Source organism: Ipomoea triloba, chromosome 12, assembly GCF_003576645.1.
Source record: "Ipomoea triloba cultivar NCNSP0323 chromosome 12, ASM357664v1".
NCBI lineage: Eukaryota > Viridiplantae > Streptophyta > Magnoliopsida > Solanales > Convolvulaceae > Ipomoea > Ipomoea triloba.
Genome location: NC_044927.1, coordinates 4,609,052 through 4,727,492, shown reverse-complemented (window position 1 = coordinate 4,727,492; position 118,441 = coordinate 4,609,052). Strand labels below are relative to the sequence as shown.

General features: G+C 32.9%; 10 protein-coding genes and 2 non-coding genes across 15 annotated transcripts; 6 read left to right on the top strand and 6 right to left on the bottom strand.

The window, feature by feature from the left end:
• Window positions 1–1,722: 1,722 nt before the first annotated feature.
• LOC115998160 (cell wall protein RBR3-like) lies at window positions 1,723–3,806 on the top strand. Of its 2 annotated transcripts, none has more exons than XM_031237651.1 (4): window positions 1,723–1,884; window positions 2,165–2,206; window positions 2,356–3,198; window positions 3,335–3,806. In XM_031237651.1, exons 3-4 carry the CDS (start codon window positions 2,417–2,419, stop codon window positions 3,525–3,527), a joined length of 975 nt encoding a protein of 324 aa, XP_031093511.1. In that variant the 5' UTR covers window positions 1,723–1,884; window positions 2,165–2,206; window positions 2,356–2,416; the 3' UTR covers window positions 3,528–3,806. The 2 variants fall into 2 exon arrangements, with proteins under 2 accessions (XP_031093511.1, XP_031093509.1); XM_031237649.1 differs by having other exon boundaries at window positions 1,723–1,949.
• A 1,291-nt stretch (window positions 3,807–5,097) lies between these two features.
• Window positions 5,098–7,213, bottom strand: LOC115999982 (F-box protein PP2-B13-like). Its single transcript, XM_031239967.1, has 3 exons — window positions 6,786–7,213; window positions 6,173–6,291; window positions 5,098–5,709 (listed from the first exon to the last, which is right to left on the bottom strand). The coding sequence occupies exons 1-3, from the start codon at window positions 7,053–7,055 to the stop codon at window positions 5,232–5,234; spliced, it is 867 nt and encodes a 288-aa protein (XP_031095827.1). The 5' UTR covers window positions 7,056–7,213; the 3' UTR covers window positions 5,098–5,231.
• Window positions 7,214–12,940: 5,727 nt separating this feature from the next.
• LOC116000375 (nuclear transport factor 2-like) lies at window positions 12,941–16,843 on the top strand. Its single transcript, XM_031240449.1, has 8 exons — window positions 12,941–13,098; window positions 14,045–14,237; window positions 14,468–14,762; window positions 14,841–15,260; window positions 15,547–15,668; window positions 15,742–15,807; window positions 16,190–16,253; window positions 16,363–16,843. The coding sequence occupies exons 2-8, from the start codon at window positions 14,046–14,048 to the stop codon at window positions 16,569–16,571; spliced, it is 1,368 nt and encodes a 455-aa protein (XP_031096309.1). The 5' UTR covers window positions 12,941–13,098; window position 14,045; the 3' UTR covers window positions 16,572–16,843.
• A 17,368-nt stretch (window positions 16,844–34,211) lies between these two features.
• Window positions 34,212–36,490, top strand: LOC115999961 (transcription factor TCP17-like). Its single transcript, XM_031239936.1, has 2 exons — window positions 34,212–34,530; window positions 34,940–36,490. The coding sequence occupies exon 2, from the start codon at window positions 34,988–34,990 to the stop codon at window positions 35,897–35,899; it is 912 nt and encodes a 303-aa protein (XP_031095796.1). The 5' UTR covers window positions 34,212–34,530; window positions 34,940–34,987; the 3' UTR covers window positions 35,900–36,490.
• A 5,273-nt stretch (window positions 36,491–41,763) lies between these two features.
• Window positions 41,764–41,835, bottom strand: TRNAT-CGU. The gene has a single exon. It is a non-coding gene; the product is annotated as a tRNA-Thr (tRNA).
• Window positions 41,836–42,761: 926 nt separating this feature from the next.
• TRNAT-CGU lies at window positions 42,762–42,833 on the bottom strand. The gene has a single exon. It is a non-coding gene; the product is annotated as a tRNA-Thr (tRNA).
• A 900-nt stretch (window positions 42,834–43,733) lies between these two features.
• On the bottom strand, window positions 43,734–48,328 carry LOC115999960 (protein LONGIFOLIA 1-like). The gene is made up of 5 exons (XM_031239935.1): window positions 48,009–48,328; window positions 47,734–47,905; window positions 46,570–46,616; window positions 44,700–46,257; window positions 43,734–44,607 (listed from the first exon to the last, which is right to left on the bottom strand). The coding sequence occupies exons 2-5, from the start codon at window positions 47,888–47,890 to the stop codon at window positions 43,910–43,912; spliced, it is 2,460 nt and encodes an 819-aa protein (XP_031095795.1). The 5' UTR covers window positions 47,891–47,905; window positions 48,009–48,328; the 3' UTR covers window positions 43,734–43,909.
• A 12,186-nt stretch (window positions 48,329–60,514) lies between these two features.
• On the top strand, window positions 60,515–66,196 carry LOC115999703 (glutamate--tRNA ligase, cytoplasmic-like). 2 transcript variants are annotated; one of them, XM_031239588.1, is made up of 7 exons: window positions 60,515–60,598; window positions 61,390–61,538; window positions 62,185–62,281; window positions 62,403–62,556; window positions 63,076–64,154; window positions 64,461–64,928; window positions 65,580–66,196. In XM_031239588.1, the coding sequence occupies exons 2-7, from the start codon at window positions 61,402–61,404 to the stop codon at window positions 65,820–65,822; spliced, it is 2,178 nt and encodes a 725-aa protein (XP_031095448.1). In that variant the 5' UTR covers window positions 60,515–60,598; window positions 61,390–61,401; the 3' UTR covers window positions 65,823–66,196. The 2 variants fall into 2 exon arrangements, with proteins under 2 accessions (XP_031095448.1, XP_031095449.1); XM_031239589.1 differs by having other exon boundaries at window positions 60,565–60,598; window positions 61,348–61,538.
• A 643-nt stretch (window positions 66,197–66,839) lies between these two features.
• LOC116000510 (protein SPIRAL1-like 3) lies at window positions 66,840–68,915 on the top strand. The gene is made up of 3 exons (XM_031240599.1): window positions 66,840–66,997; window positions 68,001–68,294; window positions 68,631–68,915. The coding sequence occupies exons 2-3, from the start codon at window positions 68,037–68,039 to the stop codon at window positions 68,709–68,711; spliced, it is 339 nt and encodes a 112-aa protein (XP_031096459.1). The 5' UTR covers window positions 66,840–66,997; window positions 68,001–68,036; the 3' UTR covers window positions 68,712–68,915.
• A 6,123-nt stretch (window positions 68,916–75,038) lies between these two features.
• Window positions 75,039–80,428, bottom strand: LOC116000459 (ABC transporter B family member 25-like). Of its 2 annotated transcripts, none has more exons than XM_031240547.1 (18): window positions 80,335–80,428; window positions 80,079–80,192; window positions 79,424–79,498; window positions 79,291–79,326; window positions 79,113–79,187; window positions 78,820–78,944; window positions 78,468–78,567; window positions 78,006–78,177; window positions 77,800–77,918; window positions 77,614–77,724; window positions 77,362–77,506; window positions 76,988–77,120; window positions 76,779–76,854; window positions 76,529–76,594; window positions 76,314–76,421; window positions 76,126–76,233; window positions 75,807–76,004; window positions 75,039–75,433 (listed from the first exon to the last, which is right to left on the bottom strand). In XM_031240547.1, the coding sequence occupies exons 2-18, from the start codon at window positions 80,160–80,162 to the stop codon at window positions 75,230–75,232; spliced, it is 1,935 nt and encodes a 644-aa protein (XP_031096407.1). In that variant the 5' UTR covers window positions 80,163–80,192; window positions 80,335–80,428; the 3' UTR covers window positions 75,039–75,229. The 2 variants fall into 2 exon arrangements, with proteins under 2 accessions (XP_031096407.1, XP_031096409.1); XM_031240549.1 differs by lacking the exon at window positions 80,335–80,428 and adding an exon at window positions 80,281–80,299.
• A 6,986-nt stretch (window positions 80,429–87,414) lies between these two features.
• LOC115998396 (solute carrier family 25 member 44-like) lies at window positions 87,415–90,667 on the bottom strand. The gene is made up of 6 exons (XM_031237967.1): window positions 90,378–90,667; window positions 89,722–90,103; window positions 89,178–89,374; window positions 88,785–88,926; window positions 87,888–88,044; window positions 87,415–87,700 (listed from the first exon to the last, which is right to left on the bottom strand). The coding sequence occupies exons 1-6, from the start codon at window positions 90,431–90,433 to the stop codon at window positions 87,675–87,677; spliced, it is 960 nt and encodes a 319-aa protein (XP_031093827.1). The 5' UTR covers window positions 90,434–90,667; the 3' UTR covers window positions 87,415–87,674.
• Window positions 90,668–92,940: 2,273 nt separating this feature from the next.
• Window positions 92,941–95,334, top strand: LOC115998680 (protein COBRA-like). The gene is made up of 4 exons (XM_031238308.1): window positions 92,941–93,068; window positions 93,189–93,271; window positions 94,186–94,651; window positions 94,999–95,334. The coding sequence occupies exons 1-4, from the start codon at window positions 92,993–92,995 to the stop codon at window positions 95,049–95,051; spliced, it is 678 nt and encodes a 225-aa protein (XP_031094168.1). The 5' UTR covers window positions 92,941–92,992; the 3' UTR covers window positions 95,052–95,334.
• Window positions 95,335–118,441: the final 23,107 nt, after the last annotated feature.

The window sequence follows — 118,441 nt, the reverse complement described above, 5'->3', positions numbered from 1 at the left end:
TTTTTTTTTTTTTTTTTTTTTTTTTTTTTTTTTTTTTTTTTTTTTTTTTTTTTTTTTTTTTTTTGTTTTGTTTTCCAAATCATCATCCTCTAGTCCTAGTATTATTGTGGCATGACTGCACGAGTGCATGACCATTTTTGGTCCTCCATCAACAATACCGTTTAAGATCCGTAAAATACACGGGCATTTATGTTTTCAATTATGACTTCTTTTTTTTTGTTGTTTTTTTTTGTTTTTTTTGTTTTCAAATAAATAAAAATAAAAATATAGCGGGTCAACTCACTTTGTATAAAAAAGATCAAAACGTCATTGTATTTAACGACATTTCAATGATTTTGTTGACGGATGATAAAAAATGACCATGTCCCAATAATACTAGGACCAAAGGGGATGTTCCGAAAAAGGATTAAAAGTGGACTGCTATTTATAAATCTATGACAAAAATAAATTTAGGACAATAATAGAACTAACTGTAATTTTTAATACTAATTCCTTATGGTTGGTACACAGGACGTTTTAAATGACAGAATTGACCATTGTTTAAGTCACATTGATGGGAATGCAGATGAGTGTTCAGTTTGTGCTGGGACAGGAAAATGTCAACTGTATGAATAGCATACTTTGAATCTCTGAGGATTCCTATTTGCAATCCCAGATACTTGAAGAAGTATTATTCTATTTGATTAACAAGAGATACTACGTACTCTGAATATATATTTGCTGCTTCTGCCTTGTAATATATGATCAATGTAGAAAATTTGCAGTAATATTTCAAACTTGTGATTGTCAGCTGTGAGAAGGAAAATGCATTATTGCTTCTGTCCTCATTTGATTAGGATTTATGTGTGTGTGTGTGTGTATATATATATATATATTTAACTTCATAATTTCTTACTAGAATATTAGTACTACCACCACCACATTACTTATTACTACTACACTACACCATTTTATGGATTTTGTTTAAATTTATATTTCTATTTGTTTTTTTTTTAATTGCATAATTTTTATAGTGTTGGTATATAAAAATTTTATGACTCAAATTTTGTGATGGCTAAAATCAAATTTAATATTTTCTATTTTATTTCTTAGAGTTTCAACAAAATGAAATGCTTTATTATTTAACCACATATAATTATATATTTGATAGTATGCGTAAATTGTTTAATATTTTTAAATGGTTGAATGTTGAATCTGATTGTTGATGATTTCAATTATTTAATATATTATACGAATATTTTGTTAACATAAAATTTACGTAGTAATAAATATATCTAAAATTTTAAATAAATTAACAATTTAATTACCATTTGTATAGTTTTCTATTTATTTTGATAATGTAATTATATAATTTCTTTTTAACATTGGACGTCTATTTAGTTGCGCAACACACTTTATTTAACTTGATAATAATTATATGTAGTACAAAATGATTAGTCAAGCACCTTTTGTTCAGATGACATGTAGTGAGATATCAAACCTCAGGGGGTAATATTGACTTTTTGTTTTGTGCTTCAACATGTTGAGAAAGTATGGATAAACAGATACTACAATGTAATAAGATCACTCATAATATTTATTACGGAAAATTTAATAATAGATTGATCGGTGATATTTAACCAGGACTTTATTGACAAAAACAATAAAAATGAACTAATTAATTGCACGGTTGTATCGGGTTTAAAGTGGGATGGAAGACAAATCAGCATCACCGCAATGGTAGCTCAGCCTTCCCTTAATAGGGAAAAACTATGATAAAAACAAAACCCTAAAAACCATGTTCTAGAATCCCTTTCTTCCAATCGCCATGTTTTAAACGTCTATCATATCATTTATCCAATTACCATGAATATATATTCATGGTGTATTTCTATCGTATCTTAGGTATGCTCGATTTCCCTTGTCACTTTTCGTGATTAATTCAGGGTGTGTATGCTATCGTATCTTAGGTATGCTCGATTTCCCTTGTCACTTTTCGTGATTAATTCAGGGTGTGTATGATTGAACACCATTTTAATTTTATTTTTTTTTGAGAATATTGAACACCATTTTAATCGCCATCTGAATTGTTTATAGCTTGCATATCTAATTTGATGTTTTTAAGCTGTATCTGCAATTTTGATAATGTTTTGGATCCTGATATATATGTTCCTAATTGTCTCAGGAAGAAGAAGAAGATGAAGGGAAGGGAAGGGATCTGATGTAGGTAGGTTATTATAATGCTTTTCTTTCTCTCTATCTCTCTTTTTGTTTTTGTTTTTTTGACTGAAGAAAACATAAAATTGAAGGTTAGAAATGTGTGTGGTTTGTTGATTCACATAGTAATTAATTTGATTCTTCATTCTTGTTGTGCAGAGGAGAAGTATCCTTGGATCTGTAACAACCCTGAAAAGGTTTGTGCCAATCCAAGGTGAAAATGGGAATGGGGAATCGGTATAGGAATGAAGATGAACCTTTAGGAAAGCCCCACTATATGAGTAAGCACAATGATGTTGATGATCAGCTTCTTGAATGCACAACTTCTGGTTCCTCATCTTCTTTATCCTCACCTGTAGAATCCCCCTCCTCCTCTTCTTCTTCTTCTTCTTCCCCCCCTTTTTGCTATGATGATCAACCTGACAGCCCGGAACCTCAGTCACCTATCCCTGTATCCTATCCAGATATTACAACTAGTCCACATAAATGGAGCATGATAAGTGCTTCCCCCATAGGCCAGCCTTCGGGCTACGATCCCAATCGAATTCCATTGTCTGTATTTGGCAGCAGGTCTAGTGCACCCATGGAATGGAGTGTTGCTTCGACTGAGTCGTTGTTCAGCATTCACGTGGGTAACAATAGCTTTTCTAGAGACCGCGCAATGTCGCTCTCGAGGTCTGAGGATGGGAGTTGTGAGGACAAACGTTGCAATAATGGTCGCAAGAGCTTCTCCTCCACCCTTGCTCCCGTGATTGAAGGGGCACTGGATAGTGAAGAGAAGAGCGAGCTTGCATCCGAGGCATTGCAAGTACAAGAATCCAATCATGGAAGTCCACAACAAAGTTCGGAAGAGATTAATAAAATTGCTGCATCCCAAGAAGTCCACTCTTTTGCTATAAAATCTAACTCATCAGATGGTAGAGAAACTTCTCCGGCTTCAAATCCCCATCATCTATCTGATGATAGTGGAACCAGCAGCAGCAGTTCCTTTGCTTTCCCAGTGTAAGCTCAAATGTCATCACCTAGTTTTATTTATTTTTGGGTGTCAACAGTTGGACATGAAGATAGACACATCCTTGGTTATTTAAGGTCAATTAATATCTGCTGAATCTTTAGATTAATGTCTTTTGAATTGCAGGCTGGTAAATGATAGTGTGCATGGTTCTTCATTGAAATCAGTGCCCGAGAAACCAGAATCCGAACAGAAGTCACAGCCAGAGGAGGATTCCAAATCACAAGTAGAGGCAGAAAGCTCAAAAGAAGAAGAAGAAGTATCCGCTTATGGGATTGGTTGGTTTTCATACTTGTTTTGTTTGCGACGCTGCTGCTGATATGATTCAAACAATGCCTTTGGTTGCGTTGGCTAGAAATTTTAGGGAGTCAGGGGAGGTGTCTGTCTTCAATCTTTGTGGTAAAACTGTGCATTCTTTGTACATGTTATATCCATTTCAACCAGGGCACTTGGTTTAGGGGATATTTGATGATAGATATACCCAAGAAAGGCTAATTTTACCACAAAAGACATGCTCATTGCAAATATGATGAGTGTGCATTGCAACTGTAATGTATGTTCATCCAGTATGAATACAGATTATCAGTTGCCTTTCAAATGCATTTGCAACATCCCTTCATCAATCATCCATTTTAATATTGCAACTCAAACATGTAACCTTCAAGCTAATTCCTTACATCTTACCCACTTTTGTAAACATTACAAGAAAAGCCAACCACTTGAATCCATTACAAAAGTTGGCATTACAAGCAACAAAAATCATTAACCTTTTGAGGGTGGTATAAGAAAATGTTTCCCCTAGCATTCTTTATCACCTAGTGTTGAGGAAAGAGGGCAAATTATACCGTGGATAGGAAGTCCACCTTGCATCGTGGACCTTAGTAATAATATTCAGATAATATGTTAACTGCAAACATATAATTTTTTAATCATCATGGACCTTAGTAATAATAACATTCAACCTTAGTAATAATAAGTTAGTGTGTTTAATTGTAATTTTTTACAGTTTAAGCGCCTAAGTTTTTGTATGAAATTCAACCGTCTATTTGACTCCTTTTTTATTTTATTTTTTTTAAAAAAACTAAGCATATATGCCACGTAATGAGTTGAAGTAAAGATGAGAATGTAGAATCACTAATGATATGCAGTAATTTAGCAATTTTCTCAATTGTCTTTTATTAGGATAACTCTTAATTAAAAAAAAAAAAAAGGATATCTTAGCTGCATCAATTAGATTGTGAAAGAAAAAAAAAAGTGAAAAAAATGCATCCGTTTTTATTTTTTGGGCAAAAAAGCATTATACTCCGTAGTAAATTATTCCTAGTTTGTCCAAAAAAGGATAACATTAGAAAACATTCTCATAACATTCATGCAATGTATTTCGGCTAATCAAATCATGTTATATATATATTTTTTAAATCAAGAAAATTCTTTATCAACAAATAACACTATACTAGTGGCAAATGGGCAATATTGTTTGGAATCTATCAACATGTATTTTAGTCTAGTCATCTCAAGGGTGATGACCAAATGAGAAATACTCTCACGGAGTAGTATATATATTAATTGTAGGTTCTATTGTTCTATATTTTTGTAATTTGTATGTATTGTTGTCTTATATGTTTATATTTATATTTTATGAACATTGCTATTATCATTGGATTGTTTTGAGTATTTTGTTGAAAAAAATTATGTTATTCTTCTCCTGAATATTATTATGTTCTTTAAAAATTTTTGTTATTTATATGAATATTTTGTTTCATAATTTACATATCATTTTTTACAATATTGTAATTGCTATAGAATAATATTATTTAAAAATTTTATATAATAATAATAATATATTTTGTATAAAGGTATTTATATCTTTTAAACATATAATATTTCCATTTCTTTAAACCAACAAAACACTACAATATAATAACATTTCTAAAATCTATGCTTTCAGCAAACCAAACAATAATATAATTCTTATTCTATTCATTCCCTATTCTATTTTCTATGTAATAATATTTTTATTTTTTCAATGCTTAGGCCTGATTTCAATGCCTTGTATAACAAGCCCTCCTTTAACATGACAACCATTAACCTCCGTCAATCTCATCGTCACTTCTCCTTCATTCTCCTCTCCCGTGAAAAACCCTCCCAGCTCAATCTCCATCCACCCATCGCCCCTCTCCCGCAACTGTCTCTCCTCCCCGCCGCCGTTAACACGCGATTTCAACTTCTCCTTTCTATTCCGGTAGAGAGCATATTCCAACCATTGTTTTGCCACAACCTCTGCCGGCTTCCGCAAATACGCCGTGCCGCCGGTGGCTTCCGTGTCGTTGCCCACCGCAACAGACATCTCGCATGGTATCGCGTCCAACCCAAATGCCCCGTCCGTCATTTTCATGACCATATAGGCGCCATATTTTGTGTTGGGTGATAGCGTCTCTGTTCTTATTTTCCCCTGGATTTCTAGCCTGCATATTGTTTTCAGTTCAGCCACTTCTGCAAACCTGTAAACAATTATCGAGTGAGGCAGGGATTCAAACTCATGACTTTTGACATAAATTGATTTTGATATCAAATCGAAACATGTGTTTCATTTTAATTAAAAGGCTGAACTGATAGTTATGTTGATTTGCATGTTTATATTTAAATATTATATGCATGTTCAATCGTTATTAGCTATTAGGCGAAAACCAGTAATAGCCAAGTTCAGCACCGTATAGCTAGGAGGATTGTCCGATGGAGACAGATAAAATGGCTAAATTTAACACTATTTTTCTTTAAAAAAGAATAGCAATATAAAAAATAAAGTTACAATTTGATTACTTAGTTATAGTTTTTGCCGCAATAGTAAATGCTTAATCCTAACATTAAGCACCATGATTTGAATTTATTATATTAATTAAAGATTAAATTATTTTTACAGTTTTCTAAATTATAATTTCATAAAGTTTTGTAAAGTTGAATTACCTCGACTCGGGGGTGTATTTCCATGCCCAATGGTCAGGTGCGTAACCGTATCGAATTGAGAGCTCCCTTGCAGACAGCATATATGACTTTAGGCCAGTTGACTTTTCCAATGCAAAACTCTGCATACATTTAAAAAAAAAATGATGACATACTAAGGTCATTAAGGTGGTTGGAACCAGTTAAGATATTTTTTTTTGAACCACTTAGATATTAATGTCCCAATCTAGTAATACATATAATTATTACACCATGCATCCACCTGCATCTCATTACCTTTACAAAAGGGAATCTTTAATTTGTGAAAATGAATACAAGTGAGATCAACTAAAATAATTGATATGATAGGGAGAGTAAGTCATATTCTAATAGACCTATTACTACAGTAATATTTATACTTAATATCGACGTATACCTTTATATAGATTCATGTCCCTAGCTAGATTCCATTAAGCAAAATTAAATATAATTTGCCAGAATAGATTCAATTTAATTAAAAAGATCAAATTGAGATCACCTTGAATTGACCTAAGACCTTATTGTTATGTAGAACCAACTTTGACTTTGACCTCATTTCAGCCAGTTGAAAAAAAAAAGAAAAAAAGAGAGAGATTACCTTGTTACCATCATCAATGAGGATAGAGTTGCAAAGTTGCAGAAAGAGGTCCTTCTTGGACGAAAACTTCAACGGCACGGTGGACTTGGCAACGATTTGGGCATAATCGGATGGCAAGAATCCTTCCCAGACGGAGTCCGCTCCGGCGGCTGACCGGAAAGTTGAGGAGACTAAACATAGGTGGAAAGCGTCGAGCGGGGAGGTGCGACACAAAATACAGGAAATGCAGTCCTCAGGCAACATGCCAAGCTCCCTCTCGTAATCTGCCATTCTATTATATTTTGGCTCAACCTAAAGTTGCAAATAAATTAAAGTAGATAATAATAATAATGGCGGCTATTGTGCTTGTGCCTCTGAATTTGAAGGTGGTGGTGGTTAGTTGTTGGATGCCATAAATAGAGGGAATTTGACGACTCCTGCATCACACTCGATGATGCAGATCAGATGAAGTTTCCTGCAACTTGACTTGTTGGCTGTCAATATTAAGATAATATTTTTTTTGTAACAAGGAAAACACGGATATCCAAATTACTATATAAGGATGTGCACTAGATAATATTGCGGCTACGACTCGGAGATGGATATGATTTGGCTAGTCATATCAAAATCAGCAGCACTTTTTCTTCCCATATGTATATATATCAGAAAGAGGATATGTTTTTATTTAAATTATATTCCTAACATTATTATATCAATTTACTATATAAAAATGATCAGCTTTTGGAAAGATATCTACTTTATTATATTTTTATGACCTTTGGATAAGTTAAAATAGATCATGTCATCTCACTCGCATCTCCATGATTACGATATCTACTTTATATTTTTGATTTAATGGGCAATTAGATTGAGTTTGTAATTGTTAGGTAATAAAGTCGATGTATGTATATATATGATGATATTAGTTACTCCGTATATATTATATAGTAATAAATATGCAAGGAGAATTGTACTAATAAATATAGATCAGGGGAATTAAATTTTATTTTTAAGCCAAATTTTAGATTGTATATTTTATTGAATATTTTTTTTATTTCAATAGAAGCTTTTAATAAATATTATTTTTTTAATTTTATATTTATAATTACATAAAAGATGATAAAAATTAAATTATAGCTAGAACAAGATCCTTATTTCTTTTGAATTAACTATATATTTTAAATTCAATAACTAAGTAAAAAATCATAACAACCAAATAACCAAAATACGCCTTATCCTAACATGGACCGCTTTAATTTGGCCAAAGCATGAGCCACATGATTCCTCTCTCTACGAATTTTACTTAGAATTATTATATTATTATTCTCTTTTCTTTAGGAATATGTCTTTAAACAATTAAGAATAACTAATACATTATAAAATTATTTTTAAAAAATAAAATAATGTAGTATATTAGGATAATGCCTAATGATAACCTAGCATAATAGTATTGTTTTGTTGAACAAATAATAATAATAATAATAATAATAATAATAATAATAATTTGCATATTCCAAGGTACTTTTAGATCAAAGAATAATCAAAAGATAGAGTCGAGTTTTCTTTCTTTTTAGTCATTTGAAGCTTGTGCTTTTTTTTTTTTTTTCTCAAGTTTGTTAAATGGGAACACAAACAAACACGTTATTATATCCTTATTCTCAAACAAATAAATTATCTTAATGAGAATAAGGATGTACATTGCAATTGTCACTTGATTTTTCATTTTGATAGAAAACAATAAAAACAAAATTAATGCACAATTTTTTTTTTCAATTTTAAAATTTTTAATAGAATATTTTATTAAAATATATTAATCTATTTCCTTAAAAAACATAATAAATGCATCCCTAGTTTTTGTTATCGCCCACGTTCTTGACCTGTGGGTTAGGGTCAGCCATGGATTAGTTATTTGCTTTTGGTGACTAAAAAAAAAAATATTTATAATAGAAAGTTAAATAAAGAATAATGACTAGTTGACTACGCCACTATAATTTACTTTAGCTTGTATTATGGTGTAGAATTGTAGAAAGCTTTAGTTTTGGGTTGACCTTACGTCATTTCGTGCGCAATGGTGGACTCTGGACGCACACAATGCAGTGCATTTTAGAATTTACATTTAGGTAATAAGTAATAATAATAGGAATAAGGTTAAATAGACTTTTAGTTGTAGGCTAAATATAATTAGGTCATTTAATTTTAAAAATATGTAATTGAATTATTGTATCTTTCAAGGAATAAGGATTAAATAGGTCTTCCAATTATATACTAAAGTGTAATTAGACTTTAAAACATAAAAATCTCTAATTAGATGTTTGAACTTATTAAAATTGTGCAATTAACATATTTAAAAGGTTACCAAAAGGTAACTGGATGGTTAATTTTGCTAGTGATGTCATGTTAATATGCCATATAAGCAGGTTACCTAGTAATTAGTTTTAACATTTTAATTATGTTCGTAGCACAATTATATTTTGTAAAGTAAATTAGTCCAATTGTGCATTCTTTGTATTGAAGGGGCTAATTCCATTTTAGCTATAAGTAAAGGGGCTTATTTGACAATTACCCTTAAATAATCTTTGGGTTATTAGTGTTTGTATCATTGGTCTCTAACATAATTAATTCAAACGAGTGATTTGATTCACAAATTATAGGGTAAGGATTAGTAAGTTAATGTATAGGGTTACAACAATAAAAATTATTCAAGCAAAGGAGTGATTATTTAAAGGGAAACAAGAACATCCAAGCCACTGGAATGCAGGTGAAGACAAATTATATCTGCATGGAACCAAATTTATAAAAACAAGACAAATTTTGAATTAGTGTGACAAGTAAAGTCACTATTACAAGTTCATTAAAAAATTTAGAATTCCTATAGATCTTGTCCTCGTTTGGCATACCTTAATGGTTCATTCTTCAGTACACCCGAGCAATAAATTTCAATTATGATCAAATTAAGTCAGTGTAAGATAGACCTTTAATTCATGTGTTTCGGTTATTCGCTAGATATCTTATCGCCTGACTCATTGGAATCTTCAAAAGTACTTAGTTAGGACCCAACAAACCCTTTTGCAGCAGTTCCAAGGTCTACTAGTAGACGTACGGTTAGTACAATGAATGTTGTTCGCAAGTAATGGATGGTGGGTCGAGATGGGTCTTAAAAAAATCAAAAGCACGGTCGGTCACATTAGATGCAGGTTGTATATATAAAATAAACCGACTAGAATCTCACTCAACTCACTTTGTGTATGTATGTGTATATGTATGTATGTATAATAATAATAATAATAATAATAAATAAGTATGAGTATGTAGTAGTTAATTATAAAAGTTTGAACAATTTTTAATTTGCTAACTTTTTACTATTTTTAGTTCTAAAGTAATAAGTTTATTTTTAAAAAATTAACAATTTAGTTATTATATTTGAATATTTATGTTATTTAATGTTTTAATATGACTAGTGAATTTTATTATTTTATTATAGGTAAGTAATTTAAATATTATTTTAAAAAATTTAATTAGACAACAAGTGGTTGGTATTTATAGTGGGTACACACACTCGGCACGTGGGGCCGGTGTTGGTTTTGAAACAGTTCACCCACTGCGAGTTGGGAGTGGCGTGAGTGGAGAAAGTATAAGGTGTGTCGAGTAGTGGATATGATGTAGTCCTCAGCGACCCACCCTGACCCATTAACATCCCTAATTACATCTTATTAGTGATTAGAGCATTAAGAGAAGTAAGTGCAGGTGTTGATATGACATCGGTTCGGTTCCGATTCTGAACTACCGATTCACCGTTTTGAAAAATGATAAACTAGAACTGAAACCTTTTAGGAAGATTTTGGTTTGAACCGCCAGTTCAAACTTCTTCTTCTTCTTCTTCCTGATTTTAATAAAAGAGAACCTGAATCTTTTTTCAACCCCAACCTCATGCTTAAGGGACAAGGTGCTGAACCACCACGCCAACCATGTTAGTTAAAATGTATGTTATTTATAAGCGAAAACATAATACTTTTGATGATAAATGTAATACTTTTTATATTTTTATGTAAAAATATTATTTTTTCGTCAAAAGTATTATATTTTCTCGTATAAATAATATTGCACTTATAAAGAAAAATGTAATACTTTTGATAAAAGAAAATGTAATACTTTTATATCAAAATGTAAAAGTATTATATTTTTTCTTCAAAAGTAACAAATATTTTATTCTTAATTTAGTATTATATTTGTTAGTATAAATATTATATTTCATCTTGACTTAATCCGTCTTACGGTCAAGGATTCGTGAGACAATCTCACACAATTTTTTGCCATTAAAATAAGGAGCGCTCTCCTGAACATCAACTCTTGCTAAGTAATTGTACAGCCATACTTGTATAGTTGTATATAATCAACTTTTTAGCTACTCAAGACAAATACTCCGTATATAATACAATATTAAATTTTTTTTTTTAAAGAAATATTAAAATACTTGAAGCCTTATCTCCAAGTGAAGGCTAGTAGGCTACAATGCTCGTCAGCTCCAAGAAACAGTAGATAGAAACAAAGTAAGAAAGAAGACTTGACATTGCATGTAAGGAAGTAACAAAGTAACGAGCTTTGATGGACTGACTTCACAGAACTTACCAGAACCAACCAGTGCCACAACCACAAGAAGGAAGACTTTTTATTTTTTATTTTTTAAGATGAGAATTGGCCCATGCAGGTATCGAACCTGCGACTTCGCATTATTAGCACAACACTCTAATCAACTGTGAATAAGCCAATTGAAATTTTAATTTTTGCCATATTTAAGATCATTCTGCATTCCATTACCTGAAAGTTGAAAGCTTGTTTCTAAATTTTGATTTGGGTCAGAAATTATTTTAAAAATTTGGGCCAAAATTTTTGTTGTTGTTATTGGTTTTTTTTTTTTTTTTTTTTTTTTTTAACTCAAAAATGAATTCCCAAATTTTTAATTAATTAGGAAATGATTCAAAAAAATTTTCGTAAACTTTTAATTAATAAATAAACGACATGATAATGTAATTTGACTACATTTGACATGTTTCTTAAGTCATCACTAACGTGGTTGTCATCCTATTAAAAAAAATTATTTCTTACTTATTTTAATAATTTTAAATAAAATAAAATAAAAAACAAAAAAAAATCCACCCATTCCCCGTCTTCGTCTCCATGCTGGAGACGAAGACGGAACTGGAGACAAAGACGGGGAGGGAGTTGATTTTCTTTTTAAACATTTTATTTTACTTAAAATTATTAAAATAAATTTTTTTAAAAAAAGAAGAAGATAATTTTAATAGGATGATTGTCACGTTAGTGATGACTTGAGATACATGTCAAATTTGGTCAAGTTACATAATTTTGGACAGAGCAAATACTAATTTTGGTCCCACGACTATTAACAAAATGACAATTTTGGTCCACATGTTTCATTTCTACCAATTTTGGTCCTACGACTATTGTTTAGTACCAATTTTGGTCCCACGACTACTGTTTTAGTGCCAAAATTCATCGCGCCGATCACCAATCTATTTAAAACGTGTCAAAATCTAAAATTTTTGAAGGTATTTTCGTCATTTTCAACTCAATATCTCAATTTGAGCATGAATAAAGAGATTTAAGCCCTAAAATCAATCACAATTCACATTTCTCCTCCTCAAATTAAGGTAAAATGAGGATGAAAATTGCGAATTTTGATCGATTTTAGGACTTAAATTCATTTATTCATACTCAAATTAAGATATTAAGTTGAAAATGATGAAAATACGCTTAACAATTTTAGATTTTGCACGTTTTAAACGGATGGGTGACCGGCGCGATAAATTTTGGCACTAAAACAATAGTCGTGGATGAAAATTGGTACTAAAACAATAGTCGTGGGACCAAAATTGGTAGAAATGAAACATGTGAACCAAAATTGTCATTTTGCTAATAATCATGGGACCAAAATTGGTATTTGCTCATTTTGGACAGTTCAAAAACGTAATTACACTTTTTTGAGTTGAATAATCTAATTACACTTTTACACGTATTTTGATGACTAATTCTAACTTTTTTTTTTGTTTAATAAGTGACTTTTTGTTTTATTCTATTTTTATAGCATTAACATTTTCCATTTTTCCTTAATACATATCCATCCAATAATTTACGAGTCCAATAGTTACAATCCTGACCGTACCTTGGGTTCAACCTTTCAACTGTTTTCCCAAGCTGAAGCACAAGCCAGTCAGAAATATTCCCCTCGTTCTTTTTGTGAACTAACACTTTCTCTCTCGCCAAGGCGCTGAACTGAATCACAAATCTTCGCCACCCTATAGAACATCTATTCCAGGTATATAATTTGATAATATCATGATTTTCCAGATTACTGCAAATTTTTTATGTTTACAATTGACTCTACGGGAACTGATCTTGTTGACTTCACTCTTTCCTTGTTTGATTTATTCCAAGAATGTCATTCACTCGCCTCTGTTTTCCCAGCTATATTTTAATCACAATCAATGTGGAATCTCTTATAGAAAATTTGCATTTCTTCTCCTTTTATTATCTGTACTGCTGCTTATAGAAATCGATTAACTTGTTCTTTGGAGTTCCAGCTTCTGCAGTAGTATTAGATCTGTCGATTAGGGGTAAAATTCTGAATTTCTGTAGAGATACTTGAATTATTTTTACTATATTAAGGTTCTTTTTGTTGTTTTTTGCCTTTTAACGTTCAAGTAGTTAGAATGGAATTGCTACACACGGCTCTAGGGTTCTTTGGAATTTTGGGTACTTCAGTCCTGGTTCTTTAAAATTTTACTCCAGAGTAATTTTTTTTTATGAGGTTTAGTTTCATTCAGCTGATTTGTAACTGATTTGCCATTGCCACATGCATTTAAATGTTTTTGGTCTTAAACGACTTTGGTGTGCTGGCTTTCTTTTACGGAGTATTATTTATTCCTTCAAATCCACCATTCCCACTGAAAACCTCTTCATAAAAACTTTGGATTCATCTTGAGAACAACATTGTATCCTCTCTCCCACCCTTTGTTCATGAGTTACTCATTTTCAAGTGTTGCCTAAAAGTTTGAATCTAGGATGAGTTATTATGTTTCCATCGCTTTGTGTACTGCCACAATACAACTACTGCTTCTAGTCTAGTAATTATAAAACTATCCTCCGTGTTAGTTATGTTTATGCCAAGCTATCAAGATATTGCAATTGAGCTGCAATGTACTTGTGTTTTTAAAATATAGAAGCAATTTTGTAGCAGTTCTCATGTTTTTGAATTTTTTTAGAATGGCCATGCAAACTACAACACCAGCAACAGTTTCTGGACCCAGTGCACAATTGGTTGGAAATGCTTTTGTGGAACAATATTACCTTATTCTGCATCACTCACCAGACCAGCTCTACAGATTTTATCAGGAGTCAAGTGTGTTAAGTCGCCCAGATCCTGATGGTTCTATGACATCTGTGACAACCATGGATGTAAGTAGTTGAGTACGACCGACTAAGCTTTTGTCTTGTCTAAAGGATGCTTGCTTTTGACACCCTAACTAATTTCCTTGTGGCTTGCCTTATATGACCTTCCTTTTCTATTTCTAGTTAGTATTAACTATTCAGGCATTTCTTTTTTACCCAGACAATATTGAATTGTTAACATTGATCCAACTGTCCTGAAACATTTGAATTTTTTTTTTTTTTTAATGTTATGCCAGCGTATTAATGATAAGATACGTTCCTTGGATTACAAGAACTACGATGCAGAGATAAAAACTGCAGATTCTCAGAGTTCCTACAATGGTGGGGTGATTGTTTTGGTAACTGGTTGTTTAACTGGAAAGGACAATTTAAAAAGGAAGTTCACGCAGACGTTTTTCCTTGCTCCGCAAGACAAAGGCTATTATGTTCTGAATGATGTCTTTAGGTATGTTGAACAAGATGAGGCAGATTCTAATGCAAAAATGGTTAATGAAGCTGATGATGAACCAACAGTTCCAAGCCCTGATCCAGGTTAGCTTTCATTTCACATTTCTTCATCTTCTTGCTCTCTCAAAACAGTTTATATCACCATTGTCATTTTGTTTGCAGAACCTGCTCATGTGCCTGATTGTCTTAACGCCAACCCAGCTAGCTCTGATACAGAAGAGGTTACAAATGTTGGCACAAAAATCCATGACTCATTGGAAGGTGAGGAACAAGTTAGTGATGAAAGAGAAATTTTCGTGGCTACTGAATCTCATATAAATGAGAATCAAACCTCTGCAAGTTTGGAATCAACTACTTCTGCTATCCAAGATGATGCTCCAAAAAAGTCATATGCATCAATTCTAAGTTCACAGATGAATAAAGGACCGACAAAAATATATGTACCTACTAATGCTTCGAGGATGAAAACTGAAAAGCAGTCAGCTAGTATGGTAGCACAAGTTCCAGTACCTGAAGCTGAATCACCAGCTCCAATTGCCCGCAGCACTGCTATTGATGAAAGCCAGAATGCTCAAGAAGAAGGTATCTCATATTTTAATAGCAATTTGCAAATTACACCAGCATTTACTTCTTGCATTTGTGAAAAGTCTATAACTACTCTGTATAACTGAAAAGGAGTCAGCCAAAAATAGTTCATGATCTTTTAGATTAGGTTTAAAATGTTCTCAAGTAAAACACGTCATTCCTGAAGATTTTAGAAAATGGATATCATATATTCATATTTATTTGTCCTGTCATATTTTACTTGTATTCTTATACTCCATTATAACAAATACTCTTGTCTAATCACTTGATTTGGTTCATGCAGCTGAGGGTCATTCCATTTATGTCCGAAATTTGCCTTTCAATATTACAGTAGCTGAATTAGAGGCTGAATTTAACAAATATGGACCTATCAAGCACGGAGGTATCCAAGTCAGAAGTAACAGGGTAGGTTGAACTGACATTTTTGTGCTATGTTACAGAATTTTGAATTATCTCCTAATTTCTCTTTTTTGTGCAGCAACAAGGATTCTGTTTTGGCTTTGTTGAATTTCATGCTTTGAACTCAATGAACAATGCTATACAGGTGCATGATCTTTGAACCTTGGCCTTTTCCCTTTATTTATTAATGTGAATTTAATTTACCTTGTTAGGTACATCATAAACCATTTATATTAGTATGTACATGCTTTTTTTTTTGGTACAAGTGTACAACAGTCCATACATGTTAATAACCAATAGCCAACTTCAATATCTAACACGCCCTGATTCTGCAAGACTGTAATTCCTTCCCCTTGACCTCCTCTCCCAACGCCTTCCATTTGTGATTTCTTCAAGTCTAGCAACTAAAATTCTCTTCTACTATGGGTGTCTGTGATTGCTGGTACATCTTGTTTGACACTTAAATCATCATTATTATTATTACTTCTTCTTTTTTTTTTTTTTTGGTGGGGGGCTCTGCAATTCAGGATTCACCCATTATGATTGGGGATCGTCAAGCTGTGGTTGAGATAAAAAGAACTACAACTCGAGGTGAGTTTAAAGGGGTATCCATTTCCTAAAATACTCGCAATTGCCAACTTCATTACAGATTAACGGCAACACCTCCTAATTTGTGTGCCTTTTGTATTTGTTGTTGCAGTTGGCATGGGGAGAGGTCGGTTTGGTTCCGGTAGAGGGTTTCGAAATGATAGATTCAGGGAGCACGGGGATTTCAGAGGAGGTCGCGGCAGCTATGGCAGAGGTGATTTTGGAGATGGTGAATTTGGTAGGGGCCAAGGTGGGCGAGGGAGGGGAGGAGGACGAAGAGGTGGTTGGAGCCGAAATGCAGCTTCATCATCACCACACTAAGCCAAAATATTTTGGCCCAATTTTGACACTGTAGTTTTCACTTGCCAACCAAAACAAAAATCACGATTAACCTAATTCTTGTGGCCGATAGCACGGGATAGAAGAAACGGTATCATCATTTGTTACTATCGAAAAGACCATGTTCTGTAATTCCACAAAGTGCTTCAAATGTTAGCCAGGGGGAACAACACAACCAGTTAGAATACTGAATACCAACCTCAACAGTCTTATCACATACTAACACTATTTTTAACTTATAGCTATTTACAGTACTTATCTCTATGAATCTAGAAATATAGCTAGGGTAAGTCAACACAACAGATTCCATAAAAGCCTTTTCCACGAAATATATTGCAATTACATACAAGAACATTGAGATAACTGACAAAAATTTACTGCATATATAATCTGTAAGACAATGTTTTTAAATCAATCAGTCATCATCTTCCCTACCCAATGTTGAAATGAAATAAACAAGCCAAGATAATTGGCAGTATGCAGCATGTACTTTTCAATGTAAAAAAACTTACATATATGGGTGTAAAGGTTATCTCTGACATGCTTAAAGGAAAATTTCATGCCACTACCAGAAATAGAAATACTGCAGGCAAATGGCTTAAGCAATTCCGCTACCAATTCATTAACCACCTCAGTTATTATGATATTTTTCGTATCCTCTTCTGATCTTATGGGGCCTAGTGGATGATGCGAATTGAAGATGTTGCTTTGATTTTCTACGAATTGAGCATTGATAAGACAAAGGCCTAGGGATGGCAAAGAATTGATTGAACAAGTGGTAACCAATATTCCCAAAAGATTAGCAATTTAGGGTGTGTTTGGTAACCTGTAAAATGACTTCTGAAAAATGTTTCCGAGTTTTCTGTGTTTGGCAACGTCAGGAAAATGTGGTCAACGGAAAATGTTTTCCGTTGATTAAAGAAAATCAGTTTATTTTTCTGGAAAATGACTTACGAATTTTTTTTTCCGTAAGTCATTTTACGGAATCGCCAGAATAGCTGTTTTGCATGTTTTCAACCAAAACCAAGCCATATCACCCATGACCATGGACTAAGGAGGTGGGGAAACCGCCGAAAACTTTTGCTACATTTTTTTTAATTTTTTTTTAATTTTTAATTTTTTTTATAAATTCTATTTTTTATTAAATACCATTATTTTAATAACTATTATAATTTTTTATATTTTAAATAAAACAATTACAATGTTTAATTATATAATTCTATCCATTTTCCAGAAAATGAACCAAGCACACAAAGACAGTTTTCCATAATACATCCAAACACTGGAAATGAAACTGTTTTCCGGAAAATGACTCATTTTCCAGAAAATATTTTCTAGAAGTCATTTTCCTGCTTTACAAACAGACACTTAGCATGGATATATATGTATATGAAGCCACTAGAACCCCTACTCAAGAGTTGCTGGAAGAGGTAAATTACGAGTCGCCCATGCAGCCTCCTAGTCAACTCATGTTGTTGACTTTGCATACAAGGCATCTATCTATCTTCACATTTTTTTTTTTCAATTTGGAGAGTCCAATCTCCAATCTAGTATGACTTTTTTCTTTGTATTGTAATACATGTGAAGGATCTTTGTGGGGAGGAATTCCGGGAGAATCCGGGATCAATTCCGACGATTCCCCCTGGGCCAGCTCATGTGCCTCTCGGAGCGAACGTGGTGGACCCGGACCGTTAAATGGATGGAGAAAGACCCCGTGAATTTACCAAAAAAAAAAAAAAACATGTGAAGGATATATTGCATGAAATGACTCATTAAGTGCACATCTACTTAGCTTTCAAAAAAAAAAAGTGCACATCTACTTATGGCCCTAACTTTAGTGCAACCGTTATGAGCACGTTAATGTGGTTGCTTATTCAAGGCCCAGGAACAAGGTAGGCAATCAATCTTATGGGGGCTGTGGACAAGGATGAAACCCTACCAACAAGGGAGTAACTTCAATTCAATCAACCATCTCAATGATTCCAACCAATGCAATCCATCCCAAGGTCACCACTTGGATTCCAAGCTCCAATCATTCACTGCAAGGGCCTCAAATCCTCAATAAAGGCAATATTGTTCAAGGTCAACAACAATTTTGGACAAATAATCAAGGTTTCCAAGGACCCAACAATCAACCAAAAGGTGTGGTAGAGCCTTCACAGCCTGATTTGGATGAATTACTTGGCAATAAGTTCATACAAGAAAATATTACAAGAATGGCTCAATGGGTTGCTAGAGCTAACACTTTAAGGGTGTGTTTGGAAACCTGGAAAACGATTTTTGGAAATCATTTTTTGGGTTTCCAGTGTTTGGAAAAGCATGAAAAATTAAAGTCAACGAAAAATGACTTCAATTGGTTTCCGGCCTGGGAAACCAAAACACTGGTTTCCTCTGGGAAATCAGTGTTCTTTTTTTTTTTTTTTTTTTTTTTTTTTAATAATAAATTTGATCTACTCTCTATAAATGAGTGTTATGGATTGTCTATAGGTGAGAATAGGATGAACATATTTGTTTTGAATAAAAGTTAGAAGCAATTCGTGATTGGATATTGTTAAAGTGTTTTGTGACTTGATTTTTTTTTTTTTTTGGTTGGGCATTAGTTCCATTGAGAATGATATATGTGCAATGAATATTGTTAATTTTCTAATTTACCGTGCATATTGTTAGTTTCTCATAATCTCATGATATATATGTGGAATGAATATTGTTAATTTCCTTTATTTGTAGTGCATACTGTTAATTTCTCAAGAAGCTAAGGAATAATTTATGTGCAGTGAGTTTTGTTTGTTTCTTATGAAGGGATGATGTATGTGTAGTTTCTTATGAAGGAATGTTTTGTTAGAATTGTGATATTATTTTTTACTTTTTTTGATTGTATAAACAAAACAATTAAAATGTTTAATTTTACAATTCTGCTCATTTTTAGAAAAATGAACCAAATACACTAAGACAATTTTCTAGAACGCAACCAAACACTGGAAAGAAAAATGTTTTCTATAAAATAACTGATTTTTCAAAAGTAACACAGTCTAAGGGTGACCGCTACGAATTTAGAAACATCCATATTTTTCTCCTAGGGGAAGAGTTTATAATTAATCCAGTCGCACATACATACATGGAATAGGTATAAATGTATGTTCAAACTTCTTTTTCTTTTAACGAGGTTTTCTCCTCGCGCCCTGTGACCCTAGCCGGCAATGTATGTTCAAACTTAACAAAGTGATATACTGTGTACGTTTCTTGAAATTCATATCTTTGGTATGTGCTTTTGAATGGAAATTTGTAGCCAATAACCAATAAACTTTTTGCCTTAATTTTTCACTTTGGGTTCTGTCAAAATTAATTATTCACTTACTGCACCTGAATTGCGCTGCTAAGAAATCAGTTTCTACCTTTCTAAGAAACTATGTTTGCATCAGCAAAAACTGTGAATCTTGAGAAACCCATCCCAGTTCAATCGAAGGCTAGCCCATTGTTTTGCCTCACCGTGAAAGGCTGAAGAAGAGCTCATGCAAAACTATTTAACTCTGAACACCAAAAGCAAGAGCAACCTTGTATTCTGCAGATCAAAAAAGAGAACTTAGCTAGCTAATGCGAAAGATGCAAATTAAACCAGCATTCAGCTGAAACTAGAGAACTTGAATTCCCCCATTAATTTGCTTTCATGTTTTATCTGCACTGGGTAAATCCTGCCTTGTGATCTTAGTCGACAAAGGACCAGAAGGAGGTAAATCAGCTTAGGTTATTCATAGCTGACCGACTCTAACCAAGAGGGATGGAATTCAAACTCGTGACTTTGTGGTTACAAGTTTGTATCATTAACCATCTCAATTAGGGTTACCCCTTTGTGCTTCCAACTTTGCTTCATAAGGTGAGGCCATAAAAACATATGCTTAGATCCTTCTTGGTTAGTTGCACCTTACATATGTGCTTCCTAGATTTGAAGTTTGTTGATGATTTTCAACTAGTGGGTTCAATGGGTAAGGATAATTTAACAACATTCTGATTTTCTATATTACAAGATCAGATGTAATTTTGGCGCAACTTAAATTTTTAGTTGAGACAAAACATATCTTTCAATTAATCTTATAGGTTATCGTATAGTATTATTATCGAGAGAGGGCACCTTAGTGGTTAACGTTTTGTATGTTGATGATGATGGATTTAGTGTAGGTTGGTTGTGTTGTATGTGCTTTATACTATTTGGCAGTCACGCATTGCCCCCCACATTACATTATTACATACACCACCGAATGTGAATTTCTTGGCCCGCCCCAATTCGGAAACACGGCAGCCTTAAAAACCATTTTCCACTTCATGTATGTTTGTACCAAATCAAGAATTAAAATTTTCTTCAACTCCAAAAACCACGAGTTGCGTTCATCAGCCTAGAAGATTTCAATGGCCTATCGCCATCACGTCCTATACATTATTCCATTCATAGCCAAACATATATAGTCATGCTCTCCGTTTCCAATCATAACCAAATGGTCTTTTGTCAACAATGTATATGATGATTACAATTTACTAACCAACTTGGAAAAGATGGATGGTAAATTGAAGATTAAGAAAACATTTTTAAAAAGTTCTAAAAATTAGTTTAAAAAAAGAAAGGAATTGAAAGGGCCATTTTGATATATAATTTGAGTTGGTCCATATCTAATTTGGGTCAGGTCAAGTTGATTCAGGTTCTTTGAGATGGTTAAATTGATGAATAATGGGTGAACGAGAAAATGATTTTTAAAAGTGTACCTATTTAAAATTGAGAAAAGTGGAGTTAGTAGGCTTTAAATAGCTTTTATCCCACAATAGAAAGGAATATATGCTTGTATTTAGTATAGATACAATTTAACTTTTTAATAAGTTTGAATTGTATATTATTCTCTCTCTCTCATGTAAGCAACACGAATAAGAGTCAAAATAGCTATTGAACAAGGTAACTCCAATCAAATTGATCAAGTTGTTGACGTTCGACTCTCAGCAGGAGCGACCTATTGACTTTCTTGGTTTGAGCTGGTCAATTATGAGCTAATTAGAGTCATAATACGGAATTTATCCCGTGCACACCATTAATTAGTGGATGTGATTTCACTCGTCACAACAACAACAACAATCATAATCATTTTCACCCAATGTGGTAGTTGGTAAGTGAACTCTTTTGTGGGGAAGAATTTTAGGAGAACCCAGACAACAACAACAACAACAACACCAACAACAACAATAATCATAATCATAATCATAATCAGTTTAATCCAATGGGGTAATTCAAGTGGTAAGTGAACTCTCCACCCTCACATTTTCCCGCCTCCTGGAGCGAAAGTGGGCGGACGGAGAAAGGCCCTTGGTGAAAATACCAAAAAGAATTAATAAAATTAATCTATTGAAGTCTCAACATATACTGTTTTAACCCTTTTCTCAAGAAAGAAAAACCCTTGTTCTTAATAAGGTTAAAATTTAAATTCATCACCCTACCCTCCCAAGATGAGACAAACCATATGAGGTAAAAATGAAATCTCAACTTGATTTTCACCTAGAACAGAACAGTGGCGTTGGACAGAGTATCCATGATTGAGAAAGGAAAGGAATCGGCTAACTACAACTTTGTCTCATCGTTATCGTCGTCATCATCATCCAGTTGTCAGTTGTGTTGACGACGACGACGCAGAGTCGCAGTTATTTCGTCTGTTAGTCTGTGAAAACAAAGGCCACAAAACCCTAGCTACCAACAAATTAATAAAATATATATATATAATGCAAGTATGTATAAACGCAGGCTGATTAAGTCATCAAAGCTAATAAATGCATGTGTAACAGTTAGTTGAATTACTCCAATTAATAATGCAAATGATAGTACAGTGTGTAGTGTAACATTTAAGAATTAAAAGAGCTTCTTTTTTTTTTCTGCAGTTTTCAGTACGTCTTCTCTTCTGATCTGCAGCCTCGAAGCTCTTCTTTTACCCATGGGAAAAGATATATTGCAGAAGGAGAGAAACCAGAGGTTGCCATTTGCCAGGCCATCTCTTGGTGCAAAAGGGGTTAAGGGAGAGGAGATATATATATAGGGTTAGGCTAGTTACAAGGAAACTTTGAAAACATAGCTTTCTTTCTTTTTTCTTTTTTCTTTTTTTTTTTTTTTAAATACTATTGACTCGGTTACAAGGCCACATCTATGTTGCTTGACCACAACGTCTTAACTAATTTCCCTAATTTTTTTTGAAAACCAAACGAACAAACTGCATTAAGAACTCAAAATCTCAGCAATACAAGTAGGCGGGGAAGAAACCCACGATCCTAGGACAGACAAAGAACCAGCTGCCCGTGCAAGCACATGAGCCACATGATTCGCTGACCTCTTGACATGGTTAACTAATTTCCCTAATTTTTTAATTTATCTAATTTGGAAATGTTTCGGTTCTTAACTCATTGGAATTCGATCATAAACTCATTTTGCAAATTAATCAAAATTTTGAAAACTCATTTCTTTGATTATTATATCCCTAGAATACGCCAAAGACCTTGTGGTCTAGTGGCACTCGGTTTACACTCCTATGTGGAAGGGAGTGAGTTCTCGCCTTAGTGGAGGTCATTGTTGACTCTTTGTGCTTCTCTAGGTTGAAAAAGTAGCTATCTCGCCTTAGTGGAAGCCATTGTTGACTCTTTGTGCTTCTCTAGGTTGAAAAAGTACCTATGATTGTTGACTCTTTGTGCTTCTCTAGGTTGAAAAAATAGCTATGAATAGACACAAAAAACTATAGTGAATGAAAATGAAGAAATTTTAAAAGTAGCTACCATTATAGCATTCATTAATCTTGTATGTAAAATACTTATTGTGCATCTTTTAAATATATTACAATTCATTTCATTTTATACAATCAACCTGCTTGGATTAAAGACAAAATCAACATTAATCTTGACAACAAAAATAATTGGTATATAGGATGTAGCCACTATTTACAAATGTTTATGCACAAAGCACAAACTATTTAACTACATGGATTGTGATGAAAAGACAGCAGTGGGTACTCCAAGATTAGTATCAAATCAACAAAAAAATGTACAAAAAAAAAACACACACACACACACAATCAAGTACTGCACTCATTTATACTAATTCTAAAAATATGAATTTTAAAATAAACAATGTAAAATGGATGTAGAAACTATTGATGGAACTAGACATATTGCAGCATCAGTATTCAGACTACCTGCAAAGTTATTGTTGTTACTATCAAGTAAACAAGTTATGCAACTTGAACAAAATGTACAACTCATTAACCTTCTACAAATATAATAAATATTAATATTTTGTTCAATACTTTCACATGAGAATGTACAGCACACATCTCACAGCACATGAAATATGTAGCTAGGGAAAAAACTACCACCGCCAAATATCAATAGGCGCTTACAAGATCAAGAGTACATAGTACAACTAAGATCTCAATCGTATATACTGATAAGGTAACTACGCTCGAAAAAGGTCAAAGTACGGTAAAATATACTTTATTGATTTAATAGATAGAGAACAAATCGGTCAACACAATAGTGGGCTGGAAGTTCCCAAGCTAAAATGACTATTTATGAGTAACAGCCAAAAAGTCGTCCTCTCCTCATTTAATTAATGTTGTATATATAAGGTGTAAGGGAGCAGGTGCAAGATAGATCATGCTCCATTGCATAACAATTGGCATACCACGGCTTGGGCCTTTTCATTTGCAGAAAAATGGAAGTTGGATTTTTTTAGAATAAATACACTCAAGTTTTTTAGTACTATATCATTGGAGTTTGAATTTATAATCTCCGGCACAAAAATACCATTAAGCTAAAAGCAACTTGAGATTTATTCAAATTTCTACTCGTACATGTTTTAATTTGCGCATGCGGCCGCATTTCTTTTTGAAGCCACATAAATATTTACCCCTTTTCATTCCACACACTCAACTCTTGAAGGCTACACTTACCTAACTTAAGAAGAAAAAAAAAACATGAAAAGGAAAAATAGGGAATATTTTTTATTGGGTGGGGCTTAAAGGGTGAATCAATATCTTACCATTGATTCGTGGTGTTATTGTTATGCAAGTATAAAAATTAAAAATAAATTTGTGTCTTTACTACTAGACATAGACTGATAAGTGTTTAATCCCGACAATTGATATAGAGAATGTCACGGGTCTAAATATAAGGAGATATAAAGTTATATCGCCTTATCTACTAGTTATAACTTTTGGCGTAATGAAAAGTACTTGATGTTGAAAGTTTTAATTTTTAATATTGTGGTTGTTGGGAATTGTATACATAACAAGCACAAACGAAAGTTTGGATAAATTGAAGTCCGAATCGTGTGTCACACACATTACACATACACTTTCTTTAAATCTTATTTATTACCTCCTTTAGCTATTAAGAGCTAACTTTGTAGCATAGGTTTCCCAGCAAGATAAAACATATTTATGATAAATTAGTTAAGCACTCAAACTAATTTAATATACTTATCACAAACAAGCAAGAATGAACTGAACAAAGGATTTTAGGAAGAAGAGTATACGTTTTAGAGGGAAACAAAATTATTTCGTAACTGTTACAAAATAAAATTTGTTATAGCAAACAAGAACAAGAATGAGCACAAGATGTTAGGAAGAAGAGCAAAAGCTTTACGGGGAGGGAGTCTTTTAAGTTATACAATTCAAACTCTCCTAAAAGGGAATTATATATGTCAAAGACCTTGTGGTCTAGTAGCATCCGGTTTACACTCCCACATGAAAGTGAGTGGTTCGAGCCTTAAACCCACTTACTCTATTTCCCCCCAACTCAAATAGGTATAATTTGAGAATTAATTTCTCATTCACTCATTATATATTTTGAGTGTATTATATATTGAATTAAATATCTCACATAGCAGAACTCGAAACCACTTTGACTCAGCCCAAATGGAAAGTGGAGCCCACACAAAATTATGTTGTAAAATAGTCATTTTACATGCCAAAATAGCTAATTTTCCCAATAGTTGTTAGATCGATGTTGGCTTTCAACATTCAATTTAATTTGATAGTTAAGAGTGTGTTTGGTATTTTACATCAATTAAATTCCTGGGAAATATTGCCAAGGAATGTATTTAATAGTAAGAACTTTACAAGAGAAATTATTTAACATGGTTAGTGTTACCCAATAAATATAAGAATTAAATTACTTTAAAAATTAATTAAGATGTTTGGTTGGTTTAATCTTTCATATAATTTTTTTTTTAAAAAATCTCTAATATATCATTTTTATATAGAAACATCAAAAAAAAAACATAACGATAATTGGAAGTTCAATAAATCACTGATAAATTAATAAATTATATGTCAAAAGAATTCCTACCTACAAGAAAAATATTCAAAATTCAAAATTGTATGAATGTAAAAAAGTGTTGAGATGGACGTACAATTTCTTTGATACACATAGGTAATTGAATGTCTAATTTTTTATTTAAATATGTAACCCAAAGTATATGAATCCAAGATAATATAGGAAACTCATTATAATTGTCACTAAAATAAATGTTTGCAACTTTGTAGTCTAAAAACGATATTCTAAATAAATATTACATTTGATTTGAATTTTGCTAAATATTCTTAATTCTATTTTGAATAACATTATATTGTCATTGTCTTCATCTTCACTATTTGTCCTCTTCCTTTTTGTTGGTATTATGTTATTTGCAATTGGGTTACTATCACCGGGCCGCGCCCGGGCAATAATATTATAATAACGCTTTTAAGGCAGTGTTATATAACACGGCACGTACTCTTTTTTCCCCTTACTTGATCTCTTTTCTAGAAAGGTTGTCAGCCTCCATTAACGTTGCTTATATTATCCAACATGTGGATCACCTAAAAAAATTGTAGAGAAAAAGTGATGATGCTCCGGGACTGATAAAGAAAATGTTGACACTGATGACGGGCATGCTATTCAATTTGATCTCACCTGCTAAGAGTTGTGTCAGTCTGATATCTGATTTTTCAATTAATATACTATGCACCATGGCCAACCTTACAAGATTAACCATTAACATAAAGTTCATTTTTAGTAGATTAAATATTTATTTTTTGTGTATTGAAAATTCATTTTTAAGTGTACTATCAAAAGATAACTTTCAGTACATTAAAATAAACATTTATTTGTGATATATATTACAATATGGACTATGATCCTTAAGCATAATTTACCCTGATCTTGAAGACCATTTCATGGAGCACTTTGCTCTAGCTAAGGGTTTTATATCTCAAAATTACATTTTTAGTTCTATAACAAATTAATTTTGTTTTGATAGTTGACATTTGCAAAATTAATTCCTAGATGTATCAACATCTTGCGATTTAAGTACTTCATGTTAACCGTTTTTGTAAACTTCTAATTTGAAAATCCTAATATATATTAAAAAATATGAATGTAAAAACACAATTTTTATTTTTATTTTTTAAAAGAATTGTATTTTAGTTGCTCACTATGTTGCACGGAGATTTCATGCGGGTATAGCATTTTCCTGTTTTGAAAAAAAAAAAAAGAGAGAAGAAAAGATTCATCTCTAAAACTTGCAAAAATTCATTCAGAAATATTTTCTTGTCATTTCCTAATTAATCAAAAGTTGTTAACAAAATTTTGTGTCATTTTCTAATTAATAAAAAATTTGAAAACTCCTCAACTATAGTGTGACGACACACATTTACTATTATTCTTAATGAGCGGTCATAAAATCAAACCCCAATGGATTGAGAAGGTATATAATAGATATTAGTCTTCCTAATATGGTTAAGTATACCCTTCAAATAGTGATTCCGAGTTTTCAATGTCATAAAAAAAATAGTACACAAATTGATAGATTTTTTTTCATTTATCATTTTCAAAAATTACTCCGTTTCTTTGGCCCACATGATCATGACTTGTTAAAAATAAAGTTAATCTCCAAATAAGTGTGGACAAAAGAGTACATAACTACATATTGCATTATTTTCAAAAAAAAAAAAAAAAAAAAAACTACATATTGCATTAATAAACCTAGCTAGACTCGCGTGCATCTTTTTTGCTGCTTTAGTTCCTCGAGATGTCCATATCTGCTTAATAAGAGTTGAAAAATACTAAATAAAGTAAATATCCTTCTGGAAAATAATACTTGATGGGTGTCGGCTAAGTTGACAGAGTTTAGCCCTAGCTCAATTCGAGATGTGGCGCTGTGATTTATCATGGAGGGATGTACGTGGTTAAATAATTTAATTTCCACTTATTACTAATTGGTTTTAAGTAGAATATAACAACTAAATAGCCAAAGAATTTGTGGTTAAGTGTGTTTGACTTAATCAATACTTTCTCCATATATTCTTCACCAATTGAATGAAAGGAAAGGAAAAAAAAAAAGCCGAAACCCTTGTGGTCAAGCGGCATAGCTGTGGCCCTCCTAAGTGAGAGGTCATAGGTAGTAAGTTAAGAAAGTATGTATGAACAGATACTAAATTGTAACAGAGTCAATAGTATTAAAAAAAAAAGGAAAAAAAACACCTATTACAATTATTACTAAATTATTACATCAGAAAACAAAAAATAGAATAATGAAAAATTGTTTAGATAAAATATCATTATGGAATAGAATAGAAAACTGATTTTTTTTTTAGAAAAAAAAAATTAGAACTATTATTTAAAGACGTGCACTAAATAAAATTTAAACTCACAAAAAAAAATTAAAAAAAAAATTAATAGACTAATTTCGATATTCACCAAAAAAGTTGTTGATTCTTTAATTTGCTTTCCTTATCGTGGTTTCCTGTCTGGTCTGATTGTGCTAGGTTGACCCCTAGCCTTCTGGTGCCCCAATATCGGATTATTGTAGTGGCCGGTGTACTTGCTGATGGAGACCCCCCAATATTATACTTTTTTTTTTGTTTATTATTAATTTTTTTTACAAACGATAATAATATTAATTCAAATTCGAAGATAAAAGATTAATTATTACATAGGATAGAGGGTGGAGACCCCAATATTATATTACTACAATTAATTAGCTAGTTTATGTGCAATGGATGGAGCTTATGCAAGAATATGTTAGAATTTTAACATTACTTTTTAACTCACGGTTGTATGTATTTTGCTACTTTTTATTTTTAACATGCAATTTTTTTTTTTTTACACAATACGTAAAATTTCTTGTATCGATGTTGAAGAACTATAGCTCTTATAATACTCGACAGATTTGGGCATATCATATATGTTTGTGAAGTCTAGCTAGTTTTTTAAAAATTGAATGGCTCGTAAATTGAAGGTTATTGCAGTGAAGAATTATTAGCATTGTAGTGGAGAATGGCAGTTCAAATAAGCAGTATTTATACCATAGATCAGGGTTCACAGTGCACTGTAGACCCTGGTGTATATCTATGTGTCTTATATTGTGAGTTTTTGTGTTTTCGTGTTATGATATTCTGTAAGTCAAGAGTATAAATTATGTGCCTGAAACAAATTAGTAATTCTGTCTTATGTTATGAATTTTTGTGTCTTGTGTTGTGAAATTTTGTACATATGAACACAAATTATGTACCTAAATCAGATTTGAAAAATAAGTAAATATATAACGTGTATGCGTATTGTGTTGTGATTTTTTGTGACAAGGTTGTTTTGATATGTTGTAAGATTTCGTATGTGACTCAACGTGAAGAAATAGATTTTGTATCACACAAACTCATATTCATTTATCAAAATTGTTTGAATTATAAAAGGACAAAACATGTTATATATATATACCCTAGCTTATTCACAACATAATCGGCTAGAACAAAAGCTAAACAAGCCTCACAATTAACTAACAATGCATAAGACTAGAACAAAACTCTTGTTTGAAATTCAAATGCTAATAGAACTCTACTCCATATTTGAAACATGGTTATCTGATGAATCCATCTCCAATTAGGCAAGGCCTAAGCAACCTATTATAGTTCATTTGGTTCACTATTTGATCCCAAAAGGCAATGTTGCGCTAATGAGCCAACTTAAGCGCACAAGGCTTGCAAACAGGGCACTAGAATTTCAATAAACTGTCAAATTAGTTTCTTAAGTCACAATTGCAATTTGACCATTCTAAAGTGTGTGGAGTCTTTATTGTAATAGTCGAAAGATGCCAAATATAATCAATCCGTTCTTTGATTAAAGTGTGAACTAGCACAGTTAAACTTCTTGAAGCCTTTGAGCTCGAAGCTATGCAATCGACCTTTCCAAACCAAATCAAAATTCCCTTTAGTTCTAATGATGATTTTTCGTATTTTGAAAAGCTTGTAAAACTAATTAATTAATGGCTTGGGAACTAAATGTACTATAGATTATTAGATGACATGATGAAGGGAAGTTCTAAAAGTATAGAATGACTAAATTGACTTCTACTCTGGCTTATATATGAAGAAGATGCTTAAAGAGTTTGATACTTTTGCAATTATGGTAGCTTTGTATTCATGTTCAACATGTAACTCAAATACTTTTTCGATAGATTTTTAAAGGATCAAATCTTTATGAATGCTACTTGATTGGTTTGGATATAGTATGTATCTTTAAAAAGCATTGAAAGATCTAGATTCTAAAGAATCAAATAGCTTGTGGAGTATTTAGAGTTTGATTATGACTTTTCTGCAGCATGAAAAGTATTGTGCAGAGGGAAAAATATTTAAGTACTTGTGGGTTTCTTTGAGTTTTTATTTATTTATTTTTTTTTTAAAATTAAACTTAAAAATACTTGCACCATTTGTCAGGACTAAGCGCTTACCACTAGACCTAGAGTTATAGCTAGTAGCAAATGAACAATTTTATTTCTTTATATTTGCATAGTAATTAACGCCACATTCCAATGTGATTCCCCTACATCAGTACTTCTCAACTCTTGTTGTGTCTTATACTTCTGTTACATGTAACCTAACATAACTCTTACTTCTCTCGAGGTTTTACTATCCTCAAGCTAGTGCACTACTTGAGGTCCTCTCCCAAACATAATTCAATTGACCTCATTAATTGAAGATTCGATCAGCCTCACAAATTAAGACCCGTGATACGGTCTCTCACACACACATACATACCCACTATATATATATATATATATATATGAGTAGACTTATACTCCGTATACACATACACACGAATTAAGACCCGTATGTTAGTATTCATATTCATGTGGATTTGTGAAAATCCTTCTGGCCTCTGCAAGAAAGTGGAAGTGGACAAGTGGTCCTCTCCCTAGGCTAGTGGGTGTTTTAAACGATTATGAGTTTGGTCCCTCACCTATTATGTACTCTTCTCAGCTTTCATTTTATATATATGTCTCTTTCATGTACCTATCGTTTATATCAACATTACACTACTCTTGGAGTAAACACCATATCCTCATCATTAGTTTTATCTAATTTCAATTTGTTTTCTTTCTTGCCTGCAATGCTTTGTACTTGTTACTAGCTACTAGTATATTGTGCACATAAGCTAAGTCATATCAAGAATGTTAGTGGATTTCAAATATAATTTAATAACAAATTATAAGTTTCACCTTTTTATAGACAGTAAGTCTAGATTGGAATTTACCTACCCTATCTCTAGCTGTCAACTTTTATATATATATATATATGCAACTGCACAATTAGACATTAGTAAAATTATATAAATGCGTACAATCATGCATTACAAGATGCACAATAAATAATTCACACACATCCTAGATCAATGTCTTATTACCTTGTTATTTTTAATTTAGTTTTATAGTTAAATTGAATTGTCTCGATATTTGTATTGGATTTTATTTTAGAAATCATGAATGATACAATTAGTTATGGAATTGAAATTATTTATGTTAAACAAATCCAAGCTATATGAGATCTTAATTGTGATTGGCTATTTGTAATTGTTATTTTTTTCATCAAATTAAAATTTGAATTCATTTTAAATGCTTTATTTAAAATTGTTCATACAAATTATAATTGTTATGCTTTTGGCAAAAAATGCGCACGGGAGGCACAAAGATGTGAAACAATTATTGAAAAAATTAAATTTAATATATGATCTTCAACACAAATTATAAACAACCATAAATAATTAACAAGTAAACAATATTCAACTCAAATTAGTAATTAGTAATCAAGATTAATTGATGTTTTAAAAAAGGTTCGCCATCTATGATTTAAATGTGCACCGTAAGTAGAAAAATATGAAACAACTATTGAAAAGACTAAATTTAATGAATGATCTTCAACAAAAATCATAGAAGCTCACAATATTCAACTAAAATTAGTAATTAGTGATTTATTCATGATCAAATGCTCTTTAATACATACACGCGCGCGCACGCGCGCACACACACACACACACACACACACACACACACATATATAACACCTATGATCTAAAAACTGGAAGACACAACAATGTGCACTGTAAGGCACAAAAATGTGCTCTAGAAGCAAAGGCTAAACAATGTAATTAGGAAGGTTCAACAATATGGCAAACAATATTCACTATGGAGGCACAACATTGTGCTCTGAAAGGCATAACAATGTGCTCTGGAAGAAGGGGACAATGTGCACTGGAAGGCAAAAAAAATTAACTTACACAAAATTACAATAATGCCACTGCGTTTTTAAAAAAAAATCTCCAATTTGGACCCTTGATCTAGACTCAATCTACGGATATAATTACATCATATTTCTCACCTCAGGCAATTATTTTACATGATCATATATATATATATATATATATATATATATAGGTTCAGGATCATATGCGAAGAAGTTGCCAAGTGAAAAATGCGCAACAATCTCATTCATTAATTTCATCCAATCTATTAACAAGCACTTGAAGACACAAAAATGTGCACTTGAAGGCTAAAATTCTGCACTCGAAGGCACAAAGATATGCAACCGAAGTAATATATAGTACCAAAAAGGGAAGTTATTCAATTAAGTGTTATTGAACCAATTACTCTTACAAATCATTTGTAAATCTCGCAAATTTTTCATTAGAAATTTGGTTATACGTTGTTGAAAAGAATGTAAAAGATATAACAAATACTGGGCCCTTAATTTTGCACTTGAAGGCATAAAAATGTATACTTGAAAGCCAAAATTATGCACTAGAAAGTAAAAAGATGTGCAATCAAGGCAATTTATGATACCAAAAAGAGAAGTTATTCAACTTAAGTTTTATTGAAGCAATTACCCTTCCAAATCATTTTTTTTTAAGAGAAAGACTTAATGCATTAAATCATCATAAAGACAATCAACAAGGAAAAGAGGAGGGACATCAAACCACTCCCCGCAACCTGACACAGAAACGGCCTCCCTAGCAACAGTATGGGCGGCGCGATTCGCAGATCGCTTAGAAAAACAGAAGTGTACATCATTTATCATGGATGCAACTTCTTTAACATCAGAAATAATAAAACCAAAAGCAGAATTAAAAGAGTTCTGACATAAAGCAAAATAAACTAATTGAGAATCATTTTTAAATCTCACAAATTTCATTAGAAATTTACTTATACGTTATTGAAAGGCAAAATGTATAGAACTCTCAAATCCTACTCCCATTTTCTACTCCATATGATATGGCATGCCTTGATTGCTTAATTTAGTAAGGGATCATGATGTTTATCCATTCTTTTTTTCTTCCTCCAATCAAATTTGAATACAAGTGGGAGTACAAGTTGGGAGTATAATTTTGGGAGTACAAGAAGTATTTTAATTGAAATATATAGTAAACATTGAATTGGCCCATAAATATGCAGTTGAATGCACAAAAATATGCACTTGAATGCAAAGAAATGTGAACTTAAAGGCCAAAATGGTGCACTTAAAGGCAGTAAGATGTGCAATCCAAATGAGAAACTATGCACTGAGACAAAATATATGCCTTCGAAGAATGGAAAATATGCACTCGAAGACAAATAACATCTGAATTAACTTACACAAATTTACCATATATATATAATACCTAGCTACTACGGTTAATTTTATTTTAATTTGGAAGGGATTCAAATCCAAAGGTCAAAGTAGCCTAGCTCGGCCTTTGGTCATGTAGGCTAGAGGTGATTGGTGGGATGATGATAATGTGGTTGTTAATCCAATCATAATTATATTCCCCAATATAATCTCTGCTGGCCTGGGGATCAATGCAATGCATGAATGAGTGATTGAAATTGAAAATTTTGGTAGTAGCTAGTAGCTAGCAAGTTCTGTTAAGGAAAGAACTTTAGTTGTAATGCAAAGAAAGTAGCATAAATCCCTAAATGGCAAGGCATGCATCTGTCAACCCCATGTGAATTCAAATGAATAATTCAACTCAACAACAATGGCTTTTGTAGTTGTCGATAAAGCATTTACGCCAACTTTTCTAAGCGTGAACAATGGTCCCCCATCGTGGAATAATCACCCTTAATCACCTTCTTAATCACCCTCTCCAATCCTTCCACCCTAACAGTCAAACACCATTATATTATATTTTGAATTCCCAAAAGAGGGAAAAAACCCTGCATGCTTTATTTGTATGAACATAACTGCGCTGGCTTATTATAAGCAAACATTGATCAAATGTTAAGTATTTATCTAGTCTACCTGCATGATAGCTTAGCTTCAATTCTCAAGTGTCACAAGAAATATTGACTCCCTACATTACATTTATCTTTCTCTCAGATGCCCAGTTCCACGTGGCGGCCTGTCCTCCATTGCTTTATTTCTTTCCTTGCCCTTCTTCCCAGTATCTTTTCCATCCCCAACTAACCTTCATTCTCCTCAGCTCTGATCTCCATCACCTTATAGGCTCTCCCTCATCATTGATTGTGTGAATCGAAGTGGAAGCCCTATCTATCATCTCTCTCATCTCATCTAGCTTAGCTTGGGCTAAGTAATTAGAGACCAAAACCCCCCAACTTTTCTGCTACTCGATCAGATCAGATCATGTGAGTCTCCAGATCCCAACCCTATTTTTGTTTGACTTGATAGATTTTCTCAAACTAAAGTGTGTTCATATCCTAGCTACTTTAAGTCCTTCTTATGTGTTTTCACGATTGTTTATACTAATCTTCTCTGTACTAGATCAGATCAGATCGGTTATTAAACTTTCAATGTGTATACTAATCTTTTCTGTATCGTTATAATTTATTAAAAGTCCTTGCATAAGCATCTATTTTCTTGCTTTGCTTAAGCAACCTCATGTGAATCCCTATAACTTGTAATTTTACTTCTATCCTTGAATTTGAGTTTTTAATTTAATTTAGTACTTTGGGCAATAATTAAATGCCTAGCTAGCTTGATAGTTAGCTAACAATGAATTTGTATTTGTTGATTGAATTTGTACTATACATACAGAATATGATGGGGAAGAAAGCATGAGATCGATCGAGACATATATATAAGATGATTACAACAGAAGTAGATTTTTCTGCGACAACAAAACCGGAGGGGACGAACACTACAACAAGCGACCATAGAAATGTGAATCTTAAGGTTGTTCCTGCTGCTACTCCAACTCCGACATCATCGTGGACGAGGCTGAAGGATCCGAGGATTGTTCGCGTGTCGCGGGCGTTCGGGGGGAAAGATCGGCACAGCAAAGTGTGCACCGTGCGAGGATTAAGAGACCGGCGAGTGAGGCTTTCGGTGCCCACTGCTATACAATTGTACGACCTCCAAGACCGGCTAGGGCTAAATCAACCCAGTAAAGTTGTTGATTGGTTGCTTAACGCCGCCAAGAATGAAATTGACGAATTGCCTCCCCTTCAGTTGCCTCCCACTGGAATTTTCAATCCCAATCTTCAACAATGGCTTTGTTCCGCCAAAGAAGGGCTTCCCCTCGAGCCAAGAGACCACAAGTCGTCTAAGGAGATAGCAGAAGGCGGTGATGATGAGAGTCATCATGAGATTGATCATAATAATTTGTTGCCCAGATCGCATAACTCTTCTTCTTCTTCTTCTTCGCAGCCGAATTTGATGATGGGTAATGCGGCGCAGTTTAATTCTTTCCTGAGATGGGATCCCGCCTCGAGCTTGTCGTTATCTCATCATCAGGGAGGTGTTTCGGAAGATTTTCACAACTTCAATAATAATGTTTTGCCGTCTGGATTGGGGCATTCGTTTTTCCACCCACAAAGCATTGGCGGCGGCAGCGGCGACAGGCAAATGAACTTCCAGATGCTTCGACCGCCGCCTCCCATTCACGACTTCACAACCCATTCTCTCAGGCCGTTGCGTTTTCTAGCTCCCCATAACCACACTGGGACCGAGCCTGCAAGTAAAGAGAATAATAATGAGTTTCACTCCACCTCATGAACTCAAATACTTGTTCTTTAATTTCTTCCTTTCTGAGATTTTGAACTGAGATATATATGGGTTTGAAGCAAAAGCTAGCAATTCTAGTGTGATGTTCAGTGTCAGTTATGATAAATACCATCACATTTTCGAGAAACAGGATGCTGGATCCCAACAATCTCCTAGCTAGTATAAAACTAGCCATCCACTTCATACTGGACTTATTAGCTCTTCATCAGCCTCTGCCCAACAATCGTCAGCTTCATGGCCGGCCTTATATTGCATTTTATCTTTCATTTCCAGTTTGCTTCAATCCATAATCAAGCTGCTTCAGGTTAGCTTGTTAACCTTGTTTGACAATTCTACAAAACTCATGGGATATGATGGCATTCAAATTCTAGTGTCAAAGCAAAGCCCCCAGTAGACATGTAAGATATATGCAACGAACTCCGATCCACAGTTCGATATGATAGATGCTGCCCGGTAAGATGAAAGCATTATATATATAGATTGCTTAGCTTTTTTTAGTGTTAAATTAAAGAAAAGGGTGAAAAGATTTTATCTTTAGTAATTTTTATATTATGTTATGATAATTTGTTTTGGGTGTGAAAATAGTGCATTCTGGTATTTTTTTTTTTTTTTGAGTATTAATGCACCATTATTTTGTGCATGTTTATTAGCTTTAAATTTTGACCCATGATTTCTTAATTGTGCCTATAAATCTGTCAGAACTAATATTACCGATATCTTTTCTGTGTTTTACGGTTTTCTTTTCTGGTGTGAACTCCACCGTGACACCCTAGTTAGCTTTCGGATGATTAGGTGTCACTAGCTAGTCTTTAGTTCTTCAATCAAAGCTAATGAATTTCAGTCTTTATCAGTTTATTTAATTTTATTTACATGTAATAATGTGCTGATATGAAAATGCTAAATGTATTTTAAAAATTTTATACAAATTTGCAATGACAGACATAACTTCATTATCCTTTATTATATTCATCAGTATTAGTAAATTGACAAATTATATCATAAATAATAGAGTAAATGAGAAATATCACTAAACTTTTAAGTGCACTGTGCATTTTCCGTATATGTTCATATGTTACTTTCTTTTCATTAACTCAGAGCCAATTCATTAGATTTAAGAGAAAAGACACTTTTAGTCCTTTGGTCAAAGTGTAAATTTTAGCCATTCAATTATTTAAAGTGTAGATTTAATCTTTTAGTTAGGCGAATTTGATCTGTCAAGGACTAAATTTATAAAGTGGCTAATTTGGTCTCTTAGGTATCAAATCCGACTACACTTTAATAATAACTAAAGACTGCATCTACATTGCAAATAATTGAAAGACTAGGGAGTATTTGGCAAATGGTGGTTAGCTATTATCTGGTTGTTCTGCCTGTAGAGTTCGGGTGAGTATCTCTCGTTTTGTCTCTCACTTTTGCTTAATTAACTTTCTCTAGATGGTGTTGGTGTATGAGGAATGAATGTAAGTAGTGAGATTGAGAGAACTAAGGACCTTAAATAACCACGTGCCATCAATGTGGTAGTAGGTCTCCTAAACCCTAACTAGACTTTTAGTCATAAATGAAGTCTAGCTATTAGTGTTGCATCACATAACAAAAATTTAATATTATCATAACTTATCCTAATGTTATAATAATAATAATTAATAGTTAATAGGAAAATGTTACATATTTAACATGGAATCTGCAGATGGAGATAAATTATAAGTTTTAAGTATGCTGCAGATTAAAGCTAGAAATGCAATATAATGCAGGGCATTAGATAGAAAGTGATCGAGTTGGAGAAGTGATCTGAGTGATAATGCAGGCCGGATTGATCTGAGTGATGCAGATCAAAAGGAGTAACTGAGTTGTACGAGGAGGCTGTGCTTTAAATTGGGTGAATGAGACAGTTGAGAGATTTGCAGTAATAATTTTCTGCACATCCAAAGAAAAAATAATAATGCATGCTGAAATGAGGCGAGGAAACAGAAGCAGCAGCAGCAGCCTATAAAGTGTCACCAAATGAAAACATAGTTTAGCTGTCCTCTATGTGGTCCTCAATTATTCAATTAACAACAACAACAATAATAATAATAATAGTTTTTTTTTGAAGAAATAATAATAATAATAATAATAATAATAGTTGAAGAAAAAGAAGAGAAACATCATACATTAGGGTTTTGATTTTGGGTTTGCAAAAAAAAGGGTTTTGATTTTGGAAGATAGATGTCTTTCTTTTTTTTTATCCGACCTGCATGCGTACGTAAGAAAGGAATACGAGGCCTAGATAGGGAACACATGCCATGTAGTTTGCCCTTTAACCAAAATATACTTCTTCTAGGCTAGTAGGGTTGCTAAAAGCTAAGAACTTATGCAATATAAAGTTTTAAAATTGTTAAATAATATCAAATCAAATTATATATCTATATAGGTTTTTTAAAAAGATGGTTTATAAAGTTGTGAACTTATAACTGTACTTACGGAGTATTTATTTATGAGGATTAAAAATTCTTTCAAAGGCAATAATTATACATACATACATATATACATAACCTATTGTTGTTTAACAAAAACGATTTACTACCACTTTACTACATATATATACATCTTGTCATTTTATCACAAAATCTATTTAAGTACCATTATAAAATTGGACCATTATAACAAGTTAATTTACAATATTTTAATTTATTTTAGTCTGTAATATTTTAACAATTGTTATTTTTATATTTTGTATATATTAAAATGCATATTACTTATTAGTTTATTAAAAATATAGCAAATTGTCATTTTGGTCCACTGACTAAAAGGGTCCTGTTAATTTTAATCCACAACTTTCAAAAGTGTTAATTGGATACCTTGACTATTCAATTTTTAACAATTTTGATCACTCCGGCCAAATTGGCGGCCAAATTTCGCCGGAAATTCAATTAATGCTTAATCTGAGGGACAAAATAGTCTTTACCAAATAATTAATATTTTTTTTTTGACTGAAAATAATTAATATAGTTTAATTAGAATAATGTAATCTAATTAACAATATAATTAACTATAATTAACTAGTTTAATTAGAATAACTTCCAGCAGAAATAATTAACTATATTAACTATAATTAGATAATATAGTTTACACGGCCGGCGACTCCATTAGCAACTCCAGCAAGAGAAGAAAATAGAGACGGAGCGAAGCTTCATCGCCGGCGACTCCATTAGCAGGCAACTCCAGCGAGGGAAGAGAAATGAGACGGAGCGAAGCTTCGTCGTCGGCGACTCCATTCACACTTACCCCAATTTGAATTATTCAAAGCTGAAAGGCTACATTCACTGGAGAACACACCACAATTCGCCGGAGAACACATACACCACAATTTGAACAGCAATTTGAGCTTAATAATCTACCGTTAATATATTCTGTCTGACTTCATAGCAACCTAAAAACCTTAGAAGCTTCAATTTCAACAGCAATTTGAGATTAATAAACTACTTAATGATTGTTCAATACAAAATTTGAAAGATGAACAATGTAAAATTGAAGAAACAGAATGAAATTTAGGCAAAATCGTAGGCCTTGTCTCGATAGTTTCGTCTCCTGAAAGCAGATGATATCAGCGTCGACGAATCGAGAAGGCCAGGAAGATAATCGAACTGTGAGACTCTAGTCGGCGACTTCTGTTCTGCCACTGCGCTCAAATCCTTCGTTCACTTTTTCCGGGCAGCAAATTTCGGGTTTTCGGCGAGTCGGCGACATCTGTTCTGGACGAAGCTGAGAAAGAACATGCTGAAGAGAGACGAATTGAAGTCGTCCATAACTTGGTTTTCCTTGTTGGGTTCAACGCCTACGGCGGCTACATATCCGGCGAAGGAGATGGGTTGGGTTTAACGTCTACGGCGGCTGCAGATCCCGCAAAGGAAATGAAAAAAAATGCAAAAAGACTAAAATACCCTCATTATTTTAACTATTAAAATTTTCCGGCGAAATTTGGCCGCCAATTTGACCGGAGTGACCAAAATTGATAAAAATTGAATAGTCACGGTATCCAATTAACACTTTTGAAAGTCGTGGATTGCAATTAATAGGACCCCTATAGTCAGTGAACCAAAATGACAATTTACTCTTAAAAATATTAACATTAATTTATTTGATGTATTGCCAACGTTTAATAAGTCTGGGCAAAATGTGGTAAAATTATTTATGATGGACCTAAATGTGGGCAAATTATGCTATAGACCCGGGTCTATGTTCACAAATTTCTCTATGTTCATAAATTTAAAATTCTATGTTCACAATTTTAGATCACAATATACAAAATTACATTACTCGATATTCACAATTTTTGAATTCTATATTCACAAGTTTGTTATATAGATTAGAAATTGTATTATACTATTGAAAATAGAGTTATGAAATTGTGGACATAGAGTTATGAAATTTTGAACATAAAGCTATGAAATTGTGAACATGAAATTATGAAATTTTGAACATGAAGTTACGAAACTGTGAACATGAAGTTATGAAATTGTGATCATGGAGCTGTGAAATTATGAATATGGAATTATGAAATTGGATGTGAACATGGATCCGGGTCCACCTTGCAAGGTGGACCCGGGTCCATGGCATAACAACTGCTAAATGTGTTCAACGCATAATAAGTTTAGGACCAAAAAAAGAATTAACTCCTGAATAAATTAAATCACATGTATTTTAAAATAAAATTTAAAAACTTTAATTGTTAAAAATTAAAATTTTGAATAAATTGAAATATTAAAATTTAATCTTTATTATTAATTTTTATTCACATGAAATTAAATTATTTTTATATCAATATATTCGTTTTCTTATGAAACTTCTTACAAATAAAATTTTCTACAAATCTCATTTTATAATAGTATTTTAATCATACTTTACAATAAAATAACCATATGAGTAAGTATTTTTTATAAGTACTCAAAAAAAAAAAAAGTAGTTTAGTGGTAATGGATAATCTTTGTGTGTAACAGGTTAAGTGTGAAAATTTTAATGTAAGCGTGCTTGTAATTATTTATTTTGGACATATTAATGTAATGTATTGTCGGTAAAAAATTAATTTTAAACACAAAAATCATAAATACTAAACTCCTAAATAGTACAAATTGGACCCATAAACCAAATTAAAAAATATAAATCATAAATTCTAAAATGTGAACCCTAAGTGTATTGCCCTTTCACATTAAATGCACTTTATAGTATTGTTGGATATCTTATTTATAATATTGCTAAGTGCACTTTAAAGGTAATACTAAACTCTAAAGTGAACTTTTAAGACATTTAAAAAAAAAAAAAACTAAACATTAAACAAAACAAATAATAATAATAATAATAAATCATAAACTCTAAAAGATGAACCCTTTTCACACTGCATCTTCACATATCATGCAATGTACTCTATTCTTAATGCTTGATATCTTGTAACGTATCATCTTTTCTGTCTCTTCTTCGTGCATTCCTTCTATTTATAATTGTATTTTTGAATCTGCGGAAAAACAAATTCAATTTTAACTTTAGTTGCCACACATGCTCCTAGTTATGGAAACTAATAGCTTAATTCATAACTGAAAAGATATGCAAGTAATATAATTGCAGACTTGCAGGAGTTAGTTCTCTGTATAGTATTGGCAGAAGTAAGAACAAGAAAAGTTATTATGCATTTTTAAAATGGCAATTCACTTGTAATTTCATGTTTAATTAGGTAGCTCCCGCCAAGAACACTTGTAATTTCATGTTTAATTAGGTAGCTCCCGCCAAGAATTGATCTTATTATGGTTGCTTAAGGAGGTGTTTGTAAAAAAAATGATTGCTTAAGGAGGTGTTTGTAAAAATAAAGGTAAAAATTATAAATAAGCTCCCAGCGAGGATTGAACTCGCGACCTTTCGCTTACGAAGCGAACGCCCTACCACTATGCTATGGAAGCAATTAAAATGTAATAGGATTTTTACACAAAATGTGACGTAATCTCAAGGTTATACCCACTTGAACTTGTGATTTTCGAACTTATGATTGCTAAGTATGTCAATCATGCCAACTCATCTGGTCCACGCTAATCCATTTTTTTAGACGAGTTTAAAATTCTTAGCTTAATCCATTAGACAAGCTTAAATTAAAGTCTCTTCCACTAGACAAGCTTAAATTAAAGTCTCTTCATTCTAACATTTTTAAATTAACATTTAAAATTTTTAATTTTAATAAACTAGTGCATTTACACTAATAAATATAAACTCATACATCATTCAATCAATTTAAACCTCTATTTCCAACTTTTAACTAAAAATAATTAATATATTTACACTATAATATAATAATTTTTTAAATTTTTCGTTATTTATTTTCATAAAAATATTTTATTTGTAATAAATTTATTAAAATTTTATTTACAAATTTAATAAAAATTACTAATTCTCTATATATTTTGTTCAACGTTACTTGTGAACACAAATAATAGTCTTAAAGTGTGAAGACTATCAAGCTAGCCTATTCGGACAATAAAGCTTATCGTTTTTGGACTTATTAGGCTAATATTTCACCCTAATCCTAAAATTTTTTGAATTTATTGTGCTAATCCATCGATTTTAGACTAAAATCGACATCCATAATGATTGTTACTGACATTCTATACTGGGTCAGATTGAAAACATACACTTGAACCTCTTTAATTGTTAAGAATGGACATATCTGCTACTTGGAATGCTAAAATAACTATATTTTTTATTGAATTTCTTTTGCTTGGGAGCCAAATATTTGATTACAACATATGGAAATGGTACATGTATAAGATCTAAAAATGCGTCTCTATCTTTATAATTCCGTACAGGCGTTAGAAATATAAAAAGTTAAAACACAAGCTCCCAGCGAGGATCGAACTCGCGACCTTTCGCTTACGAAGCGAACGCACTACCACTATGCTATGGAAGCAATTAACTTGTAATAAGATTTTTACATATCTAACGCATTGGCGTGATGTCGAGCTTACACCGACTTGAGCTTGTGATTTTCGAACTTACAATTGCTAAGTATGTCAATCATGCCAGCTCATTTGGTTAAGGCTAATTGATTTTTTTTAGACGAGTTTAAAATTCTTAGCCTAATCCTAAAATCTCGGGTAGTAAGATGTATTGGGCAAGCTCATCAAATTAAAGTCTCATTCCTTTTGAGATTTTCAAATTAACATTCTAAACTTTCAATTTTAATAAACTGGTGTATTTACAGTAATAAATATAAACTTATACATCACTCAAACAATTTAAACCTCTATTTCCAACTTCTAACTAAAAATAATTAATATATTTACATTATAATATAATAAATTTTTAAATTTTTCGTTATTTATTTTCATAAAAGTATTTTATTTTGTAATAAATTTATTAAAATTTTATTTACGAATTTAATAAAAATTACTAAAGATACTTAGATATAAATTTCCTATTTATTTTGTTCAACATTACATTGAACACAAATAATAGCCTTAAGTGTGAAGGCTATCAAGTTAGCCCATTTACCAAGGACCTTGTGGTTCAGTGGTATCAAACATTTCCCTAGGTTGAGAAAGTAGTTATGAACAGATACTGCATTGTAATAGAGTTAGTAGTATTAAAAAAAAAAAGTTAGCCCATTTGGGCAATCAAGTTTATTGATTTTGGACTTATTGTACTATTTTTTTTTAATTTTTTTTTTTTTGGATTTATCAGGTCAATCCATCGGTTTCAGATTAAAATTGACATCCATAATAATTGCTACTGGGATTCTATACTAGGTCAAATTGAAAATTGAACCTCTTTAATTGTTAAGAATGGACATATCTGCTACTTGGAATGCTAAAAAGAACTATATTTTGATTGAATTTCTTTTGCTTGGGAATCAAATATGTGATTACAACATATGGAAATGGTAAATGTATAACTAAAAATGCGTCTCTATCTTTATAATTCCATACATGCATTAGAAAGTATGAGTGATGACTTAGATAAACCCCAGAAGATTGAAGCCACTAGCTAGTGTGTGAATAGTTGCCTACAATGCCCCCTGGATCTCTCTTCACCATCACCTCTAATCACCTCAGTAATCAAGTCCTTGAAGATTAGGCGCTCAATGCTCAGTGCTAATGCTGGAATCTCACTATCATCTCCTCCCCATTCATGTTTCATATCTGCAGTTAAGATGCTAACTATTTCATCATCCTCAATGCCCAGCCTGCTGTTTGGTTTAGGCTGGAGATACTCTATCTCGGCGTATAATTCCTTCAAAAGCTGCTGTCCACTCAAACATCTCCTCTTAGACCCTTTCAGATGTAGCTTTTTGTGGGAAAGAATTTCATTCACTGTGTCAAATATAAGTTTTCTGTGGATTTTCTGATCAAACTGCAGAGGATTCTTGTCTGTGGGTCTTTCAGTTTGCTCCAGAACATGGAATAACTCTGGGTTGATCAGATTGCCTGATGGGTGGAGCTCGGTTGTTGAGACACAACCTAAATCTTTGAGGATGCCTGATGCCAGTATAACCTTGTTGATGTAGTGATGGTCGAAGTTTTCACTCGGGCACAATGATGCAATTTGGTTAATGGAATGTTCATGATCAGGATCAGGATCAGTGTTCAGTATGCTGAGCTTATGAACCAGATTGTATTCGGAGCCGAGAATTCTGGTGCAGTCTAAATGCCATTCTGTTTCATTAGCATCTGCAGGCTCATAATCTGTTAAGGAGACAAATAGCACAAGAGATGGTGAATTTTCTATGTAGAGATGGTGAATTTTGGTGTTTTGTAAGGAAGTATTGAATTGGTACCTCTAAAAGCTGATGATATCTTTTTGACAGGAGATGGTGAATCCTCTATGTAGAAAGCAGCATCGAGCACGGAGACAGGGCTTGGCTGTTCAGTCATGGTTGTGTCATTACCCACTGAGACCAAGCAATCGTTTCGTTCTGATTGCACTGAAGCCGTGTTGTTGCCTTTCTCACTGGGGTTTCGTGTGTCACTGCTCGTCTCACTCGTTTGGTCATCATCGTACTGCAGATTGTTAGGTTTCGGTTTATGTCTTCTCTGTGGTGGACCTGGTTTGGGCTGCTGCTTATTTTGATGCCTTCTGAGCCTGCTCGAGTCAGACGGTGGGATGTTAGGTTGCTTGTCTTTTCCTTGCTGCTTTTTGTCTTGTAATCTTGGACTTACAGCTCCAGGGCTTCTCACTTGGATATGATTGTGATCTTGAACTGATTTTGATGTTCTTCCATTGTTCTTCTTCTCTGCACCCCGACTAGGCTCCTTGACGACGTTGTTTCTCTTAGGTGCCAATTTCGCTCGCCCTTTATCAATGGAGCCTGCAACTTTGGTGTTACCATTATGGCTGTCCTGTTTTGGTATTGGAATAGAAGAATTAAACTTCTTGGTAAGGTAAGTCTCCCATTTGGTAGAACATGGGTGGTTGTGCTCTTGTTTTTGGCACTCTAGTCTTGGACTTGTCCTGTGCATCGCTTCGAGTATTTGCTTGAGTGCTCTGAGATCCTTACCAGATTTTTTGAACTCAAGTTCAGTTACCCTTTTCTCAATTTCACCAAAAACAGTGGAGGGTACCTTACTTTTCCTCATTTTGATCTGATTGGAGTCTGGTTGGCACCATGGAGCAAGTTCCAGGGGAAGCCTTGAATTTGAGGTTGAAGTTGCAGGTCTGAATTGCAGATTGGGGTGTTGAGTTTGTGTTGAAGACATTGAAATGGAGTATTCATCTGGGAAGAAACTGTGATGTATAATGGAAACAGAATCTGGAAAGCCTTCCAAGCCCATCAGCTTTGCCACCACGCTGGAAGATCGCTTATAACAGCCTGATTCTTGGTCTGCAGAGCTCTTAATGGACCTTAAGCCACTGTCTAATGATAGCCTTGGGGTGTCTCCTAGCTTCATGGTTGCCTTCAGCCTCTCTCGCGATTCCATCCCGTCACAGGAGAAGCGAGGAGGGTTCCTCGCTGCACGTTGCAGAACGTTATCTTTATCATCCAGCTCGGGCTGCTTCAAAGGCCTTGGGGAATCAATGTGCTTCAGTAGGTGGATTTTTCCTTCTACTTTGGCCACAGCTTTGATTGATACACTTCGCGCCTCGCGGTGCATTGATTCCTTCACTACATCTTGGATATCAGGTGATTGCCTGCCCAAGTGCAGTGAAGAACTATGCTGCTTTTTGGGTGTTTTAGGAAAATCAGTTTGGCTGCAAGATGGGGATTCCAGTTGAGGAGTTCTGTATCTGCCAAGTGATGATGAGAGGTTTGATGAAGTTGGAGATGATGGATATATCTTGGATGATTGGTCAGATACCATTTGTTTCCCTTTCAACCCCTCTTGCACACTCTTCTCCTGCATTTCCCAATTACCAAACATGTTAGTCCACAATTCCACATTTTAAAGTTGTGCAGTCTGAGCCAATTTGGTTGGGCCGTTAATTGGCATCATAACCAGAATGTTACAAGTTCGACTCTCAGTAAGAAAGACCTATTGGCCTTCTTGGTTTGAGTCGGTCAGCTATGGGCAACTCCTTGTGATCCTTTGCTAGCTAAGATCGGAGTTTACCCAGTGCACACTTTTGAATAGTGAGTGCTGATTTTCCTCGTCACAAAAAAAAAAAAAGTTGTGCAGTCTAGGTGAATTTGAGTGCTTCTGAAATCTCACCTTATTTGTTTTTGTCACACTTCTGGGCTCCATATTGTGGTGGCCACCTTGACATTACAGGAAAAATAAGGAGATAAATTAGTAAGTACGGAGTAGTAACTATGCTGTTTTCTTAGAGTTAACAATGTATGTTGTTATGAGTTATGATGAGAAAAAGGCATGGGCATTGTAGACCAAAAAGGCAAAAAGTGAAGAATGCAAAAAGGTTCTACTTTTTCTTTCATGGGAATAATGGTGTGGATTGCCCATTTGCCCATATGCACTTGTCAAAGTTCTCTTGCAGTAAACAGCTATGCACCAAACTTTATTGTTCATTCTTTTTGTACATCCCAAGAAAATTGAATTAAACATATATACGAATATCCACTTAAATTCATATGATTAGATCACTAGATTATAAGATTTTCTATAACAACTCAGACAAAAAAAAAACCTTAATTGGATTTTGCAAAACAACGGGCCCTTCCAATTAAGTTCCAATAACCATGCCTTCTCAATCATTTAATTTGAGCTGAGTCTCATTAACTCATTTTAATAGACTTAGAGTATTTGCCTACAAAAAGCGAAATTTTCTCGCTCTTAGGATCCTTACACTCTGGCCAGACGTGATAGTAAAGGAGTCAATCACAGAGACTCATCCCCATTAAGTAAAAGGATCAATACTTGGTACTCACAAGATGTTTACTACGTTAGATATAATTTTCATATTGTGACTGTCAGGACTCGATCATGTGTCATTGTCCATAATTTATCACTCAGAAATCAACATAATAGAATTGCCCGCACTCAGAAATCAACATAATAGAATTGCCCGCGGGGACCAGATAGATCAACATAGAGTATTTGAAATTAAGACGGAATGGAAAGGTTGAGAGAGTTAATGGCTCCAACAAATAGAATAAATTACAATTAGAATGTTTTTTTTTTTTGAAAATATTACAATTAGAATGTTAGTTGCACCATTTTAACCATAAAAATTTCAACGAAAGGACTAGGAGTTGGGTGAGAAGAATATGATTGTCAACCCCACCGGCCACCACTCTAGCTAACTGTACAGTTGGTGCAACTCAGATCATTTAACATTTGTAAGCCTTGGTGCATTATTATATTGTTTAATTAAGATCTATACTAGTTGCCGGCCTAAACAAGATAAAACATACATACCTTTAGTGAGCAGCTTTTTGTTACTGTGGGCGCCAATTCGCCGGCCGATGAGGAAGTGGTGGCGGTCTAACAGCTGAAATATTCCCGTCATGCACCCAACCTGCTTGCGCATGTCCGCCCGCTCGTCCGTAAGAGAAGATACTATCCTCGCAGACATTTCCCCGCCCCGGCTCTTTACACAAATAAAGAAGGTTTACTCGATCATTTAGCAAGGTAACTCACTTGAATACTTTACATTAAAAGGGACAGAAAGCTAAGCAAGAGTGTTCACTCACAATGGGTACGGTGCAGGATATTAGGAATAAAGTAGAAAGAAGCTTTCTTGGGTTCCGAGATTGTGCAACGGCTCTCGGAGTAGTGTTAGCTGCGGCCACAAGGAATGTCAGGCCGTGATTATTTCTGCCACCAACTTCTATGCTTCATTCCTTTTAACTCTTTGAGTATAATGCAGAGAAACGAAGATCATCATGTGTATATAAGCAATGCGCGATGTTAATTATGTTTGTAAATGGCAAATCCCCAGACCCAAGAAGAGTATATATAGTAGTTGTTGTTTGGGGTCTCCTCTCTTACAGAAAAGAAAGGGAAAGAGGGAGTGTCTTTTTATTTGGCACTCTCAAGTCTCAACCAAGGAAAAGCTGCTGCCCTGGCGCGCCTAATATAAGATCAAGAGGCTAGGTCGTCATGAAAACTTTAAGAGGACAGAATTTAGTCTTTCTGTAAAAATACTTACTTAATTACAACTAGGCGCACCCAATGCATATACTATATTACTATTACTCTATTAAGCTAAGTGCACCCCTAACCTTCTTTGACTGGGCAGGAAGAGAGTTTTGACAGAAAGGGGGTACGGCAATGTTAAGAATATATATATAAAAGACATAAAAATGTTAGGTCTAATTATCTGCTTAAATTTTTAGTTGAATCAGAATACATTTTAATTTTTAAGTTGGTATTAGAGTCAATTTTATACACTAAGTCTCCTCTGCCCGCATCAACCGATATGATAGTGTTGAGCAAATATTCTAAATGCGGTGTATAATTATTGATTTAGCATTTTAATTGAAATGAAATACAAACTTCATCAATTGGTAAGAACAAGTTGAATATTAATAAAAAAATAAATAAATAAAACTATTTGCACTCAATCAATAAAGTGCATGTTTTGTGTTTATCAAGATAACAATAGCATGCATGTGACACTATTCTTACATAAATTTGCATGAACACAAAAGTAGTGCTTACTATTCATAATAATAAGTTGACATAAGTAGTATAAATAATTTTTATGTGAGAGTAATTTTGTACAAGATATCTTAGTAGATTTCATACATTTTGTTATTTAAAGGCTTATTATAATTATCTTCTCTCAAATATTGTCTACTAAACTAGTGAGTTAGGCTAATTCTTCGTCCCAACGGTCAGCATGCACACTAAGTGGTAGGGGACTGACCAAATGATTTGCTCCATTCATATGGATAGAGATCGAACCTCTAACCTCATGCTTAAGGGATGAGATGCTGATCGAATCACCAAGCCTAATAGGTTGATGGATTAATGTGATCACTATGATGAAAAGAAAGAGAATAAAAAGAAAAGACTGGCTTTTTGACTAGAATAAATATTTTTCATTACTTTTTGGACTCGTCCAAACCCTAATGCTGCCTCCCTTTTCTCTCTAAAACAAAACACCTTTCTCTGCTGCTCAACTTCGGCTTCTACCGCCGGCCTCCGGCCGGAGCTCTAATGGAGCTTTGAGCCGGCGGTTTTGGTCACCTTTCATGTTTGCTCTCGCTCTTCTTCCGCCTCGACCACCGTCACAGTTCTGTCCGCCTCCGACCACCGCCACAGATCTTCTTCTTCCGTTTTCTCTCCCTTTGAATAAAATAATAGTAAGTAGGTATTGGGGTTTGTGTTGGTAGTCTTGAACTCCCAACCCTACTTTGACTTTACCCACTTTTTTTTTCTCTATTATTGTGTTTTCTTCTCGTTAGTTTCAAGAGCATTTTTCCTCTCGTTATTTTCACGAGCTTTTCATTTTCATTAGCATAAATCGTTTAGTTTGGTTTTGACAAGTGTTGATCTTATCCTGGGTGAGCAAAAAAGAATGATGATGAAGACCCAGATCTTTGAAGAAGCTTTAAGCTCCCTAAAGGAACATAGCTTCATAGTTATGAAACAGTCTGCGATTCAAGTTTTCTATAGAATAGTTAGAAAAGTTGTTTCTATGTCTGACTGTAAGGAATGGTTTATCATTTCATTGATCATTGATGTAAACGTTTTATGTTATGAATTACTGAAATAACTACGTTTATCTTAAAAAAAAAAAAAAAAGAAAGAAAAGACTGGCAGATCTGGTATAGTGGGAGGACTGTATAGTATGTAATGTGTCATTTTGTGAATTGAACTTTGTTGCTGTGGACAAAATAATAATGTGTGGGTGGGTGGGTGGGTGGGTGGGTGGGTCTGTTGTGTGCACCCCCGTGGAGGTCTCTGATTTTTCTTTCTTTGACATGAGCATGTGGAATTTGTCAGGTAGAGGTAAGAAAGTGGATTATTGTACTGCCAATAATGACCTCCATAGTCTTTTCCCATTTTTCAACTACAATATGATGATGACTGAATTTTTAAAAAATAAATTTTCCCTTCTTATGACCCATTTTATTAGGTGAATAAAAATTATGGTACACTATTGCTTTTCTTTTTAAATCAATCCTAACATATCGTGCTAAACAATAACATTATCATTATTATTATTATTTTTAGCCATCCCTTTGTCCACCAAACTATAATGTCCCCACCCTTGCATACAACTAGTTTTATCTTGAAGTATAATACATACTTTTAATTTTATACTGATAAAGGCATCTCTAACAGCATAAGGTTTTTGTCAGGTTTTTATCTTCATATAGGAAGGAAAGGGGGAGAGAATGCACTATAAGTCATATATATGTAAGAGTAATTATGTGAATGTAATTTAATGCCCCAAGAAAATTACCAGACTTGGTTAATTAAAGATTTCTAACAGCTGTACATAAAATAATAAATAGCAGAATATAATGCTAAATAAGTAAGAGCATGTGTAAGTTGCAAGCATTGTGTGTTCACTTTCTGCGTCACGTTAATGAATGATAATGCACGAACATTAAGAAAGATTGTTTACTAAAAATTGGATGGACCCTTTTTTTGTCTCAATTCTCCATGTAAATAATAAATTAAACAATTTCATGTATTAGATACAACATATTTTAACTTAATTTATGAAACTTTTTTATATGTTGCTATAAAATATATTGTCATAGTTTTATGAAGAAAATTTATGATTTTTATTCTTGTTTAACAATCCTTATCATGGGATGATTGTGGAGGTAGCCTCTTTTTATCCAATAAAAGATTTAAACGGTTTATGATAATAATTACGCAATTAATCTCATTTAAACCAATGACGTTTCTTACAATATAATGTGTTATGTCTCAAATAAAAATCTAAACTAATCATTAAATTACATATTTATATTTATATATTATATATGTTGCATCAGAATTATTACTCAAAGAGTATATACATTATTATTATTTTTTTATTTAATATATATAAGAGTAATTGATAAGGACATATTTGAAATATTAAAAAGTGATATAAGAATATCTAAGACGATATATAAAGAGATAACAACATTACATCCAATGTTACCTCAAAATCTTATATATGCATGTAATGGTAATATTATATCACCAAAATAATCACATTACTTAAACCAGACAAAATTATATATATATATATTTGAGTTCTACTGTCACGGTTACAAAGAGTAAAACAGATGCCTCCACTGAGGCTTGAACCCACTCCCTTCCACATGGGAGTGTACACCGGATGCCGCTTGACCACAAGGCCTTTGGCATATAACATTACTATATATATTCACATTATCTATGCATTATTATACAACTTAGTTACATGGGCAGCTCAATTAGTCATATGGATGAAACTTGGGAACAATGACCCGAAATCGAATCTCATTAGCGGGCGACAGTGTGAGAGCAACTATCCAAATGCTCTGTATTACCATGATTCGCATCCTCCTAAATGCTCTGTCGGGTTCTTGAGTTGGGAATTCAACAGTTTGGAACAACAATTATTATACCACTTAAACTAAATGCACCATAACAATTATTTTCTTAAATTTGTAAAAACCAATTCAATTGTTAATTAATAAATAGAGTGTTGACCTACTAAACCGGTTAGTGGAGTGGCATTTGGTGGAATATATTGTTTAATTTAGGTTGTCCGTACAAATACGCCGCATTTTAGAGTAGTGGCATACATGCTGGGATTCAGCTGTAAAGTTTTTGGTTTAACTTATAAGGATGCTTTTTTACCAGTATTTCTTTTACTTAATATGATTGTTAGAACAATCGACTATAAATTATTGTATATAATAACATGATCACTGATAAATATTTCCAACTATATAATTAATTGTTTGAACTTTTAAATATAAAAAATGGAATTATCTATTAATAAATCTCAAGACCTTATTCAAATAATATACATCTTGAGTCTAAATCATGAATTATGAGTTAAAACTTTGTTAAAAGATTACATAAATACATACTTAATTGCATGACAAACTCATACAAGTATTGTTATACTAAGGGTCTATTTAGAAATCTGAAAATTTACTTTTGAAAGTCATTTTTCAAATTTTTTTTTTGTTTAGTTATTCAACCAAAATAAAGTCAAAGGAAATTATTCATTTGATCAACAAAAAAAAAAAGAAAAAAAAGAGGTTCAATTTGACGAAAAAATGTCTTCTTAAATTTTTAGTCGAAATACATTTTTCTTATTTTTTTTTTCTTCTCTCTTTTTTCTTTCATATCTCTCTTCAAGCTAATTAATTTCTAAAGTATTATTATTACTACTACCACCACACCACCACTACAATCACCACCACCACACTAACGCCAAAACCTCCACCACCACGGCAAGCTAAGCACCACTTATTATTATTATTATTATAAAAAATAATATGTTCATTTTTTCAGAAAACGAACCAAACAAAAAATATATATAATTTCTTAACTTTCAGTCAAATAGAAAAATATAGTTTTATGACCTTCAACCAATACTAAAAAATTAAAATATTTTTGAAAAAATAATTCATTTTCTGGAAAAAAAAAAATTCCACCCCAAGCAGACACTAAATTATATATATATATATATATATATATATATATATATATATATATATATATATATATATATATAATTTGCAAATATACACTTACATACATTTTTCTATAATTTGTAGGTTTCAATTCCCCTCGTTAAGTTTTGTATTTTATATTTCCTTATATTCTGTTTTCTCATTTTCATTCTACCTAGATTACCAAATAATTGAGACAAATTATTTGTTCTTATTTCATGAACGTCTATTTTATTTGGATGACTTAGCATCCATGCAATTAAGCATGCATTAAATGAAAGGCCAAGTAGCCTATATTTTAATCTCCTCTCTATTAAAATATGAAATGTATCTGAATATTCTATACTGTACTATGTTCCAAGAAACCCTATCATGACTGGGCACATGATGTCCCCTCTTATACCCTACCAAACAACCATGTGCTCTAATCCAGTTTATTTCAGTCAATAATCCTCATGAAGAAGGATCACATGCTAATAGATTATGGAAAATCACATTCATGTTATTAAATCAGCTAACATTGTATATAAATTATAGCATATTATATATCATTCTTTATAATTATCGATTAATTATTAACTATAAATTAATGAATATAATGTTGTTATAAATTAAACAAGTGTTATATTCAATGACACGAAGTGACCTTTTCAAATGGGAGGCCGATCATGTGTTTGAGCCCTAGTGGGGGCACATTATTGACTCTTTGTATTTTAGTAGGCTGAGAAAGTAATTATGAACATGTGTATTACTATATTGTATAGAGTCAGTAGTACTCAATAAAATATTTAGTGTAATAAGATTTGACTATTTGTTTTTTAAATAATCTCTTTAGTTTTTTAGTTATGATTGTGATGAAAAATTAATTACTCAATTATTGGTAATATAAACTTAATTATTAAATTTTTTATTGAATATTTGTATGTGAGAATAAAATTTTGTTAACTATAGTGCAATGCATCACATATCATTTCATGAAAAATTAAACTTATCATAAGTTTGGAGATTTCGATAAAAGTGATTCATATTATTTTTATAGATTTAAGAAGGCTAGAGTAGGGTCGATTCCATAGTATTTTGCACCACTTTTACACAAAGTGGAAACTAGCAAGAAAGTTTTGATATGTAGATCTGAAGTTAATTGGGGCATAAGAAACCTAGATATACTTCAAAGTGAAGCACAATTGTTATTATCCATCTTGCTAATACAAGGAACAATGCAACATGCATGTTACAGACAGAAAGGTTTCACATTAAGCTACCAAGAAAAGTATAACAAGTGTTGGAAAATTTTGCAAAAATTGTACTTGAGTGGTTTTTCTTTAGACATGATATTTTGAGTGTAGTCTATTTTTTATTTAGTTCGGGTTTAAGTGGATTTAGGTTTTACTGAGTGAGAAGATAGATTTTATATATTTATTCTTACTCAAAACAGATAACATGTGAATGAAAAATTAATTCGTAAAATATAAATACACCCATGAAATTAGAAAATAGGATTTTAAAGTTTTCGTTCTGCATTGAAAAAGTATGTACTTTGAACTAGTATAAATACATTTGAACTTTTTAAGGAGTTTGAAATATGTTTGTTAGGGTCAAACGCTTACCAATGAGCTAAAAGCTATAGCTCACAGTGAAAGCGCAATTTTATTTCCTTATATACCGTCACTATTTTCAATCGACAGGGTGCTGGTGGGCTTGGCCCAACACAGTTTTTGCTCATCATAATGACTTGGGGCAAATTATACCGTGCACCACGGTGCACATAGCAATGTGCACCACGTACCTAAACGACGTCGTTTTGAACATTGTAAATTAATCGTCCGTTTTTTTAGAAATCATGTTTCCCGCTTCGGCCGGTTTCTGTATTTATGTTAATATTCTGTGTATTCCAGGCAATCATTCTGTGTATTCTAGGCAATCGTTATGTGTATTCTACGCAACAGTTATGTGTATTCATGTTAGTAACACATGTTGTGATGTGTTTGTGCATTCGAATGTTTAGGAGGATGAGTTATGTGTATTTTGTGTCAATATTCTGTGTATTCATGTTATTAACACAGGTTGTGATGTGTTTGTGCATTCGAATGTTAGGAGGATGAGTTATGTGTATTGTGTGTCAATATTCTGTGTATTCTGGGCAAACATTTTGTGTATTCTAGGCAAACGTTCTGTGTATTCTAAATAATGATTATGTGTATTATAGATAATGAATTCCCTGGAGTCATTCGCGTCCGTGTCCACTAACACCAAAACGACGTCGTTTTACGTACGTGGTGCACATTGCTATATGCACCGTGGTGCAGGGTATAACGATTGATGACTTGGCCTATCACTGACCTTCCTCCAACACTGTTGCTAGAATTGATGATCCTCCCTTTGACGCGTTAATTGTTATATCATAGACCATGGTGTACCTTACATTATTATAATATGTTAACTGCATATAATATATTATACTCCGTTAACTACAGATACATAATCTGACACACAGAGAAGAATAGGGTCTTAATTTTGAATAGAATAATAGTTGTAATTTATCTGTGTAATAATTGATGTTATTCATTGTTCTAGTATATACAATTCCACTTATTGGCCAAGTGTACTTATGGTATAAAAGAAAATAGTTATTATATTCCCACTGAGTGACGCATTTATACTAGTTGCCATTAGACTAAGTAGGATCGAATATAATATAAGAATGGAGGAGGGTTCATGAGGTGATCACTGGGAATCGGAAATGCACATGCTAGTTGTTGAATGGATAGCCGTTAGTCTTTCAATTCGTGTCAAGTGTCAATAAAACCAATGTACATATAATTCAACCTCCATGTATATCTGGTTCACAATCTTCTCCATCCAGGGTTTAGGGATCCGAGAAGCTGTGCAGAAAAACAACTCATTACTACATGTTCTGGATCTGGATGCATTCTCATTTACGTTGTCAGCTTCAGTTTACAATTCTAAATGGGTAGGGTAGTTATCTACTTATCTTGGGAATCCCATTTATAATACTTTATATTTTTCTACTATAAATATTACGGAGTTTTTTATTTTTATTTTTTTATTTTTACAAAAATCATTATATATAAAATAAGGAAAATGGTAGTACCTTAAACTTTACTTGAAAGTGTAATTAGGTCGCTGAACTTAAAAAAAAAAAGCAATTAAATACTTATATTTGTCAAAATGAGTCAATTAAGTCTGATTTACTAGTAACCAATAGATCGCTGGTAAAATTATGACCGGTAATCACTGTTCATGGCTATTTAAAAAAAATAAAATACAATTTCTAGTAACTTTCTCTAGGCTACGACCAACCGATCGTCTTCTTTGGTGGAGAAGGCGACCAGTAGTCTAGTCATCTTTCTCCAGTGGTGAGAAATAAGACTTTTCACCATAAAATAGCTAGAGGTTTTGTTAATCTTGACTTTGTGTTTGCTAAACAATCTACGAACAGGTCGGATTGTCCATTTCCTCACTAGAGAGGCCTTGTTCAAGTCTAATCGTGTGGACTGTTTTCTGATCTCTTTTTCCTCGCTTGTTCATGTTTTGGAACTTGACTCTATCTAATTAATTGAAGTTTCTCGTTTTCAAAAATGAAAAATAAAAAAATGAAACATTTCCAAAATGAGGAAATTAAATGCCATGCTACCTCTCTAGGAGTTTCTTTGCTCGCTAATGGCTACATAGTCCTTTTTGTGAGAGATAATTGTGTTTAGCACAATTTTTAAAATGAGATATTTTTCTCTCATGTTATTTTTAAGAGGAAAATTCAAACTTACTTTTAAAATAATTAAAAAAGAATAAAGGATAAATTAAAAATTATAAGATTGTTTAAATTAAAAATATATACTCCGTATTATTTAAATGCAGACCAGCTACCATACTTTATGGTAGCTAATAAACTTAGAATGATTGTGACAATAATTATAAACAAAATTCTTTGGACAATATTTTGGATAGAATCTCAAAAGTTATTTCGGGTATGCTACTTTTTCATTAAAACACTACTACATGCACCACCAGCTGGCATGTAGCAAAGTGGACATCAATGGATATCCCTTTAATTTCTCTACCCTTTTTTTTTTGGCATGTCCACCCACGTTCGCTCCGGAAGGCACAGGAACTGGCCCAGGGGGAATCGTCACTTGCGGGAATTGAATTCGGGTTCTCCCAAAATTCCTCCCCACAAAGAGAGCTCACTTGCCACTTGAGCTACCCCACTGGGTTTAATTTCTCTACCCTGTCATTACCAATTCCTTTAACTCTATTCGCTCTCTTTTTCACCAATTTAAATAGTTAAATGAGATTCTTTTTCTTTTTATAACTCAGGTTTTCTGGCTTCACTGGATTATATTATGAATTTCATGAACCCATTTTCAGGTCCATGAGAGATAATAAATTGAGCTCACACTTTGTTATTAGAAGCACGTTTTATGTAAAACTTCCCATCTGCTGGATCAGTGTCATCTGTGCATGATTAAATTTATCAATAAGAACATTGATTCACTTGGGGTTATGGTTGAGTGGCAAGGGCTCATCCATCCTTAACCAAATGACAAGGGTTTAGAGCAGTTTTCGACGGTGAAAACCCGGCCTGAGTAAAAGAAAAAAAAAAAGAACGTTGATTCACATGTTTTAATTTTAATAAATTGTTGTTGATGAGATAATCATTCATTTTTTTAACTCTTATAATTTATGAAAGTAAAATAAAATTAATAATGAAAGACTAAATCCATATACAACTTGATTAAAATGTCATTATACAATATATACCCACTTACATTTTTTAATCCATTCAGAGTTGTTCGAATGATATGTGTTGGCACTTGTCACTTTTAGTTGTGTCAAGCGGTTAAATGGTATCTCCAAGATATGGTGACAAATATTTGTTATAATCAATTTTTACTTAAATCAATAATTACTTGTACAGCTAATTAACTTATTAATGATTGCAATGAATAATATAATTAATCAAAGAACTCTAAAACATAGAAAAATACGCCAATGATTTTATGATTTAGTGGCACAAAGTGACTTTTTCAAACGGGGTATGAACACGTTTGTTCATAAAAAGTCAACATAATAATTAAATGTAAAAGAAGAATTCAAAATCACAATTAAGAATAGTTTTTGTAGGAAATTAAATTTAAGATTAAAAAATTAGTCCCTATCTATATGAATACAAAATTTGTATTGAAAAGAAATCTCATTATTACTAAATCAGCTAACACCTCATTAACAACATCTTCATCACTCTAATCCCTCAAGATCTTACCCACTCCTTTTTATGATGAAGAGTATATCCTGTGCAGAAAAGATGCATCTTAAGGATATCATTTCCAAATCTCTCAAAAAGGGTAAACAGCATAAGCAGTGAGGTCATAGCAAGGCTGGATGGATCGTGTGTCCACATACAAATTGTAACAACGTTGACATACATTTTATATTATTATCAAATTTTAATTTGAAAAATTAGATATACATTTTATAATTTTGACAAAGTTGAAACCATTCATCGTCTTTAATATTATCAAATTATAAAATATATTCATCTTTTACTATTTTAATGTCCTTGTTATTACAATTCACATTTTTCTTGAGTCAAACTACGATGTGTCCTAAGCAGGTTTTAACGGTAGGAGACACCTTTAAGCTTGTACCGTTCTCATACCAATCCTTATTCGCATCGAACCGACCCAATTAAGGGGCAAAGTGTTTGCCACATTAGTTATTACAATTCACATTATAAATTTCTCTTACACATACCTATTAGATGCATGTGCATAAGATGTCATGGGTCTCTTTTAATTTAATGGGCATGAATGATCTTGGCCACTAACAAGATTAATCACAATATAATGTATGGTACAATCCTACTTGAATTGACTAATAGAGAAAACCTATTATTCGACCAAAATATGAACATAAATCTATTCCAAAGTTATTTATTAAAAATATGAATTATTTTAATAATAATAATAGTTTTAATACATAAAATATAATAATTTATTTTAATTGCATTATTATTTTTTGTAAAAAATTTTCTAAATAGTTTAATTTGTATAGTTTATTTATTATTACTTCAATAAGATTGATTATTATTTTTTAAAGTTTAAATTTGATGTCCTTGTACTTATATTATAATTTTATTTATAATTAAAATAAATTAAAGTTATATAGTTACTTAGTTATAAGCTATATAAAAATGTGCAACAATCAAATTTTAAAAAAAGCTACAAGTAACATTTGGCTAAAAATTTACAAGTGTAATAAGCTAAGGATATGCAGAATATTATATTGCAAGTTGCATATTTTGAAATTTATCTCTCTTCAATAGATAATATTAACTTCAATTATACATAGGAGTGAAGCATACTAAAAGAAGACAGAGCAACGAACAATAATCTAGCATATGATCTCAAAACTTTCAACAAATTCTTCAAGCATAATCAATATAATAAAACTCCAAGACTCTCAATAGATTCAAAGCTTTATCTAGCATTCTTAGAGTCTGTTTAGTAGGAGGAATTATCAACTTGGATTTATCATTTGTTGTAGATCTCTACATGTTATAGAAAGAGGATGAGTAGTAAACTTAGCGAAGTTGTGTGAATAGCCAATTGACGAACTTTGAGCTAGCTTAGTAATTAAAGCATGCATGAGTTTACTTTCACTTGTAATTTTTCTTGGGATACAAAATTACTAGTGGATTTCCTTCATAATAGAAAAAGGAGAAGAGGGGAGTAGAAAAATTACACAATATAATCCTCGAACCATCCTATAAATCGTTCTCTCATTTACATTATCACACTTTACTTTCATACTTAGCTTAATTTATTCTTGATTAACAACGTCTTTACACTTACAATTATACGTGTATGCTAAATTAATTTTTCGCTGCACAAAACTATTAATTTTTTTTTTATATTTTATAATTAAGATTTCAAGATAACATTAAAACTTATTATTGAGAAATTAACTTATTTAGTAAATTACTAATTTTTTTTATTAAATTGTAAAATAATTTCAAAATCATCAATAAGTTTATTCACCTTTCTTTAGACTCTTGCACCATTTTTTTAGGTATTGTAGTTTTTATAAATAATATAAATTAATAAAAAAGAAATTATGATTAATTTAACTATAGTTAATCAAATCAAACTCATGATTTTTTTTAGATTCCCAGAGTAATTATTATTGTGTGGACTGCAGTTCAAAAACATATAAAGTACATTATTTTAAATTATAAAATATATTATCTTACCCCAGAACTTTCATTATTCTAACACATATAAAATACATTATTATAACTCATAAATTACATTATTTTACCTCAAAATGTTCATTATTCTAACACACACGCATAGCAAAATTTTTTTTTAAACATCAAAATAACTTTGTTTTGAAACATGATCTACACAGCTGTGTGGATCGAATAATTTGTTGTTTCCACTTCCCGAGTAGTTGGGCCAACCCAATTATTATAACCCTGCCGGGCTCGGGTTGATCGGATCGGATCGGATCCCTGACAGTCGATAGCCCAGCCCAAACCTGACAGTGAACTCGATAGTCTTTACGCCAACCGTATCCCGCAGTCCTCAGCTCCCCAGTCACTCTCGATCGGCTCCAAGTGCGGCCATCTCCTTCTCCAGGTACAAACTCCTACTCTGCTTTTCTCTTTTACAGTTCTGCTACGCTCCGCTTTATTTGTATAATTATTAATTTTATTACAAATATAGTCTAAGCATTAACAATGCACTTCTCTGCGAAATGGCGAGCAGTCCAGTCGCCTTCAATGGTGTTGACCTCCAGAGAGAGTCTCTCGATGCCCACTGTCCAGAGAGTCGGAGACTCCTTTATTGTTCATTCGTTAATAGATTATTAGTAGCGTTTTGATGCAGTTGGAAGGAAAAATGGAAAATGATGAAGAAAATGAAAGTTCTGGAACGGATACTGAATAATTATGCTTGATTAGTTTTGTTGAACTTATTGGAAGTGCTCCTCCGTACACCTGTGGAGGAAATAACTTTTCATTATAAGTGTCCAGGCCAAATCCATACCTCCCTTTTTTGTTTTTCATAGGATTCAAACCCTGCAACAAAGCAAAACTTATGAACTAATTTTGAGCTGGTTGGCCGGTTGAGCAGGCTTGTTGAACTTGTAGGATTGCGTAGTAGTATACGGACATGAATTTATGAAATAGCATGCATAATCAAAGTATTTGCATTATCATACCTTTTACATATCATTGTGAATCATATTATATATATACATACTCAAGCTGTTAAAAACTGTTGTTGCTGCATTGCTTGTTGCTTTGTTGTGGTTTTGCTCTAAAATCTTTCTGGAATAATTCACAATTTGAAATGATTCTCTGTGTTATACATTGCAATTTGTTTAGTAACTTTTGGAAGTTGTGAATTGGCTCCCTTTCTCAATCCAGTAATCAGCTGTGATGGAAATCAAGATATTATATTCATCTGATAGTCCTCCACTGGCCATCTTTGTTGCTGCAAAAATCTCTGGAGTTCCTTTTTCCACTGATGCAACCCTCAGCCCTGGTTCTCCGCCCACGATTCTTTTACCTAATGGGTTAGTTAGCTTCAATTCATTTATAAATTGACAATAAATGCCATAATACTTGGAGCAATTTTGCATGCAAATTCTGTATATTTATTTCTTAAAACTTTTAAACTAGAGTTGATAAAAAATATATTACAATGAAAGGGAAGTGTTTACTCTGCATTGTGTCTATGACTTTGAATTCTAGAAGTACTAATCTTTCTGCATACTTGTGTGGTCATGCTTTCTATTTCATTTGCTTGTAATTCAATTTCTAATTGTCTAGTGTGAGCTTTATAATGATGAAGTAGCTTCTTTTTGTATTTCTTGAGCAAAAGTTTGCACAATGTACTTGTTGACTTTTTTTTTTTATAGGAAGCTAATATTAAGTGTGTACATGCATCCTTGTGATCAAGATATGTATATTTTAAAAAACTGAGCTGTGAATGTAATAGATTTGAAAATACACGCACACACACACACACATCACAGCATATTATAGTTTTCAGTTACCTATAAAAAGCATATATTAGGTGTCACATCATGACTTCGTTATGATAGTTCTTGGGTAAGATGAGCTTAATGGTCCATCAAATGATAAATAAATGGCATAGTCCTATAATTTCCTTGAACTTTTGTTTGTCTCATCCCAATGCTAACTAATTGTAATGTACAGATCAAAGTTGCAGGGAACTTTTGTTCTCTTAAGGTATATTGGTCGTGTAGCAAGGATTCCAGAATTCTACCAGCGGGATTCCTTTGAGTCTAGCCAGGTTGAATTTGTAACTCGTTGAAGTTCAAAACATTGTCTTTGAGCAATATTTTTGGCATCTGGGCGATGCAAAATCTTTCTAGATTTTGTTGTAATATTGTGATCCTTTTTTATTCTTGTAGATAGATGAATGGCTAGAGTATGCTCCTATTTTTGCATCCGGCTCTGAATTTCAAGGTGCATGTGGTTATGTGGATCAATTTCTGCTTCACCACACATTTTTGGTTGGGAACAGCCTTTCAATTGCAGATATTGCTGTCTGGTCTGGTCTTGCAGGTAAATGCCTGGACTTGAGTCATTTTGATTTCCAATATGCATGGATAATTTTCTTGATTTTTTTTAAAAAAAAAAAAAATTACGTATTGGTATTTTCCTGACCTAGCTTGCTAGTTGATTGTTAGATTTGACTGTATACTAAGTTAAGCTGGTCATAGTGAAATTCATTATGGACCATGCTAAGATACTATAGGTGGATTGCTTAGAAGTTAAGGAATCTGTGCATAATACAAGGCATGGAAGCATAGCTTGCTTCTGTTTATTTATTTTCATGTCCTTGCTCCAATATGATTGATTGGTCTGAAGGCCTCCTTCCCCCTCTTTACTTATTTTTTTTTCTTTTTCCTGGGAGTGGTTGTTCAGCCTCCAGAAAGTAGAGCTAAATTGAACATTTGAATGTGATTTACTTTTGGAGTAGTTTCCTGTAATTTGTGTACCTTAACAGGCTATACAATCTTAGTGCCTTGAGGTCCAGTCTATATTTACTTTGATCAATATTTAGGAATCCAATCTTTACAGGAGCTGGGCAGAGATGGGAAAGCCTCAGAAGATCAAAGAAATTCCAAAATCTGGTAAGGTGGTTCAACTCAATATTTGAAGCATATGAAGCTGAACTGGGTGAAGTCATCACAACATATATTGGGAAAAAGAGCTCTGCAAAGGCAGCAACCAAAGTAAATGAACACCAAGTTTCAAATGCTAATCCCGCTACTGCTACATTTGAGGTAGATCTTCCAGATGCTGAGGTTGGCAAGGTACGGGTACGGTTTGCACCTGAGCCTAGTGGATTTCTTCATATTGGGCACTCTAAAGCTGCACTTCTAAACCAGTATTTTGCTGATCGGTATAAAGGTGAAGTCATTTTGCGCTTTGATGATACTAATCCTGATAAAGAGAGCAATGAGTTTGTGGATAATCTATTGAAAGATGTTGAGACTCTGGGAATTAAATACAAAGCTGTAACATACACGTCAGACTACTTCCCTCAGTTGATGGAGATGGCAGAAAAATTGATTCTAGAGGGGAAGGCATATGTTGATGATACAGCACGAGAACAGATGAGGGAGGAAAGAATGAATGGTATAGAATCAAGGTGTAGGAACAACACTGTTAAGGAAAACTTGACATTATGGAAGGAAATGATTGCGGGTTCTGAAAGGGGCAAGATGTGTTGTCTTAGAGGGAAGTTGGATATGCAGGATCCTAACAAGTCACTTAGAGATCCAGTATATTACCGCTGCAATGACACGGCTCACCACAGGATTGGTTCCGCATATAAACTGTACCCAACTTATGATTTTGCTTGCCCCTTTGTTGATGCTGTTGAAGGTATAACACATGCACTTAGGTCTAGTGAGTATCATGATCGCAATGATCAGTACTATCGGATACAAACTGATATGGGGTTCAAAAAAGTTCATATATATGAGTTCAGTCGGCTGAATTTGGTCTATACACTTCTTAGTAAGCGGAAGCTGCTCTGGTTTGTTAAAAATGGTCTGGTTGAAGGGTGGGATGACCCACGCTTTCCGACTGTGCAAGGAATAGTACGGAGAGGATTGAAGATTGAGGCATTGATACAGTTCATACTTGAACAAGTAAGATGTTTTGAATGTTCTGGTACTCTACTTTACATTAATTTGCATAAATGCGGGAAGGAAAGCAAATCTCAATTTATCTCACAAATTGGGTTGGATTTTTTTATTTATTTTTTTGCACGGGGGGATCAGGAATGGAGATGGATGACTTGTTTTTTTTTTTTTTTTGTCTATTTATATTCTAGATAAATTTGTGTTTCTGATCAATGTCGTGTAGAACTTGTTATTACATGCAAGTGATAAAGCACATGAATTTTAGATTTGTATGTTGAAACTTTAGTAAAGATTCTACCTGATTATTATTAGGGAGCCTCAAAGAATTTGAATCTCATGGAGTGGGACAAGTTATGGGCCATTAATAAGAAGATAATTGATCCTGTGTGTCCCCGGCATACTGCTATTGTAGAAGAAAAACGTGTCTTATTGACTTTGAGTAATGGCCCAGAGGATCCATTCACGCGTACCATACCGAAGCACAAGAAATATGAAGCTGCTGGGCAAAAGGTGACCACTTACACAAAGAGAGTTTGGATTGACTATGCCGATGCAGAGTTGATTTCCATTGATGAAGAAGTCACTTTAATGGATTGGGGTAACTCTATAGTGAAGGATATAGAAAAAGACCAGCAGGGGAATATTATAAATTTGACTGGGGTATTACATCTTGAAGGCTCTGTCAAGACTACCAAATTGAAGCTCACTTGGCTTCCTGATACGGATGAACTTGTGAAGCTCTCTTTGGTTGATTTTGACTACTTAATCACCAAAAAGAAGGTATGATTCTTTACTTAAATTTATACATAGTTTTTTTCCATTTCAGAGAAGGGATTATTGGATAGCTAGCTGCTATTCATTTGTTTCTTTGTGGTTTGGCTGGTGAACTTGCACATATTTGCCTTGACAGTCAGATATATCTGACAGTTTAGGTTACTAAATTTCATTTTTAAAAATATTCCTGCCTTGAACTTTGCTTTATATATCATCCCACCAGAATACATTGGAAAATATTTTCTAGGTTTGAGAACAAAATGTTTCATTGTCATAAGCTGGATGAAGAAAATTTAGTGAAGAGTTAGTTCTAAACTATTTTTCCATGGAGAAAGAAGTTACTCATTTTCTAATAGCACCCTATTGGTCAACTAGTTAGTACTTGTATTATACTCCATACTTGATTCCACTTTTGTGGAACCTGGGGGGATATCAGTGATGATCAACTAGATTTTCTTGGCATCTAGGCAATGGATGATGTGGGTGTAGAACTTTCATGTTTTCTGGTGTCCTTTTGTGTTGGGGAGGGTAACTAATTTGGGGATGGATCACTCAGCCATGGTGAGTGGCCGTAAAAGCAATGTTTGAGTTAAGTGAGAAGTTTCTTGTTTCCCTGGATTACTCTGAGACTGAGAAATAAAATGTGCCCTCTTGCAGCTCGAGGAAAATGAAGACTTCATTGATGTTGTCAACCCCTGCACGAAAAAGGAGACTTGTGCGGTTGGGGATTCAAACATGAGGGACTTGAAGAGAGGTGATATATTGCAGCTGGAGAGAAAAGGCTACTTCAGATGTGATGTTCCCTTTGTCAGCCCAACACAGCCCATTGTTCTCTTCGCGATACCAGATGGAAAGCAGCAGCCTGTGATGAGGTTTGCTACTCCAGATGGCAAACACTAATGAATATCAGATGCATGTGTCGAGGTTATGAAGAACTTGTAACATTAGTTTCCTCCCTTACCAAATCTTCTATGGTGTATTTAGTTTGCTATTTTTCATGTGTTCTTCCCTGCTTTGAGTTTGAGCAAAACAAGGATTCGAATGAACCAAGGGGAGAGAAGGAAAAAATTGACGTTTGGTTGGGCAGACACTACTGAACTAAAAGGGTTTGCCGCTTTGCCTGTGTTACTGGATAGCATTTGATAAAGAACCCAAAGTAGTCTGACTTTAAGAAGCTGCAATTTTCAATTTTTCAAATATGCTTGTTAGTATGTTACATGAGATGATAGCAGTTAATGGAATTATTGTATGTTCATCCACAGCATTTCCGTACATCTCAAAAAAATTGTACATAATATTTCAATTTTTTTATATACTTGTTTAGTTTGGTATTTTATAATTAACGATAAACAATGCTAAAATTGCATATAATTTTGATAATAGATTAATAGTATAAGACTATAAGTAGCGTTTGAATCATGATCATGTTATGCTAATAAAACAATAATAACTTTCTTATTAAGTATTCATAATCAAATTTACACAAATTTTTGGTAAGAAGGGAAATTCTACCAAATTATGATCAATTTGATTTGAATTATCTCAATTTAACACAAAAATTAATTACATATAACTATATTGCTGTAAAATTCTTGTGTAGCCATAAACTTAGAACAACGCTAAAAAAGATACAGATATATATAATATATATTTGTAACGGAAGATAATAATGGTAAACATAAATCTGTAAGTCACCGTTATATTAACATAAAATAATGATGTTGTTTGTAATAACTCCTTTTTCAAATTTGAATTGAAAAATATTATGGATTTGACATTGAATAGATGCGAAATGCCGAAATCGACTCAACGCTACGAAAATTGAGGTGACACTTTAAGAGCACGCACACGAGGTAAGGCCGCATTTGGACGGGGCAACATAAAGAGAAGGAAATAGTGAAATACGGAGTACTATAATTGAAGAGTTGCTGCTTTACTTGCTATCTCCAAACGCAGACTTATCTAGTTCATCCGTCTGTCGGTTTCTCACAAGCCTTGAAAATTAAAGTTGATTGCTCCTCCTCCCCCTTCATAGCGCTCTCACTCACTCTCTCTCTAAACCTGCTTCTTGAACGGTACGATCCCGAAATCTTCTCTCTTTTTCTCGCATGAAATTTAATGTTGTGATTTTGATGCTTTTGTGTGATTTAACATTTCCTCTTTCATTTTCGATCTTCAACTTTCGTCTATTTATTTATTTAAATGTTTCATCGCTCATCGTTGCTGGATTTTCCTTTGTTAATGTTGAAGATCTTGCGCAGATATGCTTTCATGTTAGATCTGGTTATGCTTTTTGTGGTGTGATGAACGGTTAATCGAAAAGAGATTTTTGTTAAAATATTTTAGAATTTAGCCGATCTCCGTATGAAATCTCATATGCCTATAGGAATTAATGTTCAATTGTTAAAAATCTGAAGGTCCACTCACTACGCCTGAACTTAATTACATCTTAAATCGAAATATTAGTACTTGAAATTATGATTACGAATATGAATTTGGCCGCATAGATAAAGTTCGGATGATGCTAGGTACATTCAAATTTGTATAAATTGAAATGGCTGTTCATTTGATTAAATTCTTTTAGGATCTACAAATTCACAATTTATCCAAGGGTTGTAAAGCCACACAAGTGAGTGTAAATTTTAGTACAGAACTATTTTCATAAAGTTTTGGGCGCTGCGGGAAGCAAATTTACTATGTTGCTTCTTATTTAAGATAAAATCAGACTAATCAGTAAGACAAAGCAAATATGTCACCCTTCACTGTTATTGGTGCAATGATATGAGTAATGGTAAGATATATTGGTCTTATATGTAATTCTTTCAGTCCATGAGTTTAGACTTGCTCAGTCTTTCTTAAACATTGGGTTTATAGGAAGAGGAGGTGGCAAGGAAAGGGTGTTAGGGGGGTTTGATTACTCATGGTATAAGATTCTGAGGTTGAGTTTGACAAGTAGTTGTGTGTATTTTGCACAGATATTTCCTCTAGATTCCAACTGAATAGTCAATGGCCTGGGCTATTATTTGTTTGGTGGTTAAAGTTACCTAGCTTTGTTCCTGTTTTTGAATAACTTTGCAGTTCTTTCGTGTTTGTTGAGAAACCAATTATACAAGGATGGGTCGTGGAGTAAGTGCTGGAGGTGGGCAGAGTTCATTGGGTTATCTGTTTGGAGGTGGAGAGGCTCCTAACAAGCCTCAACCTGCTCAGAACCCTGAAAAGGTTTCAAATGATGCACCTGCTCCCAAGCCTGCAGCAGCTGCTGCTCCTTCCCAACCTGCCGATGTCAGTAAGCAAGTTCCTGCAGGCATTCTCAGCAGCAATGCAAACAACTATACCCGTGCAGATGGTCAGAATTGTGGCAACTTTCTTACGGTATCATATGATCATATGCATTTCTTGTTTTCAGTTCTTAACTTGTGCATCACTTCTTTATTATTCTACTATAGACAAAAGCAACCCCTCTTTCCCTGATCTGGTATTATGAGATACTTTCCATGCCCCTCATCTCCCTGCTCTTGTATTGCTGAGATACCATCCATGAAATAGGTAGTTTGTTCTAAATTTGGCTATGGCCCTGTGCTAATTTTCTGATAAAACCACCACTCTTCCATACCCGCACTGGATAACAGGATCAGGCATTTGTCCTTATTATTGCTCAGTTCTAAACCCAACTCCATTTGAGCGGAATGAGTTTTCCTATGATTGCAGGAAAGGCGCTCAACCAAGGTCCAAGCTGCACCTGGTGGTGGCTCTTCCCTGGGTTACCTATTCGGTGGCGATGGCAAGTGAATTTGAATATCATAACTGTATTTGAAGGGATTCATTTACTACTTGCTAGACTTGGCTGCTCTGAACTTCCAGATTATGAATATCATAACTGTATGAATGTGAAACAAGCGTTTTCTTTGCTTCGTATCATTGCGAATACCGTATTGTAATCTTTAACTTGTTTGGTGGTGCTTTTGCTAAAAATAATCACAGAAGTCTCAGACATCAAGCTCTTTAGTGCATTTAGGTCACACACTAGCTCTTATAAAGAAAAGTGAAACTTTACTTAGGTCTACACAATACTAATACGAAACTAAAATGTTACTATAAAAAGATAGTTGGAAAACAGCTGGGAATCCCTATGTATCCTCAGAAGCCGTGTTGGGTGCGGCGTTAGGTGTCGTATTAAATGGTGTTGTCTTGTCGGTGTGGAATTGTATCAATAGGAAGGAAATGAGATCGTTTGTTTCACGTCTATACATGAGTAGACAAATGTGTAGAGATGACAAGTGACATTTGTTTCGTAGAAAAATTTCACCTACGATGAATAGTAAAATAGGATGAGTTTTAATTAATATTCATTATTTTTTCTCATGACTTCCTAAGTTGTCTCCATGGCCTTAGGACATTTCCATCCCTTCTACCCTAATCTTTCAAAGAGTGTTGACAAGCTATATTTATATATTCATTTTTATGAAGAGAAAACATAATTCATGGGTCAGAGTGCTTTGTCTTCTTTGAGTGCAATTTGCGCCTTTGTAGAACAACTGTAGACAAAGCATTCTGATCCGTGAATTAGAGGTTTTTTTTTTTCATAAAAATAAATATATAAATATGATCCGATTTTACTAAAAAACTAGTTACCACACGTGCATTGCGCATTTAGTCTAATGTGCAATGTGTATTTTTAAATTAGTGTTTTAGAATTTATCAAAGTATCATTCAGTATCCTGGTGTATATCAATGCAAGATTATTATTTTTTTTTATAAAAGTAAATATTTCAAGAATGCATAACTATGACATGTGGCAGAAGTGTTGGATTAACTGGTGCATGCAATAGTATCCAACTGGTGCATGCAATAGTAGTTTTAGAGGGAATCACTCTCAACGCTTCCTCTTGTTGCTACTTCTGTCAGACATGGATTTTTGATTTGATATAGTCCCCTGGTGTGCTTCACTGCAATTCGAGTGCCTTGGCGCAGTGCACCTTCAAAAACAGAACCAAATCCTCCTTCCCAAAAAGACAATGATGATAGGCATAATTTCTCATCTGTGTTAAATATATATAGTAAATTAGGTGTACCGTTTCATTAATGTCCAATGCGTTATTTTAATTAATTGACCAAAGCTCATGTTAAAGTTTATATTGTATTTTTAATACACTCTAACATATTCCTAGTATATGTTTAATAATTTTCAAAAAAAAAATAGTATATGTTTAATAATTATGTCAATTTTGATTGGGATGAGGTTCGAACCTAAGACCTTCCTTATGAAAATCAATGAGTAAGTTAAGAATAATAAATAGTTAACGGAACATTCCGTTACTAAAGTTTACACAGACATAATGCAGGGATATTTAGGAAAAGTTATTAATATAATAGAGGGTAAAGTATGAAAAAAAAAATACTAGAATCAAAAATAATCAACTTCACTTTACAAAATTGAACACTTAAATATGCAATATGTAACAACTAAATATGTAAATTTAAATAAATTATTTTTTTTAAAAAAAAATAAATAGAAAAACTAAATTTTAAATTTAAACTGTAAATGTTAAACCTAATCACTAAAAAGTGAACCACTAAACCAAACAAAGAGCCCTAGTCAGGATATGAATGATAAATAGTAATATTTCTAATAATATAAGGAGATGAAAAATAAATGTGAGTGTGCCTAGAATATAGAGTTGTAATAGATTGGTTCATGAATTTAACTTTTTTTGTTTAACAATTCCTTGAAAGTGTCAATTCCCATGTTTAATTTGATTGGTTGGAAGGTTTTCTTTTGTTGAAGTTTTAATTCCTAAAATGTTAGAAAAAATCTATTTTAATAAATTCCTTATATTTTCTCACAAACAAAACAATGGAATATAAATTCTTCCCTTATTCCTTTCTCATAAAAGTTTAATTATATTTTTATGTATTTCTTTTCACAAATCAAACCTTCAGTAAATGTTTCCCAATTTGAACAAACCTTACTAGGTAAACCCTACTTATGTGTAATAATTCAAAAATCGTACATAAGAAGTAAATGATACTAGGAAGAGCATGTATGTTCAACTAAGAAAGCAACAGTAAGAATCAAACTTATAACTTTTAGATACGGGAGTAATGCACTAATGCTACATTCATTTTAAAGCAACAAACCCATTTTTTTAATTACTTGGAAGCTAAGGGAATTCTTAAATAATTCTCTTTCATAAATTATTATTTTTTGTTAGTTGAAGTATCCTATGAAACGGACCCATTATTCAATTACATGGAAGGACATTCTTAAATTCTCATTCATAAATTCTTGTTTTTTGGTAGTTGAAGTAAACTATCTATTCAATAGTGACCAAAAAAAATTAAATGTAAAGAATTTATAATTATATTTTTTCAATTATTGTTTAGAAAAGAATGGAGAAAGTATGGGTAATTTTACTAATAGTAAAATAATAATAATAATAATAATAATAATAATAATAATAATAAATCTAATGGGCCCATAAACTTTATAGGAAAAAACAATTAGGTGCATAACTTTAAAAAGTTACCATCAAACACTCTAAATCTAAGGCCTTCCTCAATAGTTAAACTTTGGGTGGAATTTTTGAGGAGTTTTTGTAAGTGTGATTAGGAAAGAGAAAATGAGAGTGGAGAAAAAAAAAAGGAAAAAAAAAAACAAAAACAAAAACTGAAATAAAAAAATTAAAAAATAATAATAATTTTACGTGCCCAGGCGGGCGCGTGCAATGGACGTGAATAAGATTCCTCAGTGGGACCCATTCCAACCTGCAAAACACTCCAATTTGCAGGAGAAAGAATTCAACAAAAACACCCATTTCCTGTTTGATAAAAATCCATCTATTGTGTTTTACTGTTCCAAAATCAAATGAATATCAACCATTGGGGATGGCCTAATAAGTACTGTTCGTCAATAATCAACAAGTTACTTGTAAAATTATGATGACGTAGCATGATAACAACCGCAGGCTGCCGTTGACCGCCTCCTACTGTCGTTGATAACACGGTTGCCTTTGTTCACCGTAAAAGGCGACAACTAGTCGTCTTCTTCAAATCGACAAAGAAGGTGACCAATGGTCAGCTTCTTCAATGACAATGGCAACTGATGACCATTCGCCAATTTTGTCACAGAACCTTAACGACCCGTTATTTTAGGTGGATAACTAGCTATTGGCCTAGATGCACCAAAGTGACAAGTTAAAGTGTTTAATTACACCTTTTAAAAATTCAAGAGTGTAATTACCTTCTTTTTTTTTTTTGTTTAAAGTACTTATTTAACCCTTACAAAAAGAAAAAAAAAATTGAAATGAGTAATAAATTAAAGGTTCATTTCCAATTCGATCATGTGGAGGGACATTCATATTCTTAAATTCTTTGGTTTATTTTTAGTTTTTTTGGGTACATTTTGGTTTTGGTAGTTGAAGTAGCCCATATCTACCAATAGTGAATTAGTAACCAAAAATTAAAAATAAAAATAAATTCCAAATATATATATATATATATATATATATATATATATATATATATATATATATATATATATATATATAACTAGCTATTGGCCTAGATGCACCAAAGTGACAAGTTAAAGTGTTTAATTACACCTTTTAAAAATTCAAGAGTGTAATTACCTTCTTTTTTTTTTTGTTTAAAGTACTTATTTAACCCTTACAAAAAGAAAAAAATTGAAATGAGTAATAAATTAAAAGGTTCATTTCCAATTCGATCATGTGGAGGGACATTCATATTCTTAAATTCTTTGGTTTATTTTTAGTTTTTGGGTACATTTTTGGTTTTGGTAGTTGAAGTAGCCCATATCTACCAATAGTGAATTAGTAACCAAAAATTAAAAATAAAAATAAATTCCAAATATATATATATATATATATATATATATATATATATATATATATATATATATATATATATATATATACAAACCACTGCACACTGGGGTATTGTTGTTATTGCACAGATAAGCTAGAAGCAAATTAAAGCGTTCATGGCCGCGGGTAACTATAGCATTGTTGCTAATCTCCTCTTGCTGCTACTCCTCACACGCGCCGCCGGAGCCGCCGCAGCTTCCATTAGTAGTGTGATGATGGGTAGCTGCCGCAGCGCTGCCGAGTGCGCCACCGCAGGCGGTGGCGTCATCGGCGAAGAGCCTGTGATGATGATGATGATGGACTCCGAGACCAACAACAGAGTTCTTGAGAGCGCAAGAGGCAACAACCACCATTTTCTTAGTTACAGGGCAATCCATACTCCGGCGCCGGCTTGTAAGGCAGCGGTGCAAAATAGCTGCTTCGGCGACCGGAAGTACGGCAAGAAGAAGTGCGGCGTGTATCATCGAACTTGTGGTGGTTCCTAGCGCGCGTCTATTACTTAGCTGCCAACTCAACTTTCCGCGAGTAATACTGCATCTACTCTCACTTAGCTTTCTACTTCATTTTCTGATTCTAGTTGAACTGTCGTGTTAAATAATACTCCAGTCAAAATAACTAAGGATACAAATTTGTAACTACAAAGTCATGAGTTTGAATCTGAACCCTCTTAGTTCATGAGTTTGAACTTCTTAGTTTTAGCATATCAAGTGGGAAATTATATTTCATGAGTAAATCTATCATTTTCTACTGCTAGCCGGATGTTGTATGCTTGACATGTCTATCATTATCATAACTTGTTTGTCTACTTGAATTGTCTTTGCATCTCCTTGTGGTATGATTTCTGTCTGGCTGACGGTTAAATGTAAAATTATTGTGAGGATCATAAATGCAATATACATTTCTAATACATTAAAAATATATTTTTTATATATTGAATGTACATTATTTTAAAATATATATAAAAAAAAGTGATGTACTTTTAAATAATGTACTTTATATATATAAATGATAGACTTTTAGTTTATTAAAACTGTACTTTTTATTTATGGTTCATTTAAATAGTGATTTGGAATAATGATTGCGATTAAACGGGAAACTGTACCGGACTCCGGCATGGTTACTTCCAGAGGATGGATCTTTGGCCGGAACGGAAAATGGTAGATAGCAAACAAATAATACGTAATGATAATAAAATCAAAGTCATTATTATTTTGGCGGGTCCCATCCTACCTAATAGCTTTTAATATTCCAAAAACATTTATGGAAGGACAAAGCTAGAGGTCCCTAAATTACATTTTATAGAATATTTTTATTTCCAAAATTCTTATTCCAAAATAGTTAAATTTATTAAATATAAAATATATCAATATATATTTTAAAAAATAGACCTAATTGTGTGCTTACATTGAAAGAAATAAATTAAAGAAGTAGAAAAAGATGATATAAACGGATGGATTTATTTTGTTATGTAGGAAAATAGGCTTATTTTGTTGTTGACTTACCTATTTTAACGAAAGTTTAGAACTTTGCTTGTGCAGTATTTCTCTTTAATTGATATAATGGGAATTTGGATTGCTGTTTAGCGCATAAATTTAGAGTGTTTGACTTTTAATCATAGTCACGGATCTCTCTCTCATATTCTCATGTGGGAAAGGATTTATATGTGGGGGGTGGGTGGGGTGGGGGAGAGGGTGGAAGAGTCAAATGCACCCATAAATTTTATATGAAATGTCATTTAAACTTTTAAAAGTTACAATTAAGCACATTAACATATAATTTTAGTGCAGGTCATTATTGTTCAGACAATGTTTCGACTAGCTCCAAACACAAAAATCAACGATATGATTGCTAGTCACTTTCTTCTCCAAAAGATGCAACTTCCAATCGCCTCTTTTGGGGAAGAAGACAATTAATGACCGTTCGTCAATCGATGGTTATCAATTTTTTTTCCTCAGAACTAACTAGATCATTGCCAGAACCCTAATGACTTATTATTAGTCACTAACTGATGTTTTGGTTTCGATGCAATAAAATAAATTGTTGTGTTTAATTGCCACTTTAAAAGTTCATAAATCTAATTAACATTTAGTACAAAGTTTAAAGACCTATTTGACATTTTTCATTATGATTCATATTCTCTTTATTTTCATTCTATAAACCAAATACCACATTAATATTTCATTTGCTGACACTAACAAATTCATTCACCTTGAAAAATAATGTAATATTTGTGTAAACAGTAAACATAATTTAACTTGTTTAAGCCAATAATAAATTATGAATTGTTAACTCCATCCATAATCATAATCTATAAGTCATAAGCTCTGTCTAACAACATTTTATCTGGTTAGCCTTCAATTCTCACAAGTAAAATGAAGGTTTTAGAATAGATAAAACAATAACAAACCACTCAAGTGACTGATCTTAGAGTTCATTTCTTGGTGCCTGCAATTGCCTCCTGACCAGTGCAGTGTAAATGCCATCCCTGGCAAGAAGTTCATTGTGTGTCCCACTCTCTACTATCTGTCCATCAGACACCACAGCAACTGTGTCTGCAGTTTTTACGGTTGATAGCCGGTGGGCGATTACAAGAACTGTCCTCCCTCTCATCAGAGAATCCATGGCATCCTACACAACATACTTTCCAGTTCGTCAAATCTTCAAGATGCTAACACAATTCATGGTTAGTCTAACAGCCATGTGGTAGACAACCGGAAAGTGGACCTAACAGGCTCTGATACCATGTTATAATCTTAAGATTGGGCCAAGGTCACTTAATTCAGCTATAATGCACATGGGTTAAACCACACTAAAAGACTGAATCCAATCAATTAGCTAGTCTAACCAATGGCCTTATAAACTCATATTCACTCTTATTTTACAAAATGTCGGGTGACTGAAGTTATTGAACATTCAGATAATGAAATGAAATTGAAGGAAACTAATGGTGAGCACAAGTAAAAGCCAAGCCACACAAGGAATACGAAAGTATGATTCTCACTTGTACTAGGTATTCACTCTCGGCGTCTAGAGCGCTAGTAGCTTCGTCCAATAGCAGGACTCTAGGATTCATCAAAAGAGCCCTAGCGATTGCTATTCGTTGCTTCTGGCCTCCTGATAGCCTGAGTCCGCGTTCTCCAACAACAGTTTGATATTTATCAGGAAAGGATTCAATGAAATCATGAGCATTTGCCATTTTCTGCAGTACTTTAATGCATTAGCGGTTGTCATATGCAGAAAACAGTTTTTTCCTTGCAGAAGGAGAGTTGAAGAAACAAGAAATCAGATCAAGAAATGTTAAAGAGGAATCTGAAGCTTACCGCTGCATTTTCTAAGACATCACTGCTGGCGCTGCCTTCAAAACCATATGCAATGTTCTCTTGAATGGAACAGTTGAAAAGAACAGGCTCCTGGCTTACTATACTAATCTACACAAATAATTTAATCATTTAGAAGAAGCTATGAACATTAATATCTAACAAATTAAAATTTAACAAGTTTGGATCACCTTGCTGTGTAAATATTCATGTGATATTTCCATCAAAGGAACGCCATTAAGCAATATTTGTCCCTTTAATGGGTCATAGAACCTCTCAATCAAGTTGGCAATGGTTGTCTGCAAACAAACTACGAGGTTGTTCAAGGATCTAATCATCTGATAAGATTGAAATTTGGACAGCAGGCAATAACAAGTACAGAAATATGATAATTAAAAAGTTATACTTTTCCGCCTCCACTTGGACCAACTAATGCAACTTTTGACCCCGGTCGCAATTTTAGAGATATTCCCTGTTAATTCAAGGACACAGGATAACAGAAGTATTAAGCACAAAATTCATGATTTGTTAATTTACCACAAAGATTTGCTTTAAAAAAAATAGTGTTATAAATAAAATAATTAAAGTAGTATGTCCACGAAATGTTTAAAAAATAATGCTGCTGACCTTTACACAAATAAAAGAATAAAACGTACCTTGAGTACCATATGACTTGGGCGAGATGGATATGCAAACCAGACATCATCTAATTCTACATCTCCATCTGGATCACTGGAACCATATTTAGAGTATCAGAGAAGCATTACAGCTTTCACTCATCAAAGGCAGACACTGGTGTATATAACTTGTTCCATATCTGAATGGACTTTGGGGGTTGTGTTTGAGGGAAAGAAAAGAAACTAACTTTACAGGGCATTTGTCTCCAGATTTAGGCATGGTTGATACACGATCAAGAAGTTGGAAAACTCTTCTACTTGCTCCTGCAGCTTTCATTGCTGTTGTATACAGTCCTGATAATGAAGATATAGAAGACCCAACTGCAGGGGAATATAGACATTACGAGCGTTACTTTATCCATAACCTCAAAAGAGCATTTCAGGCTTTAAACCATTGATCATTTGGGGAAAAAATTAACTATTTGACTATTTGAGTCATGAAGGCATGTTATAAAGTTAGTTTACCATAAAATTTTGGCAATGCCGAATTTCCCTTTTTGATTAGTGAGACATATATCTATCGTGTTTGAAGGTATATAAACATCTGAGAAAAACAGATTACCTGTGAGGCTATAGAGAATGAAGGAAGTAAGAGATCCTGCAGTCATGGAGCCTGTTATTGTCAAGTAAGCTCCATATAATACCACTATCATAACTGATAAAGTTGATGCAGCATTTAGTCCTCCAAAAAATAGGCCAACTACTTTCTGAGATAAAATGAAAGCAAGGCAATTAATCCTTGGAATCATTAATTTCATTTCTTATCCAAATTGCTGTGAGTGTTTAAAGAGAGGGAAGTGGGGGGTGAACTCACTGCTTGGCGAAGCCCTAACTTCAGGGTCTCATCAACCTTTTCTGAGTATCCTGAGACTGCATATTGTTCTTTGGCAAAAGATCTCACAGTTCTGATGGCCCCAAAAGACTCCTACATATTAATTGAGGCATGCTCTACTTGCTGTCAGCATAACAGGGGATTGAAGTGCACAAAACAAATACCTACCTCTGCAATTGAGGCAGCTAGAGCTGCTGCTGCTTGAGTAGCATGTGAAAGATCACGTAAATAGCGCCCAAATTTACGCACTCCAATGGCAATGACAGGAACAACTACTAGGGCTAGCACTACATGATCACAAAGGGCCACACCAATAAGGGAATAGGCTTATCTTGATGAATTGACTATTGCAGAACAACATCTGAAGTACTCACATGTCAGCTTCCATGATGATGAAAACATGAAACCAATTCCAATCATTGATGTTGTCACATTCCGCAGAGCCTCTGATAGATTAGTGGTTGCAGCACTTTTTATGATTTGGGTGTCTTCTGATAGTCTGCTCAGAAGTTCACCAGTCCGAGTAACATCATAGAATGCTATTTCCTACAGAAGAGTTAATTGTAAGAATAGACTCTGTGCTGAACTATTAACTTACAGTGAACAATTAGAATTATAATATGAAGTCCTCCTTTTAGGGGGTTTCCTTCATGGTCTTCAAGAAGAGTATGTATAAAAGGACCATTAATAAAAATAAAAAATAAAAAAAAAAATCTTTTAGGAGGTTGCCATAGTCTTTTGACATTAGTATATCATATTCAAGTTTCCTTGCCATTTGAATCATTCTCTGTCATTCATTGGTTTGAGGAACAAAAACATATAAGAAAAGAACATACTTGCTGTATAAGGTGACTGAACAAATTCTTCCTTAGTCGAGCAACAACCCTTTCACTGGCTGAAGAAAATAACCAAGACCGAAGTGCAGTGGAAACCGAGCTGAAAGGAAATTCCAATGGATAAGAAACTATAAAAAGCAGTAATGATCATACAACACAAATTAATCTTGTCAGAGTAAAATGAGAATGGTATTAACTATGTATTGTGAGTATGAAGGGGGAAGCTTATCTGCTTATCTCAGAAAATGACCATTAAATGTTAGTTAATAGATGGCGACTATATCTGCTTATCAAATTTCAATGCCTTGCTATGCCCATCAATGTTAAATGGGAGAAGTGAAGATGTTCATACCCTATAACAACTATTAAGACAATAGCCAGCACAGTGTTTTTGACATCATCTAATGCTTCAGCTTGCTGCTCAGGAGTCCTTGTGTCTCTTGATACAATGTCAATTATTGTGCCACCATATTTTGGCTGCAAGGGAAATTTGACACTTTCAAGGTAGAGAGCAAACTGGGTATGTAGTTAGCAGAGAAGTTTCAAATTTTTTTTTTTCTTAACTGGTTTCTGCGTTCATTGGTAACACGGCACACTTTAGTGGGGACTGAACGAACTTAAGATTAACAAGGGGAAATGCCTTACTATGAGAAGATTTGAGGTTGATGCTATCAGCAGAGCAATAGTAGCAATAATTATCTTCCCCGCATCTTCCTTTGCCTGTTTATTGCAAAATTGAAAACAAAGAAAGTGCAAATGACTTAAAGAAACTTAGCTACAAAGCTAGACTCCAGAATTTGATAAACTTAAGATTTCCACTTACTAGAAGGAATATTCTGGAAAACCGAACATTCGCAGCCTGCACAAAAGCAAAGAAAGTGAGCACTCTTATCTTATATGAGCTATTGTGACAGTCACAATAACAGTGCAGTACAAATAACACAGAAAGCAATTACCTCTACTGCATTTCCATCCTCTAAGTCTGTCACAGGACCATTCGAGGAACCATCCTCACTTGTCTTCTTCTTAGCCTAGAAATGCAAAGCACACTCACTACAACTTATTCTAAAATGAAGTACAGGAACACCTTACAAATTCTCAGGAATTGAAGACTCGCTGAACTATAATGGAAGTAATATGAGAAGGGAAGCCACTATCGATCGATCAAAGAAAAACAAAACGGTTACAGTGAATACTGAGTATATTACATTTCTGTAGCATCTAAAACATAAATTTGAGAATTTTACTAAACTCTGCCTTGCTATCTCTAGGTTTCTTTCTTAACAGAGAGAGGCATCATAAAATTTGAAACTACAAACTGCAAGTTTGCAACTCCATCAGGCTTTCACTCAATCTAAAATCAAACCATCAATTTCTAGCCATACCCAATAGGTCACCAAATAATCCTTCAGGTTAGCAGAATATGGGTAAACCTTATTATTTTCAGTTAATTAGACCAAAACGCTTGAAGAAAAACACATCATAGTACATGATTTGCACAGATAATCAAAATATAGAGCGCAAGAACCAAAATGAAAAGGAACTCAGACAACTATGGTGACATGAACAGCAACGAATAAAAAAATTAATTAAAAAAAAAAAAAAAAAAACCTCTTTGTTCAAGAGTGAGACTCGCTCGCTTCCTGTGGACATGATCGATCGTGTCGTCCAATCCAAATGTTGTTTCTTCCCCATTTGACGTTCAAACTAACAGAAGATAATTCTCTGCACAATTTAAATAAAAAAAGAAAAATGAATGAATAAAATAAGAGAGATGATCTTTTCAGAATTCATCATCTGAAAGACACTTTACAATACTCTATGGGCATGCACCAGTAATCACCTAAACAATCAACTGATTATTTACCTGAGAAAATGAAGAAATTGACAGAGAATCTAAGCTAGTAAGCTACTACAAGAATTTAAGAATATCCCTCCGTGTAATTAAAAATGGTTCCATTTGTATTGGCCTATTGGGGAACCTTTTTTTAATCATTTCTTTAAAAGATTCCTTTTTGTTTTCTATTGATAAAATTACCCATTCATTTCAAAACAATATTTACAAACATATAATTATAAATTCTTCACACTAAATACAATGAATTTTAAATATTTTTGTAATTATTTATTATACAAAATAAAGTGACTCTCATGTGAGACCGTGTCACGAATCCTTAGACAGGTCGAAACAAAATGAAAATGTAATACTTATATTAAAATATATAATATTAATCACGAATAAAATGCTTGTTATTTATAAGAACATCCTTAATAGTTGTAGTTTTTGATGAGTTTTTACGTATAACTAGGAAAGAAAAGATAAGAGAGAATATAAAAAGGAAAAAAAAAAAAAAGCAAAACAAATATGGAAAACAAAAAACAAAAAACAAACGCGTCCGACTAGGCGCTGTCAATCCTATGATTGCACTTCAAGCTTTCAAGACAATAGTTTTTTTTTTTTTTTTTTTTTGTCGGTCTCACAATTTTGAGGCTTTGCAGTAAGACCCATCACTTTTTTTTTAGCTCAACACTTTTTCAACTTAAAAAATCAATGCCTCCACCATCAAGGTTCGATCTTGTGACCCCATTTCATATTGATATATAGAACAAATTCCTCCTTGGGTAGTTATTTACTATCTTTGTATGTATGAATCTAGGAAGAAGATATAGGAAAGATGGAACAAGGGTCGAGGGAGCACGTAAACTTTTGTGATCGGATTTTACTGCACGTACCTTTCTTTACTTAGTCAATGTTAAGGCACGGACGGAGAGTTCCTTAATTGATAAAGAATATACTCCAAATATACAACTTTATACCTTCCATACATCTGTTCGATTTCGAGTATGGATCAAGTGCCTATATAAAAAGGAGTCTAAGTGTCTAACCCTTCAAGAGGGGAGCCCATTAAAACTCAATAACACAATTGCTTTCCTTTTCTTTTTTAAGATAATAACACAATTCCTTTCTCTTCCTCTCTGTAAGACATATTCAAAGGCTTCTCTACGCCTAATTTCCATCTTTCCGAGATCTATACAATTCATACAAATACAATAAACACTATTCATTAGTAATTTGTACTATGGTAATATATATCGAATATTTAATCACATTCTAACATTCAATGTATTAAAAATTGAACTTTATATCAGTGATACACCTTACAAAATAAATAAATGACAGATCATTGCCGTCTTCTTCATGCAACCTCTTATCTTAATTTTCAGCCACATTTAGTTTGACCCTACAGTACGATTAGAATAGTGACCAAAAACTGGGAAAAAAAACATCCCAATATATATGCAGACTAGCCAGGGGTAGTGTTGCACACAATTAAGGATAGTGTAGATGGCGGGTAAACACCGGCTGCTCAAGTGCCTCTTGCTGCTGCTCCTCATATACACACGCGCCGCCGGAGCTGTGATGATGGGTGGCTGCCGCACCGCTGCCGAGTGCGCCACCGCAGGCGGTGGCGTCATTGGGGAAGAGTTTGCGATGATGGATTCCGAAACCAACAAGAGACTTCTTGAGAGGGCAACAAACAACCTGAATATCTACGACTCGTTGCACCCAGGGCCAATTTGTCACGCAAAAAGTTATGGAGACTGCATTGGTAAAGCACAGAACCGAATGATAAAGTGTGGCAACTATACTCGAGATTGTAGTGGTGGGGGTTAATAGCTTAATTAGCTGCCCACTCAACCGCTAGCCGGCTGTTGCCTAACGTGCACGCGTCAATGGCTTCTTACCGGTGCTTCGTATATTGTATTGTTGTGTATGTTTTCATTTATCAAAAATTTCAAATAATAACATATATATAATCTTAATTTGTTTGTCTAATAGCTATATAAAAGCCCCATATCTCTTTTATAACTAATAGCTATTTTTTCTTCTTGTTCATATTTACTTTTGCCGACATTATTAAATTCAATCGTCACCCCCTTAAATTGAAAATACTGAAATACCAAATTATCTTAATATCTAGGGATGTCAATTCGTACAATTTGACGTTGCCCAATCCTATTAATCCTAATGCACACCTTGTCAATGAGAATTTGACCCTTTCCTCTCTCTTTAATTTGTGTTAACAAATATAAGCACATCCATGGTGAATTTTGATTGGTCTTGAAAATAAAGACAAATGTTTTTGAGTTAGCGGTTTAGCTATTTAAAAGGTGAAATATATATATTGGCTAGCTAAGAAATGAGCTGAAGAAATAGAGTAGAAATTTGGGAAGAGAGTTGCATTCTATAGTAGAGTGAAAAGACTTAGATATATGTTAGAATAAGTACGTTATACCGTGGACCATGCATCATGGCTGATATTGTAGTTGTGTTGAATTGATACTGCAGTTGTGTTGAACGGATACTGCAGTTGTGTTGAAAAAGAACTGCAGTTGAATGGAATAGAGGTCATTTCATCTGTCTAGAACTGCAGTTGTGTTGAACTGATATTGCAGCTGTGTTGAACGGATAAACACCCTCTGTCCCGCGCAACTGCAGTTCCCTTTCAACACAATTGCAGTATCAATTCAACACAATTGCAGTATAGCCATGAACATGGTCCACAATGCATTGTGGACCATGATCCACAATGCATTGTGGACCATGATCCACAATATAATTTACTCAAATCTAGTGTGTATGTGAATATACAATCATTATTGTGTGGACCATGGTTCACACAGTTGTGTGGATCATACTATTAAATAATGCACATTCAATATAAAAATAATATACATTCAGTATAAAAATAATGTACATTATATTCAGGGGACGTACATTATTTGTGTACTGAATGTACATTATTTTTATAGTATAAAAATAATGTACATTCAGTACAAAAATAATGTACATTTAGTACATTAAAAATGTACATTTGATTATGGTCCACACAATAATTTGCCGTGAACATATTGTTGGGCCAACTCATCTTACATCAATAATTTTTTAATAATTATTTTAAAATTATTTTAATACTAAATCAAATTATTATAATAAATGTAATAAATAAACTTAATTATATTTTAAGAATAGTGATCAAAGAAGTGAAAAAAAAAATATCTTTATATATTTTGAGTGGAAAAGGAAAGTCATCCTAATCGTCGAATTAAAGAACAATAATAAGACAAATCAATCAACGTTGTCCATAACTTACCATTGTTATACCATGGATTAGGACTCATATTACATTGTGAATCCTATACAAAAATTTCATATTTTCAGTTAACACATTCTGTACCAACAGCCCTACCTGCAATTTACCGTGCAAGGTAGACCCTGGTCCGTGATATAATTTGTTCATAATTGATGGATCAAATTAAGAAAACTAGGATTCAAACTTGTGAACTTGTGGTTACAGTTTCCTTAGCAATTTTGACGGGAGTTTATGCCTTTATATATTCAGACCAGACTTGGGTGTTTTTGCACAGATCAGAAGACAAAAGTGTAGATGGCGGCCATCTACAGGCTGTTCAAGTGTAGCTGCAATTTTGCTAATCTCCTCTTGCTGCTACTCCTCCCAAACATATACACATGCGCCGCTGGAGCGGCTGCGCAGTCTTTATTTTCTGTGCCGTCGTCCGTCGCCTCCGTCCGCGGCGGCGGTGGTGTGATCGGCGAAGAGTTTGTGATGATGGATTCCGAAACCAGCCGGAGACTTCTTCAGAGTGCATCAAACAACCATGTTTCTTACGGCTCGCTGCATAAAGGGCCAATTTGTAACGCAAAACAATATGGAAGTTGCGTTGGCGACCCAAACAATCCGAAGATTAACTGTAACGTTTATAATCGAGGATGTGGTGGTGGTGGTGGCCAATAGCATTATAGCTGCCGGAATATAATGGCTTTTGTACTCGGTGCTCTTGATTGTGTATCTTTTTCATCTGTTAAAAAATATAATTATATTCATCAATTCTCGTGTGCATGTGTACCTAATGGTAACCAGCGTGATGAATTTTGATATTAAAACAATAGTACTGGATAGAAATTGTACTAAAACAATAATCGTGACTGGAAATTGATAAGAATTAAACATGAATCAAAACTGTTATTTTGTCTGGGATAAATAAAAATTGGTATTTGCTAGAACAACATATTTGTCTACATGAATTGTGTTTCGTCTTCATTTATGTTGTTGGTTTCCGGCTGGCTGACGATTAACGGGAAACTCTACCGGACTTCGGCTCTGTTACTTTCAGACGACGAGGAATCTTTGGCCGGACACGAAATTGGAAACAAACAAAAATAATGAAAACGAAATCAAAGTCTGATGTCTCTCATCTAGCTAATAGCGCTATTAATAATTGAGATTCATTAATTAAGTTTTGTCTTGTTTTTATTGTTTTCTTTTACCGACCGACACTAATGAACAAATTCATTCACCAACTTTTTATCATGCATTGACAACATCTTAAAGCTATCGCCAGCCAATACTCAGCCATGATGTATATAAAATCATATATGAATCAATAATGTCATCTGATCTTTTTGAATTTCTAGGTGCATGTGACCTTATACAAATGAAAAAGTGAAGTTAGTCAAGTGTACTACTTGACTACTTGTCAATAAAGATAGTGGTTGATTGGTGCATAATTTCAATCATGTCTTCCAATACATTCTCTTCTTCTTGTATATTTATATTTGATTATTTTTGTCCGTCAATTATCATTTTAACTACCTTTTTTTTTCAGTATTATCATTTATCAACCACATTCATATTAAATAATTTTATATATACTATAATTAATAATTTAATTATATTTATTTTACATATAAGTTATACTCTTTAATTTAAATAAATAAATTAGAAGTCAGTGACATATATATCAAAGGGTGTGTTTGGAAATCAAGAAAATGACTTCTGAAAATGTTTTCTGGAAAATGAGTCATTTTCTAGAAAATAATTTTATTTTGTAGTGTTCGGTTGCATTTTGGAAAACTATCACCTTGGTGTGTTTGGTTCATTTTTTTGGGAAATGAGTAGAATTATATAATTTCTCTTGCCAAAGACCTTGTGGTCAAGCGGCAGCATCCGGTGTACACTCCCATGTGGAAGGGAGTGGGTTCGAGCCTCAGTGAAGGTAACTATGAACAAATACTAATTTGTCGCGTTATTCCACGCAACCCTTATCTTAATTTTCAGCCACATTTAGTTTCTTCCAAGTGTAGGATAGAATAGTGACCAAAAAGTGAAAGAAAAATATCCCATTATATATACACACACCCACACAGATATCAGACCACATTGGGGTGTTAAGTTATTGCACAGATCCATCCAGAAGGAAAAAAAAAAAAAAAAGTGTATTTACAATGGCGGGCAACTACAGGCTGCTCAAGTGTACCATTATTGCTGCTAATCTTCTCTTGCTGCTCCTAGTACTACTCATAAACATATCCACGTGCACCGCCGGAGCCGCCCAGTCTTCTTTTTTACCGGTGCCGTCGTCCGTTAGTAGTGTGATGATGATGGGTAGCTGCGGCAGCGCCGCCGAGTGCAGCACCGCAGGCGGTGGCGTCATTGGGGAAGAGTTTGTGATGATGGATTCCGAAACCAGCAAGAAACTACTTGAGAGTGCACCAGGATCAGGCGACCATCTTAGTTACTCGACGCTGGATTCAGCGCCGGTTTGTAACGCGGCGGTACAAAATAGCTGCTTTACCGACCAAAAGTACGGGAAGATGAATTGTGCGACGTATCATCGGACTTGTGGTGGTGGTGGTCCCTAGCTAGCTTATATTAGCTTAGCTGCTTACTCATCTGTTGCTCTTAAGTACTTCGTGTATTGTGAATAATGTGGGTTAATACCCTGTTTCTTAAGTACTTCGTGTATTAGGATTTTATAATTTTAATTTTCGAGTTAATTTCATTTCAGCTATGTAAATTTATTTTATATCTAAAATAGTCCTTAATCCAAATCAAAACAGGCCTGAGTGATGATCAATTTGGTTAACAATTGCATAGTTGTGAATAAGATTGAGTAAGTTTAAAATGGTAAAATTTTAATAGTCGAGTGATCAAATCGGATATTTAACTCTCAATAATTTTCTTTGTCTATATATCAAAATTTTATATAATCCATATTGTATGTGTGTCTACTTGAATTGTCTTGCATCTTTCATGCTCTATGTTTTCTGGCTGGCTAACGATTAACCGTGATTAAATTAAACCGGATTCCGGCATGGATACTTTCAGAGGATATGATGAATCTTTGGCCGGAATGGAGAGTATAAATGTATAATAGAGACGAAGAACAAATTATTGGAACATGGCCTAAATCTTGAAAGTAGGACAAGTCATTATTTGGCCTTTGGAATGGGATGGCTTCGAAGAACACTAGAAAATAACATGTAATTTGTCCTAGAAAAAAAAAAATCCTTTTTGTGTCATTAAAAATCATTCACTTGCATCTAAGTGTGTCACAACAAAAAAATATCTTTATATAGTATGGTTCAAATTCTCTACATTTTTAATTTCTTGCACAATATTTTTTTTTGGGTGATAGTACTATACTCGAATCAGTTCAGAATCTCTCCTCTTCTTGTTGTATATATAATTCTTAGCATTTCTAGTTTTCTTGCGTAGTACAACATAAAGCAATAAGAAAAACATTATTTGGGTGTAAAGTGTAAACCACAAGGTGTTTCGAATCTTTCTCCGTCCGTGGTCCAAGTCTACCTAACTAATCCCCGCTCACTCCAAGAGGCACAAGAGCTAGTCCAAGGGAAATCGTCATGAAAATTGAACTCGAATTATCGCGAAATTCTTCCTCACAAAGAGAGCTCATTTGCCACTGTCCGTCAAGTTATTTTTTAAAATATTGAGTCTACATATCTTTGTAAATCTTAGAAATTCTTCTTTTCTATCTTTGATATACGACAAATTAAGACCTAATGTACCCCTTTCATACGAATCACCAAATTAAAGTCAGAAGACACAAACAAAAGGAGTAGCATGGATAAATTCATCATTTAACATATTATTAAACAAAAATCGTTGCATGAATTAAGCCATTAAAGACTCGGGTTTATTCACACTAATGAAAGCATCACTGTAAATATTTGTTAGATTAATGAATCATGGATTTACTTGCACCCCTGTCAAATGAAGTTCAATTGCCATGTGTTAATTTCATGAAATAATATCTCCAACAATATACCTCCTCTACGCAGCCAAAATCGAATAAACTCCCAAATGCAGATCAGTGAACCTAATCATTGCTCGCACACAAGCGCTCTACATTCAAAAACCAAAGCAAAAAAGACATATTTTTCATCAAATTATTTGCTGTGCAGAGCAAAGAATAGGCAACGGGGAAAAAATGTCGAAAAGAGATGGCTACTGCAGAATGCATATAAAACCAGCTAAATAGTATGGTGGGGGAGAGAGGGAGAGAGATAGAGAGAGGGAGAGAGAGTCATACTGAGATATTCATAGGCTAGTATCATAGATGTTCCCCATGCTGACATGCTGAAAAACCTCGGACCCAAACCTCTGTATAATCCTGTCCAACCATCTTCTGCAATAAGCTGTTTAACAACTTGTCTTGCAGTGGGTTTGTTGTCACCGTGCCCCATCACCTGCAATGCATGAAACATCTACTTTCAAACTAGGCACAATATACTAAATGGAGATAATAGTAGTATAGAAGCGTTAACTAATTCTAAACTGTCTCCCTTTCTTCCCCACCAACTAAAATAGAATGTGAGAACCAATTGAGAATGATGGAATCAAGGTTGCAGAAGGTGCTAGGTGCTAGGCGCTAGTCGGGCAGTTAGAGGGCGCCTAGGCGGCTGAGAAAAATAACAATAATAATAAGGTGTAGCCGCCCTAAACCAAAAAAAAAAAAAGAAAAAAACACTCAGCCGAGTTGGCCGAGTCGGGCGCCTAGTTGGCCAGCTAACTAAAAGGCGCCTAGGCGTGAAATCTAGGCGTCCACCTAGGTTGATTTTTACGACACTGGATGGAATGTGTATAATACCACTCACTAACCACTTCATGCCCGCAAAACAAAGGAACGATACGACTAAAAAACAACAAAGTCTGATGAGAGAAAGCATGCAAGCTGCATTAGAGAGTATAAAGTTCTAGTGCACTATAGTCAATAGCATGCACAGAACAAACAGCATGGTTTACAGTGTCATTGCAAAGCTAATCTCAGAACTATAATTTATTCCGTAACAAAAAAGAACTTGCATAATAAGTTAAGGTGGGTCTTAATAATGTCAGAGAGCATACATAATATGTCATTGCAATGTTAATCCTAGCAAAACCCTTTTTTCTGTAATGATAATAACTTGCAAGATAAGTTCATGCATACCTGTAAACGTGTCTTAATAGTGTCAAATGGAGTAGTGATACAAGATGCAGTAGCACCAGCAATAATTCCACCAGCAGCCTGAACAGCCACTATCATTCCCTCAGTCGGAGCATGTTGACTTTGATCACTCCCAAACAAGTGCCTGGTAGAAACAAATTATAACACTGACACATGAAAGAGTTTCCTAACAGAAGTATAGATTGCAAAGGACTAGAATTAGCAGAAAAGAATAAAATATTGTGTAACATGCATTGTTATTCCTTAATCTAGAGGTACTCAAGGAATGAAGAGGAAAAAGAGGAGGAAAAGGTATACTCAGAAAATGTGGTTCAACAAATCGGCAATTCAGCATTATACATCTACATCTATATGAAATGAGAATGCATGTCTCACCTCCATATGAAGCGCTGACTTGAGCCATAGCTTCCCCACCAAACTGCACCTGACGGGGCATAAGTTATAGCAGAGAGACCGAATCCCCTATATAAGCCACGAATGCCTTCAGACTTCAGAATTTTACGAGCAACGTCAAAGCCCCCACTGTAGTTAGCATGGCCTGAGTATCCTTGCACCATTAACCTTTGGCTAACCTTCATCATCCAATTTGATAAGTTACTCACATAATATCAACGAAATTCATTCAGCAAAGAATGATCCAACATTCCAAGATATTCACATGCAGCATAAATGAAGCCAATCAAAGCCAAAAAACAATATACTTAGACTGTTAAATATATCTTATAGATATATCTTTGATAAGTCCATAAAGCCAACATCAGTTCAAGAGACAATAGAAGTAAGGTTTGGCAAATGCATATATGAATAAGATTGCAAAACCCAATCCAATTAATCATTAAGTTGATCATTTGAAAGTCAATGCAGTATGGAATTTAATGCAGTATCCTGACAAGTAAACCCTAGGACAAGAACAGCATACCACATCAACCGGGACAAAAACAGACTGTGAACAAAGCGATGCCACCAATCCACCTGCACCATTTGCTATGGCTGCCTGAGCTGGTTCTGACAACTTGAATGGTTCAACCATCTTTAAGGCAGCTACTTTGGTTGTCTCCAATGCTGTTAGATATATAATCCTTACAGGAATCGTACCCGTAACAACTGTAGCAAAACCTCTATACAAACCGGGAATCCCATCCGTTCTTAAGATTCCCCTGAAGACTGAAAACGCATTCTTTTCTGCAGCATAATGGTCAGCCACCTGCAATCTTGTCTTGACAACTGAAATGGGATATAGGGCAACCGTGAGCCCAGAAAAGATCCCAGCTCCTACCAGATAAAACTTAGTTTTATCAAGCCTGCAGGAAAGGTGGGCAATATGAACAAATCTATAAAATCTACAGGAAATAAGAATTCAGCTGCAAAATTTAACAAAGAGTGCGAATAATGATAACTTCATAACAGTGATTAAACTGCAAAAGGAAACAGCAAAATAGATTATTTCCATAATTAAACACTTCATCAATCCAAATCAATAAAATCATGGCATTTTCTCTACGATTGGCATACAGAATTGAAGAGATAGTAGTATGAAACAAAAAATAAAAAATAAAAAATCTAAGAGATTCTTACTTGTCCCAATTAATCTCGGTTTGGAAACTTGGGCTAGATCGAGCATTTACGTCCATTAGGGAGAAACGCCAATTCAGCAAGTACAAAATCCAAAAACTTTTTGTACTCTCAAACTTAAGGGTTCCCAAAATTAAAGAAAAGAAAGAGGATTATGATTATCAAACAACTTGCTCAAAATCGAAATCCAAAGAGATGACTGCTAATTAGAAGTAGGAATATTCGAATTACAGGTTTCTTGGAGCAGAAACACAATGGAGCCGTGCGACTCCAAGAGAAATTTTGGTTGACTTTTCCAGTTTTCGTTCAAAGAACGGCTCCGACGGTTAGCCGAGTATTTATACCCCATTTGAGCTTATGGCCTAATTTAAAATTACAAATTGATATCACAATTAATTAATTTTTTTTTTTACATTAAATATTTTATTGAAGTATATTACGGAGTAAGTGATATGTGATTTTTTCTCGCAGTGTTCACTCATAACATGGTATTATCTATTAATTCATTGTGTCATTTTAGATTTATTCCATAAATCAAATATGCAATTTATGTACATAGTAATCAATTAAATCAATCTATTTGTAATGCATTATTATTTAAAGGCAAAAACTTGTGTAAGATCGTCTCAAAATGAAAATGAAATACTTATACTGAAAAATAGAATACTAATCAGGAATAAAGTGTTATATGAAAAAATGTAATAATTTCACATTTTGATTTAAAAGTATTACATTTACTTCATAAGTATTATATTTTCTCTTATAAATAACAAATACTTGCCAACATTAAAATGTAAAAATATTACACTTCCCCTTATATGGAACAAACATTTTATTCTGTATTAGTATTATTGTGACATTTTTCAGTATAAATATTATATTTTTATATTGACCCGACCCGTATCACAGATCCACAAATGTGACCCTTTCTTAAAATATAGTTGATCCAAATACTATATATTAATAAAAATTGGAAATAGCGTTTTAACCCAAACAAAATATATAATTTTGTTTCTAAAATACTCAAAGCACATGCATACTCAAACTTTCATCTGGTAATACATGGACATTTTCAAAACAAGTTTGGCTGGCAAGTCAATCATAAGTCAAAACTAAATCCAAATAGTAAAAGAAAATGCTACCAAATATGCATTTTCATTCCTATTCAGTTCATTGAAAGTGAACATAACCAAATTTTGATGGATAGAAAGTATGTAGACAAAATTCTATATTTTTAATTTGAGAAGGGGGAAAAAAAAGGACTGATTATCATCATAAACTTTTGATGGACAAAATCCACAAAATTCTAGTTCGGAAAAAAGAAAACTAAAAGAAAATGAAGAGAGAGAGAGATTGAGGCTATGTTTGGCAAACATAGCTGAAAAGGTAGCCGAAAACTGAAAAGTAGCTGAAAATTGAAAAGCTATAAGCTCGAAGCTGAAATCTAAAGAGCTGTTATGCTTAAAAGTGTTTGGTAAAATTAGCTTTTTGATAAGCTGATAAATGTAAAAAGACTAAAAAGGACATCTTCATACAATTTAAATAGTTTTAAATTTAAATAAGTTTGTTTATATATTAAAATATAAAATAGTGAAATCAATATATTTTAATAAAATATAAAGTAAGAACATATATTTGAAAACATATAAAGAAACAAAATGTTTATAATTCATAAGATTAGTTCATACAAAAATCAATGTTCAAACACAAATGTCAAATTTAAATTACAATCAAACATATTGAAGAGAAAAAGTCAAAAAGGTTTAGCCAAAAAGGTTTTAATTGGGAAGGGTAAATGATGTCATTCCTTTAAAATAATAAGGTTAAAGATGAAAAAAAAAAGTTAGGAAGCTACTAGCTTATTTTGAAACGCTACCTTAGGTAGCGTTCAAAAATAAGCTCTTATTTTAAGCTACTAGCTTATTTTAGGAACATTACCAAACAGAGCTTATAGCTTATTAGTAGCTTAAAATAAGCTATAAGCTCCTAAATAAGCTTTGCCAAGCAGAGCCTGAGAGTAGTTGACATGGAAGCTAAGCTTATTCCTCAGAGTAAACAACAAAAGACAACCAAGAAATGGTGGCAGAAGAAACCAAATGTCTTAAGGTGCATTCTCAATTAAATTAGTTAATATTAACCCTTGCTGGCCTGATATTGAAATCGCTCATTCAAGTGTTTTCACACTCTAACTTAACAATTTATTGAGAGATAAATCATGATGATTTAACTAATCAACAGAGGTTAGATTTTTACTTATTACACACAAAAAATTCTATTAATTTTACGATGTTGGTCTCATACTATTATTGATAAGACTCGATTCTTGATCTCTTATAACAAATTTCATTTTTGCTACTAGTTAAATTGTTCAGGGTTACTTTCTTGTCATCCTCAAGACAACCATGTCCCCCTCATGTTTGACTTGCCACTACCTATTAATAAATTATACAAAACAATAACACAAATTCTAAAATTACAGCTCATGCCCCGGGACCCGCAATTCTACAAGCTCATAAATTCAAACATGACAGCTCCGTGGACTAAGTCAACTTTATCAAGTCTTTAAAGAAGGTGTTGCAATTTGCCAATAATTTCAATTCCTTCTTCTAATTTTGGAGATGGGCTTTTCCAGGTCTATACTACTTCTGCTAGTGCTGGCCTTCTTCACTTGCTGCTTCAGCTTCTCATCTACTGGTAATTATATTGTAATTACTTCATTTCTACTGTACTGTAATGTGTAATGCACTATCATCTTCTTTGTGTACTTTCAATTTTATTCCCTTTTGACATTTTCCCCTTTTGGATCTCTCCCAGATGCTACCAGTCATGATCTTAACCATGGTGGAAACATCACCATAAATTGGGATGTCATCTCCTGGACAGCCGATGGCTACGTTGTAAGCTCATCTACATTTTTTTTGTTAAGCATATTCGATCAATTTAATATTTTAGTTGAGACAAGTAATATATTTTCAATTTTCTGGAGTGAATCTAAAGATTTGTTTTCATTTCCTCATGTTTGTTAGTTGATCATATTGTATTTCAATCATTGTTGTAAAATCTACCTAGGCGTGGATTAAGCGCTAAGCGCTCCTAGACTAAGGAGATCTTACTCTTTGGCAAACATTAGAGCATTCATAACAATAGATTTTATTTGATTTTTAGTGGACAAAAAACTGGTGTTGTACAGTATGAAATGAACTAATATGAGAGGATGTTTTTTGGCAAAATTTACTTGACAAGAAATGAAATTTGTCAGAACTAAAGAAATAAATTTAAAAAAAAAAAAGAAAAAAAAGAAGAAGAAGATGGCAGGCGTGCTTGGTGCGCACTGCCCGTTAGGGCGCTTCAGATTGGCCGCAGCGGGCAGCCACTCTGAAGAAATCAATATTCAACTTTGTTTTCTTTTACTTTGTCAGCTTTTTGTCCCTCTTGTTTTGTTTTGTTTTGTTTTTTTTTTTAATTTTTATCTCCATGCTTCTCTCTCCTATGTGTAACCTAAAAAACCATTAAAAAAAACACTACTACTATGAATGCTCTTAGTCGGTCGACTAGCTAGGCTGTCTAGATGTCCAAATTGGGCAACTTGACTTCTGAGTCAGCCAAACTCAACTCTCAGTAGACACTCTAAGCGCTTGAATCAGTCAACTCGACACCCAACTTGACTAAGTGTTTTATATTTTTTTTTTGGTGTACATTATTGTGTTTTTCTTAATATTATTACTGCCCATCTAGGCTTTAGCTAGGCACCTCCAAACGCCTGACTAACGCTTAGACCTTCTACATTGATTGCAATTGTGAAATTTGACAGGCGGTTGTGACCATATACAACTATCAGAGGTTGAGAAAGATCCGAGAACCAGGTTGGACATTGGGATGGAGATGGGCAAAGTACGAGGTGATATGGACTATGATAGGAGCTCAAACAACAATGCAAGGAGATTGTTCCAGATTCAAAGGAAACATCCCACATTCCTGTCGGAGGGCTCCGGAAGTTGTGGACTTGCTGCCCGGTACTCCTTACAACCAGCAGGTAGAAAACTGCTGCAAAGGTGGGGTGCTTAGCTCGTGGGGCAGGAATGGATCTAGAGCCGCCGTGAGTGGATTCCAACTCGCTGTTGGGCAAGCCGGAAGCACCAATACAACCGTCAGCTTGCCCAAGAATTTCACCTTTGAAGCGCCGGGGAGCGGCGGAGGATATGCTTGTCGACGGCCCAAAATTGTGAGGCCTACAAGATTCGTGTCCCCAGATGGGAGAAGAGTGACACAAGCTATGAGTAAGTTGCTTGTTGATATGTGTCTTTTTTTATTTTATTTTTTAAAAATAATTTATTTATTAAAAATTAAAAAATATTATTTAAAAAAAGAAAGTCACCCGTTGTGATGGCCGTTTTCCTTAGACGGTCGTTGTTGTCCTCTTCGGACAGCTACAATTATCCGTGAAGAAGACATACACCAGTTGTTCGAGCTGGACAATCAATGGCTTCTCTTATATTTATTTATTAAAAATTAAATAATATTATTTTTTTTATAAGGTCACATTTTCGAGCGGCAGGATGTTGGACTTAGTTCTTCACCCTAACAGTTTCATTAATTACTTGATTGTGATTTTTGTGAATGGCAGTGACATGGAAGCTGAGTTGCTTGTACTCGAACAAATCTCCAAAAGTTGCATAATCTGCCCCTCCTCATCCTCATTCAAAACAAAATGCCCCGAAAGAAGCCTCGTAGCTAGAGGGCTATATATATATATATATATATATATATATATATATAATTGTATATATGTTCCTCATAGTTTTTTGCATTTCAGTTCTGTTTTGTTCCATTGAAATTCTGAATTTGTTTAATCGCTTGTTGCCTGTTGGCGTAAAATAAACCCACTACTGGTTTACTGCAATGTTTGTGGATTTGTAATAAAGTATTGAGTATTAAAAAATGGTATTAGGGCTTGAACCAATTACTTCCGGATTGTGAGAGTTACTTGGTATCACTAGACGACAAGGTTATTAGCACTTATATTTAACGAAATGAGATGGGACAATCCAACTTACATACTAGTTTATTAATAAAGATTGCAAATCTTCGTTTACAACATACCCTAATTGATTCTAGCTTGTGTTCTAGTGGCACCCGGGACACCGGTGTCCCGGTTTACACTCCCACATGGATGATGAGAGTGAGTTCGAGCCATACTACATTTTTTTTTGGTAAATTTCACGGGGTCTTTCTCCGTTCGTTTAACGGTCCAGGTCCACCCACGTTCGCTTGGGTTGGAGCCATACTATATTGTAACAGAGTCAATAGTACTCAAAACAAAAAAAAAAAAAGAAAAAAAAAAGAAAAAAGCATACCCTAATTGATTCTAGCTAGTGTGAAACATTTTGGGTAATCTATCAATATTTTTAATTTTTAATTTTTTTTGTAAATCCAACGGGTCTTCGTCCGTTCCGCACTGTTAACTCTATGTGTATAACTTATTCAACTACATTTTATATACACTGCAGTTCCCTTTCAACACAACTACATTTTCATTCGACATTATACACTCAAATATGTGAAACTGTTATTCAGTTTCCTTTCAACACAACTATAGTTTATTTTATAATACACTGCAGTTTTCTTTCAACACAACTACAATATCATTTCGATATAACTACGGTTTCATTGGACAATATACACTCAAATATATGAAAATGTTATTCAGTTTCATTTTATATACACTGCAGTTTCCTTTCAACACAACTACAATTTTATTTTGATATAACTACAATTTCATTTGATAATATAAAAACAAATGTGAAGCAATATCATTTGAGATGAACTGTAATTTCATTTATGGATCCCCGTTAAGACTTGACGACAACCGTTTCTTTACTTAAAGAAATGGTGCCGCTTTTGGAAAATGGTCCATGATATAACAACTGGTATTTAATTTGTTGCTTTCCCATGCTTGTTGGGCCTCCCCATTGGGCTTGATTATTTTTATTTAAGATTCCTTTCTTTCGATTTATTTGAAATAAAAATTGTGATGGGTCAATTACCCTCTTTGTACTGTAGTATACAAAATCCAAACGCAAAGTGCTTCATGGATGGATAAGTCGAAGCTCAATATTCCACAAATTTAATTTTTGCTAGATAGGCGGTATATTTTTATCCTAACAAGTTTAGCACCCACTTTCAAACTTATGTGGATTTTTTTTAATTAATTTTTTAAAAATCCTATGTGGCTTGAAAGCTTTCAAGACACTTTTTGTACTTTTTTATTTAATTTATTTATTTATTATAATATTATTTTGTTATTATATTATAATTATAATGAGATGTGAAAGTGGATCACTTTTGAAAGTAAGAGAAAATTGTATGGATGTAGGGAAATTAGTGAAAGAATTGTAAATTTCTTGTACGGAATACTCTTCAAATCAAGAGCTAAACTTAAAAAGTTGGAGAGAACGAAAAAACATAACTATGCTTCGAGTGACAGCCAACTCCAGAAAAGAGAGATAAGAGAATCGAAAATCTCCAAACCAATTCCATATATTATTATATTCTTTGGTTCCTCCTTCACTTAGATAGGTAGATATATATACAAGATCATACGGCACGCAATATAAAACAACAAGCAACTAGACACTAATATTAGATAATACACAAACTAAGCAATTCATAACAAGTTTTAAGGTAGTGGTAACTAAACAAAATAACACAAACATATATTAACAAGAGATAAATATGAAATAAAGAAATAGAACTCAAGCTAGTATGTATATATGCATGAATGTGTGTGAATGTGTGTGTGTCGTGTATGTATAGTACACGAACTGAAGAAACCCAGTTCGTGTACAATATATTGTTTCCATTTTCGACAGTATTATTTTATTTTTAATCTCTTTTTATTTAAAATTGCTTTTGAAATAATATAATAATTTTTATTATGTTTTGTATTTTGTTATTTTATGACGGATGAGTATGTATATATTTGTATGTATTTTATTATGAATAAGGGTATTTTAGTTATTTAAACGAAATTCATTTTCTATTCCTTGATCTAACCAAACACAAAATATGATTTCTCCTATAATTCAATGTTCATTCCAACTAAAGAGTAAAATAGTATTCATATTCATATTCTACTCCTTTTTTATTCCTTTCTTGTTGGAGTTCTATTCTATTCCCTTTTCTTTTTTTTTTTTTTTTTGAACCAAACGCCATGTTAGATTTCTCATAATAGAATATTATTCCATCAATGTAATATTTACTAATTGATAAAAAAAGAAATTTTTATTAAAAAGTAGGGAAATGACTATTTAAGTCCCTCAATTATACTAGAATAGTCAACACAATCCTTTAACTATACATGTGACTTCATTTAGGGTGTCTTTGGTTTGACTGGTTTAACTATGAGGAATGGATATCAAAGCCATTGTTATTGTTTGATTGATAGATTTTTAGAACACTACGATGGGTTTTGATTACTCCCTTAATTGCAAAACCTATTGCCTAATAAAATATGGGTTTCATTCCCTTCCTCCTCAACCGCTTCCCCAACTATTAATAATCATTCACTTTCCACCCTACTTCCAAACATGCAAAATATTTTCACCAAAATTCATTGTCATTACCAAGTATTTGATATCCATTCCGATTCCGATTCTCATGCGCGTACCAAACACAGCCTAAGTATTTGATACCATTACGATTCTGATTTTCATGTGCAAATCAAACACACCAGCTGTTAAAATTAATAAAGATGGGGTATCCACTGTAGACGGGTCCGGATGAGGTTTGGCTGCTTCTCCAAACCTATCCATGCAGTCGCCATACCTCGTTTCCCCAGATTGCCAATCTCTTCTTTTACACATACATATACATTTTTTTTTGAAAGGATACACATACATATACATCCATCCATAATTTTCTTGTTCTCTCGATCTAATCCATTCGTGCACAATTATATTAATTAGCTTACATGCATGTTTGACAGAAACAGAGATAAGGTTTGTTGTGGTTGGACTCCTAGAAAAAGCAAAGAGAACAGAAAGATTCCACAGTACATTATTAAGACCAAAGTGGATGAATCCAAAGCTGCCAAGAAAAGTGAAACACCTGCAAAAAAGTGAAACATGCACCACAGTTAATACAGTTACCATGTCAGTTAGGTAAAAGGGACCAAAAAAGAAAAAAGTACAGGCCTTGTGCATGCTCGTTATTGCCTCGTTAACATATGGGCAGGGTTGACCGATTTGGACCAATTTCAAATTGTCGCTGGGCTGTAAATTGTAATTAGACGGTGATTTGGTAAATGGGTTGTTAGCTCATAGCTGTTTGCTAGCTGATTGAGTTAGATGGTATAACTAATTGATATCATCAGCTTATTGTAGAGAGGTGTTTGATAAATTAACGGTTAGCTGATAATTGTTTGATATAATTTCTTTTCTCAAAAAACTAATTGAAAAAGTTATTTTAAACAACTTTTTGAATTTTAGCATTTTAGAATTACAAAAAGCTGATTAATCAAACACTTATATTGATTTTTTAACAATACCAAACAACTAACCGTGATCAAATAAGTGAAAATTGGCTGATAAGCTAACTATTTTACCAAACAAGGCCAATAAGTGATACCCATAAACTAACATTTTTTATATTATGGATATTGGTCCACCTTACATTGGGAACCATGTCAATTATATACTGAGTATATTTTACAATAAACAAATTATGCGCTTTCAATTAATAAATGATGTGTCTGTAAATAAATTGAAGACACATAATTTACAAACTACATGCATATAATATATTAATTACAGGCGTATAATATGTTAATTGCAGGAACATAATATGTTAACAACATATTATATGCCTCTAGTTAACATATTATGTGTATTTTGTTAATAAATTATGTGCTTTCAATTTATTTACAAACATATAATCTATTAATTACATGCACATAATATGTAATACATACTCATATATAGGGAGTGCTTGAAAATTAGTTGATAGCTGATAGCTAATTGTGTTTGTTGGTTTGACTAACTGATAATAATAGCTAACTATAGAAAGGTACGTGTTTAAGAAATTAACTATTTACTCTTAAATGATTTCATGTAAATAACCTATAAGAGCATAAGTGTATTGTGCTATTTACTTAACTCTTAATATATTTTTATAATTTATTATTATTATTTTGTTATTATTAATTATTATTTTTTGTTTTATTATTATTATTGTTATAATTATAAAGAAACACTATGTAGTTAATAATAATTTAACATAATGGTTAACACAATTGTGTGTGTGTGTTTGTATAAACACACAATTCTGAGCTATTTAAATGTCATATTGAACAAAGGACCACAATGTAAGGTGGATCATGATACATATATAGTATAATATGCCTAGCATCTACACAAGACTAATCCAAAATTTTTATAAAAAATTAATAATAATTCTTTGTGTTTCTTTTATACTCGATGCAACTGAAAGAAGCAAATTACAATGACAATGTTTAAATTTAAGAATAACTATTTTAGAATTTGGACATTAGTTATTATATATTTCAAAAAAAAATTTACTGTTTACCTATATATTAATATTTTAGTGCATTACTTTTATTTACTAATGCAATACAATATTAGTAGATAATTAATATTTATATATATTTTAAATTTTTTTAAAAAAGTATTTTACATATTTCCCTATATATTTAATTAATTTCATATTTACATGTTTCCCCCACATTTTATTTTCTACATTAAAAAAAATTGTTTCTTTATTTCTCATTTCTTGTTTCCATGCAACATATGTGTTAAGTACGGAGTAACATTTTCTGAGTGATTGGAGAAAAGAAATTATTGCTGCAGTTTTTTTTTTTTTTTTTAATATTTAATTTCTATTTTTTATTGACTAAAATGTGAGAATTAATTTTTACCCAACGCCAGGTTGAGTACTTTTGGGGATAAGAAGCTGAGGGTGAAAATGACAGTCTGACACTACACCCTATCCTTCATTGAATTGTTTTTGGCCGACTTAATAAAGTGAAAGTTGCAGAAACAGACAAGGAAGTGAGGGAACAGCAGCATGATAAGAGTGATAATAATAGTGTTGACGACATTGATATTTGATTGAGACGACATACATGTCAAAAACCATTTTGCTCCTATTTTCATCACTTATTGTAATTTTATTAATTAAAAAAATAATAAAAACTGCGATAGACTATATTATTTCGAGTTTATCTTCAATTTTAAATTTTTTTTTTTAGGACTATTGACTCTGTTACAATATATTATATGTTCCAACACTGGGATTTGAACTTGGGACCTCTCATTTGAGAAGCCACAACTATGTTGCTCGACCACGAAGTTTTTGGCTGTTATATTTTAATCTAGTTGCAATTGTTTAAAACAAGTGATCCATGAGCTGAAAGCAACAGTACTATTCAATGGGGTCAATAGATCTGTCAATCTAGAGTGTAGTGCAATTGCAATTGTACTAGTCAATGTGATCAATTGATCCATTGAACAAACCCATTGGTTCAAAGGTACAACACAACAAATCTATTGAACTTGGCGGGGAACCAGCAAACATATGTTCACGTACTTAAGAAACCCATGAATATTAATCAATAATCACATGTCCCGTTGCTAATTACCTTCACAGTACTAGCTAGGCAACTGGCTTATGAGCTCCGCTGATGGGCTCAAGCACCTCGTTGCTTAGTACCATGAAGAGACAATGAGAGTAATGAGACTGTTGAACCCGTCTACATAGTCTTGCTGTTTTTTAAAAAATAAAATAAAAAATTATTGGGGGTGTTTTTGGAGAAAATAATTTTATTTTCTCAAAAAACTGATCAAAAAAGCTACTTTGAGTAGCTTTTTGAATTTTATTATTTTGGAGCAATAAGCTGTTACAAAAAAACTAATTAACCAAACACTCATATTGATTGTTTGACAGCTAATAGTGGTCAAACAAGCCGAAATTGGCTGATAAGCTATGTTACCAATTAGGGTCAATATCCAATTCAATCCTAGACTACCGTGATTTTTTTTCGATTTAGTCCTAAATGACCTTTTATGCTTAATTGGGTCCTTGAAATGAGAATTATACTTTCAGTAAGAGTCCGCATGTTAATTTCATCCCTCCATCTGCAATGTTCAATGGGTGAATATTAAAAAAAATGTTGTTACATTTTCATACTATTATGATGCACTGAAAAAAGCTCGATTGTGCATCCATATATAACACTTGGCACCGTAATAGTATACATTCAAGTGTATGCACTATTAGCTTTTTGTAAATGCACTATCAATCATTTCTTAATGCACCGTAATAATTACCAAAAATGTTATCAATATTTTTCACTTTTCCTTAATTTTCAACTTTTAATCATCTTAGATAGACAAATGAGATGAGTTCAATTTGCAGATTCTTACGAGAAGATTAGTTTTCATTTGAATTTGATCTTTTATATATTATATTATATATATATATATATATATATATATATATATATATATATATATATATATATATATATATATATATATATATTGTGTCTCATTTTCTTATTATTTTTTTCCAATTCTAAGCTACCTAATTTAAAAGTGTTGTGTTTGATTCTTTCATAAAATCTAAGCAAATAACAATTTTCATAATAAATTGTGAGGAGACAAAATTAATTTATGGACAAGACCCACTCCACGTGGATTGACCTGCCACACGTGCGGTCAATTATTGCATACCTCCACGATTGCCACCCTACTTACCTGCTCTGATTAGACACAACGTACAAAACAAGTAAACAACAAAAGCTCCACTATTCACTTTTCTTTAGTACTCAAAAAAAATTATTTAATTTAATCAAATTCTTTCATTTGTGTGAAGAAAATTGCTTCCACCTCTCCATTTCCTCTGCAACTATATCCAATTGGATTCATACTTGAAACCATTCGTGTGTACGTTCAATCATGCATGCATGATGGACCATTATATTATACAAACCGCGACAAAATCTTTTTGCTCGACGATCTGTATTATGATTGATTATTGGATCAATAATTGATAACCTAACGATCAATTATTACTTGACACTTTTACCAAAAAATTTCTTGCTTGAAGTAAATGACTTAGTATTATAGTATTATCCAAAAGAAGCATACATTTTGCATGATTATATTAAATCTCTTTATATCAATTCATGTACTCTATTTGATGTAATTTGTGCGACACGTGTCGTGTACGTTGACATCACTAACTAGTTGGAATATAATTCCTTTCATACTTTATTCTATGACAAGGAAAATTACAGTGTTTGGTTGGAAAAAATTACAATTCTATGGAATTACAATTTCCTCCTTCTGTTGAATTGCAATTTTAATGGTTGTGGAAAGGGAAAAAATGGAAGAAATGACAAAAGTACGTTGGTTATTATTATTATTGTTGTTGTTTTTATTATTACACAAGACATTTTAGTCTTTATATCACTTCTTTCCTTCTAATCTTCAATAGTCCTATTCCTGCCAAACAATGTAATTTGAATTCTTACTTCATTCTCACCTTATTTAATTCTTTTTTCTCACAGAATTACAATTCATTTCTTCCATAATTCCTTCCTCCCAACCAAACACCATGTGAATGATTTAGTAGTAGTTAATAAAATTTCATATAATGATATATAGTATAAAATATTTTATTAAAAAATTACCCTGTATATTTAATTTTTCATTATATTATTTGGACAACAAAGGAATTGCATCATGTTATATTAAGGATAGAAATAGATGGCACAACCAACAAGGCGAGGCTACGTTGCATGACTGACAACCGCTCTAAGTCCAAGAAACAATTAACAAAAATATTCAATGATTATAATATAGAATTAGTTTCTCAATTATTATTAAAATTGATAGTTTAGTCCCTCTTTTAGTTGTTATCAAATTGATAAATTTATAACCAAAATCTTCCATCATTAATAACAATAGATTTACTAAATTACATCATGAACGATTAGAAAGTAAATCTACATGCATGCTCATTTTTTTTTAATAGTACTTACTCTATTACAATGCAGTATCTGTTCATAACTACTTTTTCAAAGTATTGAAGCACAAGAGTCAATATTGACTGCACTAAGGCTCAAACCCACCACCTCCCGTATAAAGGGAAGGGTTTGATGCCACTGGACTACAAGGTCCTTGGCTACATGCATGCTCATAATAATTGAGAGATCAAAATTGATATTTCTTCCACATTCATTTAAAAAGGAAAAATAAAAAACAAAAAACAAAACAAAGTAAAAACGGTCTTGTGAGAGTTGCTTATTAATTTTATTGGTTTAAACTGATCAGTTATAGATGATTTAGGTTGGTTTACCTCCTTGTAATTCTTTACCAGTTAAGGTCTGGTTTAAACTGATAAGTTATAGACGATTTAGGTTGGTTTACCTCCTTGTAATTTTTTACAGTTAAGGTCATAAGACATGTTTCATCTAGGTTATATTTTTGGATAACAACTGTAAATTTTCCTTAAAATCAAATTACAACCAAAGTGAATTATGTTAAATTGAATATTATTAAAATCTTGACCCTATTTGGTAAAATAGTTAGCCTATCAACAATTTTGGCTTGTTTGACCACTATTAGTTGTTTGGTTTGATTAACTTTTTGTAAGAGCTTATTGCTCCAAAAGGCTAAAATTTAGAAAGCTGCTCAAAACAATTTTTTCGATTAACTTTTTAAGAAAATCATTTTGTATATAATCAGCTATCAACTAATTTATCGAGCATCTTTTTACAATCAGCCAATACTATTAACTAATAAAACTCACTAACTCAATCAATTAACAGCTGTCAGCCAACAACTATTTACCAAACACTCCCTTACCTTTTTTTTTTTTTTTTGAAACATTATTAAAATCTTAATAATGCAAATTGGAAACGATTGAATAGAATACGTACATATATTCACGAAACATTTGGTGCGGCAAAATGAATCTTTGGACAGTCTTTGTTGTCTGACATGCCAAAAAAGTTGCTGTGGTACACTACTGGAAAGCTTAGTGGTACGTTTGGTGTTGGTCATGACCTGTTGCTCTACGATACATCTAGAAAAACCTCTGTCAAAGATAGTTGAAACAAACAGTACAATACAAATAAATGAGATTTTGTTATATATGCATGTACATATATATCTTATTTAGAGAGAGAGAAGCAAAGGGTTAATTATGTGCATGCGTTCAGCAGCTCATCCCTTAAGCATGAGGTTGGGGGTTCGATCTCCACCCATGTGAATGGAGCAAACCATTTAATTAGTCCCTTATTACTTAATTAGTGTATTGACAATTGGGACGTGGACATAGGATTAGTCTCCTGGTTATCGGTTGGAGAAAAAAAAAACACTGCAAAGATGGTGAAAAGCTGTGGAAATAATGGAGGGGGTGGATGGGGATGGTCTCATCCAACCGAGTGAAGCTAGTAGCCAAAAGTACAAGAGAACAAAAGAGAGGCCTCGTGCAACTTTGGACTTATCAATCTATGTAAAATTAAATTATTGCATCATTCTGTTCAATGAACATTGAACAACAATAAAAGAATTCAAATTATTTATTTCTTATACTTTCTTATCAGTTCGTCACATATAAATATTTTAATATAATTTCTTTTGCGTGATTTGTAAAGCTATTACATAGGTGTGTAGAGTTTATTAATGCATACTCTGGAATAGTAATAATTATGACTCTGTTTGGTAAAATAATTAGCTTTATCAGTTAGTTTTGACTTATTTGACCACTATTAATTATTTGACTTGGTTAACAACTAATTTACCAAACACATTTTTACAATTAATTAATGTTATCAATTAGTTATATCTTCTAACCCAATCAGCTAACAGCTGTCAGCCATTTACCGCATTTTTATGATAAAAAATGAAATGAAATTATTTATGGTAAAAGAAAAGGCCTCAAAACAACGTGGTATATGTTTAATATGTTGTCCATGTGGGTGGGTTGACATTCACGTTCTTGATGGTTTCCTTAGTCTCCCCAGACGCCATTAGCCGACGGAGGGTTAGTTGGCCTTGTACATCATTAATCACTATTTGTGTATAGTATGTGTCATCACCCCCCCCCCCCTCCATTATTGTCATGCTTATTAATTGCTTGTGTAATATTGCGCGGAGATTAGGAATGCCAATCGAGTTAGTTAGTACAATTTTGGTTAGGCTAGCTTTGCCGGACAATTGAGTTTGTCTGTACGTTCTACTTTATGAATTTTTTATTTTTTGTAGAGTTTAAAAATTTTGGCCTTAATCTTAAAACCTTGAGCTATTGCATGGGTTTGACTAAAATGTTTTACATTTTAAAGTTAAGATTGTAAATTTTTAATTTTAACAAATTAGTAGATTTTACATTAATAAATATAAACATTAACATCATTTAATGAATCTAAATTTCCGTTTTCAAACTCCAACTCAAAAATATAAGGACTAGGCTAGAGACCCTTAAAATTGTCACTCCCTATTAGTCACTCACTGACGTGTCATTTCTAGTCTCCAAAGTTGATTCACTTGCGATCATTCTACGGTTGCCGGTGACTTTATTGCCGGAAATATTGTCGGAGTTGGCCGAAGTTTTGAATAGAACCCTAGTGACATGTGATAGCAGGTAACTAACCGGTTTTTGGACTTTATTGCACAAAAACACAATGTTAATGTGTTTAATTGCTATTTTAAAAAGTTTAGGAGCCTAATTGACAACTTAAATAAAGTTCGAGAGTTTATTTGACCTTTTTTCCTAGAATTAATGACATAGAAAATAATAAATTTACAACTTATAGGTATTGTAGGAAGATGACTTCTAGGTCCACCACTCCCTCCATTTGTCAATTTTGAAAAAAAAAATAAATAAACAAGACATTTGGAATTCATATCATTAAACGTTCATTACGTTAGACACAAAAAATAAATAAAATAAATAAAACAAAAGAAAAAAAAATTACCTACTTACCTTTCTCCACAGTTTCAACTTCATCCATATTTTTTTCTACTCCTATTAGATGATAGGGCAACCTCATCAAATCTTCGGGACAAACAAGGATTTTCACAAATTTAAGAATTACAGAAAACTACTAATATTGCAGCTTTCACCTTCTGAAAACAAGTTTTTCTTTTCACTTTGCCATATAGTTACTAGAAATAATAATGCATATACTTCACTTTATCTATCTCTTGGTTCCAAAATTTTGGAATAGAAGATCAGACACACATATATGGCAAAAACAAACACACACGGTGAAAATATTTGGATGAGTTTTTGTTTTTGTTATTTTTTTCGTTTGCATTATATATTAAAATAAGCATAAAGTAGGGTGAGACTTACTAATTTAGCTAAAGGGTTAACCTGTTTGTTTTCAAACTAATATTTTGTTCAAATAAAGCCAACTCGTCAATTTCGGATTATGATTAACATTCCTAGTGGAGGTGATTGGGTCAATATCCATTTGTTATGGTAGTCCTAAGTTCAAGCACTTGAATTTGTAATAGAAACAAAATTATCTATTTTGAAGACATACCTGATACCTCATACTATATAGTCATGAAAATATACTGTTTATAGGTTATAAAGAAAACAACATTTGTACGAAATATTTGACTTTTACATTCTAATCAACGAATTGCATTTTAAAGCAGTGTGGGTTAACTTTTACATTCTAATGAACGAATTGCATTTTAAAGTAGTCTTGGTGGGATTATTTGAAATCATGTCATGCTCTGACAACAATTGTCAGATTAACTGCTTGTACTGGTGGTTAGTAAAGACCATAACTTTTACACCCGTTGGTCGCTTGCTCAAAGTGGTGATAGTTGTTGAGACTACTATGCTGGTGTCTACGGTTATTTGGTGCGCCGTTGGCCACTTTCTCAAAGTGGTGATGGTGGTTTAGACTACCCTGCAACTATTGACGGTTTGCAATAGTCTAGTTGCTTTCTGTCTTGTGGGTGGCCGGTAAAGACCACAATTCATGCACCCCTTGGCCACTTGCTAAAAGTGGTAATGGTGATACAGGTCATCCCGTTCATGCCAATGGTTACTTGGTGCACTGCTGGCCACTGGCTCGTAGTTGCATTTATGGTATAAACCATTGTTCTTCTTCATATCTTTGATGCTGGCATGCATACCATTGTGTTTGCTTTAAGCCTATGTGCCATTATAGTTGCTTTAGGTATGTGTGCAATTGTTTACTTTAGACTTGTATGCCATTGTTTTTACTTTAGGCATGTGTCCCGACCCATTGTTTCTATTTTAGTCATGTGTGACACTCCTTTGGTTCTAGTTGGCGTTCTTAGTTACGGGCTATTTTGTGGTTGCGGCTTGGGCAAGGCGGTTTTTTTTTTTCTTTTAATTTTAATTTTATTTTATTTTATTTTATTTTTTTAAGACTAGGTTTAGTTTTCTTTAAGCATAGTTTGTCCAAATGTTGACAATAATAAAGTAGCGAGCAGTGCTGTCAAAGAAGAAAATATTTTGGAGATAATTTTGTATGCGACAAATATTGCATTATTTGAAGTCTAATCTAACTGATTGAAGATTGGAGTTTAACGTTGTGAAGTTTAAACAAATGGATGAGGTTAGTAAATGAGAATATAATCTAGGTTTTAACCTATAGCTTAATTAATAGCTATAGTTTTTTACTTACTTTTTTTTTAAAAAAATTATTTATAATGAGGGAAATCCACCGCTGCTATCTGATGGTGTACATATGTATAGTTTTTTACTTTTTTGACCTTTAAAAAAATTGACTTCTTCAATGTGTTTTTTTTTTTTTAAATTTTTTTTAAATTAAGAAACTATCTCAAAATGTTCTCAGCAATATAAAAATATTTTCAAAATGCGGAAGCTCTACATATTGAGAATTTTCATCTTAAGTAATATAAAAATATTTTCAAAATGTGGAAGCTCTACCTGGAGATGAATGAATATTACTTGTACCCATTCCAAATCCATTTTTCACTAACCATATAATATCCGAAATCATATTGAAACCTATTTAATAAACACACACAAATGGTTGTCAGATATAGAAATTTCACTACTAGCTAAACAAGTTTAAAACCCGACTACCAACTACCCAAACCCGCCTTATTAAAATGTAAAAGTCACGGTACTCGGTAGTATTATTTTAGCGTTGTCATCTTTAGATATTATTTCTATAGTTCGAATTGAAACTCAAAAATCAGCACACCTGACTACTTACTACACAATGGGTGGGGAACGTGAGATTGTCGTGAAGAACGACCAAATTAAAAGCTAGAACTAATGTACATAAAGAAGAAATGGTTGCTTGTAGCGACATTAGTCCATAAATATACTGAAAATACATTGAATTGAAGATCGAGAAGAAGAAGTCAAACTAAAATTTTGTTTTCTCAAAAAACAGCAAGAAAGTGATAATACTATAAAAGATGTGTACGGTAAAGATTGAAAGAAAAATATCATGGTTGATGTCTATATTTGGTAATGACAATATATATAATCATATATCATGTAAATGCTTAACCTAACCATCGCATCACGTACGTACCTATCCTGTCATATCCCTATCCAAGAATCTCTCAAAAGATACACACTTTTCTTCAAGTCACCTTCCTATATCAACTCATACCACTTCCAAAAACAGAATCTAAACTGTGAACTATGTAACATTCATTAAGCAATCATCCCACTGCACAATTTTCGTCCATTCAATCATTCATTCTTATCACTTATCATTAATCATATTATATTGATTGAGTTAGTAAATAACATCGTTAACTTCAATTGAGAAAGGGACTTCACCTAATACTTCACACGTTTTCTCAAATGACAATATATGTTGCGATGTCAATTGCCATAGTCAATTCGGAAATAACGTATATATCCTAATTCGAATAATGATAATATGTCGCATCGCCGTTTGATAAAATTTTGTTAATTTTGAAAAAGTTTGTGACAGTCATGGTTGAAAATTTTGTAATTTTTAACAAACCAATGTGGTCAAAATTGAGGGATATGGGTGGGAGAAAAAAAAGGTTCCTGACACTTTTAGTATCCTCAAAATCGCTTCTCAGTATTAGCAACTACAAATCAAATTAAAGTGGTCGACATTATCGACCACTTTTTTTTTTTATGGTTGAAAGTTAGTTATGTCGTCAACATCAATCTTAAGTTTCAAATTTCAAATTGACCAATCAAAAGTTACTTAAAAAGTAGGAAATTATTCCGACCACCAAAATAGATAAAAGTTATATATTTTTTTCTAAGTTAAAAATCTTTCAATCATCACCAAGGTAGTTGAAAATTTTGATAACTTTCCAAATAGATGAAAATTATATATTTTTTTTTCTAAGCTAACAATCTTTCAATCATGCATCACGCATAGATAGTTGAAAATTTTGATAACTTTCCAAGTGGCAAAAAACGTTAATTTTTATTGGTGAGAAAAATAAATAGAAATTGATAATTTACCAACAATGAGCTGAGTTGGTTCATTTAGCCTACTGACCTGCCATTATGCAAACTGACCTTTAAAAAATCAAACTCGTTTTTAAATCGTTAAAATAAGTTTTTTAATTTTATGAGTCGCTATAGACTAATCCAAACAAGTAAAATTGACTTACTTTGACAGTTCTAAACGTCTAATTAGTTAATAATTTTGAACGTGTTGATGTTAAACTTTTCAATTTTTAAATAATTTCTAGTCTTAAACTACATGTGAACCTAATTAATTGAGATGTAGTTGGATTAGGATAATCTTTAAAAGGTAACAAAGAGAAGTTGCTATCGAACAATTAGAATACGTTCTCATCAACATGCATGTACTCCATTGTGTACGGCATATACGCCAAAGCAAATCCCCCACGCAAAAGCGATGTGTATGGCTTGCTTTTCATGTTGGGTGGTCTACTACTTGGTATAGGAGATATATGCTTGTCAGGTTGGCCCCAGGTTGGTGGGAGTGGTTCAATTCGTTATTGTGAGTCTGGGGCTCAGTCCAGCCCCTATAATTAAAACACTTCGTATATCTAAATCATTGGGGTGCGATTTACTTAGTAAAAATGTTGAATTTGGACTTACCAAAGAGCATCTTTAATAGTGAAGTCTTTTTGACGTTTTTGAGGAGTTTTTGTAGGCATTAGGAATAAGAAGATGGAAAGAGAATAAGAAAAAAAGAGAAAAAAAATAAAAACAAACCCTGACATTATTAAAAAAGAAAAAAAGACATCTGTTTATGCGCTAGTGGGCGCGTGCCGGCTGGGCTTTGCTGTGCGCGAAACGCAGCAGTCAGCAAATCAGTGTTCCAAAAACCAACTTTGCAAATGAATCTTTGTTTTCTCTCACCTACCTTCTCTCTCCTCCATGTGGCCATTTAACTCAGCCTTAAAAACCGTGTAAAGACCATTAGTGTAGATGCTCTACATAGGTAAAAATAAATAAATAAAACAATTGAAGTAAAACAAATAAAAATTACAACTTCTTTCATCTTCCTAATTTTTCAAATTATCTCGCCCTAAATTATCTAGCAATAAAACAAACAAAAATCACTTCATCCTCACAACATCACCATCGTCACTCAACCCCCATTCACTTCACTGGCATCGTCGCACCACCGTCTTCACTACGAAAACCGTTTTTGTATCTAATTACTTATGTGGGGAGCCAACTATTAACATTTTTGCTTAGTAAGCTGCCATGGAAGCATTTACCGGAAGTAACCTTATGGTTAACCGGCTAACGGGGTTGATTGAGCTAAAAACGTAAATTTTTTTTATCTAATTACACTTTTTGAAAGTTTTAGGACTTAATTAATATTTCGTAAAATATATAGGGGTCTATTTGAACTTTTTTTTTTTCAAAATAAAAAGTAAATTACAATAAACTATACCTTTAATACTAATTATAATTTTTGACATAGCGATTTCATACAATTGTATAGTGGATTAATTAAGTTGTTAAATTTCAACCAAACGTTAATGGTGTGTGGATAGTAGTGAGAAAATTTCAATTGTCTAAACACGTGCGGTGAGATTTGTCAAAGATGATTTATTGAATTCCGCCAAAAACACCAAAAATTGTAATTTAATTTAAGGGTAGGGTAGGGTTACCATGCCCACTTGGCAAGTTGGCATGCTGCCTTTTTTATTTTCTTTATTATTTTCTTTATCATTTTCTTTTTAACAAGAAGCCTAGTTCCAAAAAGAAAAATGTACCAATCTTCCTCACGGCTCAAGGTAGATAGCCACAAAGTCAAATATCTTTTTCTTCAATCAAGTTTGTGCAATTGTGCCTATGTATAGACATTATATACGTTATTCAATTTAATATCTCAAATAAAATGAAATTTATTCATTTTAATTAGTATTTTGTTTCTCTTTGGTTTCTAAGATTTCTTTAGACTAGAGCTTCGTTTGGCACAATTTGTTAGATCTTGAGTCACACAATTTTGTGTTTTGAACCATATAGAATAGTAAATTGTTTTATCACATATATAGAACAAATATTCCATTATTCAAAAAGTATTTAGTATGAGACTTTAGTTTTAGACAACTAAAATGTTGTATGTTTTGTATGATGTTTCCTTCCACACACAAGGTTGATGGTGAATAACAAATTTTGTTAATTATCCATTTACGATTGCTAACGAACAAAATTTTTATCCACCAGAATTAGTGAACGATAATTTTCCTTCCATCATAAAAAGGTGGATGAAAATTATTGAAGATACAAATTCAAAGTAGTAAGAAGAAGAAACATTTTTAAAAATCGGTGAAATTTCCCAACTGGTGGATTATATATGTTGCACAAAAACTTTATGAAGGTAGCATTTTTACATTTTGAAAACGTTTTTTCTTCAAAATCACTAAAACCTATTTTGAAAGCAGTTTTGAGTCATTTCCTAATTAATCAAAAGTTTTCAAAAAGTTTTGAGTCATTTTCTCATTAATCAAAATTTTAAAAACTCGTTTCCGGGTCGAAAACGCATTTCTAGCTAAAAAAAATTAAAAAAAAAATCTACCCAATCAAAAAAAAATTGAGAAAATGTGTTTTCGTAACCCAAATTAATAAAATGTAATGTGCTTCCTCAATCAGATACCATGTGGGATATTGGTGAAAATAAAGTTTTTATTTGGGAGTGGATGAGAATCAGAATCGAAATCAAAATTAATTAATTAATTGATTGATTAATTAATTAATATTATATGTGTGTGACTTGAAAAATAAGTGCATTTCAAAAAATCCTCAATTTTCACGTCCCACAAACAGAAGTAAAAATTTATAACGGAATTATGTTTTTTTTCTTCATGATTTGGATCCATTTCAGTACACGAAAAATAGTAAAACAAATAAGGTAATTGAATTTGAATCTAATACTAGGGGTTCAAAATGCATGACCTAAACATATGTTGGTCCCAAGACAACGAACTGAAGAAGAGTCTAGAAAGAGGGTATTGGATGGGAAGGGTCAAATAAACATTTTAACGATTTTGGAAATCTTGTAAAAATGATTAGATATATTACGCAACGGAAGTCTTATGTTTATGCCTTTAAAGATTTGGTAGTGAAAATAAAATGAGAGTCCACGTAGTAGGAGCCTTGCACTAGTATTTTGATGAAAAAGTTATGCTTAGTCAATGATATTTAAAATGCATTTGTCTACTAAATATTTTGGGATATTAATTCCGAATCTTTGTTCATTCCAAGTCCATCAATTGATGTGATTACAGTGGAAATTAGATCTAATCATTCTTAATTGACTTGACAATATTATAAAAACAAAAAGAAAATAAAGAAACTTCCCTTATCATTCCAATACTAGCCCCCAAAAAATTGCTCACATGTGATCGAGATAAATCTCACATCAATTTTTATGGATTGATTACTTTTAGTTTTGTTCTAGAAATATGTGCATATATATATATATATATATATATATTTTTAAACGCTCATGATTGTTTACAAGACAGTGTTTATTTTATACTTTTTTAATTCAAAAAAATAATACCCAAGCAATGCTTCCTCACCAAGATTTGATAAGATAAAGATCTACATTTTTTTTTCTCCTGCTAGCAATAGCAGCGAAACAGTAAGTAATTATAGAACAGGAGTAGGAAAATAGTAATATTATTGCTTTAGATACTTGCCCAAAACAGTGCCTCAAATAATACAAGTTATAGTCCCAAACATAAGCTAGAATAATATTGTAGGCGTGAGAATTGAACCTTGGTGCTCAGCTTGGGAGTTAGGACCCCAGCCAATGGATCAAGAGGAGTTCGGTGAGCTAAGGGATGATTTTTTTTTTTTTTTGAAGGATGATGATTTTTAAGTTGTGGCAATGGTGCATGCCTATTTATAGTGTAGAGGCCTCACAGATGCTCGACAAATGTACAACATTGGTTTTCCCTCATTCTTGGTCATACGCATGTCCCCCACTACTTGGATGTCAACGATCTCCATATGACTAAATAGAGCTTGGTGGTTTGGAACTTGTTATGTAATGTCTGAGATTGTGGGTTTGATACCCCTTGGTAGCACATCTTTTAACATTTTGTTTCATACTTCCTTCTTCACCTCCTTAAGCCAAGACTTATCCAATAAAATGGACGGCGGAATCCCATGTCCCGATCAACATAAAATAATGTTTCAATTAAATATTATCTTATTAAAAAAAAATCTCCCTACTTTTTGTATATATAAGAAAAAAGCCAATCTTTCTGTAACATCCAAGGTTCATTAATTAACTTGAAAATAATTTCCTAACCAAACATCCAAATAAAATAGACCTCTCTCTCTCTCTTCCCACTTATTGATTCACATGGCAAGCAAGCCAATGTCTTGTAGTGGGTTTGGCAATTACTTAGGCAACAGATCTCTAATAGATGGACATGTGAACCACTATATGCATCTTCTTCTATCTCCAATGCCAATCCGGGTGCTCTGCATGTGCTTCAATTCTCCTCTTAGCCCCTCCCTCTACATTATTTATTTTCCTTTTTCTTTTTCCATCACTTAAGTCCTTTTCCCCACCAAAACCTACTGTCTCTTCTTATACAAATCAATTCCCAAACTAGTAAGCGTGGAGTTAGAAAAATCATGTTGAACGCTGAGTTATAGAGAAAAATTATAATGTCAATAGTAACAACAATCGTACTTCATAATTAATATTAAATGACATTATTATACTGAGTATTATTGATAATTTGTAATAATATTTTGTGTAAAAATGTGTGAAGTACATAATTATATGAGTACAATCGGCATGAGTGCCAATTGCTATTTTAAAATTTTCACATAACACAAAAATTTATAATAATAAAAAATTTTATATTTATTTAAATCTTGTTTAATTGTCACTCTTATTATCAAATAAAAATTGTCAATTAGTTTGTTGACAATAAATTTTTTTGATAATTAAATTTGTTAACAATTTTTAAATCGATGATGAAAATTGGTAAAGATCAATAGTCAATTGACCATTTATGATCCAATTAAATATCGTTTAAAATTGATAAATGCCTATAGTTAAGGGAAATTCTTTTAATCTCCAAAATATCCAAATTAAGTGGAAATAATAAATAGAACTAAAGGACAAAAAAAGTAATTGGATAAATTTTACACAGTTAATAAAAAAGAATCAAGCACCAAAACTTTTAATTGGTATCATGCTACAAACCAGAATGTTTTCACCAAAATCTTTTACCATCTAATGTAGTAACATAAGTATATTCCTTTTTTCGTAGGATATAGTCAACCAATTCATGGTAACCAATGAATAAAAAAGTTTTATTATCACGTTAAATATTTTTAAAAAAAATTGATAAAGAATTTCAGTCCATATAATCTTATACAATCTTTTGACTCATGATAACGTGACAATAAAACTCTTTATTTTGGAGATTAAAAGAATTTTCATTGTTACGTCAAATGTTAAAAAAAATTGACATTACCTCGTATATTTAACTCATGACGTGATAATAAAACTCTTTATTTTTATTGAATCTCCATAAATTAGCTGACTCGGAACAAGTTAAATAATGAATTTACTTGATAATCCAATGAGATAGAGACATATTATTAGGATATAAATATGAAGAGAAAATTTTAAAAAGCGTGTAGCATTACTCTTCTTTATTTTACTTTTCCAATAATTTAATTACTTCATATTATAATGAAAAAAAAAATCATTTTTGCACTGCACCTGAACTACTTTACAGTCTTCCCCTTTGACCTTCAACATCCAAACATCCTTTTCCCAATAAGGAATCAGTTTTTTTGAGTCCCGAAACGCAATTACCATTGATCTTTTCCATAAAAACATGGAGTCATACGAGGAATAAGAATAATTAACAGCATAATATCAACAAGACAACAAATCAATGTTAAATAAACAAATGTTAACACAAATAACATAGTGAGTCGGTGGCAAGAAATAATAAAAAAAGTTTGAAAGTCTAAATCCTTTGAGATAGATCTTGACTGGGCGCACGGATCCAGCGGCATGATGCACCTATATAGTAGTAATAGCTAGTACGTGGTTGTAGGCAAATTTTACAGTGAATTATGATCCAAAACGGTGTTGTTTTTTTAACAAAGATAAACGGCACACGTTTTGTCTAATTACTTAAGTTTGTATAGCGCATTCAGTTTCATTTTATATACATTTTAGTTTCATCATTTCGTCACAATTAAAGTATCATTTTGTTTTATCTACAGTTTTATTTGACATTATAATTCAATATGTGAGACCTATTTGAATTTCATTTTATACACATTGCAATCTTATTACAACACCATTATACTTCAACTACGATTTCCTTGTACAATATACATTCAAATATGTGAAATTGTTATTCAGTTTAATTTTATATACATTGTAGTTTAATTACAACTAACACAAAGTAATTAAAGTATCATTTTGATATAATTATAATTTTATTTGACAATATACACTCAATATGTGAGCATATTATTCAGTTTCATTTTTATATATACATAACGTAGTTTCGTTTCAGCACAATTAAAGTACCATTTCAATTCAACTATAGTTTCATTTAATAATATACTCAATATGTGAGACATATTATCTAACTTCGTTTTAGATGCACTGTAATTTCATTTTATTTTGAGCACATCACAAATACAAAATTTTTGTTAGATATAACAATCCTTATTTCTTTACTTAAAAAGAAACGATGTTATTTTTAGACTATGATTCACATAGCTGTGTGTATCGTAATCTACCATATAACAATTGAGTGTATCGTAGTGCACCATATAAGTATATATATAACAATTGAGTGGTTGTAGCAAAAGATTCTATATCTGCATTTACTTCAAGGTGGGATGTAAACATATAAGCTATGACTTATTCAAACAAACAAACAGCACATTCTTCAAAGAGTATATTAAATATTTACTCTTTTTAAAAAATAATCATTTTGTGTGTGAACATAAGAAGAATGCGGTTTTTTATTCAGTTGCTATGTGAGTAATAGGGATGAAAATTCATTTCAACCAGCAAATATTCATCTGAATCTATTTTATATAGATTAACTATTTTTTAGATAATAGTAGGTTGTGGGTTTTGAGTAGGTGTTAAAAAAATTAAACCTATTACTACGGGACAGATGAATACAGATTTTATATACAAATTTATATGGAACATTAGTATTTTACCGGGTATTCTGACTCATTATATTATTATTTTTATTTAATACGTAAAATTAATTAAGTAATTTTTGACACAAAATTAATTACTCCCTCTGTTCCATTTTACCTGTCGTATTTACTATTCATTGATCAAATAAACTATTTCTTTATTGCTTATTTTTTTAGTAATTTTTTATTATTTTTAAATTTAATTTTTTTGTTTTTAATAGTATTTTTAATGTAGTTTCTAAATATATAAATTTTATATATTAACACTAAACTTAATATTATAAAAAATTAGATTAAAAATAACTTCAGTCAAGGTTAAATGAATCAGACAACCAAAATGGGAAGAGGTAGCAATTAATTAATAATAGTGAAATAAGTCCTAGTTGTTATTTCTTAAAGTTTACTGGAATTATAACTCACCCTATATTTTACTTTTTCATTTTAAATAGATAAGTTTATTTGAAAATGTATTATTTAGTTATTATATTTGAACATTTTTATTACTTTTAAGAGTTTAAATTAATTAGTAAATGTCAATGGGGTGTGAATGCGATAGTTTGAGTATTTCTTCTAGTTTAAATGTTTAATTAAAGGTCACTCAAGAGAGAGTACTTTTGCTTCCTTTGGGGTCATCTTTATATGTCTTATGGAATTCTGAATTTTTCAATCACTCTTTATAAATGGGCTGTGGCATTGAATGTAATCTTGAATGATGAAATGACTCTATATGACACTATTACAAACCTATAGATGGAGCAATCCTCTCATAACTGACTATCACGATCGATTGAATATTTAGTGAAAGTTTTATTCTTGTCTCATCTAAATTGATTGACTCGAGAATAAACTTACTGATGAGTGGGACGAATATGATTAGTTTTAGTGTATGGGTCTTAGTGTACCATTACTGAAAACGCCTGGTCAGACAAAAAGAATTAATTAATAAATTCTATTATTTGTAAGTATTTTAAATATTATTACTTTTAAAAGTGTTTTTTTAATAAAATAAAAATAGTGGGTACTCCATCCGATGGGTGGGGATGTGTTTTAAAAATTCAATCCACTAAGTCTTGACAGTAGGAGTGAATCAAAGAGTGTATGTAACTAACCAATTTAGTTGGCGAGAGTGGCTGTGTACTCTTGCCCTTTAAAAAAAGTTGGAGTTCTGTGCGAGAGAACAGAACAAAGTAGCGGATTGGATTGCCAAATGTGCTGCGAATGAGAGCGAGGAAGAGCACTTCTTTGAGACAACCACTAGCCACATGCAAAGACTACTCCAGGAAGATGAGCTTGGATTTCTGGGCAACTCGAATACAGTGAGGATCTGCTAATGATCTTGGATTTTCTCCTCCTTTGTTTCAAAAAAAAAAAAA

What these genes read in the sequence shown, in the direction of transcription:
- LOC115998160 (XM_031237651.1), top strand. Translation starts at nt 2,417, where the DNA reads ATGGGAATGGGGAATCGGTATAGGAATGAAGATGAACCTTTAGGAAAG. An exon ending in AGTTCCTTTGCTTTCCCAGT is followed by an intron (nt 3,199 to 3,334) that starts GTAAGCTCAAAT and finishes TTTGAATTGCAG; the next exon opens with GCTGGTAAATGATAGTGTGC.
- LOC115999982 (XM_031239967.1), bottom strand. Translation starts at nt 7,055, where the DNA reads ATGGCAGATTACGAGAGGGAGCTTGGCATGTTGCCTGAGGACTGCATT. An exon ending in TCATTGATGATGGTAACAAG is followed by an intron (nt 6,292 to 6,785) that starts GTAATCTCTCTC and finishes AAATGTATGCAG; the next exon opens with AGTTTTGCATTGGAAAAGTC. An exon ending in AAATACACCCCCGAGTCGAG is followed by an intron (nt 5,710 to 6,172) that starts GTAATTCAACTT and finishes AATTGTTTACAG; the next exon opens with GTTTGCAGAAGTGGCTGAAC.
- LOC116000375 (XM_031240449.1), top strand. Translation starts at nt 14,046, where the DNA reads ATGGCCATGCAAACTACAACACCAGCAACAGTTTCTGGACCCAGTGCA. An exon ending in CATCTGTGACAACCATGGAT is followed by an intron (nt 14,238 to 14,467) that starts GTAAGTAGTTGA and finishes ATGTTATGCCAG; the next exon opens with CGTATTAATGATAAGATACG. An exon ending in AGTTCCAAGCCCTGATCCAG is followed by an intron (nt 14,763 to 14,840) that starts GTTAGCTTTCAT and finishes TTTTGTTTGCAG; the next exon opens with AACCTGCTCATGTGCCTGAT.
- LOC115999961 (XM_031239936.1), top strand. Translation starts at nt 34,988, where the DNA reads ATGATTACAACAGAAGTAGATTTTTCTGCGACAACAAAACCGGAGGGG.
- LOC115999960 (XM_031239935.1), bottom strand. Translation starts at nt 47,890, where the DNA reads ATGTCTGCGAGGATAGTATCTTCTCTTACGGACGAGCGGGCGGACATG. An exon ending in CAAAAAGCTGCTCACTAAAG is followed by an intron (nt 46,617 to 47,733) that starts GTATGTATGTTT and finishes TGTAATGTCAAG; the next exon opens with GTGGCCACCACAATATGGAG. An exon ending in GATATCATCAGCTTTTAGAG is followed by an intron (nt 44,608 to 44,699) that starts GTACCAATTCAA and finishes TCTCCTTAACAG; the next exon opens with ATTATGAGCCTGCAGATGCT.
- LOC115999703 (XM_031239588.1), top strand. Translation starts at nt 61,402, where the DNA reads ATGGAAATCAAGATATTATATTCATCTGATAGTCCTCCACTGGCCATC. An exon ending in ATTCCTTTGAGTCTAGCCAG is followed by an intron (nt 62,282 to 62,402) that starts GTTGAATTTGTA and finishes TTATTCTTGTAG; the next exon opens with ATAGATGAATGGCTAGAGTA. An exon ending in TACAGTTCATACTTGAACAA is followed by an intron (nt 64,155 to 64,460) that starts GTAAGATGTTTT and finishes GATTATTATTAG; the next exon opens with GGAGCCTCAAAGAATTTGAA.
- LOC116000510 (XM_031240599.1), top strand. Translation starts at nt 68,037, where the DNA reads ATGGGTCGTGGAGTAAGTGCTGGAGGTGGGCAGAGTTCATTGGGTTAT. An exon ending in ATTGTGGCAACTTTCTTACG is followed by an intron (nt 68,295 to 68,630) that starts GTATCATATGAT and finishes CTATGATTGCAG; the next exon opens with GAAAGGCGCTCAACCAAGGT.
- LOC116000459 (XM_031240547.1), bottom strand. Translation starts at nt 80,162, where the DNA reads ATGGGGAAGAAACAACATTTGGATTGGACGACACGATCGATCATGTCC. An exon ending in TCTCACTCTTGAACAAAGAG is followed by an intron (nt 79,499 to 80,078) that starts GTTTTTTTTTTT and finishes TTGCATTTCTAG; the next exon opens with GCTAAGAAGAAGACAAGTGA. An exon ending in AGGATGGAAATGCAGTAGAG is followed by an intron (nt 79,327 to 79,423) that starts GTAATTGCTTTC and finishes GCTTTTGTGCAG; the next exon opens with GCTGCGAATGTTCGGTTTTC.
- LOC115998396 (XM_031237967.1), bottom strand. Translation starts at nt 90,433, where the DNA reads ATGGACGTAAATGCTCGATCTAGCCCAAGTTTCCAAACCGAGATTAAT. An exon ending in AGTCAGCGCTTCATATGGAG is followed by an intron (nt 88,927 to 89,177) that starts GTGAGACATGCA and finishes TGTTTCTACCAG; the next exon opens with GCACTTGTTTGGGAGTGATC. An exon ending in CTATTAAGACACGTTTACAG is followed by an intron (nt 88,045 to 88,784) that starts GTATGCATGAAC and finishes CATGCATTGCAG; the next exon opens with GTGATGGGGCACGGTGACAA.
- LOC115998680 (XM_031238308.1), top strand. Translation starts at nt 92,993, where the DNA reads ATGGGCTTTTCCAGGTCTATACTACTTCTGCTAGTGCTGGCCTTCTTC. An exon ending in GGACAGCCGATGGCTACGTT is followed by an intron (nt 93,272 to 94,185) that starts GTAAGCTCATCT and finishes GAAATTTGACAG; the next exon opens with GCGGTTGTGACCATATACAA. An exon ending in AAGAGTGACACAAGCTATGA is followed by an intron (nt 94,652 to 94,998) that starts GTAAGTTGCTTG and finishes TGTGAATGGCAG; the next exon opens with TGACATGGAAGCTGAGTTGC.